This window comes from Tinamus guttatus, unplaced genomic scaffold, assembly GCF_059628265.1.
Source record: "Tinamus guttatus ecotype Peru unplaced genomic scaffold, ASM5962826v1 Tinamus_guttatus_pri_ptg000131l, whole genome shotgun sequence".
Lineage (NCBI taxonomy): Eukaryota > Metazoa > Chordata > Aves > Tinamiformes > Tinamidae > Tinamus > Tinamus guttatus.
This window is the reverse complement of record NW_028288665.1, coordinates 4,231,184-4,375,362: the sequence shown is the minus strand read 5'-3', so window position 1 is coordinate 4,375,362 and position 144,179 is coordinate 4,231,184. Positions and strand designations below refer to the sequence as shown.

Genomic DNA, 144,179 nt, shown 5'->3' with positions numbered 1-144,179 from the left:
GTGTTGGCTAGTTAAAAAAAACAGGCATGCTTGTAGAAGCACGGCAGAGTGGAGGCTGCGGGAGGATGAAACTCTCCTGCGCTGGAACATTTGCCGTATGCCCTGGAACATCTGCCCTATGAGGAGAGGCTGAGGGAGCTGGGCCCGTTCACCCTGGAGAAGAGAAGGCTGAGAGGGGACCTGATCAGTGTCTATAAGTACCTTAAGGGAAGGAGTGAGGAGGATGGTGCTGGCCTCTTTTCAGTGGTGGCCACCGACAGAACTAGAGGAAACGGCCACAAACTGAAGCACCAAAAGTTCCACATGAACTTAAGGAAAATTTTTAACAGTGAGGGTGACAGAGCACTGGAACAGGCTGTCCAGAGAGTTTGTGGAGTCTCCTTCTCTGGAGATCTTCAAAACCCGCTTGGACGCAGTCCTGTGCCACGTGCTCTAGGTGACCCTGCGTGTGCAGGGGGTTGGACTAGATGACCTCTAGAGGTCCCTTCCAACCCTAAGCATTCTATGATTCTGTTGGTATTTTATCAGTTCATTTATATATTTTTGTTTACTATGTTTTTTTTCTGCCTTTTTTTTTCTTTTTCTAAGAGTAGCCAAACTATAGGTGAAGATTAGAATTGAACTAAGCCCAAAGAGGCTTGTATTGGACATATTTTCAACATTACACTACGTAATATCTGCTTTGGAATGAACTTCAGGGCAGTTTTCAAATGTACAGTCATGAAGAGTTGAATATCAGTCTTTCGGTTATGTCCATCACTGCAGAAATGGCTAGAATGTCTGGCAATTTGGCCACAAATCTCATAAGAACAGACATTCCATCAAAAAAAAAATAGCAAGGGGCATCAATTATGGTGCTACAACAGCCAAAATGGGCCTAGGGCAAATTCCTCTGCATGCTTGATCCTTGATCCTTGCGGAAGTCCAATTCTGTCTGAAATTTGAGCTTGGCTGCAACCTTACAAACTCCCCTGCCCTGAGAGTGAACCTGTCTCTCTACAGATTCTGCACAAAAGTCAGGGGTTTCAACCCACCTCAAATAGCAGCAGCATTTCAGTATTGCTGGGGACCTGGAGCAAAATGAAAGGTAGATATTTATTTAACTATATTTAACTAACTATCCTCCCCCATCTTTTTTTTTTTTTTTCTTCTCAAAATGGTGTTTGATGATGTGTGCTTATTAGCCCCTCTGTAAAAGATGACCTTATATATTTTAGAAGAGGAACTTTTTTCAGTGTCTCACTCGGCTCTATGAGGACAATTTGCTAGTCAGCAAGTCAGCACGATTTTGCCCTTTTTTTCTCAAGGAAAACCTTCCTCATGGGTCCGTTTTTTTCCCTGCGCTCTCCTACTCCGTATGTTAAGGCTGATGGCAGCGAGTGTCATCCTGTGGCTGCGTGCGGTGGCTGCTGGGGCTGAGGCACATGGACGGAGCCCACGGCTGCTCTCCAGATTTAGCACCGCTAGATATAGCTGAAGTGGCTGTCTCCGCGCGGCGGAGCGTGGGGCCGCGGCAGAGGCGAGTGCCGCGTGGGCTGCACCATGTGCCTGCGCGGCGGGTGAGTGTTTGGGTGGTGAGGTTTGCGCTGTCACAGCAGCACGCTCTGTAGCTAATCTGAAGCTAGCTTGGCGCTCTCGAAACCATCCACCACAAGGGGACCCACTGCATTTAGGAGATGTGCTTCTCGTTTAGCTTCAGGCTCACTGTCATGGCTGAGACTCCAAAGAGGCAGCATGCTCTAGGTAGCAGAGCCCTGGCAAAGAAATCTGCTTTTCCTTGCAAAGCTGTCTGCATCCCTGCATTTCTTTTCCCTTGCATCCTTTCCTCATGCAAACTGCCTCTTCACACAGTGTTAATGCTATTGGTTCCTGAATTCAGGGCTGCGGCATAGTAATACAGATAAAAACTGAATGTCTGGTGCTGTCTGTCAGAAACTGGTCTATTCTAAGCATTCAGTCAGGTTTGGGGAGGGGATGTTAAGTGATCGCAGTGGTATTTAAAACGCTCTCCTATGGGTGTGTAAGAACTGCACTTGCTCCTCATTCAGCCTGCAGTAACATACCCCTACCAGGTAAATGACGTTTTGCTTTCCATTTCCCATCGGTTTGAGAGTCAGCCTGAGCGAAACCGAGATGAAATAGGAGCCCATGACTCTGTCCCACCCTCTCCCTGTCTCACCGGTCCCCTAAGAGGGCAGACAGACAGGCAGCTTTGCAACCATGCAGAGGTTGCTTTTCTCCTTCCTATTCCTCAGCTGCTAGAAAAGTAGTCAGCCAGAAAATGCATGCAGATATCAAGCCTAGCTGATAAATGAATAGCTCTCCATAATATAATCCTCCAAGATTTTATGTGAATTAGAAAAATAACAAGAAGCCATGGACAATGTGGCAGGCAAGGTTTAGTGACCAGCCTCTGAAAGCTCTTTTGGGTGACCTTGGTCATTAGATATTGGCTGGAGGTGTCTGTCTTTAGCTAAGTAGGAAGAACTCAGATCAGTTATTCACCTAAGATCAGAGTTTACCCTATTTCTGCCTAGAAATTAGTACTAAAATACTGCCTGTGGTCCACCATGAAAATCATTGTTATTTGATGCAAGCAAAAAGATATTTCTAAAAATACAAACTTTTGCAATGGTTCAAAACAATAAAGTGGGGAAGTAAATAGAGCATATTTGAATGTTTGATGCAAAGTCTTTAGAAATGGTAAGTGCTGGGTAAACCTTCCATCATAAAAAATAGCGATACAATGCAGAAGTAAATGCTGAATAGAAAGAGGCAATATTCAATCTCTGTTTCTGGGATTTTCAAAGAAAAAAAAAAAGAGGAGAGAGATAAAAAAAGAAAGGAATGCCAAACCTAGGTAGATCCTTTTGAAACTCACATTCAATGTATTTCAATGTATTTGTCCTCTGTAATTTTCTCTTTCAAAAAGCCATCTCAAAAAAAAAAAAAAAGAAAAAGATGTCACTTGACCATGATCAGTCTGTGCCAGCCAATCCAGTAAGGAAAGCACTATTACAGAAATAGTAGCATTTACATTCAACTGCACTCTTCAGTGATATATTTTTAGGAGGGTGCCTGTGAGCGTGCACTTGAAATTCTGCATCTTTTTAGCATGACCCCTTTATATTAGTCTGTGGCAGTCGTGCTGCCGCGGAGCCCAGGCAGGCTCCAGGGAGGTGTGTGAGCTTGCAGCGCTCCATCCAGATGGAGTTCACACCCACTACAATTATGTTTGCAACACGTGATTTGCTTAAGGTGCCTGTGGATGTTTCAAAGTGTAGGATGGCTTCAGTAAAGCAGCCTCTAAAGGAAGCAGTACCAATCCATAGCATCTTTACTGCTGAAATTTTCCTGGAGGAAAGTACATCTTTCTGATTAGACCAGTCTGTATACTTTTCATTACAGGCCAGAGAGAAAGAGATGGACCTGGGAAATAGCTGTGAAAAGGCTGATATTGCTGGATCTCTTGCAGCCAAGCTCGTGAAACCCAGACAGCATAAAGAATTGTGAGTTTTATGAAGAGCTGTATGCATCCTACCAGAGCTGTGGATTGCTTGCTGGCATTCTTAATGGGTTCCTTGGCCTGGGTATCAAGCTTGAAAGTAAACCTGAATCCTCCCTCTTGTTATTAGGATAATTTCACTTTCTCTTATTACAAACAGAAGTTCTGAATCTTGCTTCAGAAGCAGGCTCTGGATCTGGGATGACAATGCCATTACCAGAGCATAAACTCGGTTCACAAACTTCACCCTCATTATGTGCCCATACCTATTACCCAAAGCAGGTGGCATGCGAGTATTTCCTGCTTCCATGGAAGTCAGCACCACAACTTCTATTGACCTCAGTGAGATGGCATGTCCCTCAGTGGAGTGGTATTCTGTTTCATATATTTCTTCCATTGATTTATAGAGTATCCATTGCCACAGCAGCTATTAACCTTCAGTTAAAATAGGACTTCAATAACTGAAAATATCACTCTGCGTTTTCTTTGTAACAATCAATATGTTTTCTTCTAGAAGAAACATAAATATATATTTAAAGAACTAGTCATATCAGATTGCTAGCTATGAGATGCTAGCTCATTTTTCTCTGTGTTTCAAATTTATCCTTATCAGTCTTTAACCATCAAAATTCTCCATTCAGGAGAATTACAAGGCTGAGGGTGGGGATAACAATGTGTTAATTAGTTGTGATGAGTCTGATGAGAACCATGGCAGGAGAGATTTACATGTGCATTGCAAGAACTTCAAATGAGATTTAACTTGCCTAGGAAGGATGAAATCTGGGTGAATAAAAATATATAAGGGTGAAAGTTTTCCCTAAGATGTACTGTCAGATGTTCTGATAAAGATGGGTAAGGAGTTTACAACTTGAGCAATTCTTAGTCAGCTTTGGGACTCTGTGACAAAGAAAACCAGGGAAAATCTGTAAATGCACCTGATTTGCAGAGATGCTGAACAAGTACAACTTCATTGCCTCTTCCCCTTCCTCTTCCACCATTAGGAATGTATTTATGTGAGCTGGAAACTGGTTTCACACAGGGGCAACTTAAGCAGAAGCAGGTATTCATTACAAGTTTTCCTTCAGAACCTGTATTTGTGCCAGATATTCTCTATGTGCCATAATTGGCACAGTTTTCAAATATCATTGTCTCATGTCAACTGCAATGCAGATAACTGCATCTGGAAAGATCAAGAGCAGTACTATGACCTCCTCTTCTTAGATGGATAGAGCAACTAAACTGATGAGCAGGCTCCCTGAGGGCTTGTTTCGTTCCTCACCATAACCTAATAAAGAAGCTGGAAATAGATATGGATAGATGTGGACTAAGAGCTGTTATGTGCCTCATGTATCCATCTCCATGGATTAACATATATCCATGATGTAAAACCTCCTTTGTGATCATCAGAGGTCTTTACCTAACAACATTGAGGAGTGGCATCTTATTCTCATGTTGCTCCTTGCCTGTGCTATTCCTACCTTAGGCTTTTGGAAGAAACCTTTTGCTCCTCTCCACCCTCATAATTTGGGATTGAACCCTGTCAGCAAGCGCTGTCCACCTGAGAAGCAGGAAGAAGCCCTTAAAGACAGATGAGAAAGGGGCAGGTTGTTGTAATTTGTCTCTCCTGTCACTAGAGTGAGACATGCTCACGAGCATACTGGGCTCTCATGTGGGGAGGAGCTGAGCTGACCTTTGGGTGCTGGACCTGGAACTGAGGGAGCACTACACACCCTGGTAGTGCCTGACATCCTCAGCAGGCTGAGCCTGTGGCTCAGAAAGTCTCCAGTTTGCACCATTATATTGCAGTTGTGTATTTTTTGTACGAACGCCATAGACTAAAAGGGTGAGGGGTATGTGAGGAGGTAAAAAAAAATCCATTGCTGTGAACTCCTGATAGCTGTGACTACAGACCCCTGCTTTCTGGGCGTCCGAACTATAGTCTTCTGGATTCTATCAGCATCTTTCAACTGACTTCCAAAAGACTTTGAATCAAACTGTCACACTGCTGAACCTGAAAGAGACCAAGCAGCAAAATATGTATTGCAGATATTTCTCAGTGAGGCAGCAAGGAGAGTGAACTTTTTACTGAAGGGTAAAAAGACACAGCAGTAGTTCTGACATGTAAATAAAATGATTCATTCTGGAAACCGCCCTGCACCCTCTCCCCCATGTTTGTGACTTCTCCACCTGAAGACCCATGATTTATGATAATATATTTCAGAGGATCGCATGAGGAAGCTTTTTTTTTTCCTTTTTTTTTTTTTCCAGAGCAAAGTGTGATGCCCTGGCAGTGAGTGGCTTGTGCAGGTCCAGACGGAGAACGCAAGCTGCTAAAAGGTACTGATTGCAGCACTGATCTCTTGCAGACTCTGCAGTGTGAGGAGGTGGTTCTGAATCACAATGAACTTAATTGAACAAGAAATGGCATTGATTTTTCCTTTTCAGCCCTCCCCATTGCTCACAGCAACAGTGCACCAATCCCTCTGCCCATGCCAAGTAGCAGAACTGCACAGCACAGTAGAATAGAGATTTTTATTTTTGTCCTATAATTAGCATGTATTTATTTTTAAATGGGGTAGAAAACAAAGCTCTCTAGGCTTTGAATTATCATCAGGGAAAAACACTCCTTATGCAGTATTTTTTCTTCAGAAGCACAAGGAAACAGGTTATGGGAGAAACTGTAGCTTGTTTTATACTCTCCTGGCAAGGAAATAAAGTTGTTCTTGGGTTTATCTATTTGCTGAAAGAGTTGAGATGACACAATTGCCAAGATACTGAAGGGCTCCTAAAAGGTCATTTTATTATTATTATTATTATTATTTAACTTAGACAGATAAAGGTGCCTAAACTGCCTCCAGTCTTTAGGGAAGCAAGGAGGAAAAGCATGCCATGCCATGCTCCAATTACTGAATTGTTCCTTTTTTTTTCCCTCTGCTAGGCAGGCATATTAACACATAATTACATGTTTAAACAGCTAGTGATTTACTATCTAAGTGTTGAACATTACCACTGAATATATTTGGGTATTTACGCTTGCTTTGAACCACATGGGGGTATGTATTTTTTAGTGTCTCTCCCCCACTGTCCCCCAGAATGACAAGAAAATAAATTATGAAGCTAGCAGGGAAATTCTTTAGCAAAGTCATGTGAGCAGTTGTAGTCAGTGCCCGGATTCCAGCCTCAATATCATAATTTGATTCCCTGCAATATACGGCTTGTTTTGCTCTTAAGAAAAGTCCTTGAAATGAGATTGCAAAGTGGGAGGCTGCAGGCTAACTAGGCAAGGAGAGGATGGTTAAGGAAAATTAAGGTAAATGGCTCTAGGTAGGGCAGTGCATGCCACAGCGCAGGAAAATCAGATTCTACATATAATAAACATCTCCTTCTGACAGCACTTACTGAACACCAGTTTGAACTGGTCACACACTGTAAGCAGGATGAGAGCATGAACGGAGTTAGGTGGTGCAGCTCATTTGACTGGTGGTAACTTCTTATTACATGCTAACTAGTTGCACATGTGTTTGTGAGCTGTGCCTCAAAGCACAGGGATGATGAAGCTGTATTCCTAGCATGCGAGTGGAGAAATCCCTCACGGTGTGGGCTGAGACACTTCCAGCTTGGGCGTAGGAGTCCTAGTGGGAAGCAAGTACAGCCACAGCACCTGCATATTGCTGCTAAGCCCTGGCGATGGAAACAACATTCTGGATCTGTGGTGGCTTGGGCTCATTTTGAGTGGCCTTAGGGCTGGAGCTGGTCTCAAACTGGCCCACTGCAGAGTTAACACTATACCTTTCTCCCATCTGCTTGCTGCCACTTGATATTTTCATTCTTTTCTGAGCAGCAATTAAATGGATAGTGAATGTGTATCAAGTTTCATGGAAGTCCTGTCACTGACTTCAATAAGAGCAAGGTCAGACTCTTTGAGAATCAATATAATTCATGAAAGCATTGAATGCCATACAAGAACTGGAGCAGTGTATTGTGTTGTGATAAAATGCATGCATATAATGAAGTTACTAATACTCTGTGCAATGGAGAAAATGCATCTAAGAGTTGCTGTTATCAAAAATATGGGCTGAGTGGATGGTGTAAGATGAGAAACTCAAGCATATGGCAATGCTTTGGGTCAACTGCTTGTGACCTGCCTAGGTGAACCTTCAACACACTTTTCCCACTAACTGTCCACACTTCACAAACTTGCCTCTGCATTCACATGGGAATCCTGTGGGTTTCAACTCCTTCAAGTCTGCACCATAATAACAACAAGCTCTTTTTGGCTTTGAAAGGGACCATGACATATTTCTGCTGCTCTGATAAAGGGACGCCTCTTACTGATTTAATGGACTGGAGATGTCAGACAGAACCAGAAGCACCAGAATGATTCTCACAAAGTGCTGAGAACTGGGTGGGACCGGGCTTCTCATTGTGAAACTGAAAGAAAATCACAGATCACCTTGTCACAGCTTATTGCTGTGACTGCAGCTTTATGTATCTTCTGCTATCAAGACCCTATGGCCATGAGATGAACATTTGCAGGCCTTCTAGTCCATGTCCATAGCTAACGCATTTCACTCCCAAGGAGGAAGCTGCCATGAGACCGCTGTGAACACCTGGAGACTTTTCAGCATCAGTCAGCAGTGTATGTGTTAGATGATAGTCTCACTGTACATCTCAGAAGTGAGACAGTTATTCACCTATTACAGCACTAACGTTTGGGATTCTGCTATTTGTCAAAAGATGATCTCATAACAGAAAAAAAAATCAGGAAAAACAATACAGATTCCAGCAGTCTGACAGTCTATAAATACAATGCAGTGGAACTATGAGCTTAAAAGCAGAAATATTTAATATATTATGGCGCCTCTAGTGATTCCACCATTAAGATTATGTCTAGCTTTTCATGTTAGGTCTCATTATTCTAACTTTTTATTAAAAAAAAAATGTTGCTTTCTACCTGCAATTTTTCAGTTATTTTCCCTAGCCATCAGAGGATTTTTGTCTGTATAAAGTCTGAGGTTAAACTGACAAGGAATTTTAGAGATATAAGCCTGAGAATTGAGACTAGGGTTCCTTGTTGTTTCAAAATTTTCATTTTTTTTTTCCTTTGGAGTATGTTACTAGTCAAAACTAGTTAGACATGGAAATCTTTAATGTGATTATTTATTAGTTTTCTTCCCTAAAAAATCATTCTCTCAAAAATGTTTTAACAGGATGTTTAATTTTAAGAATTCTGCAGTAATCATTTTGATTTTTAACATTCCTGTTTTTAATGTACTGCATGTCAGCAACAACCTATGCACTTATTCAAAAGCAAAGTCTACCTGGGATAAGGTGCTGTGCCTTTCAAAGGAAGGCTAGCTGGAAAACCCTATTCCATCTACACTGAAATATTATGAATGAGAGGAAAACCCTAGCCAAATTAGGAAGGGATGGGCAGGCAGCTTAAGCAGCCAGAAGAACTGTATTTATTTGTTTCATTCTCTTATTTCTTTTTGTAGCTTATTGTGACTTAAGCAGGTGGTTAGATGTGCTTGTATGGCCCCTCTCAGCAGCTGAGGCAGTAAGGGTGGCCAGTGGATGGCTTGAAGCTGTAGCGGTTTGTGGCTGGTCTAGAGGGTCTCCAACGCCATGAAAATATCAGATGAGAGGCACAGAGGAGAGCATAACTGTTGGTGAGAATTCTCTCTTCTCTGTGGACAACTAAGAAAATTCTCCCTACCTGAAAACTGCTAAGGATTGTGAGGTGTGTATTGGTTCTTCTGGGAAACAAAGGATTTTCATACATGGCTTGGAAGAGAAGCTGACCTTCCTTTGTCTCTATTACTTATGTTGCTTATACTTGCTATGGAGTTTAATCATATAGTGCCACAGTGTGCAGTTTGTGCTGTAGGTGGTGGTCCAGTTTTTTTTTCAGCCATTTCTCTCTGAAAGAGAGTGAAATACTGCTCACATAAATGAAGTGTGACTTTCAGGCCAAGAAACTTCAATATTACCCCAAACACTTTTTTTAATTATTATTACTAGGGCTAAAAGAAGTCTGTCTATAAATGATTTATTCCTTGTTTTTGTTTTTTAAACACTTGAAGGTTATCAAGAGACCACCTTGGGCCCCATCCATGGCTTTAAGCTATTTATTGCACCAGTTGCCTCCTATCCATTTGCTTATATCCTTTCACATGAAGCAGGCTGACTGGACCAGCACAGATCATCTACTACCATCTGGAGGGCCATTTGGGATCTCTGTCCATCCTCAGTTCTTTGGACTGCATGTTGATTCTTGCTGTTGGATTCAGTAGCTCCCCCAAAGCCCTTTCAACAGGATCTGTTTTCTCTCCGTAGATCTTAAAGTGTTTTGCAAAAAGGTCAGTAGCACGAGCAGCGGAACACTCACTTCTTTGTAGGAAAGGTCGAACAATTAATGTGATGAACACTGAAAAGTGTGAAGGGATGAAGATATCATAGATACATAGACTTAAGAGAGCAATGCAGCAAACTCCAGAAACAGTTTCACAAATAAGAAAATTCTGTGGTTATGAAGCACATGCTGCAAATGTCAAAAACAAAACAAAACAAAACAACAAAAAGCTCTCTCTTGTGTATCCTATTCCATATCCTTGAATGCAGATGATTGTGTGGAATTGCTAGGCACAGAACTATTAGTATTATTAGCCTGAAATTGCTTCCTGAGAAAGTGACTGAACTTGGGAAGCTGGAGAGAAGAATTCCTCTGAGGAGTTGCAAAGTGAATGGGGGATGTAACACCACTCATTATTCTTTGGGTGAGGAAAAGTAAGCAGAAGTAAAGGATTTAATTTGAAATGCATTCTAGATATTTCAGACACTAAGTGATGTTTGTACCAGATAGATTGTTAGCATGCTGATTGTCCTGAAAGGAAATAACACTATGTAAAATCATAGCACACAGTGGGGTGGGTTTTTTTTAAAAGGGAGATCTAAATTAGTGAGATCTAAATTAGTCAGATAAGCCTATTCTCTGCTTTTGGAACTGGGAGATGTATCAATTTACAACCCAGCAGAAAAACATACACACACAAATACACATCACCTCAAAAGAGTTGTGACTAAGGACTTGGGTAGTGGCTCATTCCTGTCCTGGAGCTGAGACCATCAGGAGCTCTGAGAGTCAGGAAGGAAATGCTCCTCCTTGATCCTAGGTTTCCAACAAGCTGATTTAGTCCCTTGAGCAGAGCATATCTCTAACTTTGTCTCAGATTTCTTTGGGATATTCTGCCTGGCCTTGGGGGATAGAAAAGTAATATTTGCTGGGGAAGATCATAAAAAAAGAGCTACTCCGGGCTAAATTTTGCCTTTTGATGCATATGTGTTGATGATAAAGGAGTGTCTTGGGCTCAAGAAAGAATAAGATTTACATCTCACGTAAAGGCTTGGGTTTACTGCTACAAGATTAAACAATCAACTTTGATTCAGCATGTTTATGGTAAGTGATTGCTAGCTTGCTCCTGTAGTAACAACCACCATTATTTTTTTTTCCTTCAACTTCCTATTAAAGATAAAATAAGGGCAAGCACTTGAAATAAAAAGCAATAGGTAGGATATTTTTGTATCAATATCCATTTTCCTGCTCTCTTCAGTGACTAGGAAAACAAAAATTAATTTAAATTTCATTAGGTTGCTGGTTTTAAGGGTGGCCTTGTGCTGTTCTTCTTTTGATGAGAACAAAATGATGTCACTAGAGTCTGAATTTGTGAGAAGACTGGTTGATGTTAATTCCAGCAATGGGTCCAGTAGACATCACTGAAGTGCTCTGCAACCACACTTTGGCTAAGACTTAACCCTCTTTTCCCATGAAGACCACAAAACAACCTCTTAATCATAACGTCTTTTGATCATTGCTCTGCTAAGTTTGAACATGGGACAGGAAGATCTGCAAGAGATGCAGGTTTTATTACACAGGTCAGGGCATTTCTGAAGGAAATTACAATTCCTTGAAATAACTTTATAATAGATAAAAGTTTTGATGGAAACATTGCTATAAATAGCTGTCAGAGGTCTGTTTCCATGAAGATATCCATTTGAGAATGTCTCCTCGTTTATCTTACAAAAAAAAATTTCTCAAGATTTCAAACTTTAGCTTTCCAAAGAGTCTTCAGAAGGTGAGGAGCTATTGCTGCTTATATCAAGCTGTGGGAGAGTATTTGGTATTTCTCTGCACATTGGTGTCTTTATGTCTCCAGTTGGGACTCATCAGACCCAACTACTTGACTGTGCTTTGCTCTCTTCCTCATATAAGCAGAAATACATCCATTTTCACTCTTTTCTCTGGTCCAAATGATCTTGTAATGTAATAAAGAAGGCTAGTTTGGGGACTGAAAATCATAAAAAGCAGCATTCCCCTGCCCCGACATCCCTGACGTTGCCCTTCACTCAAGCTGCCAGAAAGCAGCATCTGCTTCCTTTGCTCTTGCTTCCCTTGCTCCATTGTCATTTCCTTGGTGTACTTAAGGAGGCCCCCCTTCCTCACTACTAGACAACTCTCTTTCCTCCCTTTCTACCTATCTTTCTTCTTTCAGTTATGTCCTTCACTTTGTTTTACAAAGCTTAATTTAGAAAGGAGTGAGCAAGCATTCCTGACACAGTTACTCTCTTGCTTACTGATCCACCTAAATGACATAACTGGCTCATGACCTTCCATATTCATTTCCTTTCTCTTCCCCTTTTCACTCAGTTCAGATTTACTTCCTTTCCCAGTCTAGTCTGCAAAGGTTCACCTGTCCCCCTCACCTCCCTCCCCTCCTTAACGCTCGTGGCGTCTTTGTGAGCCAACACACCAGATTAATTGTGGGATGTTCAGTCCTATTTTGCGGATGAGGCAAGGCTCAAACTAGCAGCTCAGCTCCACCGTGAGGATCTGGGGTGCTGAAAGTGACAGCCAGTGTTGATGGCCCAGTCTCAGGCAAGATTTGCTTTCTTAGCCAGTGGTCATTATGGGACCAGCTTCCACATATCCTGGAAGTAGCACACTGGTGGCGGCTCAGAAAAAGTACCTTTAGAATCCTGCCATCTCTAAACCCAAAGCCAAAACAGTGTCTCTCTTAATTCTCCTCCCTTCCCCCATCCCTCTCAATTTGGGATGACCCTGATTCAGTAACAATAATTAACTCCTCTCCTCACTAGCCAAACAAAATCTTGGCACCGATCCAGCAGCAGTTGGTGCTAACTAAGGACATACTTCATTCTTCCCTCTCCTTCTTTTGTACCCCAAATGGGTAAATTCCTGGGTTGTGGCTTGGTGGTATTGGTAGTGGGGCACAGCTGAGTGAAAATCGCTTGCTCTATATTTAATTCCTAAAATACGAGAAAAAAGAATATCATGGAAATTTCCTCTAGGTCACCAAGAGAAAGCTGTGAATTCTGGGTGTATCCCAAAGCAATCCTTAACATCTCCACTTTCGCAACCCTTCTAGCTCTTCATTACACCCCTGTAGCACACAGTTACCTTGGGATAGCTTGTCCTTTCCCTGAGATAGCTTGTCCAGACTCTAATAACTGAGCTCAAACTGGCTCAGAACCCAAGGCAAATGTTTTTGCAGCATGCACCAGTGTAACTTAATACAAATAGGCTGCCTGTGAAAAGCATAACCTCAAAGGAGCTGATGTTTCTAACTAAATTTCCCTGCAGTTCATGACAACAGCTAGTTTTAACCCGGCAGATCCTGCTAGCCTAGCTCCCTCCCTGCCCCATCTATTCTTCAAGTAGGCCCACTTCAATTAATGGCTATGTCTGAGGAATAAACAAGTGTGAGTGGAGATGGTGGGATTTGACCTGCGGCTTCTATTGAGAACTATTGGTCTCCACAGTTGCTGATCCCTAAGTAATACAATGGTGTGATGCAACTGTAATTTAACCCTGGTAAGTATTGAATGCAAATGTGCCCTTCTATCAATTAAGCAGGAAGAAACATTCATTTGGTTGAAAATATCCTGACTGTTAAAGAATGCACTTTAATTATTGAATCTTGTTGAAATTCGGCTTCATTGAAAAATGAAGTCTAGTTCTCTTCCCACAGGGGTAACTGCATTTCTATTCCCTCAAGTAGTGTGGTAATTTCTTTCTGTGGTCCTCATGGTTGGTTAGAAATCAATTTTCTTTATCTTAATTCTATCTACTTAAAATCCTGCTGTTTGTTAACTGCAGTCATCCCTTTGAGCCAAGATGGCTCAAAGTGTTGACTCTTCTTAGATGAAATTTACTTCATAACCATTGTGTCATTATTTAATGTGGTCAAAAGCTATTGTGATGGACCTATTAAGGATGAATCTATACAATTAAAGTAAATTTAGATAGCTACCTTTATATATACATACATATAGAAAAAGCTGTGTCTAATAAAACAGTGCTTTCCTCTTAATCTTTCATCTTCTTTCCTGATTTTTAAAGCAGTTTAACTGAATATAGAAATTCTCCAGGAGAGATAATTAAAGGCTTGGTCTGTTTGTTTGCTTTGCTCTCATGATCTGCTAAGTATGCTTATATTGCTGCTTTCCAATTAAAAGCTGGAGATAGGCTATAGTAGAAGGTCTATATAGGATTGTGTTCCTTTCAGAATGGAATACATTGAAATGTCTTATGTGCAAATATTTGGGATTTGGACAATATTAAAAAAAATACTGGAAATAGAAATATTTAGTAAAAAAAAAAAAAGGTACATTCCTTTTTTGTTACTCACTCCACCCACTGCCCCAAGCAGATTAAATCCTGATGTTTTGACATCAAACTGCTGATATCAACCTGTGTTTGCACAGTTAGTGTATTTTTTATCTGTTCAGTAACAAAATGCTGTCAGGTCCTCATAAACTGACATGTCTTTATTGAAGGAAGTTGTCCTCTGCTGACTTTACACTAAATGAATAGCTGGACTGTTGTACCCTGAGACTTTATTCAATTCCTGTTAAAATCAAAGGAAACGCCAGGTTTCTAGAGAGTTAGATCACTCTAGGAAACAACAGGCAGAACTGTAATTTGTGTTTTTTTTTTTTTAATATCCTACTCAAGGAATATATTTATTCAAGTCTTCTCAGCTAAAATCCAACAGGCAGAACCAGTCACTTCAAATGACCTTCATTTACCCATCTTGAGGGTCCCAAAACCCACACAAAGAACTCTATAAAATATTTAAATGTCAAGTCTGAGACCGAGCTAACACTGCTAACACCAAGCAGCACTATTCAGTTCCAAATGCCAGCCAGCTGACCAGAGGGGAAAATTTAATAACACTCCTGATCTCTGATAGGATAAAAAAAAATCTTAAATTTAAAATTCGTCCTTTCATCTTCTCAGGAACCTGCAATTGATGAAAGTAACGTGCTACACGATTAGACTTCAGTGAGAAGAGGGAAAAGAAGTGTGACAATGAGTCATCTGGTACAAAGCAACAGAATTCAATAAATAGAGCAATTTTTTTGGTTCTTTTTTTTTTTTTTTTTCTAAGCAAACTGCCTTTTATCTGATAAGGTCTACATGACAGCTGCATATTTCCCAGAGTGTCAGTCTCCAGAGGCAAGAGAACATAAGAACACCAGTAAGTTGCAGGCAACCTAGTTCTCTTGTGTATAAGCTCACATGCTCTTTTTATCAGAGCTTATATCACAGTAAACCAGCGGAATCACAGGAAGTACACATACTTATAAAGCTGTTCTCCTCTGAGAATGACCCCCGGATTCTGGCTCAAGTCCTTGGATTGCTCACTTAGAGATTTACGCTGCCCTCAATCAGTGCTACAAATAAAAACAAGGAACAGGGATTGCTGCTAATAAGGGTTTCTGAATTAGAAACCTTGTGATTTGCTGTTGGCACAGACAGGACGGCACAACCTTGTCAGCCCTGTTAATAAACTTCAGTCACAGTGCTGACCTGCTGACAGGCTCCACACAAGCTGATGATATCTTGCAGCTTTTGAGCAAGGATTGCTTAGCATGTCAATGTGGAAGGCTCTTTATTATGTTATTTTTACATTAATATTTTTATTAGGGAGATAGAAACAATAACAGAACCTAAGAAAGAGGAAAAAGCTGTGATTGACCAATATTTTCAAAAGCTTCTCTCCTCCTCCTGCCCCTAGTCAGTGCTGAGGCACCATTTGATGATGGAGTATTGCACCTCTATTTATTACCCAGTTCAAAGTCATGGACCACAAAATGGCAGTGCCAGATGTTGAACAAAACACAGCATATGGATGCAATACCAAACCCAGGAATTACTCCAAGCTCAATTCATGTGAGGAGTGCTTTCAGGGCCATCCCATGGTTTGGTGTACAGTTCTCTCCTTCAAACAGACTCTCTGTTGGCCTACACACCATTCAGGTAGCTGTGGATAGGGTACCTTTGGCAGCCTCTGGAAGAAGCTGAATTGTGGGCCAAGTCAGAACAACTGAGCACTTCCACGTTGGGGGATGATGGGGTATCCATTTCTCTATGTCTTAATTCTGGCATGACTAGTTAGTATTTGTGCTTAAAAATGTCTCATCTCCATCACCCCACGGAGCCTGAAAACTGTTCTGGACAATAGACTGGTGACATACTAAGGCTGACCAACAATGTCAGACTGACATTGGGCCTGACTGACAACATCAGCCAAGTTCTCCTACCTGTTTCAAACAGCGAAAAAGGAAGTGATAGCTTTAGTGGTGGCATTCACCAGTGGTGGAGTCAGCCCTGAAGATTTTCACAGGTGTAACGAGACAAGTTGCTGTGCTGCTAATACACTGAGGAAGATTGAAAAGAAATACTTACCTGGCAGCATCCCTTTAAACCCATGACTCATAATCACAAGTGCATTTCTGATTCTCTTCTCATTCATGTCTCATGGACCATCATTTAATGAAAATGTAGGCAGGCGCTTTTCTGCCTGGTGTTAATGGATGCGGGTAGTGAAGTTGATTTTATTCGTTATGAATGAACAGTGCTCTGTTTAGGAAGTCAGTGCACTTTCTCCAGCTCCAGTCATCATGAGAATCCATGGCACTGCATGTAGAACCATTACAATGAGCCTGACACACAGCCAGGACTTTAATATCTGAAATAAAGCTGTGATGGGAAGAACTGCTGTTTCATCTGCTTATCAGCCATAGCCGCACAAATAGAAACGGTTTGATGTTCAGGGCTCTGGTTTAGAGCAAGGATCCTTTGAATCAAAGTGCAGGTCTGATTTTAATACAAGGTCTCATCCCACATTAGCGCATTGATTATTTTAATTATGCCCTTTCAGGACATTTTCAAGTTACACTATATCCAATTATAGCTATTTAAATATCATTGTACTGTACCTCACGTGGTGTGGGAGAGAGGAGGTAGCAGATGAAATAGGGATCTATTTAGCTTCCTGCCTTTACAATAGGCCTCATATAAAAGGGAGATGGCATTATTAATATTATTTATTTCACCAGTGGGTATGTCTGAAACTCTCTTCCTGAGCACCAGAAATGTACTCACTTGTGTTTCTGCAGGACAGAGCATCTAACTTTAAAGAGAGATGAGGAATAAGATCTTTATCTTCTTGCCTCATTCTTTGGTGGTGAGACTCATACATTGAATCTCCAGGTACTGCATTGGCAACAGAGAACAGGAAATCCTGGTATTGAGTCATTGAGAGAACAGGTTTTCTTCTGGAGTATCTCCTTAGGGTGATCATTATTCCTTGGGGAAGCTATTTTCTGGGTTCCCTATGCAAGGGAATGGCCTTTTTAGGAGAGTGATCCTAGATTCCTAGATTCCTCTCCTCCTTCTTTGTTTTCCTCCTCCACAGCTTTTTTTTTTTTTTTTTTTTTTTTTTAAGAGAAGTACTTCTTTAAGTACTTCTTTAGCCTGCTGGAACTTCAAGGCAAACTGGACTCACACTTAGTTTGCCTAACTATACTGATGTCGGCTTAATCCCACCACCAGTAAATGGATTTAAACAATGTGTTGTGCTTGCATTCATTCCCTCACAGGAAATGGTCTCAGACTGGCAACAGCTTCACACAAAAACCATTCTCAGATGAAACTCCTACTGTTTCCATTTCTCAAAACTGCTTTTTGGGGATTTTTTTTTAAATTCAGCAGGCACATAGCAGAGTTATTAATGGTGATGTCAAGTTTCCCCCCGCCCTCCAGGAGGCCCTCTTTCTTAAATACATACCTAGAATGGTGAACATGCTTCACTGCTGGCATGTGCATCGCTTCCCCATCTAGTGATCGGTAAGTGCTTCTGTGCTTCCATGCCTTGCTTAGGCAGGACCGGGAAACGTTTTACAATCAAAATATCACATGCCCTGAGGAGAGTAGTCTTCCCTCTGTTGGAGTACCAGCAAGCTGGGGGTGCATCAGATTACTCTCACCCTGCTCTGATTCATCTTTTGTAGATTGAGAACTTCTGCCCCTACTGCTCCCTGGCAACTCCACCAACCTCTCTGTACTAGGCCTGTTGGTTGCAAGAACCTAAAACTTCCAATCTGTTGATCAGCAGACTTGTGAGACAGGGCTCCTACCACTGCACAGTTTGAGGTATTGGTGGCTCCCACTGAGATGGAGAGAGAAGAGGAATAGCAGGCTTATACTGTCTGGAAGGCAGCCTGCAGGGCTAAGCCTATTGGTTTAAAAAGGAAAATAAAGGGAAAGGTTTTTTTTTTTTTCCTAGTTTCTAGTGTGATTTTAGATGATGAAGGTCAAACCTGAAGTCTGTTGTTTCCTGAGTGCACTATCAAATGCTGCAGGTGAAAAGAACCCCAGGTTGAGAGTCCGCAGAAGTCCCATGCACCCTGCTGGTCTCACTGCTCAACACTCAGCAGTGCTGGCCATCCAGAAATAATCTATCTAACCAAGCCCCCATCCAGCCCGGTCTTCAAAATATGTTGTGGAGCATCAGACTCATGTTTTGCATTGTGGTTAGTTAATATTTTCAAGTCTGTGACTTACTGCTGATGAATATTTGGATGTTTGGAGCCCCATCCCCTAGCATACAGAAGCATTTTCCAAGAAATTTTAATGAGCTTCACAATGAACCCTTGTTGACTAGAACATTCCAAAGGCCAAGCAGTGCAAACTAAGTGGAAGCACCGTAGCACATTGCCATAAAACAGATGCCCTATTAGCCAAATTCTGACTCACTGACCCAACTGTTCTAGATGCACTTCAGAATTATGGGTGCCTTTGCTTTGTTCTATTCCAACATACTCATTTCCAGGCAAAATCAGAAAAATCAAAAATGACCTCTGTAATATATCTGAACAATGCTGACTTAAATTAGGACTTCCCAAGTAGGAAGAACACAAAGTTTCAATAACTCAAGGAGCGATATATGATCCCCAAATGTTCTGATCCCATTGTATATGTATTCCAGAAAAAAAAATGACCATAATCATGATAAATTCATATGTCTGTGTTCATGCAGACCTGCTAGTCTCTACAGTTGCTCTTCTTATAGTAGCAGGCACTGAGATGCCTACATGTAAATTGTGTTGCAGACTCATTAGTGTTACTGCTGCTTGGTTGCTAGCTGAGACACCAGTTCTGATTTAGGGTATTTTGACACTTAGCAACAAACTAAGCTTTAGTGAGCAGGTGGCTGAGCCAAAATAGTAGCGGAGCTCACAGTTAGCTGAAATAATAACAAGGAATTGCTGGTCAGAATATGCTTTCTTTCTTGATTTATTAAAACAGCCCAGGAAAAGCTCATCTGTGAAGCATCCACTCCCACGAGACACCTGCTTTGAAGCCACTGTGATGCAGGTGTGTTTCTTTGCACACACAGGAACAGTTCCCACGCTAGAACTGTATTGAGGTCAGCTAATAAACCTGTCCACCTGTGGTGAGCAAAGCATTCAACAGTGTCTGTGGCTTGCCTTTCAGTAAATCTTCAACAAGGCAAGTCCCAGCTCTCCCATCAGCTTCCTGCACATGTAACTCTGGATTCTCTGCCTTTCCAGGCTTGTTTCACTGTACTCTTATTGTACTGCAGGAAAGAGTGATAACTCTGCTGGTAGGTAGAACAGTCTTCCTGCTTTGCCATGACATTTTCCTTTCTCTCATTTTGCTTGGGCTATTCAGAGAGCCTAAGGATGTTCATCCTTCTTGTGACAGCTTCCACAATGCCTTGCACTGAGGACCTCCTTGCACTGGTTTCCAGGCTGGTTGCAAGAGCTGACCATCACCTGCTTAACTTTGCACACACAGTAGCCTCCCAGGCTGGGCAGTGCCCAAATCTTTCCCTTCCTGACAGGAAGGAAGAGCACTGATCCTCCCATAAACCCCTCTCAATGTATCAGAGAGCCGAGGCTGAATTCAAACAGAATAGTCACAATCTAAGAGAAGTGCTCAGCTTTTGGCTACACACACTCAGTTGTATGCTCAGTTCACTCCTTCATTTCTTTACATTCTGTGTTTGTAGTCTACTGCAGGGATATGTAACATGGGGCTGAAGGGCAGACACAGCCTGCAAATTCATTTCATATGCCATTTTTAAAGCCTGACTGTTGGCCTGCTCAAAGTCCTGTGTTCCCAGGGTGGCCTGGTAATAGTGGTTTGAAGATTGGCAGGGCTCTTGTCAAGAAGGCAGGACCCCACCATGGTCTCAAGGCCTAAAGAACTCACTTAGAAGTTCAGAAGATATGTCTGCTAGTAGCAGCTCTATGATTTTGTTGTGTGGCCGTGAGCAAGCCTCTTCTAGAACTCTTGATATTCTGCAAAATGGGGCTAGAAATAGAGATTTTTTGTCATGTGCGAGACTCACCATCTGCTTGGGAACCTTGCTGGCAGGTTCACTGACTGAAAGTTAAGTGTTAAAGGCTCTGTTTGGGAATATAAGGAGGTGGAGTGGAGGAAGGCTGGTGTGGTACTTCACAAAGCCTTGTATGGACTCCAGTAATAACTGTGCCAGGAGTGGAGAGGAATGAGGGTATCTCCTTGGTAAAGACTGCTGTGTGTATTTCCTGTGTGCTGAGTTGGACACAGGGCACCAAGTTTAGCTCTGTAGGCCAGTGAGTACCAACTGCATGGTTATCCTAGCAGGCATTCTTGGTTACTCACTGTGGACATCCAATCTGAAGCACATTAGAAGGGTCAAACTGCTTTTTTTTTCTTTTACCAGAAGACAGAAACCTTTGCGGAGAGGCAAGCCGCCTTGCTGTGTCTCAGTTTGTACTCACAAAAATCACTAGCCACTTTTGAAAAAATCAACAGTTTACATTTACAGATCACTACGTGTAAAGAACTAAGTTTTGTTAACATTTCCAGAAGAAATCAATGCACATACTGCAGAGAATTATGTTCCCAATGAGGAAATAAGCTGCAGGAAAAGAGGTATGGTTAATATGTAAGGAGAATTTTTTTTTTCCAGAAAAGTACCATTTTTTTATTAGGAAAGCATGAGGAAAAGCAATATGTAACTCAGAACATGAATGAATTGTCTGGCTTAGGGGAGATGGCAAAGGAGAAAATTAAAAAAAAAAAGTTATTCTTAAGATGCAAACAAATCTTTAAAACACAGGCAAGCATTCTGCATATTATATTCATCACACAGGGAATTCAGCAAATGAACACTGAACCCAAAGGGCTCCCTCCCAGATGATAATTGTCGTGTAAGGGGTATTTAAGTGTACCCCTGGGTCTGCATGGAGAGATTGGACTGGGATTTCTGTGACAATTACACTGCACTAAAAAAGAAGAAATGATCAGAAAAGCCCACAGTGTGGACTGGAGCTAACAGCTAACCAGAGTAACCCTACTGTAAGTGAATAGATCCTGGTATAGCTTGTACTAACATTCAGCCTGATTATTGCCATGTATTTAATTGGATTAATTCTTAGTTGCTTGAGCAGCCCTTTACAAGTTCTTGAAGAGATGTGAAAAAAAAAAAGTAATTTGCTTTCTCAGTACCCCCAGGAAATGAAGGGCTGGTTATTCTCTCTCCATAATATAGGTGAAGAAAGCTGATACCCTCAGCAATAAGATCTGTCCTGCCAAAAGTTCTCTTAAATGATATACATCCCTGTTTTTGAGGGAGCAGCTTCACACACCATAAAGGGTCAGTGCTCAACACCACCTGGAAGCTGAGCGCTTCTGGGAGGCATGGAGATGGATGTGCTAGTGTGTACGTGTGTCTGAAGACATTGTAGTAAATGGTATTCAAACATATAACCAGAATGACTTAAAAGACTTCTTAAGACAAAGGTGAATGCAGGGAAACTGTCTTGGCAATGGGTAAGCAGTGAACCAGAAGCACTGACCCTGGGGCTTCTGGTGCTCTTACACTAGCACCTCAGTGCCTGATTTTGAATTGTTTGGAAATTCAGTAATGTACTCAAGACTACTGAGTGAGTCAAGCAGAGTCAAGTTCAGAGCTTGAAGGCACTACAAATCTTCCTGTCAAACCTCCAGGGACCAGACTAACATTGAAACCAAAGGATATATAATCTACCTTACCACAATGTTGATTTATTTTCACATCAACAGTTTGCATATGTATTAATATTTCAAAATCAGTAGATCAGTTTAAAGGAAAAACAATCCGTAATGCTTCAGAATCAATACTGACTAAACTGACTGACTCAAAGGCAGTAGAAAACCATCAAAGTTGGTAGGAATAGAATGAAACAAGCTTTCACAGAGATATAGACATGGCTAATTTTTAATGAAAGCACGAAAACATTACTAGATATTTGACACAGATTATGTCAAAACAAACAAACAAACAAAAAGTATCAGTGTGTTGTTCTAGATCAGATGTGAACAGATATGATCCATATTCTTAACTACTCTGGACCAGCCTTCAGTGGAACCCTTCTTGGACAGACATGTTGCAAGATATTTTAGAGGACTTATGAATCTGTGAACAAAAATATAGGTCAGAAGTGTTCCAAAGGCTGACATATGAGTAAAAATTTTAATCTCTGGAGACAAAATCTGGCTGAAGTATGGAGATGTTCTTTTGCTGCACTTGTGACACACCAATGCTCAACTGATGTACTTCTCAAAAGAAGTTTCTAAGGCAAAGATGACACAACTGTGTTAGAGGTTGATATTTGCACTGGTATGAAATTAAATTTATCAAAGATGCATTTGGGATACAAGTATCCAACCTTGGCTAATTACAAGCAGATTTGTGTGTTGCAGTTGACTGGTACCTCTTATTCACAAAGTCAAACCAAGACCACCGACTCTGACACAACAACTGTTTTTGCTGTTACTTTCACATGTATTTACAAAGCAACTGAGGAACTTAGTTAATATTGATCCATTTGAAAACTGGCAGTTATCACTGCTCTTCTAGTAAGACAATCTCTTCCTGATATGGCTCATATGCTTTCACTGAAGTCAATTGGAGCTGAGTGCTTTTTTACTCAGAACCTTTCAGAAATGGCCTTGTAGCACTCTACAGATGAGTTCTCACTAAGAGCAACCAAACAGGCCATTTATTGCTGGTGCAGTTGAATACAGGGTAACTTTAAGTCTTATTTATACCTCTACAGACTATAGCAACCTAGTATAATAAGCCAATCTTTATCAAACTTTATAAAATCCACAGCCCATGAAACTCTTCAAAAAAAAAGTGTTCTGACTATCATGTGTAGTATTTCATTTGCAAACAAATAAACCTTAGTCCACACTTGAAAGTAAACATATTGATATTTCTCTCCACTTTTCTTCACTGGCAGCTGTAAAGTTTTTGCAAAAAGATAGCAGTGGTTGCTCTGAGGATCACTTCCTGAAGTTCGTGGCTTAGCATATATCCTTGGTTCTAGTCTGAAAAACACCAATCTACGCTAGGAAACATCATGATTCCTTCACAGCTATGAAACAGAGGCGCAGAATAGAGAACTGTGGAAAACAAGTGCAAGCGGGAACAGAGAGCTGTGAATATTCTGGTGATAGCAAATCTCTATTTTGTTCTTCTAGTTCTCTGGTCTCACTCACGCCCTTAGTAAGTTACTCACCAAGAAAACATTTCTCCCCATTTTTCTGCCTTCAGCAATGAGCTGTGTTCTTTCCTACAGTACTGAGCTGAGGTTGTGATTCAGATTAGTTGATTTTTCTTCCTATTAATCCCCTTGATTTTCCTGTAATTTTTTGAAAATCCACTAGAGTCAGTATATGTGACAACAAGAGAAGCAACAGCCAAATTTGTACTCAGCAGACAGAACAAACTTTAAATTCAGGCTTCAGTTATATGTTTTTTCCCACCAAACTGGTGTATTCATCATAGGCCTGAGCGACTGGCAATCTCTGGACTGTCTCATGCTCATACAGCTTCGGTGGGTTCACTTGCCTTGTCGTTACTGATTTTCCTTAGGAAAATTCACCACGTCAGGCTTTGCCTTAAAGTTGAAATGCTACTGTAAGATAAAAAGTTCAAATCATGTGTAAGGACTGTCTGGATATATAATATCAATGACTGCAATAAATCAGTCAATAAAATAAAAACTTACAAGCATCGTATGTTGAATTCCTTGTGAAGTTGATTATTACAATGGCCCCTAGTTGTATCACGTTGGAAGCTGAATCAGCTGCTAGTAGATAGCCTATCCCAAGAGCATGCTGCTGCAGATGTTAAAGGCTAAGGGGAAATTCCCTGCCACTAATAAGATGTCCAAAGAGATATCCAAAGACCTTGGCAGGACCTCTGTCCTTCCACTCCATGACAACCTCTCTCTTTGCTTTCTGTGGTCACTACAACATCTGAGGTTTTCACCCTAAATTCAGAATCAGGAGTTCAAAATAACTTCCTCTTTTGAGGGGTATGGGGCTGAGGGAAGGGGACAAGGAGTACCAAAAGCCCAGGGCCAGTGTTGGACAGGTATTTTGTGGCTCATATACTAGGAGAGTTAAATGATGGTACTATTGACCCTATATCAATCTGGTACAGCACAGCAGGGTTCATGAGCAACCCAGTGATGGGTGCCCACACCTCAGGTGATGTAAGCCAGGGTCCAAAGTAAAAGTGCTGTCACTTTTTGTGGCCGCTAATGTCAGGTTTGAGGTCAGGGTGAAGATGAATCTGCTTTGCAGCCTCTTCTGAGCTGCAGGAGTGAGGTCATTGGGGTTGACTTTATCTGTGGTCTCTTAACAGCTGTTTGCAGGATGAGACATTGGTAATGTAACACTGGCTGTTGTGCCAGTGCTTGACAGCGACTGTTCTTGGACTGCAGTCTCTTTTACTCCATCTAGTGGCAACAGGGCTCTGAAACACCCTACAAGGTTTCAGGGGACGAGTCGACAGATGAGTGAATCCCAAAGCCCTTAGGCGAGAGGCAGCCATCTTTTAGATTCCTAGGGCTGCCAAGCGGCCTTACCGCAAAACTGAGTCCAGGCCCTGCAGGGGACTGCACATCTTCAGCTTGTGCTGGAGTCAAACTGTGTCGGGAGTGCTTGGGATTTGCAGACTGGACCCTACATCTCTGCTCGTGATGTGACAAGCAAGACAGCGGTCTCTTAGGGCTTGCAGCAAGGAGGGAGCAAAGGTGCCTGGCCTGAGCTCTGCCATGATAGTGGGCGCAAAATCGCTGACAGTGCATGGCCTATGGATTTTCATAGCCATTGGTTAGGTCGCTGTCGATCATTCATGCATACATTCCTATTTTTCTCCCCCAAGCAGGTTCATGGGGACCCTCTTACACCTGCCTGTGTTCTGCTGTGTGGCACTGGGTAGTTATGCACACAAGGACAGCAACAAACATTATTTCAATATGAAAACTTTCTACTGGAAAATGACATAAAGAAGGTGGATGGGGAAATCTTAATTTAGTATTACTGTAGAAACCTGTACTGGGTTATGCTATGGTTTCTAGTTACCTGTTCTCACACTGTTTTAACCACAGTCCTGTCTTCTTTTAGTGGACAAAATGGACAGCCCTTCAAGAGAAGAACTATCATACACTCTCTCATCACCCAGTTTGTGGGCCCAGCTTTTCCTAGATGCCCTGTTATCTGTTCAAGCCCTACTCAGAAAGCAGTTACTCCTTCTTCATGTGTTGTACTTCTCCTGAGCGTATCCAAATACTTTACAAATCTTTATGACTTTATTTTCCAAACAGGCCCTATGAGGCACAGAGGGGTAGGAAGTCAAAAGTTATCTCCAAAACCAGGATGCTTAGTTAACAGATGATTTTGAAAAGAGTTAGACTTCCTATAGTGCTTTTATGGATTCAAAGTGTGACCCTCATTAACTTCTCTTGCAGCAATGAGTAAAGTGCTCCTGCAAATCAGAGCCCTGTGCCTGTAATCAATCATCCCAAGCCATGAACACGTAATCACTAATACCAGATAGAGCAGGTAACCCACTGTCATAGAGGAAAGTAGCCTCAAAATGAGTGCATTTAGCTTGAACAGTTATGGCCCTGATCTTGTTGGGCTTCTGATCCCTTCTCTCATTCGGTGCATGCTCTCCTAATTCTGTAGAAGATAAGGATGCAGCAAGCAGGGTCTGCACTCGCTTCACAGCCTTCTTTCTGCCCTCAGCACTGTCCACCATGTGGATGGAGGGACTATTTGCATGTGTGTGTTTGTATGTACGCGTCTGTGCGTGAAATGGTGTGACTGGTGTACACAATGGTGAGGACAGAGAACTACAAAGGGACTGAGTTAAGATAAGCATATAATCATGTTTCTAAGTGCTTCACTTGTGACTTAAAGCTCAGTTAATATCGTCTGTATAGATGCAGCAAGAAGATGACCTCCCAGGAAGGACAGATTTCTCAGACTCTCTTTGCAGTCATGTACCCATCAGCTCAGAAATGCTAATCATGCACAGAATGGGCATGATGGGATGAACACAGCTGTTAAAAATCTTGGAAAGATTATAGCTATAGATTGTGTCTGAATGGGCTGTGTATTGTCTTCCAGCACCATCATTCCATGCCATGGTATGTTTCGAACTGCCTCTTTTCTAGGGGTGAGTTTGGCACAAAGTCAAATATTTTGACTTATAACAAACTGTACAACTGAACAAACTGTAGCAGCAGTAACCCTCTTGAAAACAGCATCTTTTCCAAGGCCCTTCAGTTTTGCCCCCAGCTCATAAGAAGCACCTCTGATGCAATGGAGAGCATAGGAGGTTACTGGGTCATGTGGAAAAGAGGGGGCCACCAGGTACCCATCCCTTCTCTGGCACTGCAAGAAGATGCATGATCTTGCCAGCTAGGGAGCTTGGCTGCCACTGCTCTATGTTGCTACAAGCACAGGAGAATACTTTCCCCACGCCTTGCAGTCCAGCTATGTTTAATCACATGAACATAGCAGGGCAAAGAGCACATGCTTGTCATGAAGGGCACAATTCTGCTAAATACCAAGTTCCTGCTCCAGAGAGGGTTACCAAAGTATAGTTTTCCCAAATAGCTGAATCCCACTGGCTTACGTTCAGCCTGGAGCGAATTTCCAGCCTGGAAATCCCCAGATTGAACTGTTCATATTGGATAAGACAGTCTTGAGGAACAAATTAAGTAAGTTCTTTCTGTAAAAAATGCAATGGGATATGATATGTTTGTGTACATGGCAGGTTTTTGCACACATGACTCTTTGCATTACTAAATTCTTCAGAATTATTGCCAGTATATGGATCTACTTGGTAAACTAACATTAACTATGCATCTATTATGTGTTCATAGAATCAGGCCCTTAGGGATAGTATTGCAGACACCCACAATGTCACTACAGTAGGGAAATACATTTTATTCTATGAGGTCTTGGCTCTTTTTTTTTCCTGCATATCCCATTAAATGTTGTTTTTCATAATTGCATAACACCTAGTTCAAAACCTGATTAGGTAGCATCCTATTTGTTAAATCAACCCACCAAACAAATTCTCAGCAGCATCCAATCATCAGGAACAAAGCTGCACTCTGATCTGTTGCTTTGACTTAGTGGCAAAAATTAAAACAGAAGCAGAAATGCTAGTATGTTCCCTTCCAGGTGACAAAGGCTTGCTTACAGCCACGAGAAGCAGCTGAAGAAGAACTATGCTAAATGATTCTTGTCAAGGAGAATTCTCACAGGCAAACGAACAAAAACAACAAAAACATTTTCTTTTAAATTCAGATTTGCTTACCAATATTTGACACTGTAGGTGCTGCTGTGTGTGCTTGTCATTATTTGTATAAGTTTCACTTGCTCTGAAAGTAGGAGCTGCCTCTCTTCCTGGTCCTTGCTTATAGGGCTGGGAATATCCATTTGCTGTTCAATACAGAAGATGTGACAGAACAAGTCCACACTGTTCTAACACGTTGAAGTGCTCAAGCTATCAGTAAGGGCACCTGGCCAAGAGCTTGCAGCTGATCTGCTTGAAAGCAAAGCAAGTACCCTTCCATGAGTTTTGCTGCTCTGCTCCTGTGTCATTGTTATGACAGTGGTTCTGCAGAAAGTGAAAGAAACATTAACTAAAATGAAGCAGTTTTCTTTTTGAGACCATGCTCCCTCAAATAGCTTGTTTGGGCAGAGAAAAAACATTCTTGAAATATTTGTGTTTGATTTTGAAGGGTTAGAAATGACTTTTTGCAGTTGTTCCAAATAATACACTCTTGGTTACCTGAATCAACCCTTCTCAGGAGAGGAAAATTTCCCTGTAGAGGTGTCTGGGCAACCCTAGTGACTTTAGAGCCATTTGAGGCAATTCTCACACTGATCTCCAGAAATCCAAATCCAATAAATTCCTGTTGTCAGAGCTTTTGTCCTGGCAGCTGCCTAGTACAGTCTCCTTAGAGGGGAACTCCAGCTCTGATGAAGGAGAGTAATAAAAGTGCCAGGCTGGATTATTTCCTAGATATTTTCAGAAGGCTTGACTGAAAGACTAAATTTCTCTCCGTTTCAGTTCTATGTCATAATATCACAGCATTTTGGAGATAGAAGCAGGGAGTAAATGGGGCAGAGGGAAAGAACAGAGATGTTCCTGCTAGGTAGGGGAGGGTTGATCCATAAATAAAATCCCTTTCTGGCTCCAAGGACAGAGATACTCAACCAATGGTTGGTCTTTGAGTGGTAGTGTAAAGAAACCAAGATCCAGTTGGTAACAGAAATTACAGAAGTCAGGAAATGGCATAAGCAGTTTGCCTGTTGATGTTTTTATATTGTTTTTTGGTACCATCTCCTCTGTTTCACTCTCCTCCCTTTTGTAATTAATTCTCTCACAATGAATGGCTAATACTTAAAATCACATCCATGAATTTTCAACATTTGGTGCGCTATGGGATGCTACACTCAAACCACTGAATATAAAAGATAATCATGTTAATGACTACCCCACAATGCAAGTTATTTTCTTGGGAGCTTAGAAATGAAGTGGTAATGGCGGGATTTGGTTGGGTTTATGGGCTGCAAATGGTGTCAGTCAGGAATTGGTTATGACAAATAGGCAGTACGCAGAATCTCTTCCTTAAGGAGGACTGCCCTATACCCATGTGGAGCAGAGGGCCCTGCAGCATGGGGCTGGAAAGAAAAAAAAAGCATGAAAAAAAGCAGGGCTGTTTTGCAGGGTTCACTCTGTTCACTCTGACAGAGTGTCCCAGAGAAGTTGTGGAGTCTCCTTCTCTGGAGATTTTCCAAACCCGCCTGGATGCCACCCTGTGCCACGTGCTCTAGGTGTCCCTGCTGGAGCAGGGGGGTTGGACTAGATGATCTCTAGAGGTGCCTTCCAACCTCAGCCATTCTGTGATTCTATGACTGTAAAGTGTTTTAACTGTTGCAAGGAAATGGAGGTGCATTAGTACTCAGGACACCCACCTGCATGCACAGTCTGCCTTGCCCCAGAGCGAACACTGCAAAAAGTGACTAATATTGGAGTGACCTGAGGGCTATGCTGAAAAGATACAATAGGGATGGAAAGATCTACAGGAAACATTCTGATGGAGAGAGAAGAAACTGCTATCTTTTTCTCTGTACTAATAACGAACTGAGGTACTGCAAGGACGAATGTTCTGTCTTTATCTGGTCTGCTAGTCCAGTGAGGTTATAAAAGTCTGACTAAGGCAAAAGTTAGAGATACCAAATGTTTTTTTTTCCCTGTCAACTGATATCTTATAGCAGCATCATGGTGTAACACAGCATTGCTAGAAAGACAACAATAACACACACGTAATATTTATTTTACTTTCTTATAGGTCTTTCCCCCACAGTGTGCAGATGCTTTTTTTTTTTTAGATAGCTTTTTCCATTTGCCTATCTTCACACCTTCAGTTGTAACCACAGTTGGAAGCAAGACAATTTACAGTCTGATGATGACACTTTCCCCATGCTAAAAGTGTCTCTGAACACAAAGGCTTTTTTTTTTTCTTGTGCGCCAGTAATGTTGATGAGGTCATGAAAGCTTTGGGAGTAGAGTTTATTAGTTAAAAATTCTTCCAGATGTAGCTGATCGGAGCACAAAGTATTGTTTGGTAATGCAAAACCTGCGGCTACCTTACTTAGATCAGTTGAAAGGCAGAAAATAATTCACTAGCATGTTGTACTGGGAATTATAATGACCCTGTGTAAAGCTTATCTCAATATATGAAAGCGTCTTAGTATAAACTAAATTGTTTAGACAGCAGAGGCTTTTGCAACATCACCTTTATGACAGTTCCTAAATTAGTTCAAGGTGTTTGCTTTATAGAGGACAGCAAACTTACTGGTATTTTAAGCAAATAGTGGTGTAGGCTTTTACAGCTGCAGATGGGATTTCGGGCTAGTTTACGTCACTGTTGATATGTTTGATTAGAAGGACATGATTTCCCAAAACCTGGATCTTAGTACAAATCACTAGTATGGAAACACTTTCAATGGTCAAACTGGGTCAGCATGTGCCGTGCTGTAGAACGCACAGGCTTTCCTGCTGATAAGTAACAAGAGGACTTGTAGCAGACTAAAGCTTTTTATTCCCCTCTTCTTTTAGTGGCATTGCTAAAAGTTCACACTATTACTTCTGAAGGTGCATTTTGATTGTTGCTTACAGCAATACAGTTTATTTGTTCTTCCTATAGAGATGAGCAGTACTAGCCTGAGTATTTTTATACACATACATCTACAGCTGCATAGGAAAAAAGCCAATGCTTTCTCAGACTGTGACATCCAAGTGGATGTTAGTTGTGCAGCTATCCTGGATCTTGAGCACCTGACCACCCTTCACACCTCTGGGTTTTCCCTGCAGGCTTACAGAGCTCAGGGTGCATCTACAGCAGTGACCTGGGTCAGACCAGGATGGTGCTTCTGAAACTACTGCTTCAAGTGCTTTGGTTCACAACACAGTTTTAGAGCATGAACTTTTTCAGCTCAGTTTCATCTTTAAGAGATGAAACACCAGTACACCAAAGGCTCTCCAAGCGCTAAAAGCCATTCAGATCAGACTGGACCTAGTCCGATATGAACCCTCTGAATATAATGTGGATATTGGGTATTGAGTACTGATACCGAGCTCCAGCCATTTCACTCCACTGATCTGCTTCTGTTGAACCTTACTAATTCAAACATGGCCTAAGTGCACTAAAATGAGATACAGAGTGATTTACCCCTCACTCCATGAAAGAAGGCTTGACTATACACTTCTATGAAGTTCTTGCAACATTTAATCATTATCTGCAGTCTGTTTCCAAAAGGAGATTTTTTTAAAAAAATAAGACAGCCTGAAAGGCACCACATAGCCGTTATGCTACTTTGAAGAAGGACAAAATACAGGTAGTATTTTTAGTAGTGTCTCAGAACACTACAAATTTGCACAGTGATGAAAAATCAGTTGATTTTCAAATGTTAACGCCTTACTTCTGATCAACAAATTATTCTAGAAAGCTGATCCATGATTTTCTCAAGGGTACTTACACTGGCTGTTCTATGACACAGTAGGGGATTTCTTGAAACACTTGAAGAAGGATAAAAATGAGACTATATGGAGTTTTGAATCTAGTTCTGAAGTTCTGAATCCATTTCTGCCATGCGCTAGGTCCAGGTTTAACATAATGTAACTGGATTCCAGAGCAAATAGAAATCATATCTGGATCAGATCGTCCCCAGGCAGGAGCCTGGGGAGGTATTAGAGGGAAGTATTACATTCCCTTTCCCTGTCCTGAAATCTTTGCTAAGCACCCATAGATACCATTGTTGAGACAAGTCACTGAGCTAGCTAGAACCTATGGTTTCAATCATTCTGTTTTTATGCTAAATGAAGGCCTTCCTCCCACCTTTCTCACATTTATGTCAAATAAGTAGGCCACCACAGTACAAGAAAGAAGCCTGCATATGCAGCACCTCTCTTAGCTGCTGTAGTTTTCTCTGGACCAGGCATTTCCCACCTCTCATGCTCAAGGGTCACTTTCATTTCCAGCCTAGCACTGTGGAGGGCAGGTGAACACAGCCATATTTGAGCAGGCTGCTGGTGTCTTAAAGAAACTGCCCAGCCTTTCCTGGATCTCCTTACTTTATACGTGCAGACTCTTGACTGTCTTGCATTGCCCAGGATTCCAGCCACCTGCTGATCATCCCATAAGATCTGACCATCCCCTAAGATCTGCTGCCTTTGGGAAGAGTGAGCATAGCATACTTAGTCTAGACTTCTAGCCTTTCCCTCTTACAACCTTCTTTGTTTTTGCCATGAAATCTTTATTTTGTCTCATTTGGTCATATTCTCTCTCTTTAACATGCAGCAATAGTTTTCCTTCTTCAATATTGAATTCAATCTTTTAAACTTTGACTTTATGCATTTAGTAAAATCTGCTTTCCTGTGTGCCATAACTTCCTAGCTTCTTTCTGACAGTGTCTACCCTTGCAGGTGCTTTTCAGACATTTCTCCAATGTACATTTCATGTCCCTGCTTGGTTCAATCTACTAAACCAGCTCCAAGATCTCAGGTAGTCTCTCTCCTATCAATACTCACTCTATACTTTCCTCTTTTTAGACTGGGGTTATTTTGTGTTGAACAAGCTCAGACATTATGTCCACCCTATCTGACCTGGTCATCTCTCTGTTGCACCATCACCAGAGTTCAGAGGCTGGTACCTGGCAGTTTTCGTCTTTGAGGGCAAGGACAAAGATGAAGAGGATATGCACAAGAAAGGGTGGCATATTAAGTCCCCTACGGCAGGAGAGGGCCACTTGCTTGGCACAGCATATATTGTTAGCTTCACTTTGAGGCAATTATCACTGGCAGAACCAGTCATTAGAAAAGACAATACTCTGTTCTCTGATCCTGTTCCACAAAGCGCTCAAAGCTTTCTAAGCATGTGTCACTTGTAACAGGTCATAGGCTTGATGATTAGCTAGTAATACGAGGCTCAGAAGATGGCTTGCTGTTTACCTCTGCCCCAAACTCAAGATTGAAGCTCTCAGCCTTAGGATCCAGAGGGACAATGAAAGGGTAAAAACAAGAGCAGAGAAAGGGAAAGACACTAAAAAGTTTGTGTACATCTATTTTACTTGTATATAATTTGGGCTATAAGTACTACTATCATTGTAACAACTAAACAAGAATATAATTCCATCATCTGCGCCAGGAATAACCTTTTCATTACTCTATTAATATTTTAATTAGGCTGATAAAAAATTCTTCTTGCATTTCCTTGCCAGTAACAAGATTTTGAGCGTGACAAATTGGCAGGAATTCAAACAACCTACTCTGTAACTTGGATGTAGCAAACTGGTAACACACAACACATGCCTTCAGGAACACGCAAACTTCTGTTTGTACTTGGCTTCTTTGAGTTGCAAGAGTGCAGATCTGTGGAGGAAAGGATTTGATTTGGGACTTTTTTCTCTCCCATCCCCATCCCAGGGGGGTGGAGGCAGGGCAATGTTTGGGGTAAGGGCATAAATTCATCCCACTCAAAAGAAATCCTCATCTGAAGATTGTAAACTTCAAGCTGGCTCTCTTCAGGTTGAAAAATCCTTCAGATTTGGGTTTCCCAGTCTTACCTTATTGACCGAAAGCTTTCTATAGTCCTATCAGAACACCCATAGCATGCTCAGCCAGACTTTACTCCTGTTTCGTGCACATTCAACCACCAATGAGTGGTTGAGATCCTAGAGACTATCCTTCTTTAGTCCTTAGGTTCCTGCAAGCAGCTGTCCGTGTGGAGCAAGCTCAAAGATGATGCTGAGAGCTGTTGACATTCCTGGTTTGTATTCCCAGGCCTCCTTCACAGTCATCACTGAATTTCCCTTTGCTTCAACCTACCCCTCTGTAAACTATGTACAAAAATACTTTCTGTCTCTCAGGGAGCACTGTTCAATTTAATAACTGTTTGTTAAATGCTTTGAAATACTTAGCTGAGAGGAGTACAAGATGCAGGTAAGGTCTCACAAGGAACATACTGGTCACTTAATGGGCTCCAACATGTTAAAGCAATTCCCAGGGGAATCTGTGGATTTTCTCCTCTGGCACTGGTATGTGCTCTGGAAATTGCCACTTTTTCCAGTGTATTAGGTAGTAAATTGTTAAAACAGAAAGAAAAACAAAGGCTAAAATAATTGAACTGAAAACAGAAATATTTTTATTCTTATTTTTAATAGAGATTGTGTCATCTCCCCATCACCCAAAAGTCAACTTTATCAGCTGGGCTCAGAAACAAATTTTTTAATGAGCTCTTCCAATAAGAGATGCAGGAACTACTGTCTACAGTGCTACCATGCAGTAGTGATTGATCAAACACAGACCACAAGTTATAAGTGCAACCAGATAAGCTTTATTTCAAATTCCTATTACACTGTAACTACTAAAAATCCAGAATGGAAAGCAGGTTTATATGCAAGAGCAAAATATGGATAATCTTACTAGATGATACAGACTTCAGTAGAACTGCATAAGCACTTAACAGAGATTTTCATTGTGCAGCACAGGCTGTTCAGTACCCTGTTCTCAGAGGACTTTGTGAGACTTTATTATTACCATTTCTAATAGGTCACATAAGCTGTATGAAACCAGTGTGTGTCCATGCCTGAAGTAAAAGACCCACAGAAAAACTGCCTGATATTCTTGGCTCCAGGATTACTCATTCAGACTGGGAGGAGATGCAAATCTCTATTCCACATACTTGAGCTAAAGAGCAGCCTGCATTTCTCCCCATTCTTAGCTTATTACACAATTGGCTGTAGGCTATTCAGGAGGCAGTTCACAGCAAAAACGGGAGCAGAAGACAAACCATCACCCTTGCTCTCACAGTAAAAAGACCACAGAATGACTTGGCTGTGTGCTGCACAGTAAAGTCGCAGCATTTAATGAGCATGAGGCTCTTTTCAGCTTCTTTGGAAGCACAGTTATCTCACCTGTGCTGTTTGTTACTGTGAGATATGCTCTCACACACCATGGCTGGTGGGCCATCACTGCAGCTGGACATGTGAATGTCACACATGCATGTTTACCTCATGTAGAAAAAGACCCTGGGAAGAATGTCAGGAGAGATGAAAAATGCCCCAGGTAAGTGGGTGCATGCCTCAGGAGAGTGGAGGAACCTATCTGGAGAACTAATAGAAACCTTTCCAGAACACCCCTGGGCCAAACAAGGCCTTGGGTAGACCTTTGCATCTTACAGAAAAATATGCTCCACACGAGACAGGAAGCAGATCCAGCTTGCGGAGTTTCTGATTCTCAGGGTACATGTTTTTATCCCTACCCAGTTGAGCTTCTGTCCTTCTGACAGTTGTTCACATATACCACAACCTGATTTTGCAGTAGCCGTGATTCCAGGGGCACTTTCTGAGGTGGTTAAATCTAGTTTTAACCCCTAAATGGGAGCACCACTGCAGGATATTTGTTAAGGTTGTGGAACAGGGAGCAGAAGAACCCCACTAACCTCCAGTCCACAACAGACTGTGACCAGAAAATGCAAGTTTGGTGCCCTCTGAGCAGGGGCATGATAAACTCTAGAGTTTTATAAAGAAAAAGAGAGGAACAGCATATTAACTGCATCATATATGGTGGGATGAAGGCATGAAATAAAGGAGTATGTGTGGGTGCAGACAGACATGAAAGAGCAAGAGAGAAAACATATTGAAGTGGCAAGTGGGAACAGAGAGCTGGGAATATTCTGGTGATAACAAATCTTGAGAGATGCTTACAGTAAAGTGAGCTCTCTATGAACTGAAAAATTCTAACATTGTAAGATAAAGCAGTCCCTTAAGCTAGAAATACCTGTTTTTAATTGCAGCCTGAACGATCTACCGTAAGGTTGTATAATTCACTCTGAGAATTTATAACACTGGTTTCTTCTTCTTTTTTTTTTACTTTTCAGTAAAATATCAGACCTTAATTAAAACTAAAGTTCAGACTACTTTAGTGAACAGAGCCTTTCATATTCTCTCATCACTAGTGCAAAGGGCCATAAATACAAATGAACTGTAGGAATAACATGACCTAGGATTGCCTTTAATTACTTGTATCTAATTTTGAATCGTTCACAATCCAGATGCATTTTCCAACTCTTCCCAGTGTTTTCAGTTAGTTTTCTTTATCACATTTTATTAGGCATGAGGATAGTCAAAATAATGAAATTTCTACATCTCTCTCTCTTTTTCTCTATCTAAAATGATATTTTGAAACACAGCTAATTAAAGAACGAATTCAGCTCTTTGTTCATAGTTTCTGAATCTGGACATTTAGCTCACCATACACATGCCTCAAAGCATCACAATTCAGGCTTGCAATCAACTTCCGTAACCCTGGCCGTTTTGGGGTGCATTTTACTTCCCAGGTCAGAGTAGAACTTGCTGGGATTTGCCTGCAGGGAAAAATGAAAGTAACAATATTATTATCAATCAACCAGTGTTATCGGCCTGGCCCAGAACTGGAGAAACTGAAGATGGACAGTATAACACATCTCTCTCTTTCTCTCTCTCTCTTTTTTTAATATTTCAGTCATCCGGGTAAGTGTACTATAAATTATTCCCTCCATCCTCCAGTCCTTGCAAAACTGACTCTGTCAAAGCCTTTTCTAGACTTTCCTCCAGGCTAATTTTAAATTTCTAAAATGAATCTGCTGCCTGTCACTTCCTCTCACTATCACTTTCAAGATGATCTTTATGGATAACATATCTTTTTGCTTTTTAATTCCATTTTACCAGTGTATTATCCCATAGCTTGCTGGCGATTCCCTAAATGGTTAAGCAAGTCCTTACTCAGAAGTGCCAGCCAGGGCCAGTACTGTTGAGGAACAGAGCCCCTCTGCCCCCTTCTACCCTAAGCCACCCTGCCACAATTGTAATACCAGGACATCTCCTCACTGACCACTTCAGAGTTTAGTTTCTCATGCCCATGCAAATGAGCCAAAGTATTTTTGGGAGTACTGTTATTAGCAGTTGCTTTTTTACATAATCTATGATCCTTGATAACACATAGTATAAACTGCACTGCTCATGATTTTCTAATTTTGCTATAATTAAAATACACAGAGACCCTCAAGTATTTGGTTTCTGTGTTTTCTCAGTGCTTTCATTACCTTTTGTGTGCAGATTTTGAAGACTGATATTGATTCATTGATCACATTTGGGGCATGTCAGGAAGGGAACCAACAGAGGAGGCAGCACAGTGAGGAGCATTCATAAATAAAAATGAATGTTCTTTAAGAGAAGAATCTCTTCTCTCACTCCTTAAGAGAATTATGAAGTGTTTTTGTCAGTATCACATGGTTATGGTAATCTTCAAACACCTGAATATTTGGTGAGCAAAGGTACTATAAACTTTAGTTACTATTGCCAGTTCTCATCTGATAGGATTTGGCTCTCAGATGTCATGTCCTCCACTAGGGTCAACACAGAAACAAATGCCCAGGCTTAGCACAATTTGCCACAAGACAGAGAAATTTTCATTAGCTAGAAATTATCCAGTTTAGGTTCCTCCCATCTGCGTAATTGTTTTAATGCAAGTCTGGCCAGACTGATTTAACCTGCTAAAAGGAGCAACATTCTAGCTCCTTAGCGCCCATCTTAGGTATCTCTGTATAGCACTGCACTGTGTTTTGCATATGCAGCCACAGGTACCCTGGGGCTTCTACCTTGTTTTAGAAAAGAACAAGAGGAGACTCAGACTTTTAGCATGAGTGTATGCAAACTGTTTCCAGCAAGTGCCCTCTTCTTTTTATCTTTGTTCTTAATGAGAGATATGCTGTTCCCCTCAGCTGGCCTGCATGATCAAATGTCCACTAAAATGGTAGCATGATAAAGCAATGACTTCAATGGCTGCACAATGTTAAATACTTTTTTAGATTTAGAGTTTATGGGAATGATCTGCAAGGGATGATGTGTATGGAGAGTGAGGAAGATATTGTATGTCTCCTGTGCAGCGATGTTTACATTTTGAAGCATCTGGGGACTGATTCCCTAGGAATGAAGGTTTGTGGACTTCATACTCATAGTGTCCCAAGGTAACAAAGAGCAGTGTATTTATTTCTCTTTTCCAGATGGCATGTATGTACATGTAGAAAGATAAAGAGCTGTGTTAAAACCCACCTTTTCCTATTTCTCTCCTGTCCTACTGCTATTCCTAGCTGGAAATGCAGGAACAGCCAAAATGACTTATCTGCTAGTGTGAGAGCATGCTTGGCTAAAATCCTTTTAATGATATCTATCACTGCCTGGTTAATTGTCATGTGCCATGCAAAGACTATTATCTGGATAGGGATTAAGGCTGCCAAAAGCTTTTTCATAAGTCATGCTCTTTATCTATCTCAAGTTAATGACTAAATATTACCATAGAGCTCTTATGAATGGTCAAGGCAGAAACCTCCAAATCACTTAATTCCCAGAATAATATTGTAGCTGCTGGATCACTCATGCCTGTTTTGTGGAGTCATGCATGTGAAGCTGAAAAGCTGCCTTAAAGATACAGGTAATTCTGAAGTCTCATCCCCCAAAACAATTGTAGAAGACACATCCCATGTGTGAGAGTTCCCAATGCATAGGGAAGCAATGGAAGGAGGGGAAAGCCTAGAATAGGTTTAACTCTTTTTGCAAACGGAGTAAAGCCACCTTAATCTGATTTGCCTGGGAGAAAATTTAGTGATGAATGGCTCTGCGTAATATGCTGAGCCATCAGCACAGAGAAGCCATTTATCACTCTGAATTCACAGAAGCAAATGTGATTTTTATTTAAATAAACTACAGCTGCCCCCTGCTCTGTCCTCTGTAAGTATAACCTGCGGCCTTCATTCTTCTCAGAGAAGTTAAGTCAAAAAGCTTAAAATGACTAAGCTGATCCATTTCCATTTTAAATCACACCAAGGGCACTACTGTGAAGGGAGAAACATGGTGACTTGAAGGAAAGTGACGTCCGCTCCATGAGTCATGTTTCTCTGTAGCTCCTATGCCTTTGATGCACCTGACAGCTCCTGCTCCCTTGAAGGAGAGAGGAATCGACAGCAGCTTTTGGAACAAGGAGGCTGCAGAACACCAAGGGAGTCTGGCAGGGCTGCACAGCACAGAGGCCTTTCACTGACACTTGTGTGGGGAGTGTGGATCTTGCTGAGTCATGTGCAGCAGCATCTGTGACAGGTCACATGCACAAAGCAAATGTGGTGTGATGCCCTTTCGCAGTCATTTTGCTATCTGGCTCCAATCTGGAGCCTTTTTTTTTTTTTTTTTCCTCCCTCCTCCAGAGTCCCTCTTTTTTTTTCCCCTGGCCCAGGTGCAGTCAGACTCAGACTCTCCTTACTGGCTGACAGTTTATGCAGCTACTGAAACACAGGCAATTTTTCAGACTTCTTTTGCACACACCCGGGAACCATCAGCAACAGTAATGATAGATAACATCACATCAGCTGCCCAAGGCTCAGCAACAGCTGCAAAATCTTCTAGGATCCCAGCTATACATCCAGGAACTAACTGGCTAATACCAAGCTCTGTGCAAGTGCTGGAATAGCAACAGCCTCATCAATACATGTCCACATCAACTAAACCTTGGGAGTCTCTATTACAAGTTCTTCTCACAGCAGTGACTGTCCTATCCAGCTTACCACATATAACCTGAACTCTAAATGGAAACAGAGTCTAAAAAAGTAAGCACTTATCACACAGATACCCCTATGCCAGCACTGAGTGCAATTCCTAGAACAGCGAAGACCAATGAAAGGCTTTCCTTTGCCTCGGGAATGGGATCAACTTGTTCCCTACATGCTCCTCTGTATCCGGGCAGCCCTGGGAAGCGGCACTACCAGAGGGAGCTCTGGGCTTTCACACCACTGCATCAGACACTCAAAGAGACAGACTATCTAAGCCCCGAATAACTTTGTGTCTTGGTATAAAGTTGCAAGGCTCACTTGAGGTATCTGAATGTATTGCATAGTCATGATTAACAGGAGTGGATAAAATCCCTTCTAGAAAAGCTGCAAGGGACTTAATATGCATGTAATAAGCACATGCCAGCAACCAGTTCATGTGCAGGATAAATCTATTTTCTTTCTATGATAGCAGTTCATAAGTGCTATTGTCAAGCAGTAAAAATGATGTAATGCTGTGAAAAAGAAAATTCCAGTTGTGTTAGCAGCTACTCGCGACCACTGCCCCTTTCTCCAACACCAATACTGAATGGATGAAATGCGCTCTCAGTCCCCCTTTGCATTGCGAGGGGCAGTCTGACTCCTTCAGTCTGTTGAGACCTATAGTTTCTACATGTATTGAATCTTAAAGTCAGGAGAGAGTGTCTGAATTATTCAGCATTGCATTGGTTAAGTGTCTTTCATCAGCTGCCCTCTGTGAGCAAGAAGGGGCTGACCTCTTGGTTAGTTCTGCTTCCTTTCCTACCTGAAATCCTTTTTCATCGTTCTCAGCACGCCGGGTCCCTCGAGGCGGAGCGTGACATTCTCCAGGGTTTGATTCAGAGGATTGGTGAATTCCACAATCACAAACATTTCCCTACCAGCTACCGTCTCGCCCTGAGTCTGCAAAGCAAAGAAAAGGATGAAGATTCACCACCTGAAAATAATAAAATGGCCAACAGTGAAATCTGAGGGATTAAATTTGAAAGGAAGGAGAGGGAAGGAGAAGGACTGGAGCGTATAACAAAACAACACAGGGCAGGGAAAGTCTTGTCAGAAGAAAGTTGTTAGATGCCCATGGACTTTGCTTCTGCCGTTTTTCCTGTCCGCACAGTTCTCTCAAGCTGTGTGGCTCATTATGAGGCAGGCCCTCATTTCCATAGAAAAAAAATGGAAATCTGCCTGCACAATCCTGGAGCTGAGTGCCCAGCTAAGGGAGAGACCAGCTTTAGGGTTTTTTTCCCCCCGATTCATTCCCCCTTTCCAGGCACTGAAGTGCATGACCTGTTCAGGATGCGGAGCTCCCCAAGAGAGGGCTGCATCTTAATTCCGAAATAGAAACCCTGGGTTGTGCTGCTTGCACCTCTCAGAGGTGCTGGGCCTGTCTTCCCACCACGCTGTGATTGTCTTTCATGCTCCAAAGGGATTATGTGTGTCAGGTAAACCAGATAGCCAGTTGTCTTCCACAAACATCCTGAATCCCCACCTATGCAACTGAGAGCATGATCTGTGTTCTTTATAACATGGTCTCGGGTTACATTAGAAAAAGATTATATAAAGCTTTCTTAAACAAGTGCTCATGGTTTTCTTTCAGCATTTTGAAAAAAGCAGATCCAAGTGACATCATTCAAAGCAGACAAAGGCTCAGCACTTCTAAAAGTGAGGCATTTTATTCGGATGTGCAAGTCTTAGCGCTGAATTTTTAAACTTTGCCATACAACACAGGGCCTTTGTGCTATCAGATTCATTACACTCTCACATTTTCACAGTTATGATGCCACTGCCTGCAAACCTTCTTGGACCTTCATGAAAGTCCATTGAAAGCACATTCACTGAGGAGCAGCAAAGCAGCATCCTTAAAGCATCATCCCAGACAGATGTTGCTTGTCCAGGTCTGGAGGTATTTTTCACAAAGCCTGTAGAAGCTTTCAAGGCAAAACCACCATAAGAGTAGTGTCTTCATTTTTCAGCAAGAAGTCTCTGCACTGTAGTGCTTTAAATAAAACAGACTTTTTAAGTAGTCAAAAACCTAAGTGATATTATTTCTTTTACCCTGTAAGTTTCTCCAGCTTTCTCAAACCTTTCCCCCTCCTTCTTGATAGAGATCATTTAGCTCACTACTAGAGGTGATGCCCTCAGTCTCAGTCTTTTAATGCCGGGATACTCAGTACAATATATATGATACATTCACACCCTCACACACTTCAGCTGGTCACTACTTATAAGTTCCATATTAGACGGAAGGTCTAACACATACATGTACACCAGTTCTAGAAGTCAGCACGGCAGTTTCATAGAGGCCAGTCTGCACATAGCATGGCCGGGTTCCCTCAACTATGTCCCCAAAGTACCTTGATATGCAGCATGGGAATTTCTAGTACGGTAGCTTTCTGCACAGCCAGAATCTTTCCAGTTTCGTTGATTCGCGCCGTGACAAAGAAATGAAAGGAGGCTTGGTCCAGCAGTTCACCCAGGTACTCACTTGATTTGATCAGAACATCATAAGTACTAGCTGATGGGAGAAACAAAAAAAAAAAAAAAGTGTTTGAAGCAATCTAAAGGCTAATTATTGCTTCCCTCATGACTACCTCTGCAGGCAGCAGTTACATGACTGACCTGAGAAAGGTGCCCATGCACCAAAGGATGACTTTTCCAAAATACCTTTTTTATTTCACCTTACAGTCTCACCTCACCTCACCCCCTTCTCTGGGGCAAGGGCTGTGTCTGTGTGTATCCTCTGTCCTGGTGGCCTGTCATGGTGGCCCGAGGTTGTTATTTAAAGTTTCTAGGCACTATCACAAAATAAGTAAGGATGGCAATAAATAGCTATTGTGCGTGAGTGTCCAATCCAGCCTTTCAGTATCTTACTTGTAAATATTTGCTCATTTACATCCCTGCAGAGAGATGCCATTAGGGATGCTGCGGAAGGAGCCCTTTCAGGGTGTTGAATCCATGCTGACTGTCTGGAAGGGCAGGGCTTACACTGCTGGGTATCCCCTCTGCCCTACTTCCTCCAAAATTTAGCAAGCAGATTCTCCTGTCTCCAGCATGCCCTTGAGAGAGCTTTCATGTGGTCCCTGATGATAATTATTGGAGGAACAAGTCCCCCTTGGCTAGATTGTAGAGATGCAAGGAATCATTAATTTTAACCATATTGAACTGCAATTCCCAGCACAACAATGGTGTTGAAATGTGATGTGCTGAGGCAGACTTGCTAACTAAGTGGCCAGGAAGAGCATATAGATCTGAAGCTCCTGCCTCAATAAACATTCATTATAACCATAGTAAACATATCAGGATCTCCCATCTGTTAACTATGATTATTGCTATTATCCATTATTTGTATTGTATTTGTGATACACACTGTACACACTTAGATAATTGGACTCAATCGAGTAATCCCATTCACCCCTCTTCACTCTTTCGACCCACTCACATTTAAATCATTCCCTTGATTTGGTTCCAAAGCCATTCCCATAGTGATCACCTGACCTGGATTTACCAGGTCAGTCGTAAATTTATGTGCTATGCTTCCCTTCCCCTCAGTCTGTATCTCTTGTAAGAAAACTTCCCATAATGCTCCAAATCATAAATTATAATTGAGGCAAGGTATTCTTCATCTGTGCAAAGTAAATAAATAAAAAAAAATAGTTGCATTCTATGTGAATTTTACTTAACAGTGGAAGGAAAGAAGAACTTTTCTGTTTAAATTAATCACTACAGAATATATATAAAAAAGGCTTCTATAGCATTAGCTGTGCTGGCAAGTTGCCAGTACCACTTGGTGCACCTGGGAAAGCCAAGGGAGACACAACACTGAGCTGACTTACAGACTTTCAAAAAATAGAGAAAACTAAATATAACGGAGTAGATGTGAGAGCACCTTTGAAGGCATGAAAAGTTTTAAGCTATTCAAATCCTCAAAGATGTTTTCAACCCACACAATTCCTTTAATCATTATTCTGAAAATCATGCATTTGGCCCCTGCTTGAAAACTCAGTTTTCTTCATTCTTTCAATAGCATGGTCTGGAAGAATGCCTTTGGCACATCTTTATTATATTGTAATATTTTGTTACCTTCTGACATATATGTATATATAAATATTTCCTGCCATGAACTACGCTTACAAATTCTGCTTGAGTTCGTAAAAAGGTATCCTATCATCCATCACACCTTCAGCAGAGTATGCTCACACAAGCAAAAAGCTGCCCCTGAGATAGATCAAGCACCTCTGAGGGGGCTGCAATACACTGCCACTCATACAGCCAAATCCCTGTGGGGACTCACAGCTCAGAGAGTCCCCAGCTCCTCATGGAGACCCCCCTGCTTCTTCTCCTAGCAGCTGGCTCACAATCCTCATCTTGCGCCACCTCATTACAGGTGAGAAAGCTCAGATAGCAGCTGGGGAGGCTGTGACCTTGAATCGGTTGGACATGGGGGACACATCCTCTGGGATCCCAAAGTCCTGCAGCCCTCTCTGTACTTATCAGAGAGAGCTTTTGCCCTGTAGCAATATCGACAAGGCAAAACCTTGGCTCCACACTTGCTCAGTGGGGAACTCAAGTGGAGGATCCTCTGATTTAACCAAGAGGGAAGATCTTAACTCCTTAAAAGCATGTTTTCAGCAATTTTGCTGAGATGCAGACTCTGATCCAAAAGCCCAGCCTTGTCAGAGAAACAAGTGTTTGGCAGTCACCTGCTGCTGGGAGAAGTCAGGGCTCTGCAAACAGCCTGCTGTATAGCACCTTGGACACCAGCAAGTCCCTGACACATACTCTGAAAAGCCTTCTGAAAGTGACTGCCATGGATGGTAGGAAACAGCTTGGTTATATCTAAAAGAACATCCGCTTTCCCTACTGTGAACAGCGCAAAATCCAGCCTTCAGCAATATATGCTAGGCTGCAAGGAACTGCTTTTTTCATGAGAAGAGAGGGGAAAGATCTCCCCAACACAGTTCAGAGGGCACTAGAAAAAGCAAATGCTGCATCTGTAAAGCTCACCTTAATGATGTGTGCGTATGTCACAAATGTCTCTGCTGTAGATAGTAGCACATTCTACTTTCAGAGGAGCATTTTAGATCACTGTAAAAGTACAAACCATGAACTACCCAGTCCTCCAGCCAGCTGTGCATCTAGAACAGCTTTGAGCCTCTCCCTTGTCAGGTTCTTCCAAGAAAGTCAAGACATTCACCCCTTTCTGTCCCTGCAAATTGCACCTGTGGAACCAGAACTTTTTCTTCTCTTCCTGAGCTACTGCAAGGAGACTTGAAGTTATGAAAGATGATACCTTGAAGCTTAATAAGTGCATGCCTTCTCTTTCTTTTGTACTAAATGAGAATAGTTAACAGTTCCCAGACATGCAGGTGTGGGAAAAGCATTATACGGGGAGGAGCAGCCTGAAGAAACAAGTCTAAAGAATGACACTGGTAGCAGGGCCAGGAATGGAAATGATACCCTATCCCTAAACTACTAGAACTTGGTCTACCATGAGCAGAAACTTTTTTGATGGTTAATGACACAAAGGAAAAATGCTAGCAGGTTTGGAAACAAGTATCTCGGTCTTACATGCGGAGGGTTCCAGTGTCACATTGAAAGTGCGATTCTTGAATTCACTCTTCGTGACTCCTGTATAAAACACTATATTTCCCGAAAAGTATGCAGTAGCACTGTAGAAGTTCTGGCTTTTGTTCTTGAAAGTTATAGTGACTTTAAAGTCACTACCAAGGATTGCCTTTTGTACTTGGAAGTCCATGTCAACATCCGTCTGTGGATGATACACAGTATCTTGGGTAACTTGCTTTTTAACACCATACATCACAGCAGTCTCAAGAGCCAGTCTCTCCTCATCTGAGCCTAGAAGTGAAAAAAAAAATCATATTAAAAGAGAAACAGGAGTACTGTATTAGCCTAATCATCAGTCACATAGGTGCACTACCACAAGGTGGTTGAAATGAAAAGGATATTGAAGTTTCCTGTGATAAAGTTAAACTTCAGAAGAATTTCACAGCTTCCAAGTGATTTGTTCTTAAAGGTTCAAGACATACCTGATAGTTTCAGTGCTGTTAATGGAGATACAATTATTTACTCTATATGAACATCTGTCCCTCTTGTCTCAAACATCAGTAAGAAATGCTTAAACAGGTGTAAAGAAATCCCACAACTGTTCTGAATCCTTCAAGTTACTCCATGACTATTCTCTGTTTTCTCTATAGTTCGCCCAGTCTGAACCATTTCTGAGCAGCAAACAAAGCTTGTGTTCTTATCAGTGAATCTGCAGTGTTTTGGGGGTGGAGTTAGAAATAAAGAGGGCACTTCAGAATTCAGAGTTTCACTTTGGAAGTTTTTGTGGAGCTCCTTCAGTGCCAGAAGTCTGTAAACACACAGTTAGGAATTGTTTGCAGTAAATCTACCTCAGTGAGGTCTACACACCACCTTGGATTACCTTCTTGGAACTTGTACTCCTCAGTGATGTCCATCATTCCATCACTCCCGATTTCCTTGGTCACAATCAACTGCCCAACATGGGTCATGTCAATTTTTTCAATCACTTGGGCTCCATTTTTTTCTCTTCTTGAGTAAACAATATCACTGTTCACCTATAACAGTAAATAAAAAAAGGACTGAATTAAGAGGAAGGAGGGAGGGAGTGGAAGGAAAGCCTGACTCCAAACAACGATATCTTGACTTAAAGTCCTACTAATTCCTCCCATTGAAATCCCATGTTTAAAATTAGGCACATGCTACATATACCACATAGCACATGCTATTTACAGCTTCAGAACACCAACCAGTGTAAATATGGATAGGCAAAAGAAATGAGTTCAAACCTGGGGAGCATGTTTACGCATTCTCTACACCAAAGAATGCATTTTCTACATGGAAGAGCTCTAAGCCATACAGAGGAGAATGATTCACAGATCACTGCATAGAACACTGCAGTCCATAAATTGCAGTGGAGCCCTTTTTTCTGTCTCACCTATATTCCCACCGATGTCACTCAATATAGTAAATTTTTTCAGGTATGTACCTCAGCAAAGACAAAAGGAGCATCAAACTGGAAGCAAACATGACCATGTTTAACAGCTTGAACTGAAGTTGGGCCACATCTGTACATACCTGTGAAAGAAAAGAGAGTGAGCAAGAGAATGAGTAATTTTTGTAATTAAAAACATATCAAAATGTTTTAATTTCTCACATAAAAAAAAAAAACCCTCAGTTTTTGTGAGCTTGTTCAATAGTTTATTAGAGTTTAGTCTCTTGACCAAGAAGTTAAAAGCTTCATTTCCATTGACAGTCTTCTAAAACACACAGCCTCAAGTCTGAAGCTACCAAATTGTTTGGTTCTGCAAATTCTAGTGTAAGCCTCAACTGCTAGATGTGCAAATAAGGCTGGTTTTGGTTAAAGCTATCATTTTGGGAGGACTCATTCAGACTATGGGTATAGAAACACCTTAAAGCAAATCTGCTTGAATGATCCTTTATGAACAGGAAAACTAAGGACTGGGAAGAAACAGCAGTGAATTTTCACTTTTTCTCCCTTGTCTAGAGCTTGCCCAGGCAGTGTACTGATGGCCCCAAAAACTGTCTGACATATAATGGAGGAGAAACACTTTGATCTGGCACAAGTACAGGTTCTTTAAAAAATGTGTAAGTGATGTTTTGGCAAGGAGATTACATCTCTTCTGCATCCAACAGGACTCTCCTCATGCAGAATTTTGTGCTCGTGCCTTGTGATCAGTGGCACAGGAAGGACATATGCAATTTATATCTCAGAACAAGAGACTCGCCCTGGCCTACCTATCATCAACTCTTCCTTTGTCACAAAGAACCAAAGCATTGTAAAGGAAGATAAGGAACATCAAGCAATGTTACCATCACTAGTTTCCTGGGGTGTCCCATCAACAACCTGCCATCCTCCGAAACCAACAGGAAGATCAGGTCTGGACATCCAAGCTTCATTCCAACAATGATAGTTCCTTATCAGGAGATGAGACCATAAAATTAAATTCTTGGAAAACAGCATAAAAAATAAAACAAACTCATGTCTTTATGTAACACTACTGCTTCACTAAACACATTTGCCAATGTAGGGGCGAAGAAGTCTATACTTGAAAAACGATCTGTTCAGATATAACAGTTTTGTTTCTGTTCAAACCTGCAGGCCCAAATCCTTCATTGTTGTTCCTTGATTCCAACTGAGGAAGCTTTGTAATTCCCCTACTGTCTGATGAAGCAATTGTCTCTGACAAGAGCTTCCATTCCCTGGAGATTATTGAGGTACATGAAGAGATACAAAATCCCTCTTAAACCATGTCCCCAAAAGGAGCATATGATGAGAGGGTCAGAGTCTTCTATCGGTGGAGAACACCTCCAACTCAATGTGCCCACTAAGACAAACTTTGAAACTTTTTCAAGCCATCGAAGATTGCTTCACATCCAGTTGAAGATCTGCCATTGAAGATCTAGTTCATACCTAGTACAACTGAAGCTTTAGCACCATTGGTACATTTGTTTCCATGTCTCAAAACAAACATGCTTATCTGGTTTATATTAAAGGAGGCTCGTGCTGATTGATAAAATGACCCTACATAAATGTCACAAAAATATCCTCACTGGAGATTCCGTACAAAGGCTTTCCAGTGCCCCATACCAGTGAGGAGGTCAGATCTCCTAGAACATAGTTTTCCATAAAATCCACCTTAAGACCACCATAAAACCCACTGTGGGCCAAGTGCTGGCTTTGGAGCCCAGAAAAGTATGGTGAAAGGTGTATTTATCTGAGTGCTTTACCTATGCACCCAGACTTGTAATGTCCCCACCTGGCTGCATATTCAGGAAAAAGGAAAACAAACAAGCAAAACAAACAAGCAAGCAAACAAAAACCCCCAAACCAAACTAAGGAAGAAAGCCCAAACAACTTCAGGTCTGCTCGTTTAAATCTGCCCACAACGTTTCAGAGTATTTTTAGGATGAGCAGAAAAGGCAGATCCTGTAACTTTCTTCTTGCAATATTATCAGCACTCAAGGGAAAGTATAAACAAGTAAGAAAGATCACCTAGGAAGAGAGTCTTGCTGCAAAGTATCTGAGTTGCATTACTGAAAAAAAAAAAGGAGGAGTATAGAAAGGGTCGATTTTGCTCGCAAATTATATATATCCCAGAGCAGATATGAATAAAATTTTATCTGTGTAGCCACTGATACAGCCCTTATTACTATGATATTAGCAACCAAAATGGGGATTGTTAAATTCTGACCATTTCATTAATAACAGGTGAAAACCAGTTGTGAAGCAGCACTGGAAGGATCTGAGGCTTGTCTAACAAGACATTTCAAAGTGAAAATGAAAGCCTGGATCAGGAAAAAGCTTGTCAGTTAGGAAAGTTAATGAAGCAGCACTACAGAAAAGGAATTATTCAAGGAAAATGACACACTCTTGGAGAATTTTTTATGTTGCTGGGAGTAGTCAATGCTGAATCATGCTTGCAGAGCCTTGCTGAGGGCTACCAGGAAATGGGGGCACATTTCATGGCAGGTGGGTTTTTGAAAGCTGTTATGCTGAGATGTGAGAGAGACAATCCCTACCCTGAAGCGCTCACCGGTTTACTTTGAATCAAACTCAGATGTGTCATTGGCTTTGTGTTCTGCAGAAGAGCAACCTGAAGAGCAGGCAGGAGGGAAGGATGAAAAAATTAAGGGGGTTAACAATGACAAAAATGACAGCTCTGCTTTGATCCTGTAACTAGATAATGCAATGTCTTATGTTTCTTTAGCCACTCTGGGAAACAGAGCCTTTCTCCCTGTTTATATTTGTACAATTTTTGGTGCAATGAGATGGGTATTTCTTTAGATCTACTGCCATGCAAACAATAAATATGCCTAATGTACAGGGAGATATTGTATATGAATGGGCAGAAAAATGTAGCTTGTTCTATACAGGCTTTAGCATGAGGTAAATGAGAGGAATGTTTCTCTCTCCAAAATGTATCAGAAACTTCTATCACTCTGATAGAAATGAGCACAACTGAGGACCTGGCTCTGTAGCCATAATTTGTTAAACTGAATTGTAGTTCTTATATTCTACAGCAAGCCTGGGACATTAAGGAAAGTAAGAATGGCTGTACCGATCAATGTGGTGACCATTAAATATTTACAGAGATAATTACGAATAGACTAAACAAAGTGATGGGGGAATTAATAAAAGATGACCAGGTGGGGTTTATGCCTTGAAGACAATTTAAGAAGGGTACTTCATATTGCTTATGAGGCAGGCACATGCTGCAACCAGCTGCTGCCCTTTCACTAACTAATGAGCACAGGCATTGGGATTGAGAGACACATTAGGAGAAATGTGAGGCGGAAGTGAAGGGGAGGGCAGAGGGCTCAGAAGGGCTCACTGCAGGGCTGGACATGGATGAACCCACCTGGGGCCTGCTGGCTTCAAACAAGTTTCTGCTGAGGTACTGATGTTGGTCTGTTCAGCCCTCACAGTAGGAGCTAGTCTTGGTTCTCATCCAAGAGAAGTATTTCTTAAGTGTCTTTATATCACCATTAAGAAAGACAGGGAGGACAAAGTAAGGGGACAGAGCTGTACTGATGGGCCCAAATCCGGCCAGCTTTATAAAAATAACTTTTTGCAAACTCTGTGTAATTCTGTATATGTGTTTTGCTGTGATTGTTTCCTATCCTGAGGGAGAAAATGCTCTTTAATAAAAATAAATAAATGTCAGAGGGAATCAGAGGGACCCCACACTCAGAGATTGATTAGACTAAAAATCCTGGCTCCGAGTATCTCTGAAGTCCAAGGGTATTTAAAATCTGAAGACTGAACAGCTCCAGCAGTTCAAGGCAATAGAAATGATATATTAATAAAGAAAAAATGCTCTGTTTTCAGTTTGCAGGAGTTTATAAAAAAGTGAGAAATACATTTAAAAAATCATTATGATACCTTGGACTTGTCCTTTAAAAAGAAAAAAAAATAGAAAAGAAAGTAGTAATAAAAATAAAATCAAGGTTTAGAAACAAGCCATTTAAGGCCTGCATGTGGACTGCCATTGGGTATTACAGAGAAATGGAGAAAAGGACACAAAGGAGAAATGAAAAGAGGTGTATGCTATATTAACTTATGCCCAAAGGGTTATGTGCACCATGTACTAATAAATACACCAGGAGGATAAAGGGATGAACAAGAGCCTTCAAAAAGTAATCAAGTCAAGAAAAAGTGAACATAACATGGGAGGCTGAGATCCTGGTTCTTCAGCTGATGTAAAACTGCATACCGATTTCATGGAACACTTTCATGGACCATTTGGGAATCTGTTCTTGACATTGAATAGGACAAGTATCTCCTAAATATGGGAGATCATAGACAGAGGTCACATTCAACGCTTCACCTTGAGGAGGAGAGACTTGAAGCCCAGTAAGCCACAGATAATTTCTTCTGAACAGATAATAAAATCAATATGTACTACACTTCTCATGCCGTACAGGTGACTATAAAATTTTGAGTAGAAAGTTACAAAACTGTCTTCTCCAAAATAATAGAGCCCATCTCTTGCATCCGAGGGGGAGCTATTTTCTTAAATCTGATGATCGTGTTTCAGTAACTTGTATGATATACTGGCTTTTTAAAAATTATTATTATTTGCAGATGAACTGGATTATTTTGAAAGGTAATCTGACATAGGAAAGCTAGAAACTTGGAGAAAACTCACCAGATGGAGTCTTTTGTAGTTTTGGTGTCCACTTTCCCTTCTTCATCCAGATAGAAGTCTAACTGCAAATTGGCATTGTTATCATGGGCAGAAGAATAGTTTGTAATAACTCTTGCAGGTATTCCCAAGCACCTCAGAACTGTGGCAAAGAGAAAAGTGTAATGAGAAGGACAAATACTAGGAGATTGTGCTCACATATATATGACAAGATGAGCAGGGAGAAATTATAAATAATGAGAATTAACAGGAAAAACCTCAGTCACTTTAACCTCCAAAATTCTTCCTGTCTGCCTTTAATATACCCTATCTGGTTCTAAAATGGCCAGCTTTCAGTATATGTAATAACATAATGGCTTAAGCTATGTCTCCATCCTCTGGCTTGTGATCTTCCAAGAAATGTGAAATACACTCAGCCTCCAGTAAGTCAGTACCATGCTAAAATAAAGAAGATTAGAAAGAGTCTTCTTTTGCTCGATTTGGAGCTTTCCTGTTTACCAGTTGCCATCAGAAGGAATCTGGAGAATGCAAAGAAAAAAGCAGAAACTGACCAATAAGAGGCGGGGTGTGGGGGAGGGTGGAGAGCTGCATTATATGCAAGAGAAATGTCAGCATTAGAGAGTCAGAACAAAATGCACTACATAATTAATATTGATGGTTAGGTAATAGTGTTTTGGAGTCAATAGTTCCTTCCAATAAAGGATCTTAAGGGGAGGATCCAATCCTCCTTTCCTTCCACACACCCCACCCCAAATCTCCAAAATTTCAGAACATCACAACGTAGCTGATGACTCCATTCAACAGGTGGTAAATTGAGAAGTGTGTAAAAGCTATGGCTACTTCTGAAGTATAGGGGCCTATCACTGGCATTCTGTACTTGTGGTGCACTCTGAGTGATAGAAACAGACATGGAGCATGGCCCCAAGGGGAGAGTAGGGCTGTGGGGTGAGACATCTGCTCAGCTTGTCCAGATGAAACTTTTTCTCTCTCAGGGAAAAAAAGTTCCGCCTTTTAGATTCAAGGGCCAACAAGCTTCTGCTCAAAGCAGAAGGTTTGAGGAAAAAGAAGATTGAAAATCCTATTTGAAAACAGTTCTGATGCTGCAATGCTGAGCAGCTCTTCCTGATACTGCTGGGTTTTGTATATTCATTAGTGTCACTACTGTGACTCCCAATAAAGAATATTCATTCATTCATTCCAAGTTACTGGATGACAAATTACCTGGATGCATCCAATACCATATGTACCTATTGATTAAACTTAATTCAAACGTCCTCCCAGGCTTCCAGCACATGAGCCTTCAGGGCTCATTGAAAATAATTTGTCTGACAATTTCAAGATTAATGGCCATTTTTCAGAATGTTTTAGCATTTTTAACAGAGGACTATCCAAAGTGCACAATGTAGTGGTCACAATGATAAGACACTGGCAACTGCAAAAAAAAAATCAAAATACAACTCAAAACAATATTTTTAGTCCAGCATGCCTGCCCAGACCTTTGCTCTCCTCTCTTTGGAGTAGACAGTAGTCCGATATAGCAGAGGCTATGTACTAGATGGTATCTTAATTTCATAATGTTCAAACAAACATCATACTTTCGCAAACCTTGCACTACTATGTGCTGGATCTTTTATTTGACTGAATTAGCCCCTGAACTGACTAATTCTGCCCCAGATAAATGTGCTTTTCTATTTAAAACAGTAGGTCCCACGTCCCTGCTGCATAGCTCTAGTTTTACAGTGAGTGGCCTACAGGCAAAATAATGTACAGTAGTGAGTCAGGGCTGGTGACGGGTGGAAAGTAGAAGACCTGGTATGTGTGTTTGCAATCTAGAGAAAAACAGATGATGCTACTGATAGAGAATACCAGTGGATTTCTCTGGTGGAAACCAGTATGAGGCACTGAATGTATAAGACACATTTGCAAGGACCTTTTCAAACCTGCTGCATTTTGCGGAGACTCTAGAGACTCAAGGACAGACCATATGACCTTGGGTTTCTTGTGTGTGGTTTATTGCTGATACGGCCAAGAACAGAGTGAACCATTTAACGTGTGGAAGGATAGAACTCCTACCATCTCCCTCTTCTTAACAGAAAACGTGGATCAGATACATGAAAGGAAAGCAGAAAAACCTGAAAGAAGAAAAAAACTGCAGTTGTGAGAATTCTGTGCCATAAGAAGGCTAGATGGTCAGAAAAGAACTTAGTTCTGGAGGAACTTGCTGTTCTGAATAGCTTTTGAACCACCTCAGTTATCAAAAACAAGTTATGAAATTCTATTATCCAAATTGGAAGAAATTTATGCCCAGAATGATATATATGTATGCAAAATGGCTGAAAATAATGTAGAAATGTCCAAGGTTGCCTGAGGGTGAAGAACCAGTCTTGTAACATGGCATTAATTATGCAATTTCCATGTTTGCTGCAGGAGATGAGTGATTAACATCTTTCAGTTTTGTTAGAAGTATAATGCTATTCCTTAAGAGGGTAGTGCATGTGACAGTGTTGAGCAAGATGGAAAGGGGAAGGGGTTCATGGGAAGAGTTTCTATAATTTTCTCATCATGACTTAAATACAAGAACCAAAGTTTAGACCTTCATAGGTGTCTGAAAACTTCCTAATGAAAAACAGACTCCAAGTCTGCAGAAATGTCTACTGTGCCTTCCCTGGTCCTAGGCTGATCTGCACCCCTCCACCCTCCCAGTTTGAAGAACTTCAAATGTCCATAGCGAGATCATATAGGCATAAGAAAGACTTTCTTTTTAGTGTCATAGCATCTGCTATTGGCTGTTGTCACAAGCATAGGAACTGCCTGACTGACTGCATTGACAAAGGCCACTTGACACAAGGATGCCTGGTCACTGCTCTCTGCAGAATGCACTGCTTTTACACTACAGAGTCTTCTTTGACTGCTAATACTCTGTGGTGTGTTTCAGTACATAGGCAGTGTTCATTTGGGATGATGATGTTAGCAAGTGCTAGATAATAAAAAATCAAGACCCATCCAACACTGTTCTCCCTACTGGGTTTTCAAACCTGCACTGCTTCTGCTGCTGCAGCATTGGTATTCTAGTTCAAACAAGTGTGTTTAATTTTATAGTGCTACACAACTGATAGGCCAGGCCATCATTTTGATCTTTGTTTTGACTCATAGATTTCATAGAAAATGTTGATAGTGTTCAGTAGGTAGTGCTACCTACTTGGGGAACAGTGGGGGAACAACCCATGATACACGAGTTGCTAGCCTCCCTGGAGCAGACATACCATCACATATGACTTATTGGGCAATAGTTTCATGTTGCAGATTTGGATAATAATCCTCCTGTTAATATGACATTGCCTATGAGAAATGTGGAGCCTGATGTGAGACTAGCTTTCTCTCTCCCAGTCCCAGACGTGTCCTTTGTGACTCACTGAACATATTTGACTTAATAAAGAGTTAAGAAATTTATGTGGAAGAACAGCCAAACTGAAAAAGATGCCAAAAGTTTATTTAAAGGATGTCTATTTTAGCCATGCATTTTTAAGTATCTCTGCTATTTAGTCCTGAACATTACAGAGCCAGGAAGTATTTTAGTTACTTTAACCTGAACTCTCTCTCTTTTATGTAAGAAGTGCATAGCAGAGTGGAGTTTTTCTTACTGATACTTACATGTGTTGAAGACACCAGCAAAAACCCAGCACTGACCATATCTCACTGGTTGTCTAGAACTGTAATATTCCAAGAGAATGTCCACACTTCCCGTCCACACTGAAGGTGCAACCCCGTAAGCGTAGCTGTTGTCCCAGGATCCAGCAATCACGCCATTATTATCCCTGGAATTGATCTAAAGACAAAGGAAATGAACATGATGGATGTCAGAGATGAATAATGAAGAGCTCTTTAACCTAGTAGACAAGATATGATGGGAGAGACCAAATATAGCCAAGTTTAGGCTAGAAATAAGACAGAAATGTCTAATAATGAAGTTAAAAAATGAATAGAACAGTCTTGCCAAGGGCCTTTGTGGATTCTCCATTACTGAACAATTTTAATCAAGGTCAGATGCTTGAAAATAATGTTGAAATTAACTCACCACACTGAGTATTCATGTTGTCTGTTTAGTAAGTTTTATTAATGCTACACATGTTCATTGATAAGTATTATTAATAAACATTACCTGAAAATCAAGCCCCAGAAAAGTTACACTCAATTCTTTCCCAATGTTGTTTTACTATCAGAATCCATCCAGAGATTTTAATAAAATCACTTCTGTTTACAGGAGACTTAAAGTGACTTACAGGCCACTGTTATTTTTAGAGTAAAATCTAATTTCTTCAGTCCAGCACATATAAAACAAGAAGGAATTTGCCGTGTAAGTTTTCCCTTTGTAAGATTATACAATGTGTGGAGTTTTGCTGACTAATAGCTAAATTGATAGGCATTAAGGAGTAACACATTTCCTATTTGCAATTTGAACCAAACTGGGCTGTGCGAAAAGCTCATTCACTCTGTACCTTTTAATTACGTTAAAGTGGAACAGCTACACGCCAGCCAAATAAATCACAATTCTCATTTAAGGGCTTTTGGCTGGATTAACTACTGTTTTATAATTAGGAAATCGACTTCCTCTGAACCCTAGGACTGAATAAAGATAGGTATTCAGAGACATAAGCAAGGGGTTAAGAGGTTGTGCCCATCTCACTGCTGCAGGAAGCACTCCAAGAAAAGAAGCACTTCAAGGACAGGACAGCATTTGATCTTTAATTTGTGCTACAGACCATTGTCCTCTGGCTCTCCTCTAGCTGTAAAAAGAGGATGGATGGGACAAACTACCTGTCATTCAGTCTTGGGAAGTCTCAGAAAAATCCCAGCATTGGGACACTGATCCTCTCTGGGAGTGTGTGCTCCTCCTAGACAAGCTCAGTTGCACTTTGTGGCATTTTGAGGAAGAGAGCCCCAGTCCTGGCTCTTTGAGCTACCTTGTGCTGCTGGTTACCCACAAAACAGCTTCCCACAAGCCAAAATGATGATAGTGGATCCAAACAGGAATGTGGATAGGATGTAGGCACCTCTTCATTTCTTGTTCCAGAGGTCCGGATTTTAGACAGATAAAACTCTCACTGCCCTATGGCCTAACTTTTCAGATTGCTGGATCTGGCCCACCTAGTCCTGGATTTCCACAGGTGAACTTCTTCATCTGCCTAAAGTAGTTGAGCAGCTCAAAATTTAATTTAAATAAAAATTTAACTGATGCCCATAAAGTGTGTTTTTCTGCGTATGAGGCTTCAAGGGTCCCTCTGGTAAGTATTTTCTGTCCAAAACTACCACATACCTCTGAGCTCCAATAGGTCACCTAAGTCTTATAAATCAGACACGACAACACCCAGCCTTGCAATGTCTTAAGAATTCTTTGGGGTTAGTACTGCAGTCCATGTTAAGTCTCTATCTCATCTGACATGGAAGGAATAGCTTTATCAATTATGTAAGCTGAGACCACAGTGTCACAGGGAATGCTCTCATGCCTGAAAGTGCAATGTCGAAAAGTGACTCTCCTACCAGAGAGATACCCTTCTCAGAAAAAAACAGGGGGCTGACATTGGGATTTGATCCTTAGTGGAGTGAGACTCAAGAGGTCAGAGTGGACAGTTGGTCCGGCAGATGTTGGTGTGAGCCTATCAGTGCATGAGGGCCATTTAATCCAGCCTGGCTTTGAATCAAGAGTCACTTCTGACACAACTTAGACATCTACAACATACCACTGCAGAGGCAACACGGCAAATTTTGATTGGATTTCCACGCCCAGAGAGCTCCAGTTCTGCTTTGTCCATTAAGAACAGGCAAGCATCCAGAATGTTTTCTTCAAACTAGATAAAAGGAAGGAGGGAGAGAGAGAAACATAGGGAAGGTTGAGTCACTTTTTATTGTGGAAAGCAAAGACAAAATTATTGTTCATTGTTGTTATAGTAACTAGCCAGATTCAAAAATAGCTGATCTAGTCAAGTTAAATTTCTTTATTTAAAAATGCAATTTTATTCTAGAATGTTCATCCCTATTTAACAACAACAACAAAGTGTGGTTCTGTGAGAGAAAAGAAAGTATCATTTTCAATTCAGTTTCCGTCTGGGTTTGAGAAGGTTAAAATGGCAACACAGCCTTTTTGACAGCATATAAAATTTTACGTGATAACAAGAATATAATAGGAAGACATAATAATAACTACAAGAAGCTAATCTGCTCGCTAAGGACTTAATGTCCTTCACAGATTCACGACCTGATAACTTCAGATGACTCCTCTGCTCAGCTAGTGCAGTACTTAAGAGTTGACCAATAAATGTTTTGCCAAAGTTAATTTTGAGAATCTGTGTTTTAAAGTAAATTTAAAATATGCTTAAAATTGGCAAGGCAAAAGCTGACTGTATGGATTAATCCTGGTATAAGAAACATAGACATCAAAAAATGCCAAGTGACCTAAAGTAGTCTTCTTCAAAAATAGAGTAAAAAGGTGCCGTTTCTTCGATCCAGCATGAACAAGCACAGGAATGAATTGAGGGCAGAGGTGCCTAAATAGACCAGAAATCATTGTCACAGAACTTGCCCTGTGATATATTTCATTTTCCTTAGGAGAAATTGCATAGCAAACCAAAATTCCTTTGTCCCCTGCAAAATGTTAAGAGAGAGGGAAATGTACATTAATAAAATGAATGTCTTCCATATACACTGAAAACACAACATTATATTAACTTTCTAGCTGTGATGGAAACTCTGCTGAGCCCTTCCCCTTAGCATGCCACAATAGAAGGCTTTATGTTCTACATATGCCATCATTTCTTAAAGATACCAGTCATACAAATAGTATTTTTGCTCTCATGCTGAGCTGCAACTAAAGGTTGCCAGGTTGATTTTGTAACTGTCTCCAACCTAGCTCAAGGTTTCTCAGCAGTTGGGGGTGATCCAAGTTTTGCCTCGTGGAGAAAGATGGCTAGAGGCCAGGACAAGCTGCTGTTTTGCCAGCCTGGGGAAAGGCAGAGAAGGAGGCTGTGGGAGCCAACATGGGAGCCCTGAAGAGCCGCGAGTGTGGCTGCTCCTGAGGGGAAGCCAGAAGGGCCAGGGTGACCTCCTGGGAAGCCTACACTCTCCTTGGATTCTATCTCATAGGAAGCAGGCAAGCTCTGGCAAGAGCAAAGATGGCAGAGGAGTCACTCATCATTCTCAGCCGAGTGCTGCCCAAGGAAAGCACTCTTGTTTGCTTCTGCCTAGAGCTGATTTGCCACTCACTGCTTAGGGTACTACCACGCAATGAATGCAAGCATCCTCCAAGGCAACACACCTTATCATTATCCTGCTCCTTGGGATATCCTGTCATCCATACATGCATTATTATTAACTTCTCTGCAGAAGAAGTTCAGTAGTAACATCTTATTGTGTCATTGAGGAAAACTTAATTCTCATTGTTTGGGCAAAAAGGGAAAAGGGCGTGAGTGTTTCCCAGGGAAATACCTTCTGGTATGCTATTATCCCTGAGAAGCTGAATATTTGCACTGCGGACTCTCCAGTCCACTCCATTGATATATGATTCAGATAATCTCAGGTGAATGATTGCACTGTGAAGATCCTGTCTCCTAAGAAAATCCTCACAGCAGGTTATGTAAACCTTGGTTCCTTATACTCATCCCTCCTGCTTCAAGTTCACTTTTCTTCAAGTCTGTTCCAGTGATTTATCATTTTCTCCAGGACCAAAATCTGCTTCCTGCACTTGAAGTCATCATCAGTGTTTAACACTTGAGTTAAATCAACAGGAAGTTTACCCTGCAAATTAGATCGTTCTCCTCTACAGTTTATGAAACTGTCAATCTGGCCAGCATTCACTGAAAGAATAAGAAATAAACAAATTGCTATTGGTGTTGTTGCCTTTCACCTTAACACCTACTGAATGACATGAATGCCAGTGAAATAATTGGAATAACAAGACAGATAAAGGAAAAGCTGTTAAGCCTAGGTACCTTATAGTACCACAGTAGTGTAGGAGACAGAGTAGACCTAATACAGCCTAAAGCCAATTTGGCTCTTCATCACTATCTGGTATTTCACAAACTCTAAAGCAAACTAAATCACTTTCCAGGTCTCAATCTTAGCGTGCAAATGCTATCTCTAAGGAGGTGGACTAGAAACAGCACACAAAAAGCACAAACCCTTGAAATGTAAGAGGAAACAAATGGCGATAGGCAGTCAGGATATAGGAGTGAACTTGAGCAAGGCAGTATAAAGCAGGCATTGTCTGTTTGGCACAGCTAAAATGGAAATAAATAAATTGGATTCAAGACCAAAAAACTTTGGCAAAGCCACCTGGAAAAGACTGCTAATGGAAAAAAAATGGCATAAGAAAATAGGCAAAGAGATTCCTTCTGTATGCACACAAATTTGCACTGTAGTCTTAGTCAGACTGGCCCTTGGCGAGCATTCTCCTTTCACACTAACCTTTTTCTAACAGGTGACCTTTAAAACCATTTAAATCAAAATAAGAGGGGCTGCATCACCTTTTGCATCAGCTGAATTAGAGCCGTATTTTGTGCAGTCAGTTGCAAGCAGATGTGGTCTGATCTGACCAATGCACACGCCATAAAATTACATTTGCGCTGTAGGCTACAAAGTTAACACAGCTCAGCATGTGGACACGAGACAAGACAGCACAGAGAACTCTACCAGCCACCTGTTTAATTTTATTTTTTCTCACAAAAGAAAAAAAAAAGAAATGATCAATATAATATCCAACTTGCAACATTTCTCAACTAGAGAATTCCTCTGTGCCTAGATTTCTTCTAAAGTGAAATTTCCCCTGAAGCCCCTTTGGGCTTTCCTGAGTGACTGGCAATTTACATGTTCTAGGAAGAAAGAAAACAGACATTTTACAAGGAACACTTCCATCCTATTCATTACAGCCATGTTTCAGTTGGTCTGCTATTTTTTCTTCCTGGGTCCACTTTTTTGCCCTCCCTCCTTCTTAAATTGATGCCACTCATTGAAGACGGCAGTTGCAAGATTTACGTCCTACTCATAATCCAGTTTTGAACCATACTTTCCTTTTTAATTTACAGCTTGAGTAAAGTTTTCAACTGACCTTCTTCTAAGGATATTTTTTAGTCTAAGAATATTGCAGTGCATTGGGAAAAATCAGCAATGTAGGTTTGCCCCAATCTATCTGTATTTCTCTATATAACCATATACCTTAAACCTCTATGACTATATGTGACCTAATGCTTATTTACACTATTGTACAGGGCATACATACAATACACATGCATGTATGATATAGCCATAATATGGAACTTGCTATTCTTGCTGCTAGCATGTTCATCCACTCATACAAATGTTCTTTATCCTTAGCATCCAGAATTGCTGACTTCAGAACTGCTGAATTGAAGAATGCAGACGCATGTTTTTAATGTCTGGGAATTGCCTGCATCAGATCAAGAGCATCATGTCTACTAACTGAAAGTGAAGGAATTAGAAGGAAGCTTGTTTCTCCATCACTTTGCAGTTTGAGATGTCTGTTAAACCTATAAAAAATGAATGTTCCCATTAAAACTAGATTCCCCTGAATGTACCTGCCACACTTAGTTTGCACATGGACAAGTGATAACAAAAGGTGCACAACAGCGTGGGGGGAAATCACGCTCTCCAAGCTCAGAAAAAAATGGAATGAAAGAACATAATAAAGGGATATGAAACTGCCCTAATATCCTAGGCACAACTGTACTCTAATAAAAACAAATAGATAATGCAGTTTCTCTAAGAAGGCTTTTGTGTTAGAGAAGTGCCAGATTCATAGAAAATAAGCACCTCAGTCCATGCCATTATAGGCCACAAATTTAATATTGTTGGGCATAAATCCTTCAGCTGGTTTAAGAAGTATCTTCCACCTTCAGCCGCTTTGTCTCACTCTCCTCCACACATCTGTCACAGAGGGAATCCCAAATGTAGGAACTGAGCAAGCTGAAAGATAACTCAGGGAGAAAAAAATCAAGGCAATATTTATTCAGCTAGGTTAGCTCTCCAGTCTAATTCACTGCACAGCTACACAAACACTTGCAGGGGGAAGGAAGGACCAGGAGGGGGCATTTTTGGTCAATTTAAATGCACACCCAGCTTTGGCCTCAAGACATGATTCCATATCTCTTTATCTCAGAGGCATTTCCAGCTTATGGAATTGCCCCCCTTAATGCCTACCTTATTTAAGGGTTATTTTTAGCTTCAACAGGTTCACAGGCAGAGCTCACAAACAACTGCGCTGACACAACCAAAGAAAGGGTGCAGAGCTGGAAACTCCCTTAGGCAGCATTGCTTCAGGGAAAAAAAGGTGAAATTGTACCCTTAGATAAGGAAACAAGAGAGATACAAGCTCAAAGAATTCTCCAGGACAAGCACACTGGAAATCCATACAGCATAAGCTTTGCAGATGTTTTTAGATGAGGGAGAGAAAGCTAAACAAGAAGCTCTGCTCTGAGACGCCATATCTGAGAGGTGAAGAGAAAACTGGATGGATCCATGACCACAGCATTAAGAAAATTTCTTGACAGTTTCTTAATTACTCTGTTAGGAAAAAACAGTAGGTGAAATGAACCGAGTCCAAGAGTTGTCCATTGTTGCCCCCTGAGTGACAGTTAGGGCAACCTTAGCTCATTCTGATACCGCTCTTAAATGCTTTTTGTTTCTAATCCCTATACAGCAGCTTAATTTTTAAATCCTGCAGGGATTTTCAGGCTGTTTACTACTTACACATAGATTGCAGTAAAATAGGCAAGCAGCAAGTGTTTGATGTTGATGAAGACAGCAGGTCTAAGTGCATCAATACCACACTTCAACCTGATGGGGTGAGTTTCTCACCAGGCTTCAGAAGGCCTGAGAGCCTGAGTATATCAAGTCCAAACAGTGCAGGGAGAAATTCAACCCTCTCTCACTGTGGTGAGGAAATTTCAAACCATAGGACTAAATTGCAATTTGTTACAGGAGCTCTGTGAGAAATTGACCCGCAAGATGATGAGAATTATTTCTCCCAAGTTGCTAGAACTTAAAGAAGAGTCAAAAAAGAAAAAAATAACCTATTGCTGTGGTGTAGGGGAAAAATCTTTCCTCTTTTGCCGAATAGGTTTAAGCAGCTCCGCAGAGAGGGATTTGGGAGTCCTGGTTCACAACAGGATAACCATGAGTCAGCAGTGTGCCCTCGTAGCCAAGAAGGCCTGCATAGCCAAGGCCTGCGTAGCCAAGAAGGCCTGGGATCCTGGCCTGCATCAGGAGGAGCGTTGCCAGCAGGTCGAGGGAGGGGATCCTGCCCCTCTACTCAGATCTGATGAGGCTGCACCTGGAGTATTGGGTGCAGTTCTGCACTCCCCAGTACAAGAGGGACGGGGAACTTCTAGAGAGGGTCCAGTGTAGGGCCACAAAGATGATTAAGGAACTGGAGCATCTATCTTATGAGGAAAGACTAAGCGAGCAGGGCCTGTTTAGCCTAGAGAAGACTGAAAGGAGATCTGATCAATATGTGTAAGTATCTGAGGAGAGAATGTAGAGAGGATGGGGCCAAACTCTTCTTGGTGGCCACAGGTAGGACAAGGGGTTCATGTTGAAACGTAGGAAGTTCCATCTCCATGTGAGGAAGAACTTCTTTCCTCTGAGGGTGACAGAGCCCTGGAATAGGCTGCTGAGAGAGGCTGTGGAGTCTCCTTCTCTGGAGATCTTCCAGACCGGCCTGGATGCCACCCTATGCCACATGCTCTAGATGTCCCTGCTTGAGCGGAGGACTTGGCCTAGATGATCTCTAGAGGTCCCTTCCAACCTCAACCATTCTGTGACTCTGCCTGTATCCTGAAGAAGCAAAAATGTGGCAGAAGAAACACTACTATCTTATGAAAACATCAGCTAATGATCATAACTTTCAACAAGTAGTCTCTTAGTGTCTCAAATGAGCCCCTAAATCAAGATCTTTAAATAGCAGATATTAGGAAATTACTGTTTTGGATTAGGCATATATCCATTTCATACAATTTTAAAATTATGTGCCTTATGTTTCTCAGGTAGACACCAATAATGCACTCCAGAGCCCACAGTCTCAACCACAGTCTGCTGTCAATTAAATTCACTTGCAGTCCTAGTGGGACCAGCCAGTGAAATTGCTAACTCACCTGACCATAACTCCAGCTTCTTAATTTTATATCGTTGACATGTCCATGGAAAATCACACCAACATCATTCAGGACATATTCTTCCCTCTCCCTCTCATCATCCAGAAATACAGCATCCTCTGCGTCAGTTTACCCAAAACATTAAAAACAGTTATTTAGTTTTGATACAGGACAGACAAAAAAAAAAACCCAAACATATAATGTAGTTACCTTTAATGAAAAGTAATGGAAATAAAGAGTTTTTTGATTCAATACAGTACAAATATAAAGAGCTAGTGACCCCAGTTAGAAATATAGTACATCGCTTAAAGACAGGCAAGATGCAAAAATGTTGACATGTCCTGCCTGTTTTCTCAGGATATGTAAAGCATGATTAAAATGTCACATCTTATCGAGGATTTTGTGATTACTATGTACTGCTGAATTAAAAGTTGGAACACTATGACGCAATTCTGCATCCGTACAAACAGATCAAAGAACAATTTCAAACCTATTAATGTTAATGGAAAACAACTCCAGTCAAGAGATTTAAAGAAAAATCTGTAGTGCATTAGAAACAGAATACAGTTTTTATAGAGTATTAACAGAAGGATTTGGTTGCTTTTTATATATGTAAATTATTGAATATACTGCCCATGTAGCTTGACTGGCCAACTACTATAAAGTGATATTTGACTGTCCATGTGAAAACTGGAGTAAATTTAAGAGATTAACAAAATATGCACAAGATTTGCCTTGTAGCAGTTAAGGGGCTCACATGTAAGTGAAGCAGATTGTGATTTTGTGACTCTGAAACAGCTGAAGATTTCTTTTCTGTATCAGTGTTAATACTCTGAGTCTAGGAGACAGAGCTCAAAGTGTAATAATTTGTGAACTAATTAATGTGGAGAAATCAGGCATGTGGTACCGCACAGCAAATTAAAAGGAAGCCATAATCAGTGATAGCATGATATAGGCAAGAACAAAACTACCATTCAACCATTACCATAGTGGATTTCTTCAGCACCTCACTACGAATCACTAGAGGGTCATTTCACTTTTAAACGTCTATTGATTTGCTCTGTTTTGTTGAAATGCAAATCAGATTTGTGCGTCCTTCTAAACCTCATCTTTAAAAAAGTTTCTTCGTGAATCCATTGTACTACAGTTCAGATGAAAATAGGGGTAAAATCTGCACACTCTTAAAAATCAATGGCTAAACTCACACTGATTTCAGCTGAGCTAGGGTTTTTCCAGTCTATAAATCTGACTGTGCAAGGAATTTTATTTTCTTTGAAGATATATTAATACTGATACATTTACATTTACCGTAGGGATAATGCATCAATATGTAACATATAACTTATGCACTGGACTACAAGGGGAAGATACAGAAGAACCAAGAGGCCTTCATGGCATTTAAGACCGGGACTTTCCCTTGTACTTTTGCCAGTGTTGCTGTGTGGCCTATATAGTTCTTTTCCCTCAGTGTGACTGATTTTGCTGACTGAATTGCTGACTCGGAAACCCCATTTTTTCTCCTCTCCTCCTTTTTTCTCCCAGTGCTCCTGAGACAGCCACATTCAACTTTATTTAATCCAGTTGCTAATGGGCTGCTACTTCAGCACTTTCCGGTTCTCTCTTTCTCTCTCTTCCCCTTAGGCCAGCAGCCAGGCAGGTATCACAGCAGAGCTGGGTTCTTGCAAGGAGATGAGTAGAGCAGGCAGGGAAAAACAACTGAAATTTTATTTTCCTGATATTTTGGAAAAGTTATTTTCTTTGTTTGCTTTCATCTCCAGAAAGTTTTATATGACTCGAGCTACCAGGAAAGTGATTAGGTAGGGATGCAGGACTACATCAGCATCAGAGCAAACGATACAAGACTACAAGACTAAAACAGCATCAGAGCAAATGTAGAAACAGAGGGGTTTAATTTATTTATTTTTTGCTATGGCACACAGTTTTGAGGCCCACTCTTGAATTCTGAGCTTCTAACAGCTGGGCCATAAAGAGGTTTATAAACCTGTTACTACCTATGACCTTGTCAACCTGCATCCTGTCTCCAAGTGGAGAATAACAGGTTTATCAGAGACTGCCAGGTGACAGAGAAAGACTGGTAAAACCCGAGAGTGAATCAAAAGGCTGCAGTGATTTATGCCAGCAAGGCATAATCTCATACTTAGGTAACAGTGTCATTCTGAGGTCTGAAGTTCCAGCTCTGGGCAAATTCTGCATAACATTATGCCAAAAAAGCTGCAGATTTTACAGATCATGTAGGTGCTGCTCGATAAGGATGGGTATGCATAATCCAATGATTGAGCAATTATAAATAATTATTCACTGAATTTTAGATTTTATTAAAACACATCTGTACAAATAGGTACAGAGAGCACATTCAAAGGAGGAGAACTTAAACCTCCTGTATGGTTATTCATTCTGCGCAGTAAGTGCACAGGCGTTCTTGACAGCTGTTGTTCTCTTTCAGACTTTGGAAATATCAATATTGATCTAGCTGATATTAATTGAGATGCTTATGTTATTTCAGGATTGCATGATCTTTGGTAAATCGGATGAAAATTGATTAAGTTCTCCGTCAATTATTTTTAAATATTTGTGTTTTTTGATAATATAGAAAGGGCCTCCATGTTTCACAGAGAAGCCACCTGCTTTGATTTTTGACAGCTTTCACTGTTTAGAAGAAAACACCAGGCATTTGTGACTGCATGCTGTATGTAGTACAACTCCTAATTATTTTGTGCAAGTAGGGACTCACATGTGACAAACAGAATTCCTTGGAAATATGCTGGGTCTGTTTGTTCTTTTCCTCTAGCAATTTAAGATTTTTTTACTTACTTTTTTATCCTGGGAGATTACTAAGACACTATCAATGCTACAAAGAAGCAAATTAGCCTCTATGCTTCTCTGTTTAGAGATGGGTTAAGTTGAAAATGCACTTCATGGAAGACAGTACTGTCGGTAAGGAAACACATTGCATATTGGCTCCTTGTAAAACAAGTAAGAAGTGTAGAGAAGTCCTTTCCCTCTGGGGAAGTGAGCAGGGGACAGGAAGTCTCCCCTCTCACCCAGATTTTTCTCCAGTATGGGGGGGAACCCCCTTCCCCAGCACAGCCAGTAGCCAGAGCTAGAAATGTTTCCGTGTGTACACAGTGACCACTGAGCATGGCACCACCAGGGCATGAGAAGGTGAAGATGTCAGGCTTATCCAACATACCCAGACTCTTCCTCTGGGCTCCCATGGGTGCTGAGGAGTCCCAGCAGCATGGCTGGGCTACACTGGAGCAAGAGAGCTGCCAGCACTCTTGCTGAGAGGGCGCAGTGTTGTGGCAAGCGTGGAGCTGCAACAGTTAAGTACAGATATTTACAAAATCTATTTCACTCATCATCAAGCTCAATATGCTTCTCTGCCTCCATTTGTGCTTATCTACATTAACATAGCAAATGAAGCTCTGTGTGAGTATTACCAGTATGAAATCTACGACATAGGAGATCAAACTTAAGCTTTTGCTGCAAATGCCAGAAAATGTTACAAGGGCATAAGTGGATTCCTGAAATTTCATAAGAGGAGGCCAAGGTCAACTCCATGCTAATAATCATCAAACTATATTAGGACATTTCAAGGACATAAGCTAAAGAAATGTGCAGCTGGGCCTACAAAGCAGGATATTTAATAGCTTAAATACAATGCACTTCACATAAGGCTTTGGTGAATGAAATGCATGCTTTCTCAGCCCACGGAGTCCTAACTTACTGATAAAACATGCATCTCCATGTGCAATAAATGTGCAAAGCCATAAAAGCAATACAAAATCTTCTCCTGATAGAGCCAGTACACTCTCACGCAGAAAGCTACTGGAGCCTAGCACTTTTTTTGGAAAAAACTTGAAATATCCAGATCAAAGGAGACATCCTCTGCTTTAATGCAGTCTGACATCACTAAAAGTTCAGTTAAATTTCAAGAGCTTATCCTCAACCGTGTGCTGTTTGTATCTTTCAGAACTGAAGAGGGCTTTGCATGCCCAAAAGCACATCTGTTTTTCTGCATTATATCAGGTAACTGAAGAAGGGATGTTTACAGGTTTTATCTTGCATATTAATGAATGCAAATTTCACCTGAATATCTGAAATCTAAATCCACTAGCATACAGAATTCTGCTGTACCCAAATGGGAGATGTATATCTCTTTGCAGGACCAGGTCCTACAGCTGGATCTGTAAAGTTTTGCTGGTGCTGCACCTTGATTGTAGCTAAGGGAGTTAAGTCATATTAAAAAAAAATCCAGTGATTTTAGAAGCAAGCTACCAAATCTAGTCAGTTTAGCCTGACTGGTAAATTATGCAGACTTTTGTGAAAAAGCAGAAAAAAAGCATACATGGCTGGGAAAATATGTCAAAACAGAACTACAGTATGAAAAGGAGTATTAAGAAAGGGCATAAATGCCTCTGTCTTAAAGAAAAGCTCATACAGACACACTGATGTTTTTCTAAAATGATGAGTCGAAAAGCTGCGGAAGACACTGACAGTGCCAGTGCTCTGTTCACTGTTATAACAATCCCCATTCATTCCTGCCATCAGTCTTCTTTCTCTTTAATGAGACATTTCAGTCAGCCTTTTCTGCTTTGCTATTAACCCAGCAAACAAGTCCAGGAGATTTTCAAACTATTGCTTTTTGTGCACTTTAACTGTCTGAATTTTTATACTCTTTCACCATTTCACTGAACAACCTTTTCTAGCCAGAGGATAAAGTATGGAAAACGTTGCCCTTGGCTTTCTAACACAGAAGGGAAAGGCAGATACAGGAAATAATTAGTCCGAACTACCTAGGAGTAAAAGTAGGGGCACGAAGTAATCCAAGTATGTCCTGGGATGTACTGAAAATGAAAATTGTGGTAGCTGACAAGCAACAGGATAGAAAATTATTGAGACACACCTGAACATATAGCTGGACACAAACCCAGGATCATCTAGGGGTCATCCCCTAGGCCTTGGAGCCACACAAGGAATCTTTGCTTCCCATAGACTCTTTTGCTTTCTTGTTGCAAACGAGGGAGAGCATATGAGAGCAAGGTACTCACGTGCCATGAGCAGTTTGTGTCAACAAACAGTATTGGTGAGGAAGGAGGCAGGAAAAAGATACTGATGTTGCCTTTCCCACCTTCTGGCTAAACTCTCGAATCAGCCCGTTCAGGCGCAGTCACACCGTGGTGAAACAGCCAGCCCTTCTACAACCACCACATCTTTACTCTGGATTATGGTTGCATGCCGCCCTTGTTGGTTGTATGTCAGTTATGAGGCAACTGGGGCTTACGTCAGAGGATGCCTCTGCATAGTCACCATGTTGGCTAACAAGTTGGCTGTTGAGACATCGAGGACTAAAACCAAAGGATGCAATAACATGAAGTACAGAATTGCACATACCTATCTGGAGCTGTGACAGGCTGAAGCCTTTATAAACCTTAAGCAGTTTTGCCTGCTCAACAGTAGGTTCTATGCACTCACTTTCCTGTGGCCATGACACCTCTCTTCCTATCTCACACCATTCCCTTCTCCTAGAGCAAACTCTTAGCTTACTTTTCTAAGGTAGTTTCCAAACTATCTCATAAAGCTGTAGGGACCTGTACCCAGCCATTCCCTTCTGTTCGCACTTAGCTAACTCTGCTTTACTCAGCATTAACATATATCTTCCTAAATAATGCATAAGCTAATCATTGCTTATATTCCCTTGGACCAGGGGCAAGTAATGAACTCAACACAAATCATTCTAGGTACTGACAGGAGTATAGCAGAATAATGGACTCTATTAATAATGCTAAACCTACTGATCACATGGTAAAATGGCCCTTGTTTGGTATGGGATTGTTTTATGCAAATATTCTGGGGGGAAAACAACAACAACAACAACAACACTGTGGCTCCCACAAAGGAAGCGTGGCAGATATTAATGTTAGTTGGTGACATAAATATAGAGCAGTGTATATGTCAGACTTGGAGTCTTACAAGTATGAGAGACTGAGACATAGCTCTACAGTCTGTATCAGAAGGCTGCTTAACTAAACCTCATAATTCATCCTTGTCCTTTTAAGCTACATGTTGATTTCAGAACACATCTCTGTCAACATAGACCTGATGATTATATCTGGAATCCAGGAAAATTAAAAACTTTCCTTTTTTTTTTTATCCAATAGATTATAAAAATGCACATTTGCAAAACATTCTGTTCCTTGCAGAGAATGGGATAGCTGGTAATTAGTCAGCCCTACAGGGAAAGTCTCACAGAGAGGCAAGGCACCACGACTCATGCAGCACTAGATTGACTGTATCCAACCTGTGTAGGAACAGCAACTTCCATTGAGTTCCTGCAGGCATTTAGGCTGCAGCTGTTTGATCCTAAAGTGTGGTGATCAATGATGTAACTCAATAGAAAATTTTTCAATACGGGACAATGCCACATGCTGCCCCACATTAAATCCCAGAGAAAAAAAAAACATGCCTGCATTGATTTGTCACTTTAACTAAGGCACACACAGGCAGGCAAAAGGCTCAAACTGGTGCTTATTAAAGTCAGAGCAAGGCTTTGGGGTATATTTACTATGAGAAATGGAGCAGTGCCACACTGCCTAACCAGCAACCACAAGCCTGGACTTACTTACAAAATCACAGAGCGTAACTAGAGCAAAGGCATAGGCCTGCAGAATGCAGCCCCACTCATAGGGCTATTCCCAGGCTTATAGAAGTTGCCTCCTGTTAAATGTAGGTAGATATAACTGTATTGTTTCCAGAAACAAACTGGCTCAATTTGAACCACATCAGTACCAAGATCCCCTTCCTGCACTACCCCACACCTCCCAAAACCCAGTAAGCCTTTCAACAGAACATGAGAACCTCTGACTTGCTACTTACGCTGGCACCAGGGATTGAAGAGTATGTAAGTATCATTTTCTGCGTTTCTGCGTGTTCGGAAGATGCCGAAGGGAGATAAGATAGCAATATACAGGCGAAACTTTCCAATAATGCAGGTGGCAGCGGCCATGACGGACAGGCGAACGGAGTTGTTCTCCTTGTGGATAATCTTGGCTCCCCACTCACCAGGTTTCAGCTCATCACCCACTCTGACTGGGATGTAAGTACCTTTGTTTTGCTGTGGATAGCGGCCTGGAAAGAGAAAGGGATAATTCCATTAACAAATTCACCTTGTTTTAACCATCTCTTCATTTCCTGGCAGACCTCTGTTCCTTTGTCTGTTTTTCCTCTGAGGTGGCCAGTTCTAGCGGGCAGAGACCAGCTGTCTTTGAGTTTCACATAGTGCCTGGTTACTTGACAATATTGCCACAAAAATGCACATAATACCTCTCAGGGGGCAGCCTGTGCAGACATCTCACACCCACCTTGCTCCAGCAAGCTTTAAAGTTTAGGCACTGCCAGGAGTGCAGTCATGGCAGTGCAAGTGTGGGCTGCCCCAGCTTTCCTTGGCTCAGCTCTGTTCATCCATCAACCCTCACTCCAGCTTTTCCCTTACCGTTGTGCAGAGATACACTTACTGCTGGTAAGTGTGGCCATGAGCCCCTTCCCAAGTTCATACTGATCTGCTACACTCGTTATCATGTAAGCATCCGCATGGGCACAGACATTGGCTGAGAGCTTTGGGTCTCTCTAACAGAGGAGAGTGAAGTTCTTGTCACTGTACTATTGAGTTGACAAGCAGAGAACAACCTCTCCTTCGCACTAGTCTACACAGATGGGTCTGAGAAAATACAAGCCAGTCTGCCAGCAGGTACCCAAAACTTAGTTCTTCCCAAGCACCTCATGGACTAGATAGGTGGAGTATAAATGAGTGCATCTGGTCTAGATAGCCAAACTCTTTGAAAGCAATGGATCATAAAGTACTACTCATCTACAAAATACCACACTATCTTTCAGCAACACTCTATAAAAGCTTACTTTTCTCTGCCAACTGTAAAAAGCATCTAAATGGATAGGCTACATGTAAACATGTACACTGCCAGGATTTATAGCTAGGTGAGAACTATTCCATCCTTTCAGCCTGAGGTAGAGCCAAATTCTATCTGGAACCCAAGCAGTAGTGCAGACAAAATATACCCTTGTGAGAAGGCTGAGTTCCTCACATGATTCTCAAATCTATTCTTCATTTCATATTTTAGTCTGAAAGTCAGACTCTTTCATCCACAGACAGGGATATTAAAACCACAGAGGCAGACACAGAGACAGACTTCTGTATTTTTCATTTCTGCTATTTAAGAATTTCAAAATTAAATGTACAAGGTCATTGATTTTCCTGGTTGCCTATTTTTATACAGCTGATACAGAGATAATCCCAGATTTGAGTATTGCTACATTTTGGGAAAGGACAATTCCAGTTTTGAATCTGAAGGCTGTAAGGTGCTATGACCTATGTGTTTCCATGAAATCCAGGACTACTGGATTTCAACCAGCAGATTATTCAGTGCACATAAATAGTCCTTTTTGCTAAGAAGGCCAGGGATGTTGTAACTCATGATACCAATTCAGATTAGTGAGGCATGCAATAGCAGGAAGAGGCCTACAAAAGAGAAAAAATGACTAGAATGAGAAAGCAAAATCAATAGAAAACACTGGAAGATAAAGCACTGGACACTTCCAAAATAAGCCATCAAAGGAAAGACACGCTAGAGAGAAGAGCCTATATAGGTAACACACACACGAGTCCTGTGTCTGCTAACAATTGGGATCTGAGTGCTGAACATAGTCTTGTACTTTGTAGTGGAATTGGTTATGACCCAGCTTGCCTCTACAGCTGGTATTTTGCTTCTAGTTTTGATATATTTTTTTCTTTTATTTTTTTTTTCAAAGTTCACAGAAACAAAGCAGTAGAACAAGCCAAGTAATTGAACCAACACCCTTAAAAATTATTGACAAATGCTACCTTTTAAAATACCCTTCTTAGCTCTCTCAAAAAGGGGTGAGGGAGGGAAAGATTAATATTTTAATGTGGTTATGAGTTGACTTTATCATCGTCACTGGAAGCTACACATCACTGTGGGAGTCCATTGATTGGAGATGGTAGGAACTGTGCTCTGGAGGGGGCCTGCACAAGCACACAAAGCCATGCAAACAGATAGACATAAAATGATAACAAGGAGTCTTCAGAATGACTCCCCATTAAATCTGCCTATAGAAACCAAATATTGTCTCAAAGAGACCATTGGATCTTTGTAAGACATCTTTAATAAAACACCTTCACCTGCACCTCACAGCTGTTTCAGCAAATAATCACACCTGTGCTACTCTTGCCTTTCTGAGGCCTCATCATGTAAAATCTTACTTGCCTTTACAAACTATGAAGGTTCCTCTTGCATTCAAGGCTACAGGACACCCTAATCTATCTGTCATATGACAAGGAAGTGCCTGTAGCTGTCACTGAGGAGTATGCAAGGTTCTTTTGGCCCAGAGCTCTTGCAGGTCCCACAGATGTCTGCATGCAAAAAAGGGAGATAACAGCACCACCTGGCCTACCCAGCAGATAAAGATGTGCCAGTGTGGGAAGCATGCTGCAAGGATCTCTATCCAAAACAGGAGGCTTGACAGGTCTACAAACTTGACCATGACAGTAGCTCACAGGACAGCCTTTAGTGATGGGATGTTACCCAAAACATTTTCACTATGCGGGGCTGAGTGCTACTCCTCAGCTCTGAATAAGGAAGCTAAATGGACAGACGACTCTGGGATATTGCCCCACTTCAGACTCAGAAGGGATGTCAGGGAAGGGATATGATAGAAGTCAAGATAATTTGCAGATGATCTGAATAAATAAAGGAGCCAATGGTGTTGGCGCCGAAGAGGTGAGGAAGGTTCTGGTTGGTCTGCTGGTCTTGCACTAACAGACCTATAAATCCTGAACCCAAAGAGAAGAGACCAAGGAAAATGACAGAGACCTCAAGAGAACAGTGATTTCTATCATTTTGTTTGAAGAGAGGAGAGGTTTCCCAGTCTTCTGAAATGAAAGCAAATATGCAAATGAAAGAGCAAGGAAATAGTTACTTCTGACAGAAACTTGTAGAGCTCCTTTGTAACCACACATCTAGACACCTGACAGCACCAGCCACACTAGTCTCATATACACACATTGGTTGTCTTGATACTAGAGCACTAGAAAACAGAGTAACTCTGGCATTACATACTAATGTTACTGGCAAAAAAAAATCCCTATGTAGGTTCAGCACTATGTTTATTGAAATTGTAGGATAGTCCTTTCAAGATGGCTTGGCCATTTGCCATATTAATTTAATTTACACTTTGAGCACATATTTCTGGCTGCAGTAGGGCCAACTTTGGCTCACAGTTGGGATCTCTAATGCCCTTTCTCAGAAGGGATTATATGGAGTGTTGACTGATTTTCTGAGGAAAAAGATTCAATATTATCTAAAAACTCATTACCAAAATCTGTGTCTGGCAGAGCACTCTCTGCAGGCTCTCTGGTGCAGGCAGGAGGGTGTGTTTGGGTGCATTCAAAGACTACGAGTCATGTAGTGAAAGCAAACTCTTTTTATGCTGATAAGCTGGCATCATCAGCTGGCATCATCAGACCCTTGGACTGATTTGTGCCAGCAGTTGGAAGCCTGAACCACATTCTGCAGCCAGCTCTATGCATTTGCCTCATTTCTCGAGGCTCAAGTGTGTTTTGGGTGTAGGAGGTCTTGGCCCTCCATCTTGGGTAAGACTAGATATGAGTGTGTTTTGCAAGAAATGTCTTTGTGGAAGACAAAGCTGTTGTGTGATATCATGCTGCTGGGATTTTCCTATTCAACTCCTCCAAGTACAGCTACTCCTTCCAAGTTACTAATAGGAGACCAGGCCTTGTGCAAATGACATTCTTCCTCTTCCCCTACTACTTCCCCTGAAGATGACTATCTTCAAGCTGATGTCTCAGTTTAGTTTATTTTTTCCTTTGTTTCTTAGCAGACATGTGCATTGTTATATGTGTGTGTGTGTGTATTAAATATTATTCAGCCATTGCTGAATGAGTTGCTTTACTGTGCTACCACAGGCAGTAGAGGTTTGAGTGTTTTGGGGTTGGTCATACATAAATCAGTTTACTTTTCCCTTTTGTTTGGAAAAAGGGGAAATTTGCTAGAAAAGAGATAGGAGATGTTCTTCAGAGAACACTTCCTTCCTGATGGAATTAGGAGACTTCAGAAGAGAGGGATATCAATAAACCTATTTCTCAATACTCCCTTTAGTAAACTTTATTAGAATATAATTTTAAGGAGTCTAGTCTTGTCTGGTTCCCTTTGGGACAGGAATGACATACAGCTAGGTTAATCATTTTCCTGTTGGGTTCATTTTTTATTTTTTTTTACGTAGATAGATAGACTCTTTCACACACCGGGTAAAGAATTCATTTCCAGTCCAGCCCTAGAAACATAATAGTTGTGACAAGTTGATAAATAAGTTGAAGGTGGAGGCCACAGTACAGTAGATGTATAGCAGAGGTAAGCCTTATTGTAGCAAACAGCCTGGGGATGCGTGTTAGTATACTAGCACTGGGACTATGCCTTATTAATGACTATGAACAATGTCAGCAAACATTTGCAATGGAAGGGAAGGAAACTGTAATAAAATCCAAAAAAATCAAAGCAAAAGAGAAAGAAAATTTTCTGTAAAAAATAGTTGTGTCTTTAAGCCACTGCTTTAATTTCATAACTAGTTTTCTCATACCCTCAAATTTCTTTGCCTTCAGAAGTGCTGCATTCAAACATGGAAATGTAGGAAACCCAAATATCTTCAAATGATTTTTGCTCATGGCTCCAGGTAGGAATCCTTAACATCTGATCACACTGTCCCAAGAGTGAATGTTACTAGTACTTTGCAGTTGTAATACACACATTGGTATCTTACATTCTAGTTATTAAAAACATTAAAAGATGCAACTAGATTTTAATTGCCAGTTGATGCTGCTACAGAAATGAAAAAGGAGAGCAGACTAAAGATTCCTTTACATAAAATACCAAATTCATGGAACATCTTAGAACATTCCCCTCTCAGCTTTTCTAGGTTCTGTCTGGGTATTCCAGAGGGGCAGAAAAATAAACTACTGTTCAGGAAGTGAAGAATTTTGTTGTTTTTGCTAACAATTGGTATATACCTTTCTCTGACTGTGATTAGCTTTCAAGGAATGTGTTCTGCTGCTAGTAAATATTCTTTCTTCCCTCAAACGAGATCTTCTTTAGCAAATGGAAGCACTATGGGATTGTGCATGGCCTCCATGATCAGACCATCATATGTTTCTGTATCTTTGCTCAGTTTCTGTGGTATATTGTTAAACTGAGAAATACTGACTTCATAGACTCTCAGGTTACATACACAGATCACCAACAGGCCTTGCCCTCTGCAGCACAGTTAGTTGCTCATCGTATAATGCTAGGAAGGCTACTAAGAAATCAAGATGCCATCAGCAACTTTCTCCAAGGTGTAGAATTTGCCTCAACACCCCATCTAGGGTACTTGGGGAAAACCTCACATTCCTGCCACTCCATTATCTAGCTACCTATCCCCAGTGTTGCTGAGGAGTGAAGGTGACAGCAGGGGTAGCAATACTTCCCCAAAAGCAGATTTACTATCTCACACAAGGAGCAACACTCCAACCAGCCCTGGAATGACTCAAAGGCCCAACACTACCTTTAAAAGAAGGAATTAGGGACTCCTAATTCCCAGCTAAAATCAGAAGGGCCATTTCAGTAAAGCTAAAGAAACGGTGGTCTGATTCAGGTCTTCCCAGAATCGGTGGTGCTCTTTGTGCCATCCTACAGTGCCCACGGAGTCCTCTTAATAAGCCATACGGGACCAGGTCCAACACTCCTCTACTCCTACTTGCTTTCATATGTTTTCATATGTGTAATTTCATAGCTATTCCTCTAGACCAGTTCTGGGAAGATCACAAAAAAAAAAAAAAAAAAAACAGCAATAAGTTTCTGCTCTCATCTCAGGCCAAAAGCCTATGATTTATAGAGCCCTGAGGAGTATATATGGGTGGGTACGTGGGTGTGCATGCATGCATACATGTGAAAAGGTGATAGTAGCCTAAAGCATGGGGATTTACGATTATTACAAAAGTATGCCAATGAATACAAGGTTTGTAATAATATTTAGAGCTAAACTAATATAAATGGATTTATGAGGCCATTTAAGGAAAGTATCAATAAACAACAATTTATGAGGGTGCATGAAAATATATCATTAAAGTAAGGATGCACCATATAAACTCATCAATTGCTGTAGGATTTACTGCCTTGTACAGGATACTACAGTTGAAAACATGATGGAAGGCTACATAAGCCCAACTAATCATACATCCCCTTTTCTAGAGAAAATCCTACTAGCACAGTATTGATGGAGAAAACCTGGTGGAATTCATTCCAACTGGCTGTCAGGTGAGAGAATCACACTGGAAGTTTCCCACAGAGCCCTAAGCTGTAGAAAGTGAAAAGCCACACAAAATATCTCTTTTACCGAGAGGCCCAAGGAAATCTTGCCCCATATTGACCTGTGGTGGTCAAGAGCGATCAGGACAGCTGTAGGATTCACTGATTCATCCAGGGTCCCAGGAGCTCCCATAAGAGTGCAGTTGTTCAACTATTGGCTAGCCTTGGGGAACCAGATATAAGAACATCATTTACACTTCTCTAGTAGCTTTTTTATATAATTCCCAGGGCAATATAAATAAGAGTGCCCTAAGAGGTGATGGTCACCTTTGCTATCACTAAACCCAAGAAGTATGTTGTGAGAGAGGAAATATGTGGTAATGGCACATCTCCCATGCCAAAGGCACTGAGGCAGGACTTCAGCACAAAAACTGGAGTAATATCCCATTATTCCTTATGACTGGAAATTTTACCATGTGGACTTTTGATACATTCATTGTTTTTCAAACCTCAGCAAACAAGAGCAGCCCTAATTAATGAAATATTATATGAAATAATTATTATAATTTACATGCTAGTATTTCAAACAGTTTCATTGAGGATTAATTCACAGAAGAGTATGTTAAAGCAAAAAGGACTTTTAGTAACAAGGCACTTTCTCAGGACAATATCTGTAAAAGTGAATTTCAAGATAATTAAACAATTGTTTCATGAATTCTACTGCATGTGAAAGGTATTTAAATGGACTATAGTTTAAAAAAACATGTTAACACAACATATTTCATGAGTGTCTGAGACCAAATTTCACATGACACATTGGTCACAAGAAGCATTTTTCCTAGGTACCCTTGATTCATTATCAGTAAGATGGATTAAGCAGTCTCTATTTGCTTCATCAATCATCTTTTAATGATGCAAAAGAAGAAAAATAAGAGCAAAAAAATAAAAAAAAAAAAGAACTAAAACTAAGTTCTTGTGAATAAGGAAAATAGAATAGCTCTGAACACACACAGGATCAAGTCATTACCATTGCCACATTTTCAGGAGCAGAATTTGTCTTTAATGAGTAAAAAACCTGTGATGGATTAATGTCAATGCTGGGAAATTTCCAGTGCTGGTAGCTAATAATTTCATATTCTGCTGCTGTTTAAATAGCCTTTACTATAGTCATGACCCTCCAAAAAAAATATGTTGATCTTCTTAACTCAGTTCTTAACTCAGCTGAACTACCAACCGTGCCTGACATAAGATTCATCTCTTACGAGAAAAACACCATGAAGCCTCCAGAAGTTTTACCCCAAAAGATTCTACATCTCATGTACAGCCCAGTCAGGGGGTAATCTTCGGATATTTTCAAAACTTGTCCCCAGAACTAGGACCTGAGCAACCTGAGCTACTTGGATCTACTTTGAGCAAAGTGTTGGGCAATGGACCTCTGGATGTCTATCCAACCTAAATTATTCTATGATTCTATTACAGTGTTTAAAATCCACTGCTCTAGGGCTGAGAGAGCTCTTTGGAAAAGTCATTTTACCTGCAAATATTTCTCAATGCCCATCACCTTAAACACTCCAATCCAGCACTTTCTGAGGAGGCACTCTTTATTTCAGGGCAAAAAAAATATTCTCTCATGCTGTGAGACAAGCTATATCTGGTGTAGTGCTGTTATCCAAGCCATTCCTTTAAGTATTACATCTATACGCTGTAAGAGTAGATGCATCTCCATGGCCTTTAGTGATCTTAAAGATCCTCCTAAAAGCCTGGTATATGGGAGAGAGTGGAGGAAGGTAAACCCCTCCAGGAGAGTAATCACCCCATTTTAACAGAGCAGGACTACCCTGACCTCTGGAGCTGCCTGCCTCCTTCCACTGCTTACAGAAGCAGTCCAGACAACAGCTTTTACACTGCACTCTGATTTTTAGGCAACTGGCATTACAGGAAACTGAATGCCCACTCTTCAGGCATAAACACAGAAAATATTGAATGCAACTTGGCCACTTTCCTCTGAAACCTTCAGCACTTGAGTCTGTTCCTAAGTATGACAGAGAAACCTCCTTCTGCCCTTCAGGGCTTTAAACACTGGATTTACCACTAAAAAGAGAAATAACAAGATCATCTCTGAATGATTTCATCACAGCTCCCTAAAAGATTTCCTTCTCTTTTGTGGACTGGTTTTGTTTTGCTTTTTGTTGCTGTCCTCTGAGAACAGACGTAGTGCTTTTGCCACAGAAACATTTGTGCAGCACTGCGTACTAAGCAAGTCTTAGAAGAGGAGCCTGAACATCTTGGATCCCAATTCAATCTCTGTGAGCTAAATTCCTTGCAGGAAGGTGACAGTGGTGCTCATAGAAGCAGACCTTCAAAAAGCCAGAGAGAGCAACAGTGCTGTGTATGTAGCACTTTCCATCAGTTAATTCCCAAGAACTGCACATATGTTTTCAGCGTTCATGTTCCCATTTCACAGAAAAGACAGTAACAGTGAAGAACAGGGAGGGGAAGAGAAGTCTACCATAGTCTCTAGGCTGACTACAAAATCATCAGTCAGAACTGAGTTTGTTGCAAAGTCTCCCCAGGCTCAGGCTGAGTTTAACCTCATTTCTACTGTGGCTAAGGATGAAGGGTTTTTTATTTATTCCTAGGGATTCAAAGAAGTGGACATGAGATGTGTTAGGAAAGAGCAACAAGAGAATAAATGTATAGGTAGTCTAAGTAGACTGTACAATGTCAAAAGAAGTGTTAAATTTCTTTTTCCCATACAGAGTATCTGATGAAAACAAACATCACACAATGCAATTAAAAACAAACGTTCTATTTTCCACTTCTTGCTACAGCTGTTTGTTTTAAACATATAAAGATTAAGGGAAGAGGAATTTAATTAAATCCCCAAAGAACTAATGATATCTATGCATATTAAATTTTTAAAGGCACTTGTGCCTATTCAGCCAATCATTCATGGGACTGTCATAACATGCCTCCCAACCTTAATTTAAATTAGAAAGAAGAGACCTGTGAAAAAAATGTCCAGACAGTAACCTTTTCACTGCACATATGTTTAAGAGATAAACGTCCATTTAGCGTTAAAAGGCAACAAATCTAATAAATGGCCACATCATCATAATTCAACAGTGGAAAAAAAATCAATGTTACAAATTTTGGTACTGCGTCTCTCAAGAAGGTAAATTAAAACATCAATTCAAGCCTATTCTAAAGAGCTTATAACAGGAACATTTATATCTTAACACAGAGACTCTGAGATCACTCCAGATAAAACTAAGACTTTCCTGGAAATGTGGTATGTGCAGCAGCGTTTGCTGGGGCTGCCTTTGAAGCCCAACAGAAAGCAACAGGCTTTTATGGGAGATTTTGCCTTTCTCTTTTCCCCTTCTCTAGCAAAGTCATGTCCTTCTCTATATCTGTACCTATACCTTCAATAACAGGTACATTAGGATGTGGGTCTCTGATGAAGATTTCTCAGCGACATGGAAAATGCTTTCTTGTCCTCTCTGCAAGAATTTAGCGAATTCTCTGATATTACCCTAAGTACATTTCTAGTCCAAAGCTACAATCGCTGAATCTTTTTTCTTGTTACCAGGTTGGTTTTAAATGCAGGCTGTAAAGTTGCAAGGGCTTGTATTCTTGCACTTGGTGTGATTTTTCTTGCAGTGTATACAAAGTTTTGTTTTCCCAATTCATACACAGTTACCCTGTCTCAGACAAGAGTCCTCTTCCCTGCATCTCCTAAACACTAATAATTAGGTGTCTCCCATTCCACCTACTTTTCATATTGTCATTCAGCATTAACAGAGATAATTTTGCTAGCCCAACAAAGTAGAGCTTCTTGCTAAATAGAAAGTTTCAATACTACTCCTCCATATCTCACAAGTAACTGTTGATTCTCTTGAATAAGGATTCAGACAGTGTTTAGAAAAGTACTGCTTTGACTATGTTTAGGCATGTTTTTATGGATTATCAATCATAACAGGAAAAGATGCAGCCACTAAGTACTAATGTTTTCCTGTCTATGGCAGACTCTTAAACTTTACTTTGCTGATGCAACAGAGCCTTGGTCAGGCACTTACCTATCAAATACTCCAGCCAGAATTGGTCAATGCCTGGCTTGTAGGGTTGGTTGAAATCAATCTGGATTTGGAAAGGCTGTCCTCGACGCACTATCAGCTTAGGGCTGTAATACTTGTCGGTATGGTGCTCTTGCTTGTTAATCTCATAGGGTTCCTTAAACAGATGGATATCCACGACGTGCAGGTATTCTATGGAGGCACACAAACAGAAGGGGAAAGAGTTAATATATTTGAATGTCTGTATTGATATACCAGTCATTAGAGGCCCACTTGTCCCCCTCCCCAGCACTGCCTCATCAAGAAAAGTACCATTTTCAAGAAAAGCACCATTTTGGACCTTTTGGATTAGGAGATCCAGGATCTTATACTTTCCTGGCTAGACAGGGATTAATGGACTTTAAATGCTCTGTTCCCCTGCCCTTGTATCAGAACCTAACAGGCATGTAGTGAAAGATATAAGCAATTGCCAAAGGGGCAGGGACCCACAGCTAAAAAGCTGAATATTCCCTAGAAGAGCCGTACTCTTGTCTCTCCTTTGTCATCAGTTTTCTACAAGTCTGGGCCTTGCTGTCACAAGTCTGTCAATAAAATCAGTGGATGTTTGACAGCTGTAGATTCATGTCTCCCTTCCTGCAGTTCTCTATTTGTAAAATGCAAATTCACAGGGGTTTTGTGTTGCTAAATACATTAACTTTTTAAAAGCACAGCTACTATCAAATGCTAAAAAGGCTGTGAGTCAATTAATGATCTTGCACTCAGCTGAGAGCATGGATTGTTTGTATTAAATAAGACTTTGGTCTATTGTGTGTGTGTCTATATACAGCTTCGCAGCACACCTCCACTTCTATTAGCCTCTTTCAAAAATACTAAATATAACATTACAATGTAAGTACAGTATACAATTATACCCAAACAGCAGTAAATATCCATAACCTGCAGGGATAAAGTACATGCCTCCCACCCTTCAAATGTAGGCTACATAAAGGGTTATAGTCTACCACTACTAGACATTAGTCTGATTTGTTAATGATCAGTGTGGGGTGGCATCATGAAAAAACAAAAGGTACTTGCAGTCATCACTAGCTGAATGACTGTACTATGCAGGAAATCTTCACGATAGGAGTCTTTTCTAACATATATTCCTTCCATGTGCACATTTAAGTAGTAGCCACTGCCTTCAGAGTGAAACTAACACCTAGCAGCCATATGAAAATAAACTGGATGTTAATCTCATACATACTTAGGCAGATAATCATCAAAACTGCCTGTAGAGCCATTACTGCTCACCATGACGAGAGAGATAGGAAGAGTAAAGCTTGATTTGCTTGCATTTCCAAGTGCTGACAGTTAAAAACCAGATAATTTCTGTATTTTATACCAAAGATTACAAAGCCAAACTCATGCCTGGAAAAAAAGAGGTACATGTTTAAGGCAGCTGGTGGAGCTCTGCGCACTCATGACGGTGGTTCTTAGGTGGACATCAGCATATCTAGGGCTAAACACAACCCATTCCACATAACTTCATGTAACAGCTTTATATAGAGCTTTCTGGGAAGGCAGGAAGACATTGAATAGAATCAGGCTCTGGACAAGTAGCAGACCCACTCCATAGCTGTCAGAAAGCCTCGGGGCTGTATCAGTGTACAGACTAGCCCTCTCCTTTTGCAGAGAAGTGTGCAAGACATCAGTGGAGTTGTGTGGGCAGCAACCACTTGAGCACCAAAATGGCCCTTCTCCTGCCTTAGCCAAGGTAGCCAGCACTGGACTTGGACAACAGCTAGTGGAGAGGCAGCAGGAGGAGGTTCTTGCATGTTGTCACTATCTGCTGCACATCACTGTCCTGCCAGAAACAAACTAAAAGAAATTACTTTTGGTATGGTAGGTGTAAGCCCTATAGAACCGAACAGAAAAACAGCAGCTTCCTGACAAACCTAATCTACAGAGAGGTAGATTTAATCCCCATTCTAATCCTACAGTAGGCTTAAAGTCCTGGGACAATGTTAGTGTTATTCTCTGCTCAATTCTCTTGGCTTCTGGAGTAACTTCTGTAGATCCCCACTGGCTTTAGTGCTGGCTGAAGTTAGGGAGATGGCTGTTGTGTGAAATATTAAATACATTTTGCTCAGGATTCACGTTCACATCTCTGCATGAGGTGGGGCACTCACAGTAATGCTAACAAGGCTCATAATTAAATGATGTGAGGCAGCAGTTTCCTGGAGAACTGTAAAGTGTGTGTGTGTAGGGGGTCTTCTGTTATCTCCCCTGCCCCTTCTTAAAACACTCCAACTAAGAGCTGCATATCTTGGGACTCTCTAAGAGGTGAAACAATCGGCAAGTTAGGCATAGCTTCTCTGGCCTTCCAAGGGGGTATAAAAATTCAGTTGAGCATTTGTTGCCTTTTCATCGTGTGTTTTGAAAACACAGAAAATAGTCACCTAGTTCTTTGTTTCTAAGTAAGCCCACTCAAGAAATGGTCAAAGCTGAGCCACCCCAGCATGTCAGTTCTGCATTTGTTTCATTTTATGTCATGGTTTTACAAAGCTCATACATAGCTGCAGGAAAAGAAGTCTCACTTTCACTATTCATTTTAAAATGAACTGCTCAGAGGTCACCAGACAAAGATGACTTGTGAATGAGCCTGTGCTAATTACAGTAATGGAAATTATGGAGGGCAAAACATGAGCAGGATAGGTGAAGGCTCTAACTTCATCACTGGGGTGTGCTTGAAGGGAAGGCTCAAAGCACTGCACATGATTTTGCCTCCCTGTGTCTCAGAGGGACAGTTAGCCATTGAGGGCTGCCTCTGAAGTCTAGTTCACCTGATGATTTGCTCGAGTCTGGCCTTCTATGTAGTGCAAGCATCTTTCCTGCATGAGAAGCAATACTCTTAAGCTTTCTTAAAGCTTTTATAATTTAAAATTTTAATGAAAACAAGTTTGACATGTTTTGTCATTTAAAAGGATAGCTTTCAAACATCAGCCTTTCTTGGAGGACCAGAGAAAAGGAGCTGTGGGTTACAAACCAAACAGTGGGAGTTTCCAAAGGAGGAGCCCATTGCTGGGTTGGCAGGAGAAGCATGATTCCCTGGTGAGGACTTTGCAAAGGAGTGGGGAATTTGCGGGGCCATGTGACCACAAGGCTGAGAGTCACACCCTGAGCAGTGGTAGGTGTCAAAGCCACCCAGAAAATGTTCTGAGGAGGGGAGAACACAGAGCAGGCATAATCACAGAGACACAGGCTTCTTCTTAAAGCAGCACTCAGCTACACATTTTCCTTACTAAACTCTCCCTCCCTCAAATGAGCAGAGCTCAGGTAGCAAGCAGGGGAAGCGGCAAGCAGCCCCTGAGCAGGGGCTTGGGAAGCAGACAGCCCAGCAGCCCTCAGCAAGTCAGTCTGGGTGTGATTCAGCTGAGGAGAAGTGGGTGTCAGCAGAGAGCTAGTGAAACATGCAGTTTACCTCATCCTAGAGTAATAGCTAAAATAGGTCAAATGAATCACACCCTAAAAATGCCTGTTTCTCTCTGTTGGCTGTCAAGGGAAAGGAGAGTGACTAGCTCAGCTGTAGACACCTACACTGTACAGATCAAGGGCAGGATTCAGCCCAAGACTAAATTCTTTAAATTTAGGTATCTAAATGATGTGTGTCTGATATGTAACCTCTTATTATAGCCAGTGAGATCGAGTGATGCAGTCAGTGGGGTTGACAGACATGTACAGATTACCTCAAACAGACATCCACTGCAGGCAGCCACCGTGTGCCCTCACCTCCACTCGCGGACAGGGTCTGTGTTGGCTACAATCTGACGCAAGTGACACTTAGGTGCTTATAGCAGGTGTCGGATTCCTAGCCCAGAGGCTAGCAAACACCTCATCTTAAAAGCAGAACTGAAAGCATTCGATTGCTTTTATTTTATTTTTTTTCAGGTTGCTGGGAAAATGAAATCTGGGAGCCATAGCAAAAGACTTAGGCAAGTGAGAAGTGTGGAGGTGTGCAGAAGGGGAAGGAGAGCAGCACAAGCAGTCCTCTGCAAGAGTGTGCTTCACTGTGCTACAGCCCTGCCATCCCTTGCTGCTCCTGCTCTACCCGCAGACTCTCGCTTCATCTCCAAGCACAACACTGCATTTGCTATGGGCAGGCTCAGCTCCCAAACTTAAGTCCCAATCTGAGTTGTATTTAGAAAGCATCAAGCTAGAAATCTTTATCTGTTTTGGCAGATGGCTTAAAATTCTAAACCAAAACTGTGCCCAGGGACCTCACTTAATGTCAGATGATGTCGCAGTCTTAGACTGCAGCTGATGTGCACTGAAATGGGTAGGCTGCTGTAGTTCCCTTCCCTTCCCTTCCCCTCCCTTCCCTTCCTCTTTTCTTCCATTTCCCTTCCATTTCTTGTCCACTCTCCTTCTCTTCCCTTCTCTTTCTCTTCTGCTTCCCTTCCCAACTCTTTCCCCACTCCATGTCACTCTTCACATGTTTTTGCCACAAGTACTTCATAGCTGAACTAGACAGCAGGGTTGATTCAGCTGTATAATAAGGGTCTGGCTGCTGCGCAAAAAAGTGTATTTCAGCCATATCAGTCACATTGCCAGGTTTATCCTATGGCCACACAAACACTTGCACTGCACCAGGACTGTTTTTCTGACTAGCAGTATCATCTTAAGCAAATGTGAAGCTCCTGCCTTAACTTGCTTGACCTGACATTCCTAAGTTTCCTTAGGATTTCCAAAAGAAAACTCCTATCCATCAGCAGCATACTTCATACTGGTATGAAGCATACTTACTGGTATGAAGCACTCTAAAAAAGCAGTAGCCCACATCCTTACCCATCTTCATCTTCTATGAGCAGACTGGATTTGAAATGCTATCTAGGAAAACTGCTACTACATTATATTCAACAATTTAAGCAAACACACTTGCCCCAAAGCTACAGAGTTGTTTGAAAGAATACAGATGAAGTTTCTAGAGCCTTAACATGCCAGTAAGCTTGCTAAGACATTTTTTAAATAAATGTTTTTTAAAGAGAAGAGTGTGCATTAAAATGGCATGTAGTTCAGGTTTGGAGATTAGGATTACAGAAATAATGGTCACTTAAATTCTCTTTGCCTATTTGTCAATGTGTAATACTCAGTAATTCATGCTTGTCCACATTTATTAAGCTCTCATTGAACCTGGGATAAAAAGTCCCTTATGAGTGTTAAGTACTATTACATCTGGCTGTTTTGAGTTGCCACATTCAACAAGTCTGCTAATAATTTCAAATAGACTAAAAATTATTTTGTTGGTGACTCATTCAAGATCATATCCTGATTTCTTTTAATCCAACTCTTAAATCTATTATTTTCAGGGTCACTCCAAAGAGCTGATAATGAGGTTGTGGACTGATTTGCCCTCTCCCTTACATGATACCGCTTTGTTTCCCCTGCCAAATGATTGAAGCACTTTTCACTAAAGAATGATGAAAAACATGAACATTCATCTTGGTTTCTCAGACATTTTTCCGAGTGAGCTGCTCATCTAGCAACAGTTTTCCCTACCAGCCCCATCTGCAGTAGCTTTGCAGTAAGTTTAGGATGCACGTGGCAGAAGAGATGTTAAGAGTCTTCTCTTCATTTCACCCTAGTTGCAGATATTCCTGAGCCATGCTGACGTAGCATCAAACCCTATAAATTCAATCTTTTATTCTGCTATTTTCCAGGAGCATTTTTAAATCACATAAGTGTCCTGATCTGCTTAACCACAAGCTACATGGATGTTTACAGCTGTACTAGAAAAGGGGACGATACCGAGCTGGGAAGAAGTGTCCAGTGGCAGGACCATCTCTCCTCATGGCAGTGACAGGTTATGACAACTTTGACTGCTTATGAAACTATATCCCTCTTTCTATGTTCTCTCACCCCAGATATTCAATGACCAACACTACCAACTATACAAAGCAGAGCCTTTATCCAACCTGGCCCTGAAACAGTCACCTTCATTTTAAAACACTTGATGAATTCATCCTAAAGTGACTCTGTGACTGTAATAAAATTGAGAAAACCTGCTCTTACATTTTAACTACTCCCAAAGTTCAAGCTGAGAACTGGTCACTCAACTTCCCTACCCTTCACTTCCTCCACTCATAATCTGAGGTTATATCTCTACTAACACAGGTGTTTTTGTTATTGTTATTATTATTATTTAATAAGCCAGAAATGTTCTGGTTTTAACTCATACATCTAGACAGAGATGAACACAGAAGATGTAAACATACACTTATATCTTAATTGTACACTATACCTTTTGGATTAAACCCTCTAGGTGTGAAACCAAAAACCTCCATTTCAGGGACCTCATTTTCTTCAGCATTGGAGTTGTTTGATGGAAGGGCTCTTCTCCCATTCAGGAGGGGTTTCTTCTGTTTTTTGGTGCTTGCTGTTTCAGACATCCTGTGTTAAAAATGTTGCAATGCCATGAAAAAAAATAATGCAAAGAAAAAGAGAACATGAGCCAGCATGGTACATGTAAAATGAGAGAAACAAAAAACAGTGTGAGGTGCCAGTGAGCTACACATTTTTAGACTCACATAAATAAAAACTGAGAGGCACAAAACATCAGTCTAATGATGGAGTACAGCTCCCCAAGGCTTGGAAGGCATTTTGTGTTTGTCAAAACACATGAATAAGAGAAGAAGGGCAGAGGGGAGGGAAGGAAAAGGAAGCTTAACACATATAAATATTTGTCTGGGAGAAGCAGGGCATTCAAAACATTTGAGAGTTTCTATAGGCTAGCATAAAATGTGGAAATTTATTCACTCCCCTACCCTTCAAATCAGTATTATGGTCTCCTAAATAGTGAATGATATCCCCAGAAATTGCATCACACATTATCTCCACCAATAAAAATGACATTCTATGTTATACTGTAGTCATCCCAAATACTACAGCCTATGACAGTTTGTGGATGATTACTGGAATATTATATTTTTGGGACTATGCTTACATATACCCAATATGTAAAGAGCTATCCCAACACACAGACAATCTGCCTGGGAGAAGGAGACCAAGACAGAAAGTGATAAAGACAGAGAGAGGAAGAGAGGGAAGGAAGGAGGGGGAGAAAGAGAGAAAGAGAGAAAGAGAGAAAGAGAGAAAGAGAGAAAGAGAGAAAGAAAGAAAGAAAGAAAGAAAGAAAGAAAGAAAGAAAGAAAGAAAGAAAGAAAGAAAGAAAGAAAGAAAGAAAGAAAGAAAGAAAGAAAGAAAGAAAGAAAGAAAGAAAGAAAGAAAAGGAAGGAAGGAAGGAAGGAAGGAAGGAGAGGAAAGAAAAGAAAAGAAAAGAAAAGAAAAGAAAAGAAAAGAAAAGAAAAGAAAAGAAAAGAAAAGAAAAGGGAAAAGAAAAAACAAAAAGAAAAAGAGAAAAGAACTTATCTACTACCTCTGAGGGAAATCTCAGATGTAGACAGCTCAGAGACTTCTCTTTGAGGTAGTCAAAAACTAGTTTCACATCTCTCTAGTGTAATCATATAGCAATCAAAGAGCCATGCCATCCTTCTAAGAAAATTAATGGCTGAAAATACAGCTTCTTCCCAAAGCTGCCCAAAACAGCAAGAAAAAAGTAGCAATTATTTAATAGCAGTAAGTGCTTAAAGGAAGTTTTCTATTAGGAAGGGTACCTTCTTTTCAGGTAGTCTTTTTTTTTTCTTCTTCTCCTCTCAGATTTTCTTAACAACAACACAATCCTGGAAAAAGTTGGGGGCTTTTAAGCAACCTCGGAATATACCCTCCTCCCTCCTGTTGTAATAGGGAAGTGCTGAGAGGGTTGCCAAACACTCCCCACACCACCTCAGAGGATCTGCCACCACTGCTGTCACATCTTGTGTGACATTCGCTTACTCGCTTCCTCTCAGTGCCTCTCTTACCCCCATCCTAGTGACCAGGAATGTTTCAGAGCACTTGGATTAAGGAGGCAGCTTGGGTACAGAAGTTTTAGTTCTCAGTGACACTGAGTAGTGCTGCTCATGACCTGAGGATATATAGACTAGGTGACGAAAGAAGAATGTCTGAGGCCACCACCCAAGAAATAGTTCTTCATGTTGCCAGTCTTTAATGGTGTCTTTATATCAGGGTCCCTGCAATGCAATTTTACCCGGGCAGACACAGTGGATATTCCTCTGCCACATATGTATCTCTGTCCTCTATTCCTCTGTACAGTACCCCTTGGCAGTCCTTTCAGAGGACTGTGGGGCACACAGCTCATTGATGGTCCAACCAAAAGGACCTTTTCCTTGCTTAAACTCTATGCAATTAAACTATGTTGAGGGTAAATGATTTTCAGCTCTTACTTATGGTAAAACGTGAATAACCTAACAACCAGTGTTTGGGCCATAATTCAATGTGTGGTGTTTCCAGTCATTCTCTAGGCTTGCAGTCCCAACAACTGTGTCTTTACAGCCTGTCCCTGTCCTTCTCTGCAGCCTGTGCTCTCTCTCTGGGTGTACTCTCTAGCAGTTTTGGGCTGTGTGTCGGATCTCTGCCCAAGGGCAGCAAGGCCCTTGATCAAATACTAGGGAGAGGATGGGTGATCAAACACTAGGGAGAGGATGGGCTGCATCATTGCATCCAGAATTCCTCAGGTATGGAAAAGTCTTCCTGACCTATTTAGGGATGACAGAGGTTGAGTCTTAAGGGACTTACCCTAAATAGGCAGGTGACTTGTATCAGGAGCAGTGTAGCCAGCAGGACCAGGGAAGTGATAGTCCCCCTGTACTCAGCATTGGTGAGGCTGCACCTTGAATACTGTGTTCAGTTTTGGGTCCCTCACTACAAAAAGGACATTGAGGTGCTGGAGCATGTCGAAAGAAGGACATTTAAGTTGGTGAAGGGGCTGGAGCACAGGCCTCACGAGGAGCAGCGGAGGGAGATGGGATTATTTAGTCTGGAGAAGAGGAGGCTCAGGGGAGACCTTACTGTTCTCTAGAATGTCCTGAAAGGAGGTTGTAGTGATGTAGGAGTCAGTCGGTCTCTTCTCCAAAATAACTATTGAAAATAGGACAAGAGGAAATGGCCTCAAGTTGCCAGGAGAGATTCAGGTTAAACATTAGAGAGAATTTCTACAAGGAAAGAGTAGTCAAGCATTGGAACAGGCTGCCCAGGGAAGCGGAGGAGTCTTCATCCCTGACAGTGTTCAAGCAACGTGTAGATAAGGCACTTCTGGACCTGGTTTTGCAGGTATGGTGTTGAAGGGCTTCAATGATCTTAAAGGTTTTTTCCAACCATTATGATTCTATTTGTTATTGCCTTGTGTCTTTCAGACAGATGTAGCCTCAGAAAAGGCCATGGGGAAGTAGTGTGGGGAGATCCAGAACCTGGAGCTCCTTCCTCCCTTTTGCCTCATACCAACCTGCATGGTGGGGTCATAGATTGCGTACAGTGCCAGTGATTTGGTGAAAATTCTGCACAGGCCTGTTTTGCAGTGCCACAAGTGGCCTTGGGATGAGTAACACACCTGAAGTCCTCTGCTCTGAAGGGATGGCAGTGTAGATGTAGTCCCTCAACTTAAGGTCTGCTGGGCAGTCTGTTGGAAGGATGTAAGAGAGTAGTGTTGACATAGTACTGTAGACCTGAGGACCTTCCCTTCTCTTACTCACCTTCAAAATAATGTCAGAAAGTGACTTGCTTAGTGTCATATCTCCTCCCTCTGCCATACCAACTTTATTCAATTTCAATAAGCTTTAAAAGAACTGGGAAATAAGCTCATTATCACTTTCTCTATCAGAAATAACTCTGTAGACAAACCAGGCAGTGGAGACTCTCTTCAAGGTATGGGACTATCCATGATCATTTGCATGGTTGCTCAGTTGCATGGTTGGCGAAGGTGTGAGAAGACAAAATGAGGGACTCCACAAAGCTGACTTTCTTTCAGCCATCTATAGCTTCCAGACCAATAACATCATCAAGGTTTCAAAACTTTGCTGACTTACACCATTGAAATCAAGGCAAGGCAGCACAGGAGAGAATCTGCTTATAATCCTGTAATGGTAGATCATGTGGGAAAAAATAAATAGAAAGGAATTCCCATCTCAGCTTTCTGGGATTTTCCTAATAAATCACAGCAAGGGAGCTCCACACAAGCCAGTAAGCCTGCACAGCAAAGCACGGGGAAGAGATGCTAGCTGGAGTCTTGGAAACAGCATCAGCACTGCACTGTAGCCAACCTAATTAGCTTGATAGGGGTAATTAGCTAGGCACAGCACCAGGTTGAAGTGGTTTTGGAGCTGCCTAGCTCTTTCCACAAGTACAGTATGAACTGTGTCTTAGCCAGAGGGCTCCAGTGTCCTCCTCACTCTCCCAGAATGTTCCTACGTACATAGCATAGGAAGTCATTCTGGCCAGTGTACTGCACTTCTCGTGCAGTGCTTCTCCAGGTGTGCAAACATCCCTCAAGGAGAGAGCGGGTCCTACTGCTCATTCTGAATTTCATCCTGAATTGCGATTTCCACTGAGTTGTTTTTATACAGATGGGCCTTGTGACAAACATCTGGAGGGCAAGTAATACTCCTGACACCAAGGAACTCAGAGAGCTTTCTGTGGGAGGAGTTGGTTGCTGATTTTTTTTTTTTTTGCTCTTTGATTTTTATGTGCTGTGGTTTGTTTGTGCCTCTCTCTACATTTCCATCCAGCATTCTAGTTCCCAAAACTACAGCTGCTGTGACAATGTTACAAAAACTGATGTAAATATTGCCTCAGTGCCATGCCTGCTGGAGGCCTGCAACACAAATAAGAAATGCAGTCTTCTGAGGAAGTCATGTGCTTCCCCAAGTGGCAGTGGTGCTGCCAGACCTGGGAGTAAAATTTTTAGTCAGAGACAGAGAGAGATACAGCTGATCAACCCCATCCCAGCCCTTGTGCCTTAGCAGCTAGCAGTTGCAAATGTCTCCTTGTGCCCATTGAGATCTCTCCAGAGCTTTCAGCAGACACTGAGAGTACCTCAGAAAGCAAGGAGACCACAGCATGTGGCGATGGCAACAACAGTGGGGCTTGGCATTCAGGGAGAGTAACGTTCCATAGGCTGTGATTTATTTATTTTGTGGGGAGTGATGTAAATTCATGCTTATGACAGCTCCAGATGGCAGGTATTTTCTTGTTACCCTGACTTCTTAGCGTTTGTTCTCCCTTGCCTATTAGGCTGCACTGGTCTTGATTTAACTTCTGTGGTTCAAAACCACTGGCGTCAGGGCTGATGCAATAGGAGGCATGGAGAACATGAAGCCATGGCTTTCGAAAAATGCTTTATATTTAATTAATAATGCACTGGAATGACCGGTAAAAAAGTCCTATTTCTTTGTGATGCTGCTACTGCACTGCGCACTGTAGGGAATGGAGTCCATCACCATTTCTTAGAGACAGCCTTCAAATGTTCATGCCCTTTGCTAAAACTTTTGCTATTATGGATGCTCTTTCAATGGCTCTGATTGATAGAGAATTTGGATGATGAACAGCAATTCTTCCAAATCCCCACAGAAAAGCCCCTAAAATGTCTGGAAAGCCTGTTTTGTAAAGAGGTATCCAGAGTTTAGCTTTCTCTTGATTTAACAGCCAGTGTCACTTTATTCCAATTTCTCTCCTGTTGGTCAAGAGTTTTGGGGAAAAAAGAACCCCAAGCCCACAAAGGTCAATAAAGTTTTATAACCAGAGAGGATGCCATGTCGAGGTCTGTCACAAGCAAACTGATCACTATCATGAACCATATGCTCAAATGAAAGGGTTGTTCTGCTCCGTGTTGAGCGCTGGGAAGGAAACATATTTTGCTGACAATTTTTTTTAGCTATACGAACTACTGCTCAGCTGCAGCTGAACATTGTAATGCTGTGCAATGGGAAGAGTTTTGTTTTTGTTTTGTTTTTACTTCAAAAAACACCCTAATGACATTTATAGACATTAGATGTATGCTCAGACTCACTGGGTCATTGTATTATAGGATATGCATAAGAGCACTTGCAAGGACATCATCCTCTAATTCTCCATAAACCAATCTTTTTCAACCCTCATCTTCTATACATACTATTCATAGACCTCCTTATCTTAGAGCTACACTCAGGAACTTGCAGCCTTTCTTAGATGGCCTGGTATCTCCACCCTCCCTGCACATCACCACTTGAGTCCCAGAATGCCATTTTGCTCCTCTTATGATGCACTGCCTCACCACAGTTGTAGGCAGCACAGAGTAGACTCCAGTAGAAAATATGATTAAAAATTATATATTTTTAACTGAGCAAATTCTGGATATGTTCATTTAGTGCATTTTTTTTGCATATTTTGCTTTCAGTTTTTTAAAAAACAAATCCCCAAGTGGCCAATGTATCTTTCCCTGTGTAACAGCTCTGGTTATCATACTCAGAAGCATTTATTTGTGTTAATGCTGAAAATTCAGAGGGCCTCTCTCTGAAATACGGCATGTGTACACACGTCTGTATGTGTGAAAGGGGGCAGAGGCAGACAGAGATAAAATGGCAGATCTTCAGATGGTGCAACATTTGGAGAGGGGATATAGGGCTAATTTTCAAAATATATTGTTGCAAATGTTTCTGTTGCAGGCAATATATATACATACATATGTATATACATACATATTTTGCTAAGAAAATGTGGCTAAGGAAATTGAACTTTTCTCTGAAAAATTGTTATTTCAAATAGCAAATCTAAATTCAAACATTAAAACTGTGTAAGCATCTATATCTGAGCTGGCCATCTTAGGCTCCCTTTATCCACTGCAGAGATCTAGTCTAGGCAGTGATTCATCTCCTCCTACAGTAGACATGTAAATAGGTCAGATGAATCATGGCCTAAAAGTGCCTATTCCCTATATTGACTGTAAAGGGAGCCTGAGGTGGCAGGCCTTGCTGTATGTGTCTACACTGCCAACATCTGCAGTGAGGTGAGATGAATCCCATCCTAGATATGGAAAAAGATTTTATTTTTTTTGAGGCTTGACTTTCAAGTGGTAAATTCTCCTTTTCCTTAATGGGAGATACTGCTCCCACTACCAGTGCTACAAAGTAAAATATACTTTTTCCCTCAGTATATGTGCTTGCCACTGCCAATTATGTAAAATATATTTCCTACAATAAGCAAGAGATTACACTAAAATACATACCAGTACATATGTTCAAGGCTGGAAAAGACATGTATCTTTTTGTACTCGTTTATGAAGAAATTTCTTTATTGGAGACAGAAATATAGCTATATATGTAGTGACGAAAACAAAATAATAAAACATTTGCATTATGACTATATTATCCAGGTTTGCAGTCCTGTTCACATTGACATCCAAATCCGACATTATTTATCTGGTTTGGTGCTGGCTGTTGCCCAATATGGCAAACAAAGACAGAGAGAGAAGCTGAGCTAGCACAAAGTGCCCATTCTCATTCACAGGACTTCCAGGCTCCAGCTAAGTTAACTGATTTATGCCTTGCTGGACCTGAGGCCCTAACAGACCAGGAAAAGTCATTCTCTTAAAGTGGGGAGTGAAGAACTTCTCTGCTGCAGCCAGTTTACACAGAGGCTGACAGAGACACAAAGGCTGCTGCCATTGAAGTTTAATTTCAACCCCGAAAGAGTGGTCAGATCAAAGGAATGTGGTGTCTACGCAGGCACTTGAGCAGGGAAAGCCATTTTAGGTAAAATGTTTTTCTAAGTAAATTCCACCATGCATGTGGTACATTTGGGCAAAAAACAGACTTACCTAAAGTAGCTGCTTGGTCTTATCACTTCCATATTCTCAAAGAGAAACTCTTGGTTTAAAGAGCAACCCTACTGGGTCCATTATGACTGAGAAGAGAAATTGTAACTTTGAGATCAGGAGAACAGCTGAATTGTGTGATCCCATTTCAGAGTCTGTTGACAGATGCGTACTCTCTTCCAAAGCCATCACATCTAAAGATGGAGAGCGAACAGTACTTCCAGTTTGGAAAGACTTTGTGTACCCTTCCTGCTATATAGTCATACAGCTGCTTAATTTTTTTTCCAGTGCATTAATCTCCCTATAGTGAATGCTGATTCCACAAAACAAAACATTTTGCAAGAAAATGGCCATTGATTATGGCAAACAGTTGGTGTGAAATTACCAGAATAGGCAGGTTTGCAGCTGGGCTGTGAGTCCCTAAATGATAATAGTATGTGAATGGGAGAACAGACTTGGGGAGCCCAGGAAAGGGAGTGTCATAGTCTCTCCAAATATCCAGCTTCAGTTTAGCAGTTCCAGCTCAGTCCTGCACCTAGGACTACTGCAGGCCTATAACCCTATAGCCTTTAGCACCAGAGGAACTCATCCGTCATACACAGCACCAGACACACATAGAGCACATGCCTTTGTGTTGTGCCCAAGCAACCATGGCTCCTCATGAATATAGTATCATCCTGGACATAGCTAGGCCCAAAGTGATAAGCCAAGGAAGACCCAAACCATCCACAACACAAGCAGAGATCTGTTTGTGTCCGGTGTCCTCATACACTTGAGTCCAAGACCTAGCACAGCACACTTGAGATGTTAGGTTCAGCAGGGCTTAGTAGTTCCAGCTCTATGTCATGCACAGATGAATATTCTTTCTTTTAGCACTAGACTGAAGAACAAAATTCCTGCAGCATGGCACCTCAGCTACCAAGCTGTATCAGAACACAGATTTTCCTACATCGAGGAGATAGATAATACACAACCCAGAAAATCCAGGCATGCTTAATTGACAGTTGGTTCTGATTAATTTAGCACCATATGTGGACATGCAATGTTTCATTCTTAATGTCACAGAGCATTTCAACATTACTGAAACAAAATGTTTCAAGTACATTCATTTAAAAGACTTCTGAATTTAAAGATTTCCTAAATCTCATTTCAGGGTAAAACTTCCTGTTCCAGTTCAGAACAAAAATACATTTTTAAATGCCTGAAGAGCTTTTACTATTAATCCAAACACAGATGTAGAGTGTAGGCCCATATACAACAAAGCACTTAAGCGCATCTTAACTTCAAACATGTAAGTAATCCCATCTGTAGACATATGCTCAAATCCTGTGATGTGCTAAGCTCAACCAAGTAAAGGCTATAAAATACCTGGTTGTATAGAAACTCTTAAACTGCCTGTTGTTTGCGTATCTACCCACTTTAATAAGTCTCTCATGCAACTGCTTCTTGACTTCTGAAGATGGTTGCCATGAAAGTAGTTGTTGATCCATTTTTCTGTCCCAAGACTAACCTTATCTTTGTGCAAATGAGCTCAGTAACTGCTTATTTAAGGAAGTGTTCAATGTTTTGAGAAGTAAGTTTAAATGTGGATTGTAAAACTTCACAACTGGTTGGGTTGTTAATGGCAGATGTTCTGGAGGGAGAAAGGAAATTGAAATGATGAATCATTATCCAGATGAATTTCAAAAGCAATTTAAAAGTCATTTCATAATCACAGATGTGTGCCAAATATACTGTCCAGCACAAGCTGTAAGCTTTGATTTTTGTGAAGTCTGCATGTTCTTTCCTTTGCTTTTCCCACTGTAACCTTTCACAGTGTGGTTTGCAAAAGGGGAATGTAAGAAGAAATTAATGCCTTCCAAACTCTCCACATACCTGTCTCTTTCTATAGTACTGTGCTACATCCACAAAATTGCTGTCAACATGCAGAGCGGAATACAAATTTTGTGCTCTTAGTAGGTTCACAACTGAAGTAAACGTAAAATTCAGAGCTGCAGATAGACAATACATCGGGAGGGCACCACAGCAGGATCCCAGGCAGCCTGGTTAATTCTACACTATGTTATAAGGGATGGTTGTGCACAGTATTTTGATGATTAAAAATCATCAATTAAAAAGTTTTCTTCTTAAAAAACTTTCAGTCTGCCCAGAAACTGTGTAAGTTCTTTCAGTGCAGTGCAAAGTGAACCACAGCAGATAGGCAGGGTCTGTGAGCTGCAGCACAGCTCCACTACAGTCGCATTTGTTTGTTACATGACCATTTCTAAAACCGGGCACAACTCTCCTGTGGGTGACTGCATGGAGCATAAAGCTCCCCTCAGGGGCTACATTAGAGATTTGCCTTTTCTCCCATGTTTGCAGTCCCATTGCTTCCTGTGTGCCTCCGCCAGATGGACCTCCTCAAGAGCTTTAGGCTGAGAACCTGCAAGTACGCATGCTTGGACTCACCTCTTCATGTGCACAGCTTCTCCGTGTCTTTCTTTCCACGGCTACAGATTTTTCTGTGGCACGTCTCTTTCCCAGCTGTAGTCTTTGCACATGTTCTCGGCTTCCACAGCAATGGTACGATCTTTTACTTTTGAGCCACTTCCTTCAACAGCCTTACATTGCTTTAGATTACCTTTCAAAACATCAGGGGTTGGTTGCTGGGGGAGTTTTTATTACTTTACAAATAAATTGATAAATCATCCAGAAAACAAGACTACAGACTAAATGGGAATTGACCTATCTGTCTGTTACATACAAAACAAACATTTTCTCAGAAAGACTCCTTGACTTCTTAATCTTTGGACTTGTACACAATTATATATAGTTCAATGCATATATAAAAAAAGAGGAAGGGAGGGCTTACGGGTGGTGGCCCAGATATCTTGACCCACATTTTTTTTTCCTGGAATTCTTCCTGAAGCATTGCAGTCCTTGTGACTCACTTGGATAGTTTCTTGGAGATGTGCGTGAAAATGGAGCACAAGAGCATGTTAAGAAAAGATGAGAAAAGTGGTGGTAACACTACGCTGAAGCTCTCCCCAAAGTAATTTCAAGTAAGATGCACAAACATGCTTGAGAGGCATCCACCAGAATACACAGACAGAAACAGATTCCTGCTAAGTCCTACCATAAAACCATTGATGTCACCATCTTGCAGTCTGATTTCCCACTTCTCACTTGCAAGACATACAGCTAATCAGTGAACAGAAATAACACCATAAACCCATAATGAGCAGTTACTAATTAGGGTTAACGAAAGCAAGTAACTTGAATAAATGGCTTTTGAGCAACCAATAAGCTGAAATTGTTCAGAACATTCCACAACAAAATTTAATCAAGAAGATATATTCATAAAAGGCAAAGTTGATATGTGCACTTCTGAAGGAAAAAGTTGGGGCAAGCAGGCGAATTGGTAGCAACTGCTTGCTTAACATCTGCCACTGATAGGGCCAGCAACTGATTAATATTTCTATCCTTTACCTGCTGTCAATTACTGTTCAAATGTTGAAAAGATAACTGTTGGCAAGATTTTCTTTTTCATTCAATGGTAAATATATTTTTTTGTGTCTGTAACATACTAATGTTTTATAGCATTATTTAAGAAATGTGGACCAAAATAAACTGTGTGTTTTGTGCGCATAAAAAATAACAAACCCTTGGAATGCCTACAGAGGTCATTGTTGCAAGTTTTTTCTAATTAATATTACTTTAAGTCTTGTGTTTATTCTCATGAAAATATGGCCTTTCACAATGAAGCCTTTAAATACACATGGAGAACTCCAAGAAAAATGTAAATTATGATCTAAATGCACTGTAGCCATGATATCTTTTAAAATGAATTCCCGTGAGGAATCTTCAACTTATTCACATCTCTGAACACTTAAAACATTACACCTTTTCAAGACTTTAACCATTCCAAAAAAAGAAGTGCAATCTCACTGTAATAATGTTGTCTTAATTATATACAATGCTTAGCAGCAGTTTTACACCAGATGAGTCATAGTATAAGCTTGTACTTTGCTGTTTGACTAAATCCCATGACACTGTGAACTCTCTGCAGTGAATGCTTAGCAATTTGTGCTTAGCTCTTCTCCCAATCCATGCCTGATGGTGCCTTTAGAGGTAATTGGCTTGAAGGGTGCTGCAATAGGATGAGTGGACACTGCATTTGGAAGCAAGGGCTCAAAAATGGTGAAAAACTGTCTTGAAAGGTGGTCAGATATTTATTCTTCGACAGTCATGTTCATTTTCAACTAATTGGATCCCAGATATTAGGGTACTGTGTTTTCATCCTTTCTTTTTGCAGGAAGCTCATCCTCTGAACGGGGAGGTAATTTTCTGTAATGTTTATATTTTGCACTGTTTGTTGTAACATTTAAGGCAATGACAAGCAAGCCACTGAGCATTCAATTGAACATCGTGTGGTCATTTAAGGAATATCATTTACTTGCCTTATCCCATCCCACTTTGTGCTAATGACACAACCTCTAAACCTAACTTAAACCTAAAAGCACCTCTTCATTTGTACTTTTTCCTCTTCATCCTCTGTTTTAGAGCTTGGTGATCTCATCAAAGTAACTGATGAGCACAGCTTCCTCCACATGTTCATCTCTTGGAGAAAGCCAGCCACTCTAAAATCAGTTGTTACCTTGTTGTTTCAGCTTTATTATCTATAGCACATAAATAACTACATTCAAGTCTTCGTAAACTGGAAACAGTAGGGGATATATCTTTTTAAAGCTATTTATAAAGTTCAGAGCAGATGGACTTGCAGTGAAGTATACTATAGTCTTTATTCACAGTCAGTGGGAGAGCAAGGCTCCAGCCTAATGTTTTTTGAATCTATGTCTGGAAGTCTACATAGAAAATTCAAAGTTAGACTGTGAAAATTGTTCCCATCTGCCTCCCTCCTCTCCTGCCTGACAGATATGCAGAGTGCCTAAGTACACGGCTACCATGGATCATCAGGAGAAATTTGCAGAAAGCCTCCTTTTCTGCGAATAATAAATGTTCTGTGCATTAAATCTCTTTGTAATGAATATCCTACTATGGCATTTTCCAAGAGACTCCTGATTAATTGAAAGAATTAAAATACTTCATGTTGAAATAGCAGCTGGTTATGATACTTATCAGTATCAGCTGACAGTCTAGAGATGCACACTTCACCAGGAAGCTTTCACTCCTGCATGTTATTTAAACAGAAGCTGATTTTTGCAAACTTAGTGCCTCTAAACTAAAGTTTATTACACTTGGTATATAGTCCTTTTAATTAAGTGTTTCTCAATGTGCAATAGCTGTCCTATCAAAAGTATTACCTAGAAGAAACCATGAGAAGTGACCTGTACAGCACACTATTATTACCAAAGAGGACTAACCCATGTGAAAGGACAAACAAATCATTCTGCTCTTAAAATAATTTCATTTCCATTTTATCCAGGAATATACTAAATAATGCATCATTTCTCAACTACTTAAAAGGTCACTCTTTGGTCTACAAATATCTGCAAAAGTTGTGTTCTCCCAAGACCCTGCAGTGAGCATGGAACAAATTGTCTGAGAGCTGAGGACAGGCTCAGGGGATGTAGATATGGACATGTTTTGGAGGGCTCCTGGCATCCGGTTTAGAAACTTTCCCAAGTTGTCTTGTCTCTCATTTTCCATTCCAGTCTTAGAGAGCATCCTCCTTTCCCTCCCCTTTCTAAGTAAATTAGTCATATGCAAAACATGAGAAAAACAACCAAGATTTTGACACCATGCAGGGAGATCTCCATGGAGATTAGGGACCTCCTAATCATGGTTGATTTTCCAACGCATTTGACAGAAAGATAAAACTGAGTGAATAAAATGTGTTCCCAGGAAGGCACTCTGTGAGGCAGAGTTCAGTTTAGAAGCTGCTGAATCTCTCGTTCCCAAGCTGTAACACTTGTGACAAAAGCTATCTTGTGACAAAATTACATACTCAGCAGAAGCAAAATCATCTGACCCCCAGCTGGGCTAGATAATAGTCCTAATATTTTGAGTCTTTCTTCCAATTCCACTAGATAAAAGATACTGGTGGCTTCTCATTATCAAGAGCTTGGATGTAAGTTTTGGAACTAGGAACGTATTCAGCTTTCTAGACCATAATGATGACTCTAACATATGGACTCCAGGGAGAACTTAAGGAGTTTGAACAGGAGACAAAATCACTCTGCTTAATAAATATCTAATTCACAGTCTGTTTCCTAACTGGTAAGTCAAGTTGGTATAGTGGACACATCCAGGCCAGACCTGGCTTTGATGGGACAGCGGATGAAGCAGTATGCTATTCCTGCCTGCTTTCCTCAGGAATCTTTGCCACAGACGTAATCATGTTCCATTTTCTGAAAACTTAATTCTGCCCATAACAAGAATGTCTTTTGTTTCAAATTAAACAAGCAAACAAGGAAAGAAATACCAACTAGATGAGAGAGAAGCTAGCATGTAAGTCACTGTATGGGCCATTTTGATTTGATGCATAGCAATGTCTCTCAGACAACAGCCTGGGGTACACTTTATTTTAAAAGGTCCAGCACATAGTAACAGAATCAGAGTGCACAATCAGCTAAGTATGTGCACTACTCATCTCTATCCTTACTCAGAAGAACAAGTGAATCTTAAAAAAAAAGATGAAGGTGGGGAAAAAAAGTGTGGAAGCACTGACTGGAATATAATGCAAAAAAGTTCCAGCACATCTGTACTCCTCAGCTTATCCAGATGTGCTTTCATCTCTTCCAGTCACTGACACATTGAGTCTGCACGAGGCCTCTGTGCAAACACTGTGAGCTTCGGGATTCCTGTCCCTGTTCCAGGGTGATGTGGGTGTAATTAACTCCAGCTGCTGCTGTTTGCTTTCCCTCATGGCACGAGAGGTCTGTGTCATTGCGTGCCAGCACAAAATCATGCCTGAAAGTATGTTCCAGTTGAGACTCCAACATCAGGTGCTGAAAGTCAAACGGTGAGAATACTGTTACTGCCTCCTGTCCTCCACTCCTATTTTTCCCTCACTGGCTAATAAGAGAATTTTCTTCAGCAAAGGCAACCATGCATGCTCAACCCATAAAAATGACTGCTAGGCTGAAATGAGAGTGCCCCTGTGCTCACAAATGTGAGCAAGTAAACTACCCACGCCCCAGCTTTACAACAGAGCAACACCAAGAGAGCACCAGTGTCCACCATCCTATCTCCAGACTACACAAGCATGACAGCTAGGCCCAGCAGTTGGGCCAGAATCCCACAGCATTTCAATAAGGACCATACTGTGCATCATACTTTCTGGCCAATCAGGATATGATCAAGGTAACCTTTTTCTCTTGAGCATATTTTCACAGCTTTCCCCTTTGACTTAACTATTTAACTGGTTGCAGTTAACAGATGTGCACACACACACAGAGCTGACTGCATACAGCTTTCCTTACAGTTTTGATAATCTGGGTAATTTATTCCGTTTGGCAAAGTCTGAGAGTGTTTTCTTTTTCCTTCTTCTGCAGAAGGGCAGCAATGTGACTGTTGCTGTGGTGATCCTTCCCTTAATATTTTTAGCCATGATCTGGCTAAAAGTCGTGACTGGCTCTGGAATGTGCCAGTTTATTAAGGCAAAATTTTAAAACACTGGTGACTAGCCTTTTATCTAGCCTTTTATCTTTTGCCCTGAATATACAAAGAAATATGCATTTAATTCTAAGCAAATTTACAAGTGAAAACATGTAGATATTTCTTTATCATAAATAAGGTAGGTTTTGGCCTTTGCAAGTTGACCCCCCACTCTGTTTTCCTCCATTCCTTTGGAACAACACTGCATATTTGGAAACTCTGCTTACTGGGGATTATTTCTTCAGGAAGGTATACACTAAATCAGAACCATGAAAGATAACATTAATAGTAGTTGCATGTGTAATTCCCCAAGAATATATTTTTTTAAATCTCCCTCCCTCCCTCCTAGAGAGGTTAGAGAGCTCTGCAGAAGGGGAGAAATGTGATTTCTTTTTTCTTTTTGTGAGGTTGCAGAGGCAGCATTCTGCTCTCTAAGGAGAGGACAGAAAATGTCAGCTCCCACTTTCATTTATACCTTTATCAATGAAGCTGTTGGCACAGAAAACATGTATGCACAGTAAGAAAAGAAATGCAAAACCTTTCCTACTAATGGAAATGGCTGAGGGCAAATTGTTCCCACTTTCAGCCTGACCTTTATGCACAGCCTTGCATGAGAGTACTCTGAAGGCAATACCACATCATCCCCATCTCACCATCACACTTCAAGAAGCGCACATCACACAAGGAGGTGCCAATGGCAGGTGCTGGTCTAGTCTGTAGCAACCCATTCTTGTCTCCTTCCCTTCATTCTGAATAATGAATGACACAGTCCTGGTACTATTTTTTTTCAAGTTGCAAAACTGCTTGTCTTAAGACTGCTTTTCTATAGCCTGTTTCACATTGACCTTCCCAATGAGGTCTCCTAAGGAGAAGCATACCATGCAGTATAGATGAAAATAAATGAATCTGGGCCAATGGAAAGCTGTCCTCTCATTTAGTCACGATTTTCTGATTTTCTGTAAATAATTATGTTTGAGACAAAAATTTGGCCTAGTTTAAAATCCAGGATTAATCATTCGGGAAAGTTGACAATTCTGCTTCTCCATTTTGTATGTCCTGTGGGTGTTTTCCAACATATAGAACAATTTCCAGATTATTATTTTCTGAGGTGGGAATGAACAGGGGGCTTGTTTATTCTGCATTCAGGCAAATTAAAAATGACACTCCTAAAGGTTTATAATTTCCGTGTCTGCAACCAAATGTGTTCGGCATAGCTGAATAAACCCCATTCAAATATTTTTGACTAGCTGAAACATTATCTAGAAGCAGTATCTGGTTGATTTAACTGAAGTTACTATAACACTTGTCTTTTGCAATGAGATTGCAAATGTAGATGACAGGAAACTATTTGATCTATTCATTTTCTTAAGAAAAGCTCCTAATCACAATTAGAGAGGGCAACCACTTAACAAACAAATTTGTATATATTCATATTTGCACAGACACACAGACAGGGACACACACACATCTCTTATGAACTGTATTAGACCTGACAGTGTACCACAGCTTACACCAAAACTGAGAATAACCAACTTGTGCCACACTGGTGGGACTTCCTGGGACCCCTCCAATCCACCTCAGTGATAATGGCTCTGAGGTATCACTTGGACTCTGACTTCCCAATGGTCCCTACAGCTGTTGGCGTGGATCCGGATGACATATCTATGTGGATAGACTGCCTCTGCATAATAATTTTGGGTCTCCCTGGATCTTAAGCAGTGACTGAACAGAGACACAGTGCTTGCTGTGCTCATCCAGTACAGACTAGGGGTTGACCTGCTGGAAAGAGCGATTTGGCAGTTCTGGTCGACAACAAGTTAACCATGAGGCCAAGAAGGCCAATGAGATCCTGGCCTGCATCAGGAGGAGCATTGCCAGCAGGTTGAGGGAGCTGATCCTGCCCCTCCATTAAAGCTCTAGCTGCGACTGCACCAGGAGTATTGTGTGCAGTTCTGGGCTCCCCAGTACAAGAAGGACATTGAGCTTCTAGAGAGGGCCCATTGTAGGGCCACAAAGAGGATTAAGGGACTGGAGCATCCATCGTAGGAGGAAGGACTAAGCAAGATGGGCCTGTTTAGTCTGGAGAAGAGAAGAGTGGGAGGAAGTTTGATCAACATGTTCAAGTACCTGAGGAGTGACTGTAAGGAGGATGGGGCCAGGCTCTTCTTTGTGGAGGCCAGTGACAGGACAAGGGGTAATGGGTGTAAGCTGAAACACAGGAAGTTACAGCTCCATATGAGGAAGAACTTTACTGTGAGGGTGACAGAGCCCTGGAACAGACTGTCCAGAGAGGCTGTGGAGTCTCCCTCTCTAGAGATTTACAAACCTGCATGGATGCCACCCTGTGCCACGTGCTGTAGGTGTCCCTGCTGGAGCAGTGGGGTTGGACTAGATGATCTCTAGAGGTCCCTTCCAACCTCAACTATCCTGTGATTCTGTGATCCATGAATTAGCCCAATCGGGTAAAAGCTGTATGTATCTGCGCGAGGGAAAGACTGGCAGTGTAACTGGCAAACAAGAAGGGAAGGCCATGCTACAGCTTTTTACTATGAATTGCCAGAAAGCCATCTGCATCTGCAGCTAACCTGCTACAGCTGCAAGGTAATTGCATCAGCAGACCATTCAGGACATAATCCAGCCCATGATCTCAATAACGCATTTGTACGCAGAGGACAGAATGTGACAGCTTGTTTGTTTTCATCCTGGCTCTTTCAAGACCACATTCATTCAGTAATACCACTACTGTCACAGCAATATGAAGGCATATATTTATGATATTTTGTATATTTTTGTCTACACTGTGCATTATAAACTACAGAATTCTGCAAAGAAGTATAGTGGGAGCTGGGGAAAAGCATGCTAGGTTTGCTGAGCTCCTTTTCTGGGTCTTCTTGCAAGAGTTAGATTTCACTCCACAGACCCATTACTATTTAAGCACAGCCCCATTGTAAAAGAAACAAAACCAAAGCAAAACAGATTGCTCTGGGTGGAGCCCAACCTGCTTAGAGCTGCTCCAGCTCCTCTCATAGCCACATATGCCATTCCCCATGACCAAAGAAATGGGCTTTATTTTGGGTCACCTCCCCTTAAGATGCACAAAACCTGACCTAACAGCAACTTGCCAGAACCACACCAAACTGTCAAATTTCGACACTCTGAACTGCCATGTTCAGCTCCATTTCCATGCGAACAGCCTACTTTCAGGCAACCTTCCAACAGAGATGCCAAGTGATCAGAAGTTTTCCGACCTGGTGTAAGGCAGCCTTATCGTGAGTATATATTATAACATAACTTTAACATGTTATTCCACATCCAAATTGCTGCCTTTGTTCCAGGGAACTGAGCTACAGTTCCTGCGGGAGCTATGAACTGTGCATTTGCAAGCAGAATGTAGGTTTCTGTTCTATTTCTGAAGCGCTGCAATTCACTTCCTGCCTCGCACGTGGACTGGAATTATGCTTAGATGCAAAGCTTCGATTGAGCTGTCAGTCACAATATACTTCTCTTTTTCTGTTTTAGAAAAGGAATTTATATCTGTAAAGGATGTACTCAGCTAAAAAGCCAGTAGTTTGAACACTGGCTCTGGAGCAAAATATCTGAGAGACATGTAAGGATGCAACAGAATTAATTCTGTACTACACACAAGCCTAGCTTATGTCCAAATCCCAGCCTTGCTAAACTAAAAAGAGTGATCTCTGCTGGCTGTAGGAGACTTGGAATCAAATCCCCACACAGCTTAGTAAGAAATTATCTGGGAAAAAAAACAGACTGAGATTTTGTAACAGTGTATTTTAGCAATTTCAATGATTTCTACACACCATTTATTTTTTGAGGTCAAAATTTCCAGACCCTAACTCATTACCCAACTCTGGAGACAAGACTGCAGTTTATGGATAATTTTCTACATAAACTCCTCAGCAATTTTGGAGGGAAAGATTACTGAAAGAAGGCCATGGCAAACAGAAAAGGAATAAAAACAGTTAGCTGGATATTAAGACAAGACAAAAACCAAGTTAATAATAAATCATAGATATTCAACAGCAATGTTTGCAAACCTATAGAAAGAATCCTAGTGGTTCGCAATGTTTGCAAACCTATAGAAAGAATCCTAGTGGTTCCTAAGTCAAGGCAGAGAAGAATTTGGGGAAACCTAACTAGCAACTGCCTTACCATACATCGCTTGATCAACTCCATCCCATGTGAAAGGAACATAGAGGTAACTAACTGTTAAAACTTCACTTACATTCTGCCTGCATTCCCCCCTCCTTCCCCAGCACTGAAAGGTATTAAAATGTTTACACATCCTTATTCAAATCAGTATCATAAAAGACAGAAAGAGCTCAGTTTTGCAAAATAAAACACAAGCACTATATTTATCATCTCACCTTTCTCTAGAAAGAGAACCTCTGGAGCTTAGTTTTGAATTAGCTTTGTGACTTGGCTAATTAGCTTTTTAAAACGATGATTATTTTTTTCCACCTCCTTAGAATCCAAGCTTAATTCTAGTAATTGCAGCTGCTCATTACTATAGCTTGTTAATGCCTATTTAATCTTCAAGGCACCAACTAAGACTCTCCATTTCTGGATACTTTTAAAAGGGGGTTATACACGCATCTGTCATGAATGATGTTGATATAATTGCATTTGCCTTCAAAGGGAGAGGTGGTTTAGTAGCCTCTCAAGGTCCCTTTCTAGCCTAATTCCCGGTAACATAATTCTATCATAATACAACCTAGTTGCACTAGTTCAAGGGAACGTTACCCCATTTCAATATCTTCCCCCCTGCTTATCTTCTCTTTGTTCTTTAAAAATCCTTTTTTTTTTTTTTTTCTGTAGAGTTGTTTGTCCGTAAGAAAAGCACAAAGCAGATCTCTGAGAAACTCCCTCTAGGCTAGATAAATAACATTCAGGTGGCAGATAGGGAACCTTCTGCTGTATCTTTCTATTCTACCATCTGTTGTATGCACTGTAAAACTTGGATATGTAAAACTGGGAGGAGGGGGATAAAACAGTTTTGCACCATGGCTTCACAACCACTGCTACTGACTTTGTCCACCAGCAAAGAGCCCAGCAGTATAAGCTTGATCTGGACTGAATATTGGCAGAAGACTGCATTTCTATCAAATTATTCAAAGTACCTGAGAGACAGACAACACCTGCTCTGACACAAAACTTGTCAGTGAAGTTTTTATCCCCTGAAGTTATTTGAATGTTTGAATAATGTTTGGGCACATCCAAATAATACCTGTGGCACTCATGCTTTGTATCATGTAGCTATGTTTTTGAAACACTCATAGTGGCCTTTCTGATAGTTTTGCTTTATTTCTTTTTTGCTGTGTGCTTTTTTCATTTACTTATTTAGATTCTCTTATCACATTATTTTAAAAAAAAGTTATTTTAATGTTCTATTTGACAGCTCAAATCCCCCTAGACTAATCTCCGAAATGGTGTAGGCATATTTTTTTTTCTGGAAAAAGTCAAAAAAAATAGGATATTGCTCAGTATATTATCATATTTCGTCTGTTCATTTTAACTGCCTTTGGAGTTTGGCTTTATGTCTTTCATTTTAGCACAAAGAATTCTCTTTTACTGAGAAGTAAATTAGCACTGGGCAACGCAATTCTGAAAAGAGGAGAGAGGCTGAAACTATCACCCCAGGTCACAAAAGAATCAACCAAAACTAAGCTCTCTCAAAACTAAACTCTTTATCTTGATCAAGACACTCCTGCATCTTGATGAAGATCCAAGGCTACCCATCAGGCATAATGCTCACGTTGAAGGGTCTGGCCTAAGGTAAGAGAACCTTCAGGACTTTGGAGACCAGCACTTTAATGTCTCCTATGCTTAAATTCAACATTCTCTGTTACTATTTTGCCAATATCTTTTGATGAGATTTCAGTGACACTCTTGTATAGATGCTGTTTTCTGAGTGGGCTGTATAGGGTGGAAACCACGGTAGCAGGTAATCTAAATCCTTTAAGCTCCCTAGAACATAAGCCATTAGAAAATAGCAAGGTGCATCTATGGGGTGGGGTGTGATAAGATAGGTGAACACCCAGTCTGAATGGAAACAGCAGAGTTTTGGCAATCATAAAGTGAATTGAAGGGGATACTTTGAAAGAGCAGTTTGTGGTTTGCCAGCCAGAAGTGGGATAGGGTATAAAGGTAGGAGTAACCTGGCCTAGGAGGGAGAGAGTGAGTGATGTTTTATCAAGAGAGTGTGGATACCAGGGAGCCATCTGGATCTCTTCCTGCTGTTTGCAGATCATCTGAAAACATTTAGTGAAACCTTGTTCCCCATGGACATAAATCTCTGTTCATGCTTACTGTGGAAACAGTAACACAAAATTAGAAGCGTGTTTTCTAATACTGTATTGTTTACAAACACACTGGCTGGGAAAGGATGAAAGTGATTCAGTTTTTAAGTAATTTTATGATATGTTTTAATTCCCTAATATTAACCATGGCAAACCTCATTGCATCTGATGGCCAGATATAATAAATTCCGCCACTCTTTCATTGTTTCGTTGTTTTAAAACACTAATGCCTAGCCCTTCCTCCCCCACCAAAAAAAAGGCAGCAAAATCTGCCTTTCAGTAGAAATTCAGACAGAGTTTTCCCTGTGGTAGGTTTTGTGCTGTATCCTGCTATCGAAAGTAGCAAATCTACTTCCTCTCAGCACTGCACACCCTCTGCGCTGCCTTAAGCAGACACAGATGATGATAATGCTGTGCTGAGATGATCTATTACAGACAAGGTGATGGAGTCAGGAGAGAGGTAGCAGAGAATATCAATTTTTCATTTTCCGATCCTCTGATAGAGCTACTGTCAGCACTGGGCTTTCCTTATAAGCAGAGAGGACCAACGACTGGTACACTGCTCCCCTCCCCAAAAGGTGTGCTTTGGAGCAGAGCATGGCCTCCTATCCCCAACTCACCTGCCACCCAACCCCGTGTCTGTCAACATATCATCTTATTCTTAATGTGCTCTCTGCCTCCTGGCAGGACTCAATGCTATCCACAAGCGTTACTCTTTCAAGTGTTTTTCCATCTATACTGAGGATACACATGGCACAGTCTGTCTAGGAGCTTTGTTTGGACATGATGAGATAACATCAGTGGTGCTGCATTAGTACATAGTTCATAGTCTCTCATGAAATCCTTGGTGTTGCCAGAACAAGGCAACCAACAATCTCCTCATTCATTTCTTAGGTACTGCATCATTCTTCTATTTTAAAATATTCTGGGGTTAATTTGGGTTGTTTTTCTTTAAGCAAGTTTTTATCCTCTTTTCTTGCCTTTGTTCTAGTCTGAAGAGTTATGTTTTTTTTTTCCTAGCATAGCAGTGGCTGCACAGCAACAAACTCCACGTATCTCACACTACAGACTGCACTATTTCAATTCTATATGAAATCATGGTTAGAATGTCTAATCCCTTCCCTCTGAGGATCTTACCAAAAGTGCTACATAACAGTATGTCTTTTTTTTTTTTAAGGCCACTGCATAGTGAGTGTCATTGTTCCTTTGAATTGCTTTTATAACATTTGAAAAGACAACAAGTGAACTAGTGTTGTGATGTATCTACAGATTCAGATGCTGGTTTCAGATGAGATGAAATATTTTCACTGAGTACTGAAAACTGAACCTGGTTATAGAATATCTCCTAATTTTATTCAGGATTGATCAAATAATGTATATTTTAGCCAAACGAAATATTACAAGTTTTGTCAAAGATCTAAAGGAAACTTTTGTTATCCAAGCAGCTGGAGCAGGTAACTTACTTAATGCTGAGTTTCAGCCCAATGTCTATGAAGAATCTGACCTATATAACATTAAAAAACAGACCAGTCTGGTAAGACTTGAGATGTTGTGCTGTGGGCACAACAAATAAACATAGATTGCTATTTAGTGGTGCTATTCTGGGAACTACAATGTCACATTCTCCTTGGGATGCTCAGGGCTGATTGGATCTTGAGTATCTCTACACATCCAGAAAATTTTGGGGTCTTGGTTACAACCCTCCACAATAAGTAGAATAAAAGGAGTAATAAAAGGAACAAATCAAACACATTTGGACTGAAATGTAATATATTTAGATAGGGAATCAACTACAGTATGGTTCAGCAGCAAACAACACCTAACTGTTCCTAACAGCATCCTGCAGGGCTGCTAAGGACCTTTATACAGACAGCAGGATCAATATAAGATAAACTTGCATTTTATAGCTGGAATCAGAGCAACTTCATACTGACAAAGTAATAAAACAGGAAAAGAACAAACACGAGACATGCAGGCACATGTGTACATTTTCTGAAACCACACATAATGAAGGTTTTAGCAATGCACAACTCAGCCTCCCAGCTCAAAGTTTTATTGGCCATTATCTCACTGGATTTGGAGCTACTGCTCTGAATGCAGTAAAACACATTCATTTTTCACAATGTTTCCTCACGTAACTGACAAATTTATTATTGTTATAAAACAGGACACGATTTTGAAATCCTCAGAGTGCCTAACTTTTAAGAGTGCCAAATATGTTTCTCTTTTCATTAGCATTCAGGGATCGCTATGCCTTAACCACATTCATCTACTTTTTCCACCCAGATGCAACTGATGTTGCATCATCTCAAATCTAGTCCAGCATAATAACTGAGCAATCACATACCTTAGGAGATCCCTAACAAAAAGCAGATGGAACCTACTAGAAGCACACAGCATACACTCCCACCTGAAGTATTTGTTCACTAGCCTATTTCAGTCTGATGAGAAATAAAGGCACTTCTTCTCAGTTTGCAGAACGGCTGCAAAAGTTTTCTCAATGAGCTTTGTGTGTCTCTCTTCTGGAAGCCCCTGATGTCGTCTCCTTTCCACTGTCATGTCCGAGTTTGGCCGGGGTGGGGGGGAGGGATGGTGGTAGGAGGAGAAGACAGTTATTTTGGTGTCACCAGGAGGTTGTGAGGACTGTGAAGGCATATTCTACGTCTGTGTGTGGGAGTGACATAAGCTCTGTGCAATGTCATGATCAATGTTAGGTTATCTGTTGGGTCAGCAGCCCCACATATATCTTTCAAACTTATTTTCACACTCTGTTTCAAGGTTAAGCTTAGTTCTCCAGGATCCACATGATCCACCATTTAAGTCAAGGAAAACAAAGGAAACAGATCCTTTGAAAATACTAACGATTGAAGCCTTTTAATTCTTTTCCCGCTTGCCATTATTTCTGCCCCACGAGTCTCAGAGCTTGCTGCTTTATCTTCTAAGCCTTAGAAGCCTTGTTTTCCTCAAGGACACCTTGGATTTCTGAATGTTTCTTCCTCTGTTCACCATGCCCTTCCAAATTTTTCAGAATAGGAAGTCACATAGCACCTGTTGACTCTTTTACCCTGCCAAGAAAACCTTTTGTTTGGAAAGTAAGTGTTTTCTGTATACAGGGAATCCTTTTTTGATCATTTTCCTAGTAATATACCATGCCTACTACAAGAAAAAAATCTCTATGTATGCTTACAAAAACATAACATTAATAAAAAGAGATAACTGTTGATTAATCCTCAATTTCACAATCTTCTAAACCAAAAAAAAATATATTTTTATTCAATGAAAAGACTGTCTCCTTCATAAATCAACAAATTCAATTTCCTTCAAGCCTGTTTATCTTAAGGGTCTCCCCCATACATACCTTCTTCCTCTCTCTGTTCACTATCATTAGGAATTCTATTTTTTAGGAATATAAATGGCACTCATAAAGACTCTACTGATGCCCACCTCTACAATATCTCATTTTTTCTTTATGCCTGTCCTTTCACACCCAGGCTAAGTGACTCACAGCAAAGTCAGAGACTGCACATCTTTATTAATAATGCCAGTTACTTACAGTCTACTTACAGAAGAATTTCTGCTCTTCGCATGATTCCACAAATGTAATTGTAGGGGTACTCCTTCAATTTGGGATATAATCTGATAACAAAATTAGAAGTCATTTCAGGTCTTATGATTCCTCTTGCCAGATTGTGCAGCTTTTCAGACAGGAATTGCACAAAATACTGCTCAAAATATTTTCCTGCCCTGTTTTTGTGACAAACAAATCAATAAATTCCTAGCCAGCTGAGGAACATGAAAAAGAGTCAGTATGACAAATCACCAAAACTTGCTGTCAGACAATCCATACTAGTGGTGAGAAAGTAAGTACTGAAATAATGAAAAAAATGCCAGGCAGAGTTACCACACCTACTTGCTAAGAAAATCATGCTTTCACTCATGAAGCAAGGAAGAGAAAGGCCACCTTCATGCACTTCACTGGTCTGCTGTGAAAGGAAAAAAAATGATGTAGACTGGACATTCATATGAGAGTTATTACTAAAAGAGAATTTGGAATCAAACCATTCTCCTGAATTTAACTGAATCAAGTTTCACAGTGAGAAAGTCTGTCTTCATCATGGCTTTTTCTCATTTTTTTTCTTGCATTTACAGAAATGAATATAGCAACTTGAAGCAGCTCAAACAGAAGCAAACTCTTGAACATCTAGCAGGTTAAATGTCTCTGTCTCATTTCAAGGAATGAATCACGTGGTCTTTGATGTCTCAGAGTATCATTTGCTTTTTACCCATGATAGTGATCGTTGTTGGGAAGAAAACAGAGAGGAGCAAAGGTGTTCCTGACATTTCAGTTGTGAGTGCTCTCGTCATGATGCCAGTGAGCATCCCGAGTCATTGTCCCCTTGGTGGTTTCTCTTAGTGGCTAACATGCATATCAGAAGACTTGGACCAGCCTTCAGTGGACTTCTAATGAAGAATTGCCAGAGGTGAGTGGAAATAGCCTGTCCTTGATGAGCCTATAAAGAAAGAGAGAGACCAAAAAAAAAAAAAAAAGAAAGAAACCAATAAACTGATAAATTAGAAGTTTATCCCTGGCTTAAAAACCCACCTTGCACAGTGTTCCATATCACAAGCTTAAACACGTTTCCATGTAAGTTGGGGACTGCCTAGGGATCAGCAACTATTCCCATAAGTACTATGTTCTTACAAAGGACATTGAGAATATCAGCTAAAATACAGATTTCTGGCTGCTTTCAGGACACCAGTTTCTGTATTGTTTTAGAGGGTAAAATCCTTAAAAGTGTTCATTCTTGCATCTAAGCTGAAATGTAGTAATCATGACTTTTTTCACTCCAGTTCTTTAAAGTCTCATCAGTTTATCTACCTAACGCAACCTTTCACATGGATAAAGCCACAGACACTCCCTGGACACTCTTGGGCTGCACCTTAGAGGTCTGAGGAGAGCAAGGCACAAGGCAAGCAGCAATCTGCATCTCAGAGCTTATCCCTATCTTACTTATCCCTATTTAAACTGCCTGGTGCAGCAAGGCAGTTTAATACGCAGAGACCAGTGCAACAACACAGTCACATATGGAAGCTAATTCTCTAGAGGGAAAGCAAAGTCCTTTGGGTCCTCTTCCAACAGAGTGCCTTTCATAAGCTAGGAAAGTCACAGGCCACCACTTATTTGTAACATTTGTTTACATGCTGGTCATCCTCTAAAAGATGCAAAACTGTTCTCTATGAAAACACATAAAATCTTTCAAGACCTGCATTCCTCACTGCATCACAACCTGAACGATTTCCAGTCCCCTCCATCATATTGTTTGGGATTGTGGAAAGCATCATATCTCTTTTTTTTTTTCAAGTCAAATTTTACTTGGTGTCACCTTCCCAGCAAGAGGGAACTCCCACAGTTACCCTTCCTTGATTAGCACAATGCAGAGGGCTGGAGGGTTATCACTGCTTCTGGCTGGTAGATGACCCAAGACCTCAGAAAACTTACATTGGAAATCAGTTCATGATTTATGACTCTGTTCTTCATTAGTAATGTAGCACATCAGAGAGGGTACACCAAACAATTGCCAGCAAAGCTTTTAAGCTGCCCACCAACATATGTGTATACTCCAAACACATAACCAAAGAACTAAGCTAGGAGAGTTTTCTAGAGCTTCATCTCTGTTTTATTGGGACTGTTTTTGCAACATGCTACTTATCTTACCAACTGTACAGAATTTAGAATAGCAAAAAGAAGGTACTAAAACATCACATAACATTATTTAAAATATATATGTATATCTATACATATATATATAAGAGTCACAGAACCTTCCACTGTAAAACATAAGCTGTACAGAATCTCACATTTGTCCATTTCTAGTTCTAGTTGTCTGTATACTTGATCTTACACCATTCACTGTTAGACAATGATGACTTTTTTTTTAAGCAGCAGCAGTAAGGAATAGGGATTCTTGAGAGACCCACCAAATTTCAGACTGAGTACAGATGAGATATTTAATGGGGCAGGAAAAAATGTATTTAATTATACAGCTCTGCATTTTTGCATATCAATATTATTACTATCAATAGAATACAAATGTTTCCATATCACTACACAGAATGAATCATTTAATCCTGAATTAAAACACAACTCTAGGGAAAAAATGCTGTTTGGCTATGCAAAATCACAGGTCAAGAAGCAAAGAAGAGTATCACATTCAATTAATACTTCTTACAGCCTGAAAGCAGCAGAATGGAATTCTGTAACTTAGATGGAAGAAGTAAAATTATTCTTACAAAAAAACACTGGGAAATTTCTCATTCTGATCAAGAGAAAAAAAATCTTTTAAAACAACTTTTTAAAGTCAAAACTTCTAAATATTTAATGAAAAAAGTCTTCTGTAAACATTTCTTTTGAAGGCTTTACAGAAAGCCTAAATGGCCTGTTTGGTTAAAATCATTATCATTTTGACTTTTACATAATTGAATGGAATATAATATATCTGAAATGAAAATGGAGGTAATACATGTTTCTCTAAAACATTTTAATTTTTCAGTTGAACACTTTGAAAAGTGAAGTTTTTCCACCAAGTAGATTTACAAGCAGGCTCTGAAAAATTGATTTCCTATATCATAGTTTGGAGTGTCATTTCAAGGAAAAAGTATTATGAACTTAGAATTATCAGTCAAGCAACTATCTTTCTTGAAAAGGCAAGGAAAACTAGGCCCTATGTTTGTGTCCTTCAGAATTTTTCCACTGTCTTTCCCTACCTTTGTCTTCTGAGTATTCTTTGAGGGGATGAGGAGGTGCAGGGAGGTAACAAGTGTCCAGTCAAGCTGAGGTCAAGACTAAAAGAGTTGAGGGACTCACAGGCCAAACAGTTTAGACCACAAATAAAAGCCAGACAACCCATCTTTCCCTCCCCTGGAGCTCTTGTTTCAAGTCACAATATCAAGTTAAAAGCTATGAGAGACAAATTCATATTGAAGACTCATGGAAAGAAAGGTTGTGGAGGAAACTGCCATCCCAGAAAAAGCAGCAGCCTGGTTGAAATTAAAAATGAGAGCTTGATCCCAGCTTTGGCAGAATAAAATATTAAGGATATATAAATATAAAGGATCCTTCCATCACACCTACCACAACCATCATGCTGATAAAAAGAAAGAACAATAACCAAACAATCTCACAAAATAGGCAAGAAAATAACCCAGGCATATTTGGAACAGCATTTGTCCCAAATGTGTTTTCTTAAGAAGCACTTTTTAATATTTAAGATATTTTACCACAGAAAAAAAGGCTTTTCTTAAAGGGTTTTACTTCCTTTTCATAGGCATACATATGGCCAGCAATACAGTCCCTTCCAGATAGAAAAGTAAACTTCTGATGTCCAGCAGGTTAGTTAGGATAACAACACATTAAATTACAAAAACAATAAATGAATCTTGCCTGCAACCTGGGCAGTCATCTGCTTAGTCATCCATATCTCTGGAATTTGGCACATCCCAATCCGACAAGTAACTCTAAACACCAGAAATTTATAAATCAACTTAGCTTACAGAGTTTTCTTCCTTCTTGCTCTAACCCCGTAGCTTGAGGCTCAGGACTTTTTCATAGTTGCTGTTCTCTTCTCCCAACTTGCCGGTACAGAATTAACAGCTCTGTGACAAAGGAGGTAGGAAATTTTCAATCCCTACATGTAGGGAGCAAGGAAGTCCTTAGACTTCCATTTTGTGTTATCAAGTTATTCAACTTTTTTTAATGGGATTTTATGGTCACTTTTTAGCTCTAAAAAGCATAATTTCTAACTAAAGCATCTGCCTTTATAAAATCATAGGATTGTAGGATCATAGAATGCTTAAGGTTGGAAGGGACCTCTAGAGGTCATCTAGTCCAACCCCCCCTGCACACGCAGGATCACCTAGAGCAAGATGATGAAAGCAGTTTCCAAAACTGTCTAAAATATGTCTTGATTACTTCTTCCGAGATACGATTTAGGAAGATCCATATGGCTTCTACATAATATGACTGGTGAGACTACAGCTTAAATGATAGCTGTAATCCTACATGAACGATGGGCACCACGCAGTGGCCCAGTGAATGTGTGTGTGTGTCCACACATACATCCGCAGAGAAAAAGTACTCCCAGGATCAAACCTTCTTCTGCAGAGATGATATGTTTATATGTGACTAACACAATGGCCACATCTCTGCTTCTCTTTTAGAGCCCTCCTGAGGCATACCCAAGCAATGGTGTTTTGGGTGCCTCAGGAACATCCAGACAGAGCCAGATATCTTACAGTCCTGAAGGACAATAGTTATTCTACAAGTCCTTCTAAAACACCTGTAAAGACAAGGTGTCTTGTAGTGTAATTGGAGCCATCAAGGAAAAAATGTAGAGGACTGCAGGGACATGAGGACATGGATCGGCAGTCTTTTAACTGTAATCATCAGGGATTGGTTTCTGACTCAGAGATCAGACCAGTCTCGTGAAAAGGCTCACCAGATCCTTCTCTTAGAAGACCTCCAGAAATCTAGTGGCTTGTCATTCAGCCCATCATGAGAAAATACCTGTATTTACAGCACCCAAAGAGGAGAATGGAAGTGTTGCCCATCACAAAGCACTTAGTGGGTCACAAGGCAATATAAGCATCAGTGTAGTAATAAAGGTTGTTGAATGGAAGAAGGTTCGACTTGATATTCAGCCAAAGAAAGGACTCAGGGAAGGTGATGGAGTCTACATGGTGAACACACACACACACACAAGGTCATCACTAGAAATCTGAGGCAGCTGATGATAGCACATGGATGGGCCTACTGAGAGATGAAGTTTTCCATAGCTCTATAACCAAATCTTTTGGTTTACATCTTTACTGAGTCCTCACTTACAAGTTCTCAAAGAGGCTTCTGCTGGAGTATTTTCCCAAATGAAAGCTAATCAAAAGTCTGAAATCCTGATTTTCAATTAGAAGAACCATGAAATCACAATAGGAGAAACTACTAAGGGAAGTACAAAAAAGGAGCATCAATACAGTTAGATAAGAAAACTCATGATGTAAACCAGCTGCTGGCATTTCAGTGTGATGTGGTCCAGGATTCCCAGAGGAGAAGAGTCCCTCTGAGTTCTACCCTGACAGGGTTAACGTATCCCAAGACTGACAAGACTTGGGACAAATATGTCTCATAAACAACATACTTTCTCTGACCACTTCTACATTGAAAATATGATTTGCCATATATTTAAAAGAATGTTAGTATAATAAATAGGAACCTGTCTGTGATTCCTAAACTCCTAAAAAGAAGAACCTGTTTGTCAGGCAGATGAAGCTTATTCTAGAGTGATAATGAAAACCTTATCATATCAGGATAATTTCCTTGCTACCATAGTATTTAGGAGTCCTCTCTGACTAGTCCTTGTACTGCTTGAGAAATCATGACAACCACAGCATTTGAGGGGGCTTCTGATTTTGTGTCTAGAAGGAGTTGAGTAACTTCATCCAGGACAAGTAAAGATAGTATCAGAAGAATGACTCCATTTGGATCATTAATTACTAAGGGACTCATGTCAGTCTTTGAGCTGCATGGCTGCTTCTGAAGGAAAACTTTGTCCTGTGCTACTTTTTAATGACATGAAAAAATCTATGGCTGTCTGCTCAGGCACACCATTGTACAAACTGCTAGGTGCTGACAGAAATGATGGAAGGAAATAGGGGGCAGGAATGTTTGCAAGATCAAGCTCTCCATCTTTATGCAGGTCCCCCCCAGGTCCTGATGCTCAAATGAAATCTTCTAAGTGGAAATTATTTTACAGTCTTTATTCTTTTTGCCTGTTTCTTCTGCAGTGCTTATTGCTTAAGAAATCAACAAATTCAGTCAATAGTCCCGTTCAAACTTGGTTAGCTGCAAAAATAGCCATCCTGAATTAGCTGAAATTTTCAATGGACACTCACGTGACATTTCCAAAATACTTGCAAAAACCTACAGGAATGTACTTACGATATTCAGGTTTGCATTCAAATGATTCAGTTTCTGTGCTGTGGATTTTCAGCTTATAACTGAAAGTATGGACTGGAGTTCATACCAATCACCTTCATTGCTGCCAGGGAGCCAGTCTGCCAGAGCTAGGAATGAGAATATGCTTCAATGATGACACAACAACTGAATCCCAACCTTAGGGCAACATTTTTTTCTGCAATAGCCAGAAATTTGTGAAATGAGCAGTTACACAAGAGTTCTCAGAAGTCAGAGGAGGTTAAAGGAAAAATACAGAGGTATCTTCCAGAAATACATCAACTCTGTGCCCTTGCTGGCATGCCAAAGAAGAACTTTGACATCAGATAATGTAATGGGCTAAGACATTTTGATATCTTCATAGCCCATCAACAGCTTTGCTGGTTAGAATTTGAGAAAAGGAGACTGACTCTGTGTGTGTGTGCGTGGTAGAAGCTGAGGGGCAATGGGGTAGATGAAGAGGATCATTTTCAAGAAATGCTGAGAGGTATTTTCTTTAACTCACATAATATTTCCTCTTTCAATTATTACCAATTATTGAATGAGGAAATATTTCTTTGCTCCTTTTATGTCTGGTTTGTGAAATACTGAAATATCACCACTTTGGTATTACACTTCTTCTCAGAACAGGGAGGTGACAGTGAATACATTGTCTCTAATTTCAAGTCATCCCTTTGAGTGCTTGTTGTTCCAAGCTCCATTTCCCATTTATTTTTGAATATTTCTATTTTCTTTCATCCCATAATCACAGAATCACGGAATGTTTAAGGTTGGAAGGGACCTCTAGAGATCATCTAATCCAACCCCCCTGCTCCAGCAGGGACACCTAGAGCACGTGGCACAGGGAAGTATCCAGGCAGGTTTTGAAGATCTCCAGAGCCAACACAATCCCCTCCCATCCCTGATCCCCTCCCAATATGAGTCTGTAAGTGTCTGCAAAGTATCTTCTGTGTGGATCAGACATACCAGGGTTTATAATGTGTACAAAGCACACTGAGCATCATAAGGTTTTGGTGGGTCTGGGTGCCAACTAAGAAGAAAAGTGACAAAATTAGAAGTATTCAGCTGTTTTTGCAGCTCAGACTCATAATTTTATTGATCTCTATGAATCCATCATTTTCAGGCTGAAGAGTCTGCCCATTCCAAACCCTTGAACAGCCTAGTATCCCCTTCCATGTTTTTCCTAACCCTCCCAAAAAACACCTCTTATGTGCTCTTCAAGCTGCTGCAGACATGTATCTTTCACCAGTTCCACTATTTTTTTTTGGTGTAGTTTCCTGATTCTTATATCAGTAGTGTTTAGGAATCCCTAACAACTACCTTTCAAGCAAGGATATGTCAGAAGAATACATCCCTTCAATTAAAGTATTTCAGAGCAGGCAGAGACAGTATCATATCATAGATCCCCCACCTGCAATAGGGTAGAGTCACTGACCTGAACTACTCTTTTTCTCAGCTTCTAGTCAAACTCTGGCTTTGCTCATTTCAGCAGTCTTTTGAACTTTAACTACCTCAAAAGAAGTCTTGCTGGCACCAAAATCTTTCTCTTCAGCTTGCACCTGAAGTCTGGTTCTCCATCTCCTCTTCATAGTCTGAAAAGGGCCTTTGAATCACTCTTTCTCCTCTGGAGCGTTGCAGGCATACATGTAGTTTTCCATCTGCAGAATTTTCTGAATACAGAAATTTCAAGATACATTGAAATAAGAAAGTACTGCTTTACAGCTACTCTACATCAGAAAAAGTTGGAGTATTTCTTTAGAACCCCATTGAAACACTTTTCTTCTACTTTAACATGAACATATAATTTTAAAAAACATTATAATTCTATGTGTCTGTCAGACTTCTTTCTGATCTTCAGGACTAAGGTTACCTGCTCACCCTTCTGTTAAAAGCCACAGAATCTTTCCAAATGCCATTAGGCTCTGAAAAACCTTTCTCTTGTCCCTGATGCCTGTAATATCAACTCCCAAACAAGCCCATGCTGTTCTCATTGAGCCTCATACTGAAAAAGTGCATTTGAGAACCGGGTTCACGGTTTGGATTCTAAGGAACATCTTTTAGTACAACCCAGGACCATTCAACAAGTATTATTTCAATTTTTGATTTTCCAAGAAATAAAAAGAAAATGGCTTTTCTTCTAAAGTTCATAAAAATGCTTTAGCAAAAAAACCCTGAAATTCCTGCAGAATGGAAATCTCAGTTCCTAAGAAACCACTTTAAAATTTTAGATTTCTGTTTTTCTTTGCTTTCATTAATAATAAATAGTAAGACACTATTTAATTGAGAAACTGGATAAAAACTGATTTCCGACAGAAAAAATAATTGGTATAATAAGAGCTTAATAGTTGATAATGACTGTGAATTCTCTTGAAGGAAAGTGAATTTTACACATTAATTTTTAAGCACAATAATAGTGAACACTGAAGAATATAATATCCTTTTTTTTTAATCAAGTGATCAATTTTCAGGAAATATTATCAAATCAGAGCTATCTAGTTACTTAGATTTCTAAAAACATGCTTTTGCATAAAACTCTAGGCTATTAAAGTATTTCCTTTCATGTTCCTTTCCTCATGTGTGGAAGTTGAATTAATAAATTTAAATACTTCTCTCTGCCAATGCCTTTTCTGCCAGAGCTCATTTCATATGACTGTTGTTCCTGCTTTCAAACCGAAAAAGGGTACATGATTATTTTTCCATTTCTTGCTTTCATATATGTGCATACATGTATGTATAAAGAAGAGTGAGATGGTTTTTTACATTTGTTTCATTTTTTTTTACGATAGTCAAGTAATCTTTTTCGAACACTTCTAAATGCAAGCATCTGAAGATACACAAAGCATAACATTTTAAAATGACCTCTTCCCTTAGAAAAGTATAGTCTAACCTTATACATGAAAGATCATGAAATTATCTTTCATTTCATCCTGTCAAATGCTTTTTCAAATGCTCCGTAAGGCTGCCTACACATGCTCTCTTTAGAAATTTCTGCTTAATGCAGTGTGGGCTGTGCCAAATAAAAGTTCTGCCCTGCAAGAACAAGAACAGTTAAACCTATGGCACAGCACTGTTCAGCATCAACAAGAGAAAGCACAGAGAAGTAAGATGGTACAACACAAGCACTGAGATTTTGGATTGACTTGAGGGAAAGCAGCAACAGTGGGATATCCAGAAGGACACTGTAGGCAAAAGGCCAGGAATCCATCAAAAATAAGAGTGGGAGAAAGGAAAAAAAGTCACCAAAAAAGCTACCTGGTCAGAAGCTAGGTTGCACCCATTGCACTTTTAAGATCTTAAAATGTGAGAAGCAACAAGGTAAGCAGACTTTATTCCTGTACTAGCCTCAGCTACAGCAACAGTTAGCCTCACGTGAATCCTGGCTAAGCTTAGCCTGTTACATAAGATTGCACCCGCTCTTGGAAGTAGAGTGGCCTTTATAACTGAATAGTGTTATCATGGGATCAGGGAAGTCTGTTGTAGCTGCAGTTGCAGTTAATATTATACAGTCATCATTTGAAAGAAACATGTGAAGGGTGCAAAGGTGTCTTTGCTCTTGCCTGGTGTAACAGAATTAGCAGGACCTTTCATGAGCCAGCAATAAGGAGCTGCCCAGGGAGACTGGACAAACAATGCTTAAAAATTAATGTTTACCACACAAGTGCTTCTGCAGAATACCTCAGAATCTAAGCCATCTGGTTTCACCACCCGCTTATGTTCTTTCCAAAGGAATAAAGTTCTATTAGAGGCAATGAACTTTTCTGCCTGTGTGATATTTTGTAAGAATGACTATCAGCAAGAAGAGGTGGTAGAGGATTGCTTGCTTTCTACTTTTTAGTGTACTGTCATAGTCATTTTCCTCCGGTTGTGGAACACAATGCGCAAAACTAGATATAACAATATAAGCAGTGCAGTCTCACACATTGTGAGGGCTGTATTTTTGCCTAGTCTTTGAAGCCTATTACTTTCTTCACTAAAAGGCCAGGAGCTCCAGTTTCTTTAAAGACAGATGTTTCCATTAACAATAAAATTTGATCCGTCAAGAATCAGCACTACAAGGCTGACCCTAAAAAGCAGCATTTGCATGAATAATCTGGTGGCTTCTTACTAATAGGTCCTAATAGTACATCCAGTGGCTATTGTTCTAGTCTGTATTTACAAGATATATTTTTTAAAAAGGACTTAAATTTGACCAATTACATAGACATATTTTCCTCATGTGAACTTCAAATGTGACTTTTTACTCTTATTACAGCCAGCACCGTTCAAAAGAGATGTTTGAAGAAGCAATTTAAAGGCCAACACTGCACCTTAGGGGTGCTTTCTAACCCAGCTATAACATTCTGGAATAACAGGAAATGCTCTTGATTATGCTTCATGCAATGAGGAAACTGAATGGGGTGCACTCAAACATTTCAGATACATGATTTATTGTCATTTATCAATTTTATGTTTCTAAATTTTTCTCCTCAGAGAACAGCTTTTCTGCTATAAATCTGCTCCTCTCAAAATGATTTATAACCTTCATCCACAACGATGCCAAGGTCTTCAAAAGAGACTTGAATGGAAATCAGCCACCACTGAATCATGGCCAGTCCACAGGGAAATGCCTGATGATATTATCTGAAGACACACTCAGATCGTCCAAGCTTTGCATGACATGGAGATATGCTGCTATGGTGGAACAAGACTTTGAGAAGAAGAATGATTGGTATTTGTCTTCAGAGGTGAATAAATGCTACGATTGAAAAGGTCTGTGTTGGAACAAGTACAAGGCATTTACTTACATCTTTTTCCAAAAGTGCTTCAATCCACCACTGCAATTCTTCTCCTCTGGACCAATAACTTGTACTTCAGTTATGTTCTGTATTCTGTGTATTCACCCAAAAATTCCCAGAAAAAAACTTTGTAATCAGAAGATACCAAATTGCTTAACGAAACTAATAATATTTCAGAGGGAAATGTCAATTTTGACCAAGTTCTTGTCAGTGTTTCTCACATGATTTTTTTTTGACTTCCAGAGCAGCTGTGACTTACTGTTTTCAGGGAACTCATCAGGATATGGAAGAACAGCAAAAGAGGGAATTCAACATGGGTCTCTCGCATTAAGAACTTTATTCCAACAGCCATTGGCTATTTGAGGAATGGTTGGTTTCACTGATGCAGAGCAGGAATCTGTTCAGAAGTCCCCCAAAAGTGGCACTGAACTGAAAAAAAAAATTTTTTTTTTTTTTGCACAGAAATAACATTTAGATATTCAACCAAGCAAGACATGACTCAGAGATTCAATGACTCAATACCTAGCACAGGTGTCAGGTTTCAAGAAAGTTTCAGACTGAAGAAAGCAAGATCTCTGATCTCCAGTAATTGGATGTCTTGATAATAAGACCTGGAGTTGTTATTCAGGGCTGCGTGACTATATGACACAAAACAGACAGATATAAAGGAAGGAGACTCTGATACCCTGAGGGACAGAAATCCCCTCTTTAAAAAATTCACCTATTTAGGCTTCATTTTACAGGCTCCCTGTATGTCTTCTAGGTTGTTGGCTGAATTTGCTCTTGAAGGACCAAGGGAGACAAGCTGTTGTGGTCAGAGTATAGAAATATGTATTGTGGACATAATATAGAAACCATAATTTAGTACTTCTCTTTTCATGGTGCCCATTTTCATTTTGCCCATTACAGAAGACTATAACTCTCTTCACCATGACTTATTTTCTTTAACAACTTGATGCATTCTCAGTGTGATTTAGCAGCTATACTTTCCTTTCTCAGCATTCTTCAGCAGCTATATTTTCCTTTTCTCTCTTCAGGAATGTATTTGCCTCAGCTAATAGTGCCAAAACAGACACCAACACAGAGAATGCACTATGTAGAAGTGAGCCATGAAACCAAGGCAAAACAGCAGGTGCAAAGATGATCCTCCAGCAAAGAAGACTGGCAGGAAATTCCCCAAAATGAAGGCATTTCCTGGTCCTCCACCCACTCCTTGAGGTATTGTAAAAAGAAGCTATAATTCAACCCATGTGGTATTGATTCCATTAACTGTGAATCATTGCACTATTGCAGAGCTAACAGTGTGCTCCACTATAACTGCTATAAAATAATTTCCCTCTGTTGTATTTCTAAGTCATGCCATCTTTGGTAAGTAAGTCGGCTGGATAACCAAAATGGGAATTTAAACAGGGCTTGAGGCTTGCCAAAATAGACAGAAGACCGTCTATATTTCATAAAGGAAAATCTCTCTCTCTTCGTACCTACAACACCTCAACAAATACTTTAGCAAAGGCCACAGATTCACAGTGATACCCAAACCTCATGTTTGCTTAGAGAGAAAGATGTATGTACATTTTTATAAACTCAGTCTCTATCTTTTTTTCTCATAGAAATGGCATGAAGTATTTCTGAGTGACTGCAACAGCCTCACGGCTGAAAAATCCAATGTAATGAATTAAAAGGAAAGCTGTGCAGAGGCAGTGATGTTCTGTACCACCCAGGGAGATCTTGGGTATGCATCAAAGGAACCAACCTTCAGCATGTGGGTATGCTGAGATTTTGAAGAGATTTCCATTCAAGAAGGAAAAGGAGTCTCCATCTCAAGCTATATGCCACGTTTCACATGAGTTAGCCGAACTAAACTCCCTGATTTTAAGAATGTTGCCCAGGCAGCAGTTAAGGTATTTGGACAGATAAAAACTTCTCCTTGTATTGCATTTGAAACACAACTAAGAGACTGACCACCACTTTGCTCGATGTCTCTGTTACAGTCAATGCACAGCCTGGCAGAACAACTAGAAAGCAGAGGAAAAAAAAGGTAACGCAGGAAGCCAGCTGGTGCCCATCATGGCATGGCTTCAAAATCAGTGCTGCCTAATGCCAGGAAGTCATTTATTTATCAGCCTCATTCATTCATTAGCTGCAGGCATAAAACATGCCCCTCTGAGAAGCTTGACCTTTCAACATCCTCTGACAGCTACACCTGGGCTCTTGCTTGGCTTCTTCCGTGCCTCCCAGAGTGCCCCAGCGTCCACATGCTGTGCCACGCTTGGCTGTGGTTCCTCTGAATACATAAATAAATACACAAACTTAGAAAGGAGGCATGCACATGAAAACCTCAGATCTGGCTCGCTGCCATGATGGCACTGTGCTACTCTGCCAGCTGAGATTCCACATTGTAACAACACTCAGAAAATCACTTGGCATGTGTTTTCCCATCCCACAAAGAAAAAGAGCTCTGTGCCTGCTGGAGAGACAGCAGACAAAGTAGCGTTCCCAGGCTCATCCTTTAAACTGCTGAAGCTGGTCTGACTTTATAGCATTATGTTACAGTAAATAAACATAGGACCACTATTTACCTCTAATCTGGGAGTCATGAAGATGCTTGGTAAAAATCTTCTCTCTTGTCTCAGGACAATGTAAAAATTAAGAAAGACCAGTCCTTACAAGCCATTCTGAAGTACAAGTAGGGATGTAGTAAGTGTATCCCTCTATGCAAACTGCCAACTTTTTCTTTGTAATTCTAAACCTAATGTCTTTTGGGAGCAAAATAAAGGCTACCTAATCCAGTCAGATTAGCCAAATGAGATAGATGTTTCAGAATGGCAGAAAGCTGTACATGTGTGACTTCAAACAGAGCTGTTTATCCAAAGTAGCAGACATTCTGGCTCATTTCCTGTAAGTACACATATAACCAAAAGAATGTTTCCTGCTTCTTGTTCAACATCTCCTAATTCATCGAGTCCTGAACATGAATGAAAAAACGCTGTGGTGGCAACTATCCTTGAAAGAACCTATAGAGCATGCTTGACAAAGACAGTCTTCTTGCAATGATCTCTATTTTGCATCATTTTGTCACAGAGAGTATGATTGTCCATCAGCCCTATAGTCTGTATAAGAATACATAACTTGTATTTTATATTTACCTCAAAGTCAGCGGTTTCAGGTGGCAGCTAATTTTGTCAGAAGGGTGTAATTTCTCACCATCAGTGTTCAGATGGGAATCAAAACAGTAACAGTTCCGAGCGACTTCATCATTCAGGCCTCTTCTCTAACCCATGGGCATGGCATGTTACTGAGATCTTGCAAATACACCTGTAGCAGTGGGGAAGGTCCCACCTTCTGTACCTGTTCTGCAAGAGCATATGGAGTGATACATTAACTTCTCCATTTCTCCGAGGGATCTTTTTCAAAGCAAAGCACACTGGCATCTCTATTTCTACCATATTCAGATTCCTCGCCACCCACATTAAAGAGGAGTGTCATGCTAGGAAAAGGTTGATTTCTACTTTCCAGCCCCACACACTGAGCATGGGGCAGCATCTTAGAACAGCACCTCCTTCACCACACGTGCTGTCCACGTCTGTGGTAACTGCGTGATTAAAATCAGAGAACATTAGGATTCTGCAGCTTTGCAGAGATGTATAGCAAACCACCCACAGGGAAAGACACCACACTTAAAAAAGCAGATAAAAAATTGCATTGTTTTCTGCTAGTAATGATACACCAAAATCCTCTGAAATGAGGCACCTTGATGAATATTCAGCCATTCCAGTTTAGCAGCTGTAAAAAAGAAAAGCTGTTAAAAATCCCAGTCTACACAATTTTCAGCAGATGTAAAATATGGCACAAAATAACAAAATCAAGGATAAAAATACATTTGCTGCCTTGCATCTTCATTTAATAGTTATTTCGAAACTTCCAAGAGTTTAGACCATAATATGAATTTAAATATAGCTTAATGACTTGGCTCCAGCCGAATGTATTCTTATTAAGCAAATATCTCTTGATTTGTCCTGATTAACCAACAGTCATTGCTCTTCACTAGTATTTAGTGAAACACAGTTTCTAGAAGGATCCCCAGTTAAGTAGACATCCCAGCTGAACCTACCATACCCCTGCTTAGATTCAATTCATGGTGGTTAGGTGGGGACATCCTTTAATGTCCACAGAATGTTACATCTGATACAATGATTATTTACAAAATAAAATGAAACAAAAAAACAAACAAAAACAAACAGACAAAAAAAAAAACCCAACTGTGAGAATATCTCATACCCAAAACAATGGTGTAACAAAACCAAGGCTTTTGACATGGCCCTGAGTAAAGATATGGTAGCTACTTATCCTCTTAAAGCCCACCAAAAAGAGAGAGAGAAAAAAAGTAGGTATATCCTAGGAAGAACTAGGAAGACTTTGACCATTTCATCCCCGACCTTACTTCTCATTGCTCTTTCAGTGAGTAATGTTTAGACCGTGAAAGACTGCTCACCTCCACTGAGGAGGGCTCCTGTCAGCCTTGAACCCAGAGGAGTTATGTTATGGTTTCCACAATACTGTTATTTGACACAATATTACTCAAAATGAAAGTTAAATATGGTAATACATTATGGGATGAAAGTCCTAGATTAAACTGTCCAAGGACAGGAAACACATCCTGCTATGTTTCTAGAGTATCATGTAATTTACAGTCAGTGGGGTGAGTTCTTTGTAAGAATATTAATGTCTCCACCACTCAGCCAGGAATATTAAAGAGGCATTATTACCTTCTGAAACTGTAGACTAGAGACTGAAAAGCGTCTTTCTGCAAAAGCTTTATTCCCTGGAAAAGAAAGTCAGTAGGAGTTGCGTAATATACCTATTCCATGCTCTTCCATGCTATTCCATGCTCTTACTGAAATCGTCTTCCACACTATACTCAACTTTAGCCAAGTGCTTTAGTCACCCTCTCTTAAAAAAATAAATTAAAGATTTTTTAAAAATCAGATCTTAATCCAGAATCTGCTCTTCTAACTATGCTATTGCAGAAACGACGATAACTGCTTAGGAAAGCATGTCTTAGGCTGAGTGGATTCCTATTCCTACTATTTTTTCTTCTCTATATTTAGGGTGCAAGTTCATATTAAGTAACTTCAGCAGCTAGTGTAGCTTTCTGTGTTTCCGTTCAATTTGGTATTTTTCTTGGTGTGGCAGACTATCTGATATTCAGATTCAAAAATTCTGACCATCTTTGGATGATTAGCTGGTGTGATAATCACACAGAGTTTGAAAAGTTTATTAGTAATAATGTTCTATACATCTACATGTAGGCCAGAATCACTGGCGTGAGTAGGCCTAAAATGTGCGAAAGAGCAGATGCGTCTTCTGTTTCATGCAGAGAGGTTGTGGGAGTAACTCCAACAGCTGATTAACTTAGCCACAAAGTCTTGCTAAATGAAGGAGGAAGTTTTGCCTTCAGCTTTTCATATCAGTCATGCTTTTGCCCACACAGTCATAAAATGGGAGAACTGATCAGCCAAGCTCAGCACCCCAAAGCAGACCTCCATTTTGAAGAAACTTTGCCATCTTGGTAATCAAAATTTGACAATAATAATATGTAATAAAGAAACATATATTAATGATTACTAAGGATGCAGATACAGTTTGGACCCTAATATGAAATGGGATTTTTTAGGCCAATCAGAAACAAAACATTAGAAAGAAATGAAAGCAAATAAGAACTAAATTAATCTTATTAAACTGTTTGACAGATCTAAAGAAATAAAAAGTAGTCATACTAACTTGAAGTGTGAGGAATGAATCAGCACAGAGCTGTTTCATATTAGTGTGTTAATTTTTTTTATAGTCCATCCATAATGGATGAAACTGGGTCCTGATGAACTTTCATATGACAAGATAATAAATAAGAGTCAGAGCCATCACACAGACCACAAGCTAACCACACAGTAATCTAACATGAAAATGGATATTCATGTGCAGATTTAGAGGTATAGAAGAGAGCCTGGCATTTTGCTTGATCAAAACTACAAGCCAAAAAGATATTCTAAAAGGGTAATTTATGGATGGAGATAGCTGAATAAAGCTAAGTGAGCAAGATTTCAGTGCACAGCCAAAGATAGTTTGTATGATATGGTTCAACGTGCCATATACATACCATAATGGTCAAAATTCTGTTGCATGAAGAACATGGAATTTTCCAGACTTGCACGAAGTCAGTTAGCAACACAAGGCATATACATTTTCCAGACTTGCACGAAGTCAATGTTAGGAACACAAGGCATATATTCTGGGAATCTAATATCTAAAATAAGTGGAAGAATGAGAGACTTTTAAGTAGTTGACGGCACCTTTGCAAGAGAGACCCCGGCCATTATGTTAACTGGGAAATACCAAAGAGCAGATTGATACAGGCTCAAATTTCTCAGTTCCTATGTTCCACATGGTTTGGGTATGAAACACCGGGACATGTACATAGCTGTCAGAGTAAGGATAAAGAAGGCAAGGGTGATAGTGCTTATTTACATAAATGTGCCCTCAAACACTCTGTTCTATTCAACATATTACTTTCTGAATGCAAAAATGTGGATTAGAGAAATGGTGAACACTGTGGCTGCCTGTCCTTTAATTAAATAGATGTTCATAAGTCACCCAGCTCCTGATTCTTATTTATGTCAAAACCCATTTTAGCATTCTTGCAAGGGAAAAGGTCCTTTATGTGTTGATACTGACACACAAAGTAGGTAGAAAAGAATCTATGTGCAGATATGAATTGAGCCCACACTCAATTTTCCATTTGTCTGGTGCCTGCCTGGTGGTGAGCTTTTTTTTTTTTTTTTTTTTTTATTGTGGCAGTTATAATATGAGATTGTAATATGGTACTCAGCAATATCACAAGAGGCAACGCTCTAAAACTTAATTCTGCCTGAATTTGAGGGAAAACTTCTTCACTATGAGGGTGAGGGTGAGGCCTTCTTCTCTGGAGATTCTCAAAACCCACTTGGACACGATCCTGTGCAACATGCTCTAGGTGACCAAGGGGGTTTGGACTGTATTTACGAAGGTCCCTTCTAACCTCAGTCACTCTGTGATTCTGTCAATCATTCTGTGATTCTAAATATATATATATATATAGATGATGGTGCTATTATGATTATTGGTGGTCATTATTATTGGTGGTACTGAGAGGCTTGGGCAGAGGGGAAAACTTTCCCAAACAGAACTATGTGCACACATACAGCGTCAGACATGCATTTTGAGTACAGCACTTCCAGGATGTACAGAGAACAGATGTACAGAGGAGCTCTTTGTTGTTCCTGCATCACTTAAGATACTGCTCATTAAATATATTTAAGAAGACTAAAATTCAGAGAATCTCCATGACTAAGATTTATCATTGTTAATGTTCCTATTTAAAATGTTCCTGCAGTGCAGAAGGTCACTTTGTAAACACGGCACTTTTGTGCAATGGATGTATTTTCCCCTTTGCTTCACTGAACTTTACAGGTCTAAAATTTTTCATATGGCAATGTCAGTGTAGCTTACAAAATCCAACCTAGAAATACTTTTTTTTCCCCCTCTATCGTCTTTCTTACTTTCTTTAGAAATCATTTTGATAGCAGGAAATAATTTGTCATTTGAGATCTGATGGTAACAATTTAACATATTCATGCAAGAACAGCAAGGAAGGGCCAAAAGTGGTCAGCCAAGCAGAGCAGAAAGCTAGAGAAACATGTCTGGAATATCCGTTTAAGAAGAAAGAAGCGTGCCTTGGCAATCACATTATCCTGAACTGCCAAAGGGACATTTTGCCTAAGCCTCAGGCTGTGAAAATTCGTTTAGTTTTTATTCATTACTTTCATTGCCTGACTTCAAGGTTACATGTTTATAGTCAGTTACCTAACTCCACATTTAGGCACACAAATAAATGGGATGCATATAAGAGATACTGAACTCCAGCACACTTGCAAAAAAGTTCACGGGGTTAGAAACAATAAAAACTGTAACTATAAAGTCTCAGCTGAAATATTCAAAAGCCAATTGAGGTAGTTAATGACAATTTGAATTTTCTGTAAGCACAGAGCACTCGCCTTAAGTAAAGCAGGCTCTTCTGAGAGCATAAGTTGAGCAACTGATATCACAGATGGTTTTAAACATGTTGATCCATAGCCTGAAAAATGCAGTGTATATTTGTAAAACATGGACGTATCTAATAAACTGTTTAAATATTAGGCAACACAGCAAACTTGAGGTTGAAGTCACAGAAGAGAATGCTATAGGATACAAACATATAAGTCTACCATGGGAATGTACTGTGAACCAGATCAAATATTTTAGGCCAAAATTTCAGGATTGCCTAAAATCAGAGTTTTAATGTAATCCATTATGAAGATTCATAAAGCTAAAAAACTTCACAGCTAAATCTAAACCTGTGACTACGGTTGCCCTTCCATCAATTTAAGTGTGTGGAAGAGTTTAATTTTCAGTCCAGATCTTTCACTAATAGATACATGTACAATAAATATATACAATAAATATGTATGCAATGTTATGCATTCATTTTTCACAACTTCACCTTACCTTAAAGCAGATGGATGTTTTTAAAATGCAGCTTGAAAGTCGTGAAAAAAAAAGTCAGGCTGATCTAACATTTCAGAGTACAGAAGTTTTTACTTGATATTTAAAGAGGTATTGAACTTCTGCCATAGGAGATGAAGACTGTCATTGCCAAGAGATGGAAAAGCTGGTGAACAAAGGCGTAATGTTTTTGCAATGTTTCTAGATTATTAAAATGTTGACTATAATTTAACCACATGCAAGTCTAGAACCTAGAAATATGGGGTTTGATCCAACAGCAGTGGATTTTGTTTTAAGCAGGAACTTTGTGTTACCTCCTTCTCTGGGCTCATAAGTTGCCAGAACTCTTCTAGTAGGAAATTATTTCTGACACAAAAATAGTTTTCCTGCAAAACTGTGATTTTTGTCCTTGTCATCAACCATGAAATTAGAAGCACACTATCTAGCCACTATGAATGATGCCAGCCACATCCCTTTTCATGCTTCCAGGGAGGGTGACACGTGAGAGCACAGAGTTTTGTCACTGTACAGTGGGACAGCACGCTGATGTTTGGCTGCAGCACAAATCAGGTGTATCCTCACACCATGCAACAATGTGGTGTGACTGCATCAACAGTGCACATCAACATTATGTGCATCACACATAAATTAATCATCCTCCAGGGCAAGTACCGAAAGGTCTTAACCCTAGGAGCAGATTAGGACCAAATATTGGCCAGCACAGGAAAACATGATTAGGTAGATTATCCTGTCCTTTACTTGCTACCACAGAGGCTGCAGACAAGTACTGAGTACCACTCCGTGCTCAAACTGGAGATAAGGAAAAGGGAAGTATGACAGGTCTAATTCAGATTGCCTGACAGAGCCTGAAAATGCAGTTGCACAGCCCTTACCTCAGGTGCACTCATTTTCAAGCAAAATTATAAATGCCATCAAATTCAAAACATGCTTTGGAAAACATTCTAAATAGCTACATTACATCACTGCAGCTATTCTTGGGATGTGAGGCATAAAAGGAAAGGAACTAGAAATATCATTATCAAACCTATTCATTAAAGTGCACTTGTCTTACTTCAGAACACTTCTCCATTTGGGATTAACAAAAACAGCAAAGTTGACAGTATTAGGACACTCACTTGGAATGTGACTGCCCTGGTAGAGCAAACACCATCTTTACCTCATCTGCAGTTTCTTGGCAAATGTCTTAAAAACAAATCTGCTCTTCATATCAATGAAGAACAAGAGTAAACACACTGAAATCCCATTGCTTGTTATCACACAAGCATCCTATTTTCAGATCTCTAAACAATTTATGACGCTTAGGACGCAGGTTTTATGTCACTGCTGTGGCTTGCTGATTTCATACACTACCTCACCTGCGAGTAGCCCACAGACACTTTGAAGCCATAGGTTCACATAAAAGCAGGCAAGTGAGCTGCCACTTAGGAGCTGAGCTGCAGTAACCAGCTACTCGTGCGCCTTTGGGCTGCTCCAGTAGCCAGGATTACATTAAAGATATCCCACTTTGCTGCTCAGCAAGGTATCCAAAACAGCACAAGTGACCAGGCTGCTAATGGGACTTCTTATTTCAAGATTTTTGGGGGTATGTGACACAGTAGCTACTGCAGCTCAGTGGGCAGACAGCAACTTGCCAACCCACGAAAACTCAATTCTTTTCAGTCATGTAATCTTATCCTAACTATTAAAGAAGCTGTGCTGATAGTTAGGAATAGCTAAAACATGAAGAGGCTTTGGTTGTGTTCCCTCAGCCAAAGGCTCTGTGTGTGATTTAGGAATAGCATGTGGGGAAGGAGTTACTATTCCCAAAACTACTGATTTCTTCTTCAGCCTGAAACAGGGTGGATTTGGATCTGCCAGGTAGGATGAGGAAGCTATCCCACTCACCGGAAAATTGGGCCCAATTGGGCCTGCTGTAAATTTGAGAAAAATTAGGTCCTTGACTTTGTCTGTTCGTGACTAGTATACACACACTTTCTTTTAAAATCACCTTTTGGTTGTGGGCAGAAACCTTATTGCAGTCATCTGCACGAAGTGATTTAAAACAGCACATGGTTGTCTTTCAGTGTCACTGTGATTTTAGATCTTAGCATTTGCTATTTAGCAGGTCTTCACGATGCCTTTTCTCTATATGTCTGTAACACATACACTCTGGTTCCACATTTCTATTTTCTTTCAGTTGCCATCAAACAGCCCTTTCTCCACACCTCCAAAAAATAAAAATAACAAATCCAACCCCGCTTATTTTAAATGGCAACTTCATGCAAGGTTTCAACCCAAGGTTATTTTTTCTACCAGTTGTTTCTTTGAGAACAGATGGCATTTGCAATGGTTCAGAATATATCTATTTTTAAGTTTCTTTCTCATGCTTTTATTCTTCTGCAGTGGACTTAGCAATCAGAGAAAAATGCCTTAAGACCTTGGCTTTTTACATGCTGTTTCAAGCCATCTGGGAAATTATCTCCCATTGCAAGTGCCCAGCAGCCACACTGCTTTGTCCACCCTCTGCAACATTTCCTGTCAGGAATCGATCAGGAACAACCTGCTTCCGGCGGTGCCAACTCAGCAGAGCAGCAGAACATCGACATAACAGAATCACCAATGAGAAAGTTCAAATTAAAGTCATACACTACAAAGTGATCTCTTGTATGTGACATCGCAGGAAACAGTCCCATGTTTCACTGCAAAATCCGGTACCCCAAGGACATCTCATATGGTACCTGATTTTCTCTTTATTATTTCCTCTCCAAATTTCATATTCAGACAAGGCAGTAACTCCTCCAGAACTGGAGAAACATTGAAAAAGAAAAAGAGACAGGTACTGACATGTTATTTGGTTTACTGTTTCTTATACAACAAATTCATAGGATAAGTCAATCTTACTTTGCAAGTAACTGCAAGCTCAATTTGCCTCTATTTTGATCCATCTGCAAAAGAATCTACTCTTACAATGGAAAGCCAGCTAGCAAAATCTGAGCTTGAGCTTTTAAATCCTGCCGGAGAGATTGGGCCAGATTTTGGGGCATGTTAAGGCTAAGGGTTTCCTGGGTCAGAGTTGTTTTCTACCCAACAAAGCAGAAAGAGTTCCTATAAACTTGCATAAGCCCATATGGATGTATCTGAAGCTAATATTTAGAAAGAGTCATTTGAATAAGGAAGAAAATGCTGCTCTGAATGCTTAAAAAGGGAAGATGCACACAGCCACAGTGACTCGTTCACCAAAGAAACACAAAAAACAACATCTCCAATTCACTGCCAGGAGGTCTCCAGATTCCACCAGCATCAGGAGCATCTTTGCTTCAGTTTCCTGACCTTGGTTCATTTCTTTTGTTCTTCTTTTCTGTCAGGCTAAGAGCTAAAGTGGTAATAGCTCAAAAGTACAATTTTGTAACGCAGCTCTGGCTCACTCCCTCACTGACACCCTCCTGGGGCTTAACAAAATGTGAAAGAAATTGTGACGAAATGGATTGTGTCAGTAGGCTGAGGAAGTAATATTCAAATTAAATCATGGTAGATTTCCTCCCCAAACATCCTTAAGTTTGGGGAGAAATGAAAATGGAATCAATTGGGGATCAGATTAAATATCTGAATCCAATCGATAGGAGTCTGAAAATGAGGAAGAAGTTTCCATGAACGTGATTAACACCAAATCAGTGAGGGGAAATTTTCTGACTTTTTTCTTCTGGTTTCACTGGTGAGGGTGTTCATTTGGAGTACTGAAGACTAGTGTTCTCCTTTTTCCTAACGGGCAGGATTTGATCTTCTTAAGAGAATGTCCTAGCAACTAGACTATGCTGAAGTTCTGTTTTTGAAACACTCCTAGCCACAGCTGTTCCTCTGTTCATAGCAAACTCAAACTATGTGTCCCTTTTCCCCTAAAAGTGCCCTAGCTGTGATGGCATCAAGTTATTCTTAACCTCTTTGAACCCATGAATGTATGTTAATTTCCAAAACACAGAACCATTTTGCAGCTCTCCTTTCATCCTACCTTCAGAAGTCGGATTTTAGATGCCCATAACATTTGGAAAAATGGAGTGGAACCTTTTCTGAAAAATGTACTCTTTCCTTATTCTGCATAGTTTCTTTAAACCAACACTTTTCATAGCAGAAAAATTGCAAAAGGGAAGGAAATAAGAAATCTTCCTAGAAATCTGAAGCTGTTTCACCATAAATATTACAGAAAAATATATGAAGGCCTCTTGGCTACCCTTCCAACCAAGTTATACAGTCCATTCCCTTCATGCCAAAGTATAAAGGTTCTGCCATTAGGCTGAATCCCCAGGGTCTGTCACAATAAGATTGTGTGAGAGCATATGAGAATTGCAAGTACAGTAAACGACCTTCTGGTCTCACATACGCTTAGTCTCTTGCTATTTGAGTGCTTCAAACAGTCAGTCTTGCCAGGTACCGATTTTCATACTAGTGCTGTTTTGTAGCACATTGCTTTGAACTTGTGAGGCTACTTGTCAAAGAAGGTGCTATTCAGCTCAGGAATAAAGTCAGTCTAACGTGGTCTTAAGAAATCACATAACCACAGAGAGCAAACAACTGAAGAAAGGCCCTTTTTCAGGCAGTCTGCAGAGACTAGTTTTCTCCCCCTCAGAAAGACACCATGCACATATTCCATATTCTTCAGTTCGAAGAAATATAATGTTGCAAATTCTAGCATTCAAAAGTGAGGAAGTGCTTGTGCAAATCTTAATTCTTTCCTATGGAGCATATATGCCAAGATCCAGTGTTTAGTTATATACTACTTTCCCACAGTTTCCAACTTTATTTAGCATGCTGATGGACTATGCTTTGGGCACAGAGTTGGCATATTAACTGCTCTGATAAGCAGAGGAGAGTTTGGAGAAGGTTTGCTTTCCTTTGACAACAGACCTGGAGCTAAGGAGGCTCTAAAAGTGAAAGGTATCGGGGATTGCCTTCCTGTGTAGCCACACAGGGCTTGGAAACTTCATGGTCTGGAGCAAAAACACCTCTGCTTGCCCTAACCCCCCTACTGCAGGGTCATTAAGAGAGCTTGGTGGAGAAGGAAGGAGAAACCACCATGCATCAAGCTCTGGAACTGACTAGGAGAGAGTAGGAAGAGTTAGGAGGGAAGATCTGAAAAGACCTCAGGGTTTGCTTCCCATGTTCAGGGCTAGGAGTCATCACTCTCATATTGAGCTACAGACATAGTGAAGGGAGAGGCTGACAGTTAAATGCCCATGAGGTCAACATCAGGCAGGAGGGCATAGCCAAGGCACTTGACTCAGTCAGTGGCTGTATTTCCAAGTGCTGGTTTGACTCCAAGAGGATGAGCTGTCTCAGACTGCCTTGACAAGGGTGTTTTTTTGTAGTTGGGGCAAGTGTGTGCCATCCTGGAAAACAAGATTTTCCTGTGTCTCTGTCACAGCACAGATCTCACGGATTTCCTACTCAGTGATAGTGTTCCCTAAGACCCTTTCTAAGCAAGTATCCTAAACAAAACCACACTTTGTTTTTCAGGTGTCCAATTTGGGACATTTGATATACAGATTAAAAAAAAAAAAAACACTGGAGGTTCGTGGGATCCGTACTTTAAATGCAAATATAAAAAGAGAATGAAATTCTAACTACCCTGATCTCTGGTATCTCAGATAGAGAATCCCAAATGAGTGGACACATCAGACAGTAACGACTTTTAACATCTGCATCTCCGAAGCTCACATGTGTAATAGGGCTAACACCATTTCACCTCATTGAAGTGCTAGCTAAAGGCCGAAATCCACTCATGCTCATAAAGAGCTTAGAAACTATGATCAGAGCATTAGAAGTCCCTACGGAAAGCCTGTAGCCGGTGCAGGGTTCAGAAGAAATGTATTAAGTAGTATAAAAGTCTCAACACCAGGCGGTGAGAATAAAAGGAAATGGGTAAGCATCCTCCATTCTGAGTAAAGTGGGGAGTCCAAAGTGAGAAAACACAGTGTGAGCACCTGCTTGAAGATTATCTCAATGCAAACATACATGGAGCAGGGGAAAAAGATGAAGGAACAAATTAGGCATTTTAATAGCTGAATTTAAATCAGAAACATCTTACCATCTTGCTTTGGGGGCACGGACACACAAACATACATGTGTTTATGCTGAATATTGACTCAGACACATCCTACTAACACCAGAAATCTCTCTCTCTCCCCCTCTCTCTTTCTCTCTATCTATATGAATACATATATGTATGTATATGTGTATATGTATATACATATATATGTATGCATGTGTATATATATAAATACACATATATAAATATATATATATACACCCCAAAAATGTGTGTGTATATACATATATATATATACACACACATATACAAACACACTAACCAGTTTGCAGTCCAGGCTACTCTAACCTTAGCTTCTCTCCCCTGTGGACATAACTCATACAAGGTAAGCTTAAATAGCCTCAGGTTATGAATTAAAAATACTGTTTTATTTACAATTCTGTAGCGAATGATTCACTGTGGATATACGTCAACATATGCATTAAATATTCATCTTTCAGTGGTTTGTTTCTCCTGCTATAAGGCAATGCAGTGGCAGTACTAGTGCTTAGACACTGGTGACAACTGCCTTACAACTATTATGAGTAGTCTTCTCTTCGATAAGGCAATAAATCACAACTTACTTGCCAGAAATATGTATTTTGAAAATCACTTGCTTTCACTTTCAGTAGCCTTGCTAGTTGGACCTAAAGTTAGCCTTCAGATAGTGCAGCCTTTTTGCTGCTACAGTCACCTAGTGCACTCCTAGGACCAACTAGATTCCAGCTCACGGGCACTGACTACATCCACCAGAGGCACGCAGGCATTTTTGGAGGAGCCTGTCTCCAGGAGCCACCTTGGGCCAGATCCTCACCCCCTCCAGAAAACACTTCCACCTTAAAAAAAAAAGTGTGACTCCACCTTATGAACCTTAATCCCAAATTTCGGAAGGCAACAGATTATCTAAGAAATATAAGTGCTTAAAAACATATATTGCCTTGCTCAGTGTAGAAGTACTAGTAAGAGCATGCATCTTTCATTCAGTCTCAGTAGAAAATAACAAATTACTGCAAAATACTGCTTTCTCCTGGACACAGTGAAGCCAGCCATTTAGCTGGAGAGCCTTTAAACATTTCTGTCCATTCTTAGTTATTCTGCACAGAGATCTTCTCTCTCTTTCTCGCTCTCTCTCTCTCTTTTTTTTCCCTATGGGGCATGCTCAATCATAAACAAAAGCTGGGAGCTGCTATTTGTGGAGCAAAGCTGAACAGTGTTTCTTCAGCTACTTAAACACAAGCCACTTGCAATACTTACACCTGAAATCTCACCACAGCAACAGCAAAGTTCCAGTTACCTCAATTTTTCTCTTCTAACATGAAGGGGAAAGGATTACCAGAAAATGGCAGTTTTTTGGAAGAAACATATTTTTTTTTTCTGCCCCATTCTCAGTTTAGTTCTTTGATTCAGTCTCTGACAATACTGCTGGGATTGTGTTTCTGTTTCACGGACAGTCCTTAGTGGAAACAGAAGTCTTGAAATGGTGGAAGTCGCACATGTCTTTTGGAAAATCATTCTGATATGTTGATTATGGTATGCAGACAGTTCTCTCTCCAGAAACCATGATGTTTATCTTACTCTAGCTTGCTGTGAAACCCAATGGTGGTGGAAGATCTTAGGAGACACAATGATTTTTGTCAAGGGGAATTTAAAACCTGGCTTAGTTATTGAGATCTGTCAGTAAGAAGAGAGTCAAAGCAATAAGAGTCAAAACCAACACTGTTTCCAAAATCAAGGCATGTCTTTGAACTTCTAATAAAGATTTCTTTATACTATGTATATTCTACTATGTACTGTATTTCAATATATTATGTATACTACATATATAGTATGAAACTACATATTGTATTAAATACTTTGAAATTTACAACAGAAAATTGTAACAACACCCACATCTCCATGTTCCAGAAAATACAGACACCTTGCAGAATTTTAGGAGCCTATATAGCTTAATTCAGGCTGAAGAGGCCAATAGTGTGTCTGTGACTTCCAACTGAGCTGCATCACAGGGGAACAGCAGAGACCTACCATGCATCCTACCTCCACTTACACAGGCTGCAAATTTTAAAAGATTTGAACAGGCCACCATGTGTTTTGAAGAACAGATCTATGTTCACCATGAAAAAGAAGAAACTTAAATCATCACCCCAAACATCTCATCTCCAGCAGCGCCTGCTGTCTAAAGGGAAATAGGCAGGAGCAGTGACTACTGAAACAGCTGGCCCCAACTCCAACTCATGATCTCTGGCCTGGAAGCAGCAGCAAACCTCATTTCCCTGGATGCTGGCACAAGCAATGCAAGCTATGAAGACACGACTAGTTTGCTGTGCCCTTGGCAGCCTGCTACTGTGGAAGGCAAAAACCTGTATCACCTATGCTCCTCACTGGCCCTGTTTTTCAAGTCAATTCTCTATATTGTGTTCAAATGACTCTATTAGCACCTTGAAGGAAATCATTTGGGCCCCACCTAAGGTTCAGGGAGATTTTAACAGTTGTCTTGACTCACAGACCTGTGGACTAATTGCCAGGAGCATTCAGAGACCATTAAAGCCCACACACATTTTAGACAACTTCGATATTGCTTAGAACGGTACCCATTTGAGCTACGCTATAATTCAGTCATTATTATTTTCATGAAAAAGGCATATTCCCATCCCCCTTTCTCCATTTCACAGAGTGGGAAGTGCGCAGGAAGGATTTATCCCATATAAAAATAAATTATTAGTTGCATGTCAGAAAATGGCTGTGGAGAATAAAAACATCAATTATTCAGATGCAACAACAACAGCAACAAAATTTCAATTTTTTAAAAAGAAATAGGTTATCTATAAGCAATGGGTCCATTTTTTTTGTTCACAAAGCAATTACTATATCCTGCTCTGTATGGAGTATATGTATCAGATCTGACACACTGGTTTGATTACTGAGAGAAAGAGCAAAACAATGAGCTTTTACAGCCAAAAAAGACTTGAATTCTAACACATACCAATTCAGCTTGTGGAGAGATATTCCATTATGCTTTTAGAAGATTTTCCCCAAAATTGCCAGAAAAAGAAAAACATTTTTTACTTTTTTTTTTTTAAGAAAGAGATTTTTTCCCTTTTTAAAGTGCTGCTTCCACATGAATTGCAGGGAATCATCTTGGTGATACTTACTATGACTAAACACAACCTAACATACCACAGACCATAAATCTTACTGGTAAATTATTTATATCACTTTTGTAGCCAGAGGTGCTGAAGAGGCAGAGATAGGGACAGAGCCTGTGCACTCAGGCTGGGAGGTTGGTCAGTATCGACCTGTCACTGCTGCTGTTTCCCACGTGAACTAGGATGGATTAGCCCACCCTGCACGGCAGACACCTGCTCATTTGCTGCATTAGTTATTCTCCCTCTCACATGATCCAACCCCAAATAGGTCCCGACACCAACTGAAGGACATTCCCAGCCTCCGCTAGGAAGAGCAACAGCCTCCCCACTCCTGAGATAGAACTACCTTGCTGTATATTTATCTCATTTTTTTTTTCCACTCTGGCAGGTTTTAATGAGGCTGGAAAAAAATAGCAAGAACAGATAATGAAAATGGTGTTTTTTGTGAAGAATTAGTTCAGTATTAGTTTGACTGAGGGATAAAATAGCAGACTGGGTTTTTTTTTTTTTGCTTCATCATCTATTTTTCTTAAGATGACAAACAGCTAGCAAAATGATCATTAATAGGTAGTGACAAACAGTTTCCTGTGGTCTTAAAACAAACCATCAATTACAGAGAGTGTTTTTACTCCTGGAGGCTAAAATGCATTCAGTACCATTCAGTTGGCTGCATGTTTTTTGAGTGATGTGAAATGTAAGTAGTAAAAAAACATGTTCAAAAAACAAAATAGAAAAACCACTGTGCATTCTACAGACCAGTGTGCTTTGAAATCGCCTTCAACTGAGAATTAGATTATCAGTGTTCTTGGAAAACAGACTTTTTTTTTTTTTTTACAATGTTTTAGCCTGATCTTCAATTGCCCCGATCATCATTCTTCAGTGGGTGTGTGAATGCTTAGGTGCCATAAAGCAAAGCTCATAGATGCAAGAAGGCCAGGCTGCAACTTTAATGGACACCACCAAGAATATTCAGTCTTATCGCTTCTTCTTTTCATTTTAGGTCTCCATCACTGACAGATCAAGAATGAGGAAACTTCGAATTAGCTACAAAATATTCAAGTGTGAAAGGCCAGAAAATTTTCTGCATTTATCATAGCAGAGAACACTTTACACTTCTAAACCACTCTTTTTTCCTTAATTTGTGTCCAACTTGAAACAGTCCCTAGAGAGAAAACACAGATTGCATTGGCCCACATTAAAAGAACAGTTCCTCACTGTATTACAAAAAGGGGAACCACTTGCACCACTGGAAACAATAGAAATTACAGCAGCCTAAAAATGTGTAAAACAGAGCATTGGCCCTTATGGGCCTACTTATATAATCTAAAATAAATTAAGATATCCAATTAAATTTGCTTTTTACAGTATCTCAGAAAAAAAAAAACCCAAAGCTATTGTATCTGAATTGCTGATTAAAAAAAAAAAAAAAAAAAAAAAGCTTTTCTGCTGTAAGGCACAGAATGAAATATCTGGATGTTAAAATACCCATCAGCACTTTTTTATGCAATAAGACATGATGTTTGGAAAATGTGGCTTCAAAAGTAGGGGCAATACACAAGCAAGATCTGAAATTACAAGCTCTATAGAGCATTTCCAAAGCAAGAATACTTTTATTCTGAATTCCCTTTTATAAGTAGATTGCAGCATGTTACTGAGTTAGTCTGAGATGCCTCTGCAATAGGCTGCAATAATAGAAAATAATTAGTCTTAAGGTTCAGAAATAATTTTTTACTGCATAACTTGATTTTATGCATCTATCCCGTAGCCTGTTTCACAGCTGCCTATCAGCCATGGGATAGCCCTAAAGTTCCATATGGTATCCAGACTTTTTTCAAAGTTTTATAGACTTTAAATCTAGGTGGCCAGTTTAAGACTACCTGTAATCAATAATTCATTCCTTTGCTACTGGATGCATGCAAGAAAGCTCTTCTTGACAAGCGTAGGAACCATACATCTTTTTGATGCTGCATCCAACTCCAGCAGGACTCCAACAGGCTGATAGTGCCCTGCAAATGAACAGTTGGAGTCTTTGGGGTCCTTCCCATTTCACAGCTGTGTGCTATCCAGTAATTACTAACAGTTTTGCTGGCACAAAACAGTAACTGCACACCAAGACACAGCTGCTGTTACTAGTCATATATGAGACAGTTTGTCATTCCCTGCTCTGAACCAGAGCCACATCAGGGACTGGACTTCTCTTTGCATGTGGACACATGTTGAATTTGGAGACGGTGTGGAACCATATGGAACATATGGATAGCTGGCACTCTGCAAATGGAAAGAGAAACCTGACTTCTCACAATGACAGAGATGCACATTTGCTTGTGCACATGCGTTCCCACCACATGGTAAAATGATTCTCCCTTACCCCCAGTTGTGTGCTCATGCTCTGAGTGATAAACTAAGGCCTATCAAGACATTTCAGACTCGGATCGTTCTAATTACTCAGCCCAGCGGATATTGTCTCAGTGAGATAGGCCAGTGGTTTCACAGGAATGGGTTGGGTTATCTTGCTATCATGTAACCACAGTTCCAACCACAAAGAAAATATTTCCACCCATATAAATATTTAATATCAGCAGTATCTTCATGTAGAGGAACACAAAGTAGGGAACCCCTTGTGACTACCCTGAAACATACTAAATAGAACAGTACCAATTCCTTTCAGTAGAAATTGTTCATATTTACTATGTCTCAAAACCAAGACATATGAACGTAAGTTTTAAAACCCTGTTTTAAACCTGGGTAGGTTTACTGAGGACGCACAAATTTTGCCATTAGCATGGCGTGTGTACAACTGGGTTCAGACTTCAGAAAAGAATATGGCCTCCTTTTTCAGCTGCAAATTATGTGTTTAATTATCCAACCTCAAATCATGCTTGCAATAAGTGCATGCACTAATGGGAAGGTCAGCTCAGAGTTAAACCTTTACAAGCTTGTTTTCAGGGTGCAGTCTTTAGCAGAGCAGACATGCACATTCATTGCAGTTTAAAACCACTGTCACTTTTTATTATTTTTTTCCAAAACCAAGAAAAATAATTGTTCTTTCCACCATCAGAAGAGCTTTTCATGGCCTAGAGTGATTGAGACACAAAGGTTTGGAGCAGTTGGGAAGTCTGTGATATCAAGTCTCATGCTATGTTCTTGTGGGAGGACAATATTTCTATTTCAAGACTTCCCTAAGTGTA

At 40.5% G+C, this 144,179-nt stretch overlaps 1 protein-coding gene across 1 annotated transcript; it reads right to left on the bottom strand.

Moving 5' to 3' along the window:
* Positions 1-35,304: 35,304 nt before the first annotated feature.
* On the bottom strand, positions 35,305-88,476 carry F13A1 (coagulation factor XIII A chain). The gene is made up of 15 exons (XM_088521725.1): positions 88,431-88,476; positions 87,059-87,207; positions 80,785-80,973; positions 70,191-70,442; positions 63,294-63,412; positions 56,874-56,981; positions 54,787-54,961; positions 51,139-51,277; positions 47,300-47,403; positions 46,455-46,543; positions 45,870-46,023; positions 44,993-45,280; positions 41,779-41,939; positions 40,194-40,330; positions 35,305-36,178 (listed from the first exon to the last, which is right to left on the bottom strand). The coding sequence occupies exons 2-15, from the start codon at positions 87,204-87,206 to the stop codon at positions 36,034-36,036; spliced, it is 2,208 nt and encodes a 735-aa protein (XP_088377851.1). The 5' UTR covers position 87,207; positions 88,431-88,476; the 3' UTR covers positions 35,305-36,033.
* Positions 88,477-144,179: the final 55,703 nt, after the last annotated feature.

Coding starts and splice junctions, on each gene's coding strand:
- F13A1 (XM_088521725.1), bottom strand. CDS start 87,206: ATGTCTGAAACAGCAAGCACCAAAAAACAGAAGAAACCCCTCCTGAAT. Junction 51,278..54,786: donor TGCTGGTGTCTTCAACACAT/GTAAGTATCAGT, acceptor TCTTTGCCACAG/TTCTGAGGTGCTTGGGAATA. Junction 46,024..46,454: donor CTCCTTTTGTCTTTGCTGAG/GTACATACCTGA, acceptor TTACTGTTATAG/GTGAACAGTGATATTGTTTA.